Below are 144,179 nucleotides of genomic sequence, written 5' to 3'. Positions count from 1 at the left end.
CAGCCATATGCAAGCACGTCTCGACCATGTTCCTCATGGAGACTGTCCAGCCCAAACTGGCAAGTCAGGTCCTCCAAGACTGATCTGGAAATGGCTTAGTTCAAAATGGAATGGCACAGTGAGCAATATAAAAATGGATTTAAGCCTAGATCTCTGACTGGGGGTGAGTGTTTGACATTGTTCAGAATTCTGTCCATCAGGCCTTCTTTTTGGCCTTTACGTGGGAAACGACTAAGCAACAATTAGTCTGGTAAAAAAATGTGAAGAAATCTTTGTGCACCATAGAGCCTGCCTTTGACACTAGAATCTCATGAGTCTAGGTCGACTGGGACTTAGGAGTAGAAATACCGGATGTCTGATTTAGGAACCAAACATTTTGTAATTGAGATAAGGGAGAGCCAAACATCACCAATGAATGATCAAAGGGGATACTTTGGTGAACACACACAGAAGCACAGAAAACAGATGAGTGCCTGAGCAAACAAAGTATGTTGTTTTTCTTCGTAAGCTTGACCCTGAAATCCTGCATCTGCCAACTGCATCCCCATCAATGGTGTTTCTTCGGATTCTGGTCCATGTCTTTTACTACTGTTTTCAAGTGTATACATCATTGTCTAATGAAGACAATGCACTGCCTGCCCGCCTAGGCAATATTGCGAGACAGATTCATCATTCTTTCATACAACACAAAGCAACACTACAAATGTCTGTGCTCCCTGAATGAGAGAGGGCAGGAATGCACCATATCCATCGAGATGTAGCACATTCCTCAGCGTTTTGATGCATTCCCAGGTTTTCCTGGGCAGCTAAACACAAAGCAGAGGCTTCTGTTGCCTAGCAACCTCCAGATTTACCAAGCAATCCAGGGCCACAAAAGGTGCGCTTGCATTGTTTGGTAAACCTAACTTAGGTATTTTGTTGCCCCTGCGATACAATGTGTGAGGCAAGGACAACTCATTTCCATGATAAAATGTGCTCCTACATCCTTAGAAAGCTCAGGAGCATGGGTTGGCATTATGCAAACTGATACGTTATGTAGATTTTGGAGAGATCAAAAGGAAATAAAGTACTTAAATGCAAGTGAGTTCAGTTTATGTGTAGGAATTGTGAATGAGGGAGATACGGGGGAGTGCATTCGGGGGGAGAGTGAAAAGAGGATGCTAAGATTAAAGAGAGGAGGCTGAAAACGATTAAATCGATATGTTGTGCAGAAAAAAAGGGCACACATACCAACATAACGTGCACCTAACTGAAGGCCAATGCTCCTTCCACAGGTCTCAATAATATTTAATTCACAGTCTCACAATTTCAGTATTGAAACATTTCTAATGTTAATTTTTTATAACAAATCATTGATGTTACTCATTTATCTTAAACAGCTAAAAACCATTTACAAAACCAATTGTATTGACAGAATTTAGGTCTATGTCAATTGTTGTGTTATATATCTGGATGCAATAGCTTCTCAGAGAGAAACCAAAATACTAGTTAGGTGGCACACAATGGGAATAATATAATTTTATTTCACCAGTTCTCTTTTAGAGAGCATCCACTTTTCTCAACCTACTTAAAGACCTGACTGCAAAAATATTTATATGACTGACTGCAGTCAGCAGCTGTGGGTGCTTCCCGAAGCCTGGTTAGAGCATTTTCTTCCAAAGCTGTTGCTGCTTGCAGTGCAAGACGCTGGGCAAGCACACAATTGAAATAGCCTGAAGTTGCCGCACTGTACAATTTGCACATTAAAGTAACTGTTAAACATATTTATGCATAAGATATACAGCAGTTTTTAATGTTTTTAATGTTTCGAGACTATATGTTCCCACTGCTTTATAAACCTTGCCCCTCCTAAATTAATTTGCTTTCAAATGCTCCATTCGTCAACCTTTAAAAGTCATACCCAACTTTTATGCTCACCACTTTCAAATGTCACCAGCCACCACTGCTATTAGAGCACACTTTTGTATGCTACTTAATGTAAAATATTAACTTTGGTTAAATGATAACATCTCATTATTGATCCCCAAGTTCTTGATGGACCCTAAAAGCACATCCACATTGTTTTTCAACATTTACAAGTGTCACTGTGCCCAATAACGCCTTCTGCATTAGTAAACCTTAGTAAACCTCTATTCCTCACACCGCATTACTACTTCCCTGTCCTAAAAATGCTACCTCCATATGCAAAACTAATACTTGCATGCATTCACAGGAGCGACTCATCAAATAATGCAAATTGCAGCTAACTCTTTGTTTCATTCTGGATGTAAAAATAATTTTTACAGGATTATTGGTATACTACCAAAACAGTTCTCAACCATGCTTGTTGCAAAATGCTAAACCAATTATTCTTCCAGTTTACTGTAATCTGTAGTGTAGAATTTTTCTTTGTCTTTCATTAATTTCTATAGCTGAAACACCCTCCTGATGGGGATATGTGGTTTAGAAGCAGTGGTGCTGGAACAATGTTACATCACTTTAGTTATGGAGATTGTAAAAAATACAGGTGTCACTCAAAGAACAAGTCTAGCAAATAAGTCACGCCCATTCAGCAGAGTAATAAGTGAGTGGTATTTAGCCAGCAGTGCATTTTGGAGCACACTATTTCAAATGTTGTAGTCGCACACCATCATTAACAGACACGTCAATTTCCATTGAAATGGCCACAAAATGTGCACTGATGTGCAGTTTTACTGGTTTAATTATATGGCGCACAAACAATAATGAATGGAAATCAATTTTCACCAAATATTTGTAATTTAGTCATCACCACTTAAGTGTCTTGATTTGTTTTGATCTTATTAAGCAGTTTGTCAGAAGGCATAGCCTGTTATCTGACATCTGTACAGAAAATTTGACAACATGCATTGCAATCCTGAGACATCCTCATTGTTCATTTACCTTCTGAGCTCCAGCATGGTTATTCTGGGGGTGCTTCTGCACCTCCTGCACCCTTTCTTCCAGCACCTATGTTTAGGAGTGAGCCTCGCAAAACCATATTGTTACTCTCATCCTGTCTCTACTAGGGTCTCCTGACTCACCCAAGAGACCAGCTATTAAAATAATTGCTGAAATCAAAACACCAGTAACACATCCTAGATTGGACTTGTACCTCCTAATGTATTAACCAAAGCCCAATAGTTTATCATCTTCCTGATGTATGGATACACTAACCTTGAAATCTGAAAATGACAGGACCAATGTGAGTTTCCACACTTCGCCAAATTCACAGCCAGTCCCTAAGTACTCTTGTCTAGATTTGTGGAAGACCTTGCAAAAGGTGTATGGGACAAGAGAGAAATAGAGACCCTGGATATTGTTACTGTCATTGATGCAGAGATGCGCTACAGGAGCGTTGAGATCTAAAAAGTATCTTTAGTATGAAAATATTTTGAATGCTGAAGTTTTTTAACATTAGATATTTTGTATTATGTATCTTCTGACATGCTCTATATTTCCAATCTTTGTTATAACACAAACCCTGATCTTTCTTTGAGCTGAAACAGATTTAACTTTGGAACAGCAACTCTGAATCTCAATCAGAGCTACAATAGGCTGTTTACTAATGAAAGGTTCTTTTAATATTGCTTGGTTTATATTAAACGTGGCAAGTGATTAACTGTATTCATTAATATCACATGTTCAGTTTCTATCTAGGGTTGTCACATATTTACTAGCAACATTATTAGTTTACCAGATGACAATAGTTTGTGCCAATATACTTTCCATTGGAGATTGTAAAAACTGCTAACAGCTTACATGGGTATACTTCAAGTTCAAGTATAAACAATGCAATAGAGTTCATAATCATAAAGTATTACTCTCTCTTACATACCAGCATACAAAGAATAAAAATTAACCATTCCCTTGCAAGCAGTACACCTGTCAAGATTGGAGTTCCTCAAGGCTTCGGACTCTTGTCCACTCTTTTCAACCATTTTATGGAACTACTCTCCGATATTCTGAACCGTTCTAACATTCATTACCACATGTATGCCGATGAAACGCAACTGTACTTGAAGATCCCCTCTCTACAGGACATAACAACTTTAAATGGTGGACTCTTACAAGCTCAACCATTGGCTAACTCAGAACCATCTTTTGTTAAATACTCATACACGGAATTCCTTTTGATTACCCCCGCAACCACTCTGCACCTACCCTGGACAAGCTTAAATAACTCACTGCTCTTAACTGCACGCCTCATGTGGTTGACTCCACTAAATCGTTAGGTATTACCTTGGACAAATACCTAAATATGCAAGCTCACATCAGTGCAACTATTAGGGGACCCAATTTTTAGCTCAATACCCTTAAGAAAATCAAGCCTTTCCTTCCGACAGAGGACATCCGGCCTGCAGTTCAATCCCTGGTTATCTCTCGTCTGGAATATGGTTTGATGACTCTTGTTGGGCTACCTAAACACTATTGTGACCCCGCTCAGAGCCACTCTAAACGCATCGGCTAGGCTCATCACAGGCTCCAGAAAGCATGACCCCATCACCCCTGACCTTACACAACTAAATTGGATGTCTGTCAAAGCTAGGATATGCTTCAAGATAGCTTGCCTGCCACATAAAACCGTACATTATAAAACCCCGGTTTACTTGGATAACAAGCTTGAACTATCTGGCTCTGGTCGGAACTTAAGAAGTATGTCCAACCTACTTTTGAAACCTCCCAAAGTCAAAAAGAAATCCTGCCTTTACCGGTCTTGCTCCAGGAATTTGGAACGCTCTTCCGCCTGAGATCACATCCAACCTATCCACTGCATCTTTCAAGAAACATGTCAAAGGGCAAATTTTGAGTGAACATTAACAGCATTAACCTGTGCTCTGCCTCCAGCCCCCTCTTTCTATGGATGTGATACTTCTTTTACACCGTTGTTTTCCGATCTATTTAAGCTGTCCTGGGCCCTCCAGACTGGCTGACGCCCCTTCCCTGACCATGTTTTACCCCCATTTGTTTTGACAGTTTGTTTATTTAACTATAGCATTTGTGCCATTGTGTTGTTTTGTTCTTGCTTTCACCACTTTCAACAGCGCTCTGGAACCTGTAAGAGTAATGTTCTCGCTTTATAAATCTTTTAAAATAAATAAACCTTTAAGAATGACTCCTTGTAAAAAGAAATACATGCTAGAGATTTTTTATCCAGATGGATGCCTCCTTGTGAAAGCAACAATTGGAAGTGTATATCCTTTCAAGATACTTCTCTAGTTCCAAGTTGTCTTTCATTGACTTCATGGAAAAATAAATTAAAGGATTCCAGCAAGTCCCAGCTGCAGCGACTATATATATCAAGTTAGTCTAGCAAGTGCAATGTGGAGATTGAGGGGCTTATACTCTATGTTTATTCTCTTTGGTTTCAGGGTGGCCGCAACCATCTACAAGTCTTGTGAGTGTCTTTTCAATGTTAGTCAGTGCAAACCAGTCCAAGAAAAATATAATGTCAACAAGGACAATTCATAAATGTCGTACAATGGCTTTGTATGGTACTGGCTGGAGGTCTTATTGAATCCTTTGTTGAGAAGTAATCATATGAATTTTTTCCTGGCAGTCATGTATCTCTTAACTATGTGAGCAGAACTCATTGGAAAGTCGAACATAGAGGCAAGATGGCCGCTAGGCTGCTGTAGAGAGCAGTCGCACCAACTCCCTCTCCTGACCTACGGAACATGTGGCTGGCAGCTTGAATAGGCATGCCGATTCTGCAAGGGCTTAGCAAGATCCAGGACGAAGGAAGCACTGGCGTAATACGGAAGACCTTCTCGGCGATTTTCGTCTTCCTTGGGAGGCACTGGAGAAAGTTGTGCACTCGAGGGGTCAGAGCCAGTGCAATCACGGAAATGGCACAACGTTCAGGAGCAGTCTCGAAGCTCCCAAGCGTGAATAAACGATCTACCCCGGCGAACAGTACCCTCCAAAAGAACCAACAGCTCAAGAAGGGGGAGAAGTCAGAGAAAGCCGGGAAAGAAAAGACGCAGCTCAAGACAGCAGCGCAGGCAGGCACTCCCGGCATCAAAGGGCAGCAGCAGCGGCGCTCGCAATCAGACAGCGGATCACTTTTCAAAGAAAGTAGGGGGTCAAAACAAGCGATCGCTGCTCCCAGCAAAGATTCGAGGCAGCTCACCGTCTCAGAGGCCTTCGCAGGTAGAACTCAGCCGGAGATTCAGGCTTCCGAGGCTTCCGCGGAAACAAACGCTGATGCTGCATTCACTGGCCTCGAGGACGCAAGCACGGCGGTTGCTAAGCAACAGGAGTTCCAGCCGCATACGCCTCACGCGGGAGCCGCGCTGGGAAGGAAGGACGCTGAGAATACGGACACGGTGAGCGGAGCTGACACGGTGAGCGTAGGGAAGCTGGAGGAGCCGGGGGCAGGCTTGTGAGACTCTGAAGACTATAATAATGCCCAAATGTTGGAAGCCCTGATGCAGGTAAATGTCGCCTCCCCCCCTGGAGACAAAAATACATTAATGCAATCTGCTACTTGGGGGAGTATGAGAAGCGTGGAAAGCCATGCATCAAGGGGGCATAAGGGGCCCAAAGGAAAGAGAGTCCATTCCCCAGAAGGGGAGAAATTCTATTCAGTAACTGAAGGCTCTGACTCCTCACAAGTGGGTACGGAAGAGGAGGGCAGTACTACAGATCTGTCGTCAGAGACAGAATCAGAGGGATCCTGCTCTAGCACCTCCAGAGGCAAAGAGACACAGAAGAAAAGAAGATCAGTGATAAGACGGGATAGAGACAGATCGGCATCTAGTACAAATAGGAAATTGCTTTGGGACTATGGTAATACCTCTAGAGTGTATCAGGAGCACTACATAGAAGAGGGAGCTGTTACTCATGCCACTCATGTCTCTCAGGATGCTAACGCTGAGCCACCACCACAAGCAACCCTAGATGGTATGTTCGCTATGCTAAAAAAAATGCATGCAGAGGCTAGAATTGAAAGCCGGAGAGCCAGACAGGATACTAAAAAAATTCAAGCGTGCATTAGGAAAATGAATAAGAAATATGAAGAAGTGGAAGAGAGAGTTGTACAGGTGGAAGAAAGGACTGGCAGGCTGGAGGATGAGGTAACGGACTGGCAGGCGTACAAAATGGAGCAAGGGAAGGTGGTCGAGGACTTACAGTGGAAGCTGGAGGACTTTGAGAATCGCCAGCGGCGGAACAATCTGAGACTTCTTGGCCTGGAAGAGGGGGTGGAAGGGAAGGACCCAACAGGGTATGTGGTCAAGTTGTTGAGAGGTGCATACCCAGAGGCGCAGTGGCAATGGGAATCCGAAGTCCAGAGAGCACATAGATTTCCACTTACGCAGAAAAAGTCAAGAGGTGGCAGTCAGGACTCATTGCCGAGGGCCATTCTAGTCTTTTTCGGGAACTTTCTGGCTAGGCAGGAAATCATGGAGACAGCCAGGCCAGACAAAAAGAAATCATTTGAAGGGGTTACTTTCTTCGCAAGGCCTGATTTCTGCCACGCGACCGTTGAAAGGAGATGGAAACTTAGGCAGCTAATTACTCCCTTTCAGCGACAGGGCTCCGAAGCATACCTGATGTTTCCCGCAAAATTAAAAGTCATTACAGGGGGTCGCGTCAGAATGTTCTTTTCAGAAATAAAGGCAGGCGAGTACCTTGCAGAAATCACGGAGAATCAAAGGGGAAGAAAGAATAGGGACACTGAGCCAGCCAAGAATGCATAATGCAATACTCAGAAAAGCATTGAATATGTCAGTAGATTGGGTAGAGATGGGAAGGAGAGGGAGGCGACGCTACAGTAGTGAGCGACCACACATAGGTCATGACTGACCTATTTGCCTGTAGTAGGGGGGGGTAGGCAAGGGGAGGGGGACTGACGGAGGGTGCAGGAGGGGTTAGGGGGGTGGAGATAAGTCATGGACATGTACAGCACAAGAAAGGATGACATACAGGAAGAAACAAGTGTTAGGCATTCTAAGAGGATGGCGACTGGTCAGTTCAATCTTTAAGCTCAGATGGCGTTAAGGATTGCCACTATTAATATTTGTGGGCTAAACGAGGGCGGGAAAAGGCAGAAGGTGGCAGCTATGCTTAGATTTCTAAAACTGGATGTCATATGCCTTCAGGAGACACACTTGAGGGGAAAGGATAAATACCTCATGGATCAGCTTGGTTGTGAGGTCTTAGCATACACGCAGCAGGAATCTAAAACAAAAGGCGTCGCTATAATTGCTAAAAAGGGAGTTATGCAGGTGAAGAAAAAGAAGGAAGATGATGGGGGAGATGGGTTATGATAGAAGGGGAAACACCTGGAGGGCGCTACATTATTGTCTCAGTATACGGCTCAAATGACGATGAACCTGAAGCATTTGACTTTCTAGATATGGAATTGGCCCTCTGGCCAGAACCTGTGATCTTTTGTGGGGATTTTAATGTTAACGGATTGTCGGGGTTGGGTCTGTTGGGAGGGGGGATTCAGGGTGATCGCAAAAAGAGAACTCATAGGGCCATTGGCAATTTAATGTACCACAATGCACTGGTAGATGCCTGGACAGCCAACAATCCTACTTGACAGGCAGTACTTTTTATTCCGCTCCTCATAGGGTTATAGCTAGATTGGATTACTTTTTGGTTTCTAGCTCTCTAGTATCTGGCTTAAAAATAGAGAGGCTCCCCGTGTCTTCTCAGACCACAATCCCTTAGTATTAACTATCCCCCAAAACCCCAGAGGAGCCCACAAAGAATACAACTGGACGTTTGAGAGAGGGCTACTTAGGGAAGAAGATTACGTAGCTAAAATGAGGTTATGGATTAGGCAGTTCAGGGAAGTAAATAGAGGTACGGCATCTGGTGGTCTGGGACACTTTTAAAGCAGGGGTAAGAGGGGAAACATTGGCCTACACACTTCATAGGGGTAAAAGTGAAAAATTTGCATTAGCCAAAAGACTGAATTACCTAATGGAATTGGAAGAGCAACTTATTCGAGAAGTTACTAGTCAAGAACCACTCGAGGAGATCTTATTGGAGATTGAGTTGAAAAGAGCTGAGGCTAGCGAAAGTTTGGCAAGGAATGCTGCGAGCAATTATTTAATGAAAAAGGAAAAATGCTATGAATTTAATGAGAGGGTAGGTCACATCTTAGCAGTCCGTATTAGACAAAACATGGCAGCTGGTGAAATAAAAGAAATTAAGGATAGAGGGGGAAGGGTCGTGACCAAGGTAGAGGATGTGCGGGAAGTGTTTAGGGAGTTTTACTCTGATCTATATGATCAAGACCTGGGTAATGTAGATGCTGAGATAGAGGGTTATTTAACAGGAATCCCACACGAGGAGCTGAGTGATGAGAATAAAGAGGCACTGGAGCTCCCACTGACATTGGTGGAAGTTCAAAGCGCAGTGACCAAACTCCCTTCAGGGAAGGCAGCAGGGCCCGATCAAATTCCGGCGGAATTTTATAGAACCTTTTTGGATACCCTGGGGATCGATATGCTGGAGACCTTAAGACAAGCACAGAGGGGGGAAGCTATTCCTCGATCTTGGTCCGGAGCAAACATCATAGTAATTCTGAAAAAAACCAAATCACACTTGGAGCCGGGTTCATACTGGCCAATAACACTCATAAATGCCAATGCAAAAATCTATTCCAAGACACTCTCACAAAGGCTAAGCAAGGTGATTGAGGAATTGGTCTGTGCAACACAGCACGGCTTTATACCAGGGAAAGGGACTATACAACATACAAGGCAGATGGTTACCATACTGGATGCAGCAGGTGCCACGGGGACCCTGTCTCTGCCATTTTCTTGGATGCGGAGAAGGCCTTTGACAGGGTTTCCTGGGGCTACTTATGGAAGGTTTTAGAATGGTTTGGCATAGGGGTAGGTTTTCTAAAGGCCATTCAGGCTCTGTATGTGGAACCTATGGCAAAAGTGAGGATAAACAGAGGGTATACTGCCGAAATACTAATAAGGTGCGGCACACGGCAGGGCTGTCCGGCTTCGCCACTTCTATTCGCACTATACTTGGACCCCCTTCTGCGCAAACTGGAAGGAAATACTAACATCTGCCCGGTAAAACTACACAGCTATGAGTATAAAACACTAGCTTATGCAGACGACGTGGCGGTGGTCACCCCAGAGCCGGAGTTGGCAATTACAGAAATAGAACAGGAGGCCGCAGTTTTTGGTGAAGTGTCAGGTTACTCCCTAAATAAAGGAAAGACACAAATTGTACAGAACAATTTGGTCAATTACCAGGATACAAGAGTGGCTCCAGAAGTTACGTATTTAGGTGTCAAAATTACAGCCGACCTAGACAGTCTAGTGGAAATAAATATGGGCCCACTCCTGGCAAAAGTAAAAGAGAATACGGAAAGAATTAACAATCTGCATCTGACCCTGATGGGCCGGATCAATGTAATAAAGATGGTAACATTCCCGAAGCTTCTCTATCTGTTTAGTGCCATCTCGTTATTTTTTGATAACACATGGTTTATTAAACTTGAAGCGACTTTGAATAAGTTTATATGGGTTAAGGGGAAGACAAGGAGAGCCTATAGACACCTAACGGTATCCAGAGAAAAGGGCAGCTGGGGGGCACCAAACTTTAGGCTCTACTATTGGGCTGCTGTCTTGCAGTATTGTCAGGGGTTGATAGGAGGGGGAGGTACAGATAACACAGCGGAGGTTAGTTCTGGATTCACCAATTTTTATACTACACTATTGGGTGAGGGGGCAGAGAATGGGTTTTTAAACACAATTGATTTCAGTTATTTTAAACACACAGGGTTCAAGACATTAAAGGCGGCCTACAGGTCTGGAAAGGGATCACAAAAAAAATTGGCCTGGGAAGGTACAATAATTATACACGACTGTATACGAACTGCTCACTACCTAGGGATATCTTTAGGGATGTTACTATGAGGGACTGGCATAGCAAGGGGATAGTGAAAATAGGGAATCTTCTGGATAGCCAGGGGAACATGGCACAGTTTGGGGTGCTACAAGCAAAATCTGGGCTAGAACATCGTAGCCTTTACAAGTACCTGCAAATTAGAAGTTTTCTAATGCAAAAGCAGGGCGGCCCTGCAGGGCTGGGTCAATGTAAAGTTATGGAGTACATAGAAGGATCTAATATGTGTATTATAAGACAGTTGTACGTGGAGTTGAAAGCTAGTAAAACTGATGACAGGTGGAAATATGCTCTAAAATGGTCAGAAAAACTGGGGTCAGAGCCAGAAAGCTTTCAGTTATCCCTGGATCTGGGAAGAACGGTGTTATGCTCAGCCACTTTACCATCACAACATTTTAAGACTGTATACTCACTGTATAACACTCCGGCCAGAATCGCCCAATGGGGCGGTACAACTGGAATAACATGCCCCCACTGTGATTCAACCGATGCAGACATTGTACATATGTTTGCGCAATGTCCTCAATTGTACACCTTGAAAAAGGCTATCGAGGAGTTTTTTGATAATACGCTCAAGATTAAGATAAAGCTCACAGATGAACTAATCATTCTGGGGTGGGGGATATGTCAGATGGATTGCCAGTAGAATTCATGTTTGTCTCCCTTGCGGTGTTTCGTATATGCATAGCAAGAACTTGGTTGGACAAGGCTCCCCCCCGTTTCAAGCATAGATTGCAAGCCTACTTGCTATGCATAATCTAGAAAAGGCAATCTACGATAGGAAAGGTAGGAAAGCTAAGCTACTAGGTCAAAGGATATGGCAGCCTATCACAAACTGGAAAAGCCGTAGGTTAGACATAGGACAGGCCGCGGAAGGTTGATTTTGCTACAAAATTAGGCACAAAATGCGGGATAGGTCAATATGCAAGTTACGTATATCTCTCTTATCTTTATAGATGTTTATTTATCTTTTTCCGTTTTTTCCTTTTCCTGGAATGTTTAGAATATACTCTATGCTTATTTTGGGGGAACTATTATGACGCCATGTATTAGAAGAATGCTGTAAATTGGTTATCTTGTACAATCACTTGTGGAACTGTTGTGTGCTGTAACACATACAGGAATTGTGCGGTAAAATTCTCTAAAAAATGTCTAATAAAAATATTTAAAAAAAAAAAAGAAGTAAAGTCAAACATAAAGTAATTTGAGTCCCGCTCACCACCCAAGCAGCTCCGCTTTAGCCTCAACTGCCGCTTCCCCAGACACCTCTCTCTGCGAACAGGGCCAGGGGCCCTGGTTCTACGATCACCCACCGTTGTGACTCAGCTACCATCCGCACACTCAACCCCAGAAGGAACAACAATTGCCAGCTGTCCACCCGAGCACCACCCATGCCAGTTCTCCTGCCACCACTGCTGCCAAACCTTTACCACCCTCCACACCACCACAGCCACTACCCCCACATCGGATGCCAACACCACCGAAACCCTGAAGTGCATCCTTCTCAACATACACTCCCTGCACAGACATGCCGCAGAGATCTGGGACCTCCTCGACACCCTCTAGCCAGATGTCGCCTTCTTTACAAAAACCTGGATCAACACCTCCTATGCCCAGACATCGCCATAGCTTTACCTGACGGATATAAGATCCAGAAGAAGGACGGCCCCAACCGCCCAGAAGGAGGACTCGTTATCGCACACAAGAGCTCCCTCCGACTCTCCACCTCCACCACGAGTGACTCCTTCTCCACCACCAAACACCTTCACTTCCAGGTCCAGACCAGCCCTTGAAACACACTTTGCGGCATTCTCTCCTACAGACCACCAGACCTTGCGCTTCATTTGCCACAACCATCGCTGACCTCATCTCACCCCATGCCATCATCACCACAGACTACATACTCATTGGAACCTGAACTTCCACCTCGACAAACCCAGTGACCCCAACTTCACCATCCTCCTGGACAACCTCGCCAACATCAGACTGAAACAGCTTGTCACCAAGCCCACCCACAAGGCAGGACATACCCTCAACCCCATCTCACAGGTGGGAACAACATCCACTTCAGCCACACCACACAACCCCCATGGGCAGACCACCATTGAGTACACTACCTCGTCAACATACCCATGCCACCCAAACCTGCACCCCACCCTCCTCGAAGAAACTGGAGCAAAGTCACTGAGGAGCAGCTCAGCTTAGCCCTCAAACACGATGCCCCCATCACCTCGACAGACACCAACCTTGTAGCCAAAGAACTCCATATATGGATCTCCAACTGGGCATATGAGCTTGAACCCCTACGTAACCCCGAAAGACAGCGCCCCAGGAAGGCCATATGGTTCTCCACCTGCCTCCAAGAATCCAGACGCACCTGCAGACATCTTGAGAAGAACTGGAGAAACAGCAAAACGTTGGTAGATCGCACAACCTACAAGAACGCCATGGCAGAATGCCACCAACGCATTGGATCCACCAAAAAGAACCTCCATCCAGAACAAGATTCTCACCAACTCCAGCAACTCCAAGGAACTCTTTGACGTCATCCAGGAATTCACCAAGCCCCCCAGTGAAAACACAGACATCACCCCATCCCTCCTCCCCTTGCCGGCAAAAATAACCAAGAAGACTGACAAAATTAATGTAGAAAATGCCATTCTCGACCCATCCCTATCAGGATTCTTCAGCAACCGGAGCACCTAGACCGCCACAGACGACATCCGCACCCTCCTTGACCATGGACACACCGCTGCCCTGATCATACTTGACCTCTATGTAGCGTTTAACACTGTCTCCCACCGCACACTCACCGCCAGACACGAAACCGGCATACAGGGAACTGCCCTCGATTGGATCTGCTCCTTCCTCAACGGCAGAAACCAAAGAATCAGACTGTCCCCTTTCCTCTCCGAACCCACAGCAATCAAATCAACTGCAGCAGAGTACCACAAGGATTGTCGCTCAGCCCCACTCTTCAACATGTAAATGCCCCCCCCCATCGCCATCGTCAGGCAGCAGGGACTCAGCATAGTATCCTACGCTGACGACACCACCACAGACCCTATCACCACTAGACTCAACTTCCAGGCAGGAAAGAAGGGAATTGCATAGTGGATAAGCAGCAGCTGCCTGAAGCTCAACACGGTGAAGACAGAGGTCTTCGTCCTCAGCCTCCCTGATTTTCTATGTATTATGATTTCGTTGAGACTTCTCACAAAAACTTTTAAAAAAGTGAAATCCTATTTTTTTTGATTTTATTACAATGCAATATATTGACGTGTGCTAGATTGCCTGGTGTTATGGGAATTTGAATGAATATAGCAAACAGATTATAGTTCTGAATCTGGCTCAAGCCATTCGAGTTCGACTTAAAAGCAGTGCACAATGCAACATATTAAAGTGATGTTCGACTGAGAGAAGGTCCCAAAAACTTTACCCTCCGTCAACTTTGTTTTAATGTTTGAGAAAATAAAAAAATCTATAAAACCATTGTTCATTTGTTCTATGAATAGCCTAGGTTCATGATATGTGTAAAGGTTCGGAACCTAGATGATATACCAGCCATTAGGGAGTGGTGCCATCAAAGTTATCTTTTCCCAAGTACAATTATTTTAATTATTTGGTAAATTAGCCCAAAAAACACAACCTGCCAAAAACAGACCTCAAAAGTGTTCAGCCTTACATGAGCAAAACAATATTAATTTCCAAATGAGAAGATAACGAGGCCCAAAATCAAATTAATTTAGTATTTTTTTTCTTTATTCTTTATAATTTTAATGTATTCCAGTTTACATATTAGATAAAGTTAAAACAAATTATCACATAATTTACATGTAAAAACAGGAAATAGTGAACCAGCATGTGTTTTCAGGCATCGTCTTTACATAATTAGATATTATTATTTTTAGCTCAAAATGTAAGTATGAATCTCTAAGACATGAGCACCTGTTGAATAAGCATTGAACAGAGCCAGAGTAAAATATGTTTTTGCATTATATGCTTAACACTGCCTGCTTTCATTTTTTCTACACCCCAAAATCCTGCTCTAGCCACCATACCTACTGAAGGCACAGCCCACCCCATAGAAAGAAAAACAAAATCGCCTAGTTCCACAATAACAAGTTCTTCAGACTTTGGCATAATAAGAAACCTCTCCGCCTCACTTTGGGAATTCTTTACACGTAGACCATATGCACAGCACATCGCAGAATGCTCAATTTGCAACTAAAACGTTTGTTGTGGTAATTCAGGTGGACATTCCTCTACCGGGGGCCAACTGGCTCATCTGAAAAATAACCACACAATCGTGGGAAGAAGAAACCCTTAAAATGTATTTGCTGGTGAGAGAGAAGAAGAAGTTGGACTGAAAGAAGAAGTGGATGACTTCATCATACAAAGCAGCCCTGTGACTGTCCATCAAAATATGCAATCTTCAGCTGCAGCAACCACAGAATGGCACAAAGGACAAAGAGAAATGGTCACCCAAAGCACCGAAGATGCCTTCCTGCTCCCTGATGGTAACCTGTGGGGGTATCACAAGGAAAACAGTCACAACAGGCAACTATCAAGACAGTGTTCAGCAATGAGTAGCAATACCATAGGTAGCCCATAGCGCAGGGCGGATTGTAATTCCAAGGTTGGACTTTTATGTTTCATAATTCCTATTGGTCAAAAACTCCTACATTTGTTTTTAATACTTTGAGGCCTATCTCTCCCATTTGATAACAATGGGTTGCCTAACATTTGTTTGGGAACAGGTATAGTTTTCATGTTTGGTGTCTGAGAAATTGTAATTAAAAAAATCCTATTTAATGGTATAGTTGAATTTTAAGTTAGACTATTTATTGCTTGCAACCTGTGACCGGGTGACATGACTGAGTGTAGTTGGACTTTGTTCACTCCCCCACAGGCAGCCAAACACTAGAGAGGTTAGGTGTACATGGATGGCCAGCAACTGAAAGGATGGGGAGGTTAACTGAATTGGCTGTGCCCTGCCTTTACACAAAGGACTTGTCACAACTGTATTGTTCATGCAGCTAGCTTGGAGCCAGAGCAGGAAGCAGGAAACTTCAAGGACTTCAGATGGATTTCTGTAGCAACTTCTCCTACTTCAAAGAAGGCATTCAGTAAGAAAATGGACCCTCAGATCCAATCTTTAGTTCATCTTCTGTACCTGTTGAAGGACTCTAAGAGGCCTGCCTGCTGCTGTGGCCTGCTGTGTACTCCACAAGACTGCTTTACTGTGTCAGGCAGGACTGTTTTGGTGCCTGGAACTTGCATTGAACCCTCAGACGTCTACCCTGCTGCTTGAGCCCTGCTTCATCCCTTAAACCCACAACTTCCCGAGCAACTCCAAGGGCTACTTAGCTGGCCTTCTGATCAGAGCCTCGTGGACAGAAAATGCTCCAACCATGCTGAACGCACACCAAGAACCAGCCTGAGTGAGTACTAACCCGCAAAATGGGTCACCGCCAGTCCTGGACCCTTAGAATGTACCCAGATATCCAAAATCCAAACCTTGGGACTTAGGAAATGCTTGGCAAAAACTGTTGAGAGGACCAAGATAAGACCAGGACCAACCTGCTTGCATGGATATTCAAGCGTGGGAGGAGATTACCTTCAACTTCTAGCCTTCCCAGAAGATAAAGGAACCCTTAGTATGAGAATGTGTAACCTGAAGTATGATTGGAAAATGGATGTAGTACTATAAGAGATTTCTGTGTCTTCACCACATTCACCCCGGCGGATTAGACTAACCCTCAATCCCTGGGATGTGATATCTTGGGAACTTCCAGTGAAGACCTAGACCTATACCACCTTTGAAGAAGCCTATATACCTGATGTTTATAACACTTCCAGTCATGACTTCCTAACTTTTAATGAACTGTTGTCAGATGTGTGAAAACATGTAAACCTGTGTAATGTTAACCTGATATGCATGTTACCTTTATAATCTTTTATGTATCCTAATATCCTTTAATTGTATTCTTTCAGCTTGTGTGTTCCCCTCCCCCTCATCTTTGCCAGCCCTGACGAAGGTGCTTCACACCGAAACGCGCGTTGGTGTTATTACGGCATTACCATCAGGAACGGCAACAACCTTCCAACTTCTTGCCTTCCCCTAGCTGCACCCGCGTCCATGCAACCATAATTCCACCCTTTTTCTGTTGCAGGCCTGTGTGAATTACCCGTATGAAGTGACTTAATATGTTTGAGTATGAATGATTTTGTTATATGCGAGTGCCTGTTGAGCCCCTTGCCTTTACTCCCTGGAGTGAGTGGAACACTCTATATATATTCTTTTACGTATCATTCTTCGTGAATTTACCCTTACCCATGAAATGATTAATTGTACTGTTGATGTTATCTATTTTTGTACTCACCTCATTCTGACTATCTTGATAAGATGACTATATGCACTAAACCAAATAAAATAATTTGAAAAGAAAAAAACATTTATTTTCCACATAGAATGATTTGATTGTGGTCTGTTTGCCCCCCTGGTCTCGGATATTCATTGGACTTTGCTCCCCTTTAATCTGAACTGGATCCCACGTGGGACCACCATTTACCAAGTTTGGCAGGGTGATTTTTTCTATTTGCTTGCAGGACCAACCTGCTTGTCTATCCGTGCAAGGTACATAAACGGTCAGCCTGACTTTTTGGCAGCTTCCACTATGCTCTTCTCTACAGCAGAAAACCCTGTTCAGTGGTCCCTTGTCAAAGGAGTACCCACCCTCACGGAACTATCTGTTGCTATAGTCTCCAGCTTTGTCCCACTGGAGATTCTCACCTTCCAAGAAAGAGACTAGGGCACAACGTAGAAAGCTTCACTGTGACTTAATCCAGCAACTCCTCGACTACCACACTCCCTCTTTGGACACGCCCTAAAACCTTGCCCCGCTGAACTTTACCTTCACCAAATATTTTCTTTAAAATTTCCTCTGACTGGGTCCAATCTTATCTTTGTATTCGACCTGTGCTTCATCACAGTCAGAAATAAATTTAGAATTTGACCTGGTCTTGCGCGAGTAGATGTCCACGGTTGGCACTTTCATCTTTTAAGCACTAGTTTTTCCTTACACTTAAAAAAAATCGTAACTCTGGTTCTGCTGATTTTTTGCCATTTTGGTCTCAAATAATTTATTATAAGTTACTCTGTTTTTGAAAATTGGTGTGGCAGCTTGGTACAAACCATTCAAGTTTAATTTAGAGGCAATGTATCAAGCATGTATGCAGCACACAAACAGTAATAATGTAAAGAAACAAGAACAATTTCAAACCAGTTTAAAACAATAGAGGAACATTCAATTGATAAAAATACACCAAACCAAATTAAACCCAATCAGTAGAACCGGATTTATCATTTTATAACCTTTTAATACAAAATTGCACCTGTAAGGACCAAAGTGCTAACCGTGGACATCTGTTTGAGTGAGAATGGGACAATGTCAAAAGTTAAGGACAACCATGATGGAGCAGGGGTTGGATACACAAGATGGATTCAGAATGGTCTTAACTTACCTTTGGACTTTGATGAAATTCAGAAGAAAAATTCCTGAGAAGGAGTTTAATTGGGCAAGAGAGCAGGTGGTGTCTGAGGAGGAAACGTCCTTGTCAAAAGAGCTGCTAGAATAAGTCATGGTGAATGTTCTTATCATCACACTTGTTTGGATTGTAGGAAATCTCCCTCAAGACAAAGCAGTAGGCTGTAGCTGACGAGGGCTCCAAGAAGCTAGATACCTTTGCTGACAGGTCCTGTTGGAGATGATTTGTTGCTGCAGAGAAGAACATAGTGGGTGCTACTGTGAAATCAGGCCGACCGTCAATGCACCATGGGTGTATCGGTTCACAGGCACAACCTTGTCTTTTGACCTTTCTCAGGGCACTTTTTGGTGAAGAATTTTCTAAGTTCCAAGTTTTAAGGTTAGGCAGAAACAGCACCTCTAACATCACTTTCAAGGGTCAAAGACCTGGTGGTACCTTTTGGGGGGATATAACTCCAACAAAGACCAGGTGCAGAGTCTAAGGCCTCAGGAGCTTGTTATTTCTCTAACTCACACAGGAGACCAGTCAATTATCCCTTTGAGTCACTTCTGGTGGTCCTTGATTCATGGAGATAGTCAAATTTTCCTTTGATTAGCAAGGCAGGCCTTCCAGCAGCAGCAGGCTGTCCTTTGGTGGCTTCGGGGCAGTCCTTTGGTATCTAGACAGTCCTTCTAAAGTCTTCCACAGTTCCAGAAGTATACTTGAGAGATGTTCTGTGAGTTCAAAATGTATATCCGGGGTCAGACTTTGAAGTGGCTGTCTTCCCTAGACAACCCCCACATCTGGGTCTAGAAACTTCTTCACTTCCCCTCTCAAGGCTCAAGGAAGATTGGGATGACATAAGAGGAGTATCAGGTTCCTTTGTGTAAGCTGGATGCAAGACCTTTGAAGTGTAAGTAGGGCAGAAGGGAGTTCTGCCCTAGCCATCCTGGAAGGATGTCCCTTCCTTCTGAAAACTAGTCCTCTTCAGTCAGTCAGTCAGTCAAATACTTTATTCGATAAATAAATATCATGAAAAGACATAGTACAATACCACAAATAATTACACAGAGAAAACAACATAGACAAAGATTTCATTGTGTCAGTGTAAATGTTATACAGTATAAATATGTCTAAAAATATATTAAAAGTTACAGGGGCTTTTGACCTATAATAAAATCATAAAAACAGACAATATAATTCATAGAATATCAACAGGGATAGGTGTAACCTTGGCAATCTTATTCCTTATCCGAGTAGCAGCAACTAGAAAACTAGCAACATGAAATAATATTCGTGGGGAATTTAATTGTTGTAAATAAAGAAGGGCTGGCCTAACCTGTATAAAACCCACCTCCCTCAGAATTGGGAACAAGAATTTCTTTCTTATTTCGTGATAGTATTCGCAGAACATAATAAAATGTAGGGTGTCCTGAATCGAAAAATCATCACATTGACAAGGATCAACCCGCTCTGGAAGACACCAATTTGTAAAACAACCAAGAGATAAATGAATCAAATGAAAACAAACTCTTGTTAAAAGGTGCAGATGAAAGAGGGTGATTAACTATGGTGAGGTAGGGTTCAGGGCCTGGGGAGCTAATTAGGGCATAATTAGTTCTGACGGTTGGTTTCATCAACTCTACCTCCTCCCGCTCTAGAGAGAGTAAGTCCATCATAGCGTTTTTAGTCAATCCGATGTCCTTCCTCAATATAGAGTCGGGAGATGAAAAGAGTTCTGGGCGTCCCAACTTGTGAAAACCAGATTTAATATAAGTCAACCAAGGAATTTTGTTAGACTTATCCAACTTCAAACAGTCCAATAATATAGTGTGGTTCAAAGTGATTTCTTGGTTCAACCAAGTTTTCAACCAACATATTAGCGGGGCTATTTTAATTTGGTCTGTTACATACCCGAACCCCAGCTCAGTATGGATAGAGAATGTTGTAGAAGGCTGGGGGACAGTCAGAACTGATCTCAGGAATTTGTTTTCAATGGTCTGGATACTCACTTGTGGCGAATAGCCCCATATCTGACAGCCATATGTCGCTACCGCTAGGTATTTAGCTTTATAAACCTTAATGAGGGCTTCTATCGGCCTGGCCCCTAGCTTTTTTGAAAAGCCCATAAGTGCAGATGTGGTTCTAGCGAAAGCCATACTGCGGATGTTTTTTTCCGGGCCCCAGTTACCACCTTCATCAAAAAGAACTCCCAGTTATGGGAATATAGGAACCCTACGAACTACCTCCCCAGAGCAGTAGAAGGTTTTAACTTTTGAGTCCCTACCCGGGCCGTTCCTGTGATCATGATTTGAGACTTTTTTGTGTTTATTTGCAAGTCTAAATCCTCCATGAACCTTCCAAAAGCATCTAACAGTTTTTGCTAACTAACTAGTCCTCTTGTGTTTCACTGTCTAAGGGAATACGCAAAGCCCAACAGCAGAGCCATTCATTGTCATGTGGTCCTGGACACTGACAGAGGCACAAATGGTTAGGACTTGCAAATACCATCTTTCTAATCTTTACCATTAGAGAAGAATTTACATTAAATTTGACTGTACACATAATGTCCAGATTCAAAAAGGTAAACTGAGACAAAAGTCTAACTTTACGACTTTCTGTATTCACGAGTAGTGAATTTGGACTTTTGTCTCAGTTTAACTTAAGTTTTGTCTCAGTTAGACTTAAGATCAAAACTTAACTTAAACTGAGAGAAAAGTCTACATTTACTACTCGTAAATGCCCTTTGTGAATACCAAAAAGTCGTAAAGCTAGACTTTTGTCTCAGTTTACCTTTGTGAATCGGGCCCAAAATTTCTAACTTCTCTCTATCAAAAGGTAGAACCTATTAAATGTAATAAGATACCCAATGTTATCCAAGTAGGGAGATAGGCCATACAGAAGTGAAAAATGAATGTATCTGTTTTTCACTATCAGGGCATGTTAAACTTAAGCCCACATGTCCTACTTTTTAAATACAATGTACCTAGCCCTACGGCTCTTTAGTGCACACATTAGGGGTGACTTATACATAATAAAAAGGAAAGTTTAGGTCTGACAAATGTTGAATTTTGTCTGGTCTAAATGACAGTTTAAAACTGCACTGCAGGCTTCAGTGGCAGTCCTGAGCCGCGTTTTAAAGTGCAACTTGTGTGGGTGGCACAGTAATTCCTGCCGGCCCATTAGTAGTATGTAATTTACAGGCCCACACAGGAATCTTGTAGCACCAAATTCCTAGGAAGTACATTAAAGGCCGTTCTCTCTCGCCCAGCCTATTCAGGTGCTGGGGCGATAGACGGCTGCCATCTTGGAGGAAGGCAGGGCAGCGCTCTAGTCGCTGGCTGCCTCCTACCCTCCCGGATGTTATAAAAATGCCGGGTAGCCAGACCACAACGGCCTAAGGGTGTTGGTCACGCTGGGGGGTACTAAATTCATTTGCTGACATCGAGATCGAGACTAAAGCCTCACTTGCCATTTTGCACGTTTATTTACGTATTTTTATAAAATTTGTATTATTGCCTGATTTGAACTTTTTAATTGTGCAGGACCTTTGTGCATTCTCCCTCTAGCGCTCATAGCGCTCACCTCTGCCTTGCTCACGCCGTTCTCTCTCGCCCAGCCTATTCAGGTGCTGGGGCGATAGACGGCTGCCATCTTGGAGGAAGGCAGGGCAGCGCTCTAGTCGCTGGCTGCCTCCTCTCCTCCTCAGCCGCCTATAAATGTGCACCAATACCAGACGGCGCAGCGGGCTGGCGCAGCGGGCGCGCCGGATGCGTGCCGAAGTCGCGCCAAAGTCCAGCCCGTCTGCGCCAGTCCATGCCGGACTCGTGCCTAGTACCACAATCCCCTGCCCAAATATCAAGACTGGTCTACGTGCCTTCATCCCTAAGAGCACTTCATCCATCAGGAAGTGAGTGTTGTCACAGACATGATCCATTTACTCACTTTCATGCGCCCTTTCTCTTTATCTGCCCGCACTGCACCTCTAGGATACCGATTCTCAACACCAAGATCAATACTTCGATTAATGTGACCTCTCCCGCTGCCACTTTTCATTTAGCGCTCATTAATGCTCGCTCCATGTGCAGACACAGGCAGGAAATCGCTGATTTAATAACGGATTTTGACCTGGACGCACTGTTCATCACGGAAACATGGACGGATGGTGCATCTGACCCAGACCTGGTTATAGCAGTCCTGAGTGGGTACACGACACATAGGCAGGATAGAGTAGGCCAGCGGGGAGGTGGGCTTGCCATTATCGCCAGAGATAATTTGCCGATCAGGACTTCCCCTATACCATCCACCTCATGTGAAGCTATAATGTTCAGTAGCAAGTTCACTGCCCTTTTCAATTTTAAAGGCGTGCTGATATATCGTCCACCAGGAGCCCGTGCCCCTTTTTAACTTAGTTTGGGGTCGATACTAGAATCCATTGCACTTGAAGACTCCTTCACGGTGCTAGGGGATTTTAATTTCCATCTCGAATCAGGCAGTGACGTCGACACAACATGCCTTATAGCTGGCATGGAAACATTAGGTTTGCAACAACTAGTATCCGCCCCTACTCATGAGGCTGGTCACACATTGGATGGCATATTTACCAATACTGAGACGCTACACATCTCAGCTGTTCTCCCCATGCCATGGACTGATCACCATGCCATTTTAAGTAAGTTAGTTATTCCTGACAGCTCCAAGACTAGAGTCCTTGACCATACCCCCAAATCGGTGAAAGCATGGAAAGACTTAAACGAGGGGGAACTGAAAACACTTCTGGAAAGAACACTGCCTTTGTTGTCAGACGACCCCATCCTCGCGACAAATCAGTTCTATAATTGGCTTAGTCAGGCCACACACCAGTTAGTTCCATTAAAATCTATCTCCCGGAACTGAACTTCCCCCAGTGCACCGTGGTTCTCTGAGGAACTAAAAAAGCAGAAACAACTTAATAAACATAGGGAAAGACATTGGCAAAAGCTGTACAACACCGAGAGCAAAATAATATACAAGGAATCACTCGCTCGGTATAAACAGATGATTGCAGAGGCGAAAAGAACTTATTACGCCGAACAAATTGAAAAGGCAAAAAACTCAAGTAAAGAGTTATTTGACATCACTAAGCTCCTGTCTGGCAGCATGCAGGATCTCACACCTCCCCCCTCACAACATCTTTGCGATGCCCTATCTAATTTCTTCTTCACGAAAGTAAACAACATTTATCAGGCTTTTGCCTTGAACACTAATGTCGGTCATCGGTCTCTCCCCCTTACCCCGCAGGATAATTCGTTGACACGCTTTGCCGACCTCTCTATGGATCAGACGAAGATCATTATTTCCAGGATTAAAACGGGGTCAGCACTGGACCCTTGCCCGCTTAAAGTCCTCGCCCCAGTTATGGACACACTGATTCCGGCCATCACTTTAGTCTGCAACGCCATGTTCAGTTCCGGGATCTTCCCTGACTCACTGAAACATACGCTGGTCAAACCTTTATTAAAAAAAGTCAACCTTAACAAAGACGACTTAAAAAACTACCGGCCTATAGCCAGTCTCCCGTTTTTGGCCAAAGTCGTAGAAAAAGCTATGAATCAGCAGCTTTCGGAGTTTGTAGAGCAACATCAGCTGCTTGATAACACCCAGTTTGGATTCCGTAAATGCCATGGCACGGAAACCGCCCTCCTAAAAGCGGCAGATGACATCAGAGCCATACGGGATCAGCAGTTCTGGTCATGCTGGACCTCTCTGCGGCCTTCGACACTGTCGACCATAAGATCTTGGCCGACCGTGTCGGACGGATGGGGGTCCAGAAAACTGCGCTGGACCTACTTGTGTCGTTTCTGGCTGACAGAACGCAGGCGGTCTCCCTAGGACCATACCAATCCTCTAAGGTGTCCCTGCCTTGTGGGGTTCCGCAAGGCTCATCCCTAAGTCCGACACTGTTTAATATCTATGTATCGGACCTTGCTATTGTCATCAAAGCATTTGGGATGAGCCTAACCTCCTATGCCGATGACACCCAATTTGTATTGGCCATTAAAGGGGGTGGTGAGGAGGTGGCCACTCATTTCACAAGAGGGATGGTAGCCATAGATGACTGGATGGCCACGAACTGTCTTAAGCCTAATTCAGAAAAGACTGAAGTGGTCATTTTCGGTCACCTTTCTCCTGGCTGGTCATTAGTTTGGTGGCCGACATCGTTTGGAACGCCTCCTAGTCCAGCTCTCAAAGTTAGGAATCTGGGCGTTACCTTTGATGTGGGTCTTAATTTCATGGCGCATTCTAACAAGATGGCTACCACGGCTCACATGAAACTTAAGATGATCAGGAAAATTCTACCTTTCTTACCGGATTCAGCCGGGAAAACTGTGGTAAATTAATTTTACTGTATCATTTTTGCCATATAATTAATAGTCATAAGGATAACTCAATCAAAATGAGAGGCAGAGTCCGTGGTGTCTGAGTCATACGGGCTTTAATGGAATGCTTCGAAGCATGGGACATCGGGTTCCATCACCACTCAGGTTCAGGAAGGGACATTCAACATTTTATTAGCATCACACATTATATATAGTAAAACAGTATACATGGAAGTGAATACAGTAGGCGTAACAGGTGAAAAGAAAGAGATAAGAACACATGTGCGTAACAGGAGGCGTGTAAGAAGGCGTACACATGGGCGTGCACTGGACATGTCAGAGAATCGTCACATGAGACGTCACAAGTGGGTGGATGCATAGAGAAAGTTTGCAGAATCAGCAGAAACGTATTACCCATATGCGCGCGCAGCTGAGCATGACGTGTAACCGGGAAGAGCTGGGGGCTTTGACTTTTGCACGAGTAGAGGGGACTAATGTCTGGGGTGTCAAAACGACCTGTACCTATAGCATATCTGATATCGTATGTTTTGAGGATGTAGTGTCTGGAGTAAAAGGTCTCTCGGGCAGGGGCCGTTCATCACTGAATGCTAGTGCGTGCATATGGATCTTCATGTAGAGTGCGGGGGCCATGGGCCTACCATGGTAACGGGAGCAGTAAATTACTTGCATGGAGACAGGAAGGCAGGGCCCTCTGCTCTGCAGCCGGGAATATGTTTACCTATTTCACTAGACTGGAATGTGTTTTCGAGGAGGCTGAGCAGATAACTTGTAGGTAAAACATCATCTTGGCAAGCGGACCAGGCCGAGTCGGGCACCGCTCGTCTGAGGCAGGAAGTAAGGTAGAGGTCAGGGATGCATACCTAAACGGCAGCTTTCAGAGGGAGAAAATAACTCGGAGCCTCGTTTAAGGGCCTAACTCGACTGGGCCAGAAAACGTGGGGAAAAACGTGAAAGTGTACCAAGTAAAGACGTTGGCACCATAGGCCTAGAAGCCTAATTAACGGGATTTTCATGCATGACTGGATAGCTGACATATTAACGTTGGACGCAAATGTATTTGCGTCTTTCTAGCATGAGCAGAAAAGAAGTTACACGACATACAAGGAACATGGGTGCATGGATAGGGTGCGAGTGGGGGACACATTGGTTACCTGAGAATTTCTATTACCTCAAAACTCTGGTCAGTTCATTGGTGTTGTCCGCCTTGGATTATTGTAACGCCCTCTTCCTACATGCCCAAACTCGAGTGACAAACAAGATGCAGTCGATTCAAAACACAGCAGCCCGGCTGCTTTCGGGACTTCCCAAGTTTGCACCTGTTTCCAACACCATCAGGAAACCTCATTGGCTCCCGATACGCAGTCGAATTAAGTTTAAATCGCTGTGTATTGTCTACAAGGCACTCAACAATCAAGGCCCCCACTTTCTCAAACATAACCTTCTCCGTTACACACCAACTCGTTCTCTCCACTCCACCCATCACAATCATCTAGTAGTACCACGTACTAGAACAGTCACCTGGGGCGATAGGCGTTTTTTGTTTGCCGCCCCAAAACTCTGGAATTCCCTACCTTCTTACATCAGGACCAGTCCCTCCCTGCTTATATTTCGTAAACAACTTAAGACTTGGTTGTTTGATCAATAGTTAGGAAGGTTCAGTTGGTTCTCCTGGATGTTGACCTATGCCCTTTAGCCAGCGCCAAGACGCCTACGGGTATTCGCCGCGCTTTAAAAATGACAATAAATAAATAAATCAGGTGCAGGCAAATCTGACCACGTTTCAAGCTCTCTAGCAAAGGTCAGCAGTTGAAAAGTGCACAGAGTCACAATACCAATTAAAATGAATTCAGAAAACAGGAGGGGTGAAGGCACATTTTTTGGGGAAGACAACACCAAGGATGTCAGATCTAACATGAGTTTACTACTGTGGTTGAGACAGTTCTGTATTGAATTAGGCACTGGCATCAGATTTCTAAGCTGGTATGACTCCTATAATAAGGGTAGGTCTGTTGTTAAAATAGCACCATTTTGAAAATCGCTAGGGCAGTTGCATTGTAGAGTTGAAAGGTTTCGAATGAACCTTTCCATTTTAAAGGAATATTTGCACCTTTGCTCTCTTTGTGAATGCTGTATTCATCCACCTTCACTTCCAAAGAAGGCACTTATTTGTTAGTTATTGATTGCCTGATGCAGAGTAATACACTTACTTGGAATTCTACTTAAACTGAGTTGCTGTTGATTGATCATCATAGCAAATTCTGGCCATCATTCTGTGAGCACTCAACAAACCCATACTGTTAGATCTGGGGGTCTCTAGTTGGCAATGATATTCACCTTTGTCCAAATGGAGACCCTTACTTCTAAGTCAGGATAAGGGGATTACACTACTTCATAACCCCTGCTCACCCCCTTGGTAGCTTGGCATGAGCAGACAGGCTTATCTCAGAGGCAATGTGTTAAGTATTTGTGAATATACACAGTAATACCCTTGAAAACACCACAGATGGACACAACACAGGTTTTATAAAAATAAGTATGCTTTATTTAGACTTAAACACAAGACCACAAACGAAAAAAATCCACAATACTACACTTAGGATTACTTAAAGGGTGATTAAAGTCTCTTACTTCAAGTTGATGGTAAATGCGGCATAGTTCTCAAAAAAGTACCTGGATGCGTAACCCAAAGTGAACAAAAGGCTTGCAAAAGGGGAGATGCATCAGTTCTGTGACCCGGGGGAACGTTGTGTCCTTCCTCGCTGCTTGCGCAGAGTAGGGGACTCGTCGTGAGCCTTACGGGTGCGGAGGTGACGCATAGATTCTCGGCCTGCGGGCCCGTTGCCGTGCACAAGATGGTGCCTTGATGCGATGCGACGATCCGGTTGTGATGCAAGAAGATGGGGCCCTTGATGCGGTGATGCGATGACGATGACGCCCTGGCAGCCTTGCGATGACTTGGTACTTTGGAGCTGCGACAGGTCCTGCGACACGCTTCTCCCGTGATGTGATGGCGACTCTCTCGATGGCATCATGCTTTTCCGGTGATGCGACAGCAGGCAGCTTCGATGAACACATGCTTCCAGGGCGCTGCGACGAAGGCTCACTTCTATGGTGTTGCGATGATTTCAGCTGCGGCTCCGACACGCTTCTTCTCGATGTGTCGTGCTTCCAGCTCCCAGCGGCACGCAAGTGTCTGCAGTCAGAATTCCCAGCAAGGAAATTTAGAAGGGAGCTGGAGGTGAAGTCTTTTGTCCCTGAGACTTCAGCAGGAGGCAAGCACAGTTCAAGCCCTTGGAGAGTATTCTGTAGATGAAAGTCCTTACAAAGTTCCTTCTCCTGTCCCTTCGTAATGAAGCAACCACTGCAGGCCAACCCAGCAAACAGCACACTGGCAGAGGGGTAGTCCAAACTCCTGCAACTTCCTTGGTTCTTCTCCTTGGCAGAAAGGTTTCTTGTCCAGAAGCGATCTAATTTCCTGGGATCAGGGTAGCAATATTTATATCCCAAAATCCTTTGTTCTCTGAAGGCAGAGGAGCCTCTGCCTAGTCCAAACCAGTTCTTGAGCTCTTTGCTAGCATGACTCTCTTCTTCCTTTCACTGTGCAGGACAGAGACAGCAGCCACCCCGCAGGAGGTGGAGCCAGCACAGGGGAGGGAAGATACAGCTCTGGAGCACTCTGTTGACATGATTCCTCCTCTCCTTTCACAGTGCAGGGCAGAGACATCAGACAAGCCACAGGGGGTGGAGCCAGCATTGTAGAGGGAAGGCCCAGCCCTATTCAGGTCCCAGGTGCAACTCCTCCCTCCCATCTAGATGCAGATCTCTCAATTCACCACTGGGCTGCCCCAGCATGTCTCCTGGAATCCCCCAGCCCTGTCACTCACAAACCCAGACAAGGAATACACAACCCAGCAGAGGCAGGCCTGGATAGTCAGGCAAGAAAATACCTACTTTCTAAAAGTGGTATTTTCAAACACAGAATATTAAAACCAACTTTATTTAAAGATGTATTTTATTATTCTGAGTTCAGGCATACTGAATTCGAATTTCTACCGTGATCCCTGAGTCAGTTAGGTTTATAAGAATATAATAATCTAACTGCCCATTCTGGCCTATGAGAACAAGTAGCCTTCAATAGTGAAAAACTAAAATGGCTGTAATTCACTATTAGAACATGCTACACACATCAGAGCATGTCCTAATATATACTTACAATGCACTCTGCCCTTGGGCACCATAGGGGTGTCTAATATGAAGCAAAGGGAAGGTTTAGAGCCTGGCAAGTGGGTGCACATGGCCAAGTTGACATGGCAGTGCTAGACTGGTAACAGGCCTTGCAATGGCAGGCCTGAAACACACTTTACAAGCTGCTTCTGTGGGTGGCACAACCAGTGCTGCAAGCCTACCAGCAGCATTTGATTTACAAGCCCTGGGCACACATGGTGCACTGTACTAGGGGCTGACAGATGAATCAAATATCCCAATCATGGAATAACCAATTAGTACATAAATGTAACACAGGTAGCACTTGCACTGCGGCACTGATTAGCAATGGCACAGTGCCCAAAGCATAAATCCGCCAATATAAGTCATGACACATAGTTGTAGTAACACTGCTTACATTGTAGGATGGGCCTATTATCTGAATGCTTTAGAACTCATATCATGTGCTGTGGTGGTGTCGTCACCCACCCACGCGAGATGTGCGCTGCACCTTTTGAAACATGACCCGTAGTACATGTACTGTTGGAAATATGCCTATTATCTGATTGCTTTAGAACCTGTATGAATAACATGTACTTTAGTGGTGTTGTCAACGTGAGACATGCGCGGCACCTTTGAAATTTGATCTGTGCTAAAGGAATATGATCCTAGGTAAATGTAGAAAGCAAGTATTAGTATGTCTGATGAAGTATGTTCTATGTGAGTCCTTTCATCCTCCTGTGTGAGAGATGCACGACATGTGGGATCTCGCATCATATATTTAGCCAATATATATGTGAGCTTTGTACACATATTATATATCATGATGAACTGATCTCTTGCTGAGAATAACTGTTATGTTTGATGCTTGTGGGTCAACTGCCTTTTTAGATAACTTTGATAGGATTTGGCGGATACCCAGCCGTAGAGCCCATGTCACAATGGATTGATATGTCAACACTTTGTAACGAGGGTTATTCCACCATCAAGCGGGATTTTGAGAGTGAATAGCACATGAATATGCGTTTGCTGCACCCTGAGAAGACGTTCCGTCAGCAGGAATCCTTGACTGTAAGGGTGTTTGTCATTTTGTAACAAGTAGTAAGAAACAGACGTATTTGACATAGGTATGTCGCTAAGTGATGGTTGTGTTCCCATCCGGCTAGATATCACCGATTTAGAGGCTGTCTAGTGCATAAATGCTCTTTGCGGAAATGGTCGCCTAGCAACAGTCGGGACGACATTTTGTCCTTCGTCTATATCTATGGCATAGACGCAGGTCACGTTACTCTGACAATACGGCCCGGAAGTGCTGATTGAGAGAGTGGACGTGCAGTAAACTTTTACTCCTGTTGTGAGGTAAGGTGGGCTCTTATTTACTGGGACTATGCCCCTAATCCTTAGATTTAACCGGTTTATTAAGTACACCTTCCTTTTATAGGAGCCTTGTGTGCCGGATTTACGGACGGCTGCCAACGCCCAGACTTGCTCCACTCAAGGAATCTTACCCATGACTTGGTATGTACATAAACGGTTTGCGATCTCCCCGTTTAAAGTAATGCCTTTTTAAGTATTGTCGTTCTGTTAGCTTGATGCTAACACATGCTCCCCCTCCCTTTTTTCAAGGGCTCTTGGTAACTCTAAGACAAGCTGACATTTGTACGTTGGCCCGACGTCAGTCTACATAAGGTAATTTCAAGTAACGGCGCAATTATGTATGTTTGGAGATGTGATTACGTAGCGGTTATTAGTTAAATGATGTGTGAACCAGGTACAGTGGTTAGTTCTCCTGAATCTTTTGTATTATTAGCCACCTTATTAATTGATGCTATGGTCGATTCTTTGAAAAGGTACATGTGCTATTGCTATGTACCCATTGTGTTTCAAGTGACATTTCACTGGTTTGATGTCGGGCTGGTTAGTCATGCGGTTAGTCTTGTATGTATTCTACTTGTATTCATGTTGTGTTAAGCTCTGACCTCGTGGAATCTAATCCCAAGAATGTCTTGCGTTTGAGAGCATAAACAGCCCCTGAGCAAGACTTGATTTATCTTTTTCGATATTTGACGACTCTTGCAGCGTCCATGCGATTATACAAGTGGGCCTCTTTGATTCATCCTGTGAAGTCCTCTGTTACATCGCCCAGTGGTAAATTGCTTTACCACTCACCATGGTAATAATTATTATTTCCTCCTTGACCTCTAATAATGAGACTTTGTCTTTGGAAATAGCACCACAAATTGGGTTTTTATTTCTTACAGAACAACCTGTGCCCCCCTGGGTCCCTCTACCTTGTGTCCTGATGAAGACCCCGGCGTGAGGCACTAAGGAACGCCTACAGTTGTAGTTTTGGGGTTGAAACGTTGATGGCTACTTTCTTTTAAATCAGTTGACGCCACCCCAATTCTGGTTATTAAGTAACAGCGTCACATACATGATTTTGGACTCCCTTTTTGGATTTCAATTATTTGATTGCTTGGCTCAGGGCTCTGAAGCCAATGATTTTTGTATTGTAAATTACCAATATATATTGTGTCTGTATTTTATTCACGCTGCACATCCCAAATCCTCCCTCACTTTATCACATCACTATCTCCTTTCTCTCCCTGGGGCACTTTTGCTAAGATATTGTTATTAATATTGCCTTCAATGTACAGTGAAGCTAGCTCATTGTGATTAAATAACAGTGTGCTCTAAGTGATAATTTGATGATTTTTTCTTGATTGTTTTTGTTGATTAATTGAAGAAACGAATATTGGTTCACTGGGACCCCCTAGTATATACCACAAAGCATAAATACAGCAAAACATATCAAAACAGAGGTGGCAATCCATCAAAAATGGAAGGGAGACTCAAGCCAATAATGCCAGGTCTAACACATACTATGTGAGGACCACACAATAAGTAGTTAGAGAAGATAATTTCCATCTTTGTCCCATCCACTGACTATTGCTATATCTTACAATTAAACAATACTTTATTATATTTCTACAAAGGTTTTTCAGTGCAGACAGAAAAGACCCTCAACAGACACTACTGAACATTGCAATTAGAATAGTCAGGTCTTTAGTTATTTACAAATAATCTCTTCTGAGGGGCTGAGACATAGGTGCAGTGGAAGAAAGTTTCATAATTTAAAGGCAAGATATCTAAAGGAGCAGCCTCCTAGTGTGACACGATTGTACCATGGTACCAATGCTAATCTCTGATTGGAGGAGTACAGGTCTATTGAAGAGCAATAGCGGCTGAAATGGCATCTAGAATGATTGGGTCCAGTATGTATCAAAGCCCTATAGATGAAGCAGAAAGCTTTAAAGTTGATGTGATTTTCTATAAGTTACCAACGTAGATACTGCAGCTGAGAAGAGCCATGAGAGCACTTGGGAATATGACCTAAAAGTCAAACAGCAGAGTTTTTAATAGGTTCGAGTTTTTTGGGTGATGCAAATAACTTTGAATCAACACTGCAATCATTACTAATAAAAAAAAACAAATATTCAAAAACACAGTCACAAGGGTTAATTTTTGGGTGAGGTTCTTATAAATGCTCAAGTAAACTTTTAAAAATGTATTGAATGTACAGTTTTTCCTTCTTTGCGAAACATTTGAAAAACAGTTAAAAAAATTCTAAAATAGACAGGTATAAATAAAAATACTGGGTGAAACTCAAGATTTTCATGTTTACCCTATCGTTCAAAAAATAAGTGTTTGAAAATTGGTTGGGTGTAGGCACATTTTTGTGTTTTCCAAGTAAAATTTTCAGCGTAAACTTTCCCTCACCAACAGAAAGGCTATAGAAATATTTGACATTGCACAGTGAAGGTTGAGCAAACAAGCAATAAATGGACAAGATTCTGTACTACATCCTTACATAAGGTACAGATCCATTGTTCAGAAGAAACATTCTTCCACTTTCACAATACTGATTCTATGGGGAGCCTGTCAGATGTCAAAAGGAATAGTAATCTGACATTATGTTTAAGTGAAAGGACTAGTCAGGGCTTCATAGTATTTAAAATTGTGAAATTAGCACTTGCTTTGTATTCTTTTAAGGAGCAACAGTGAGAGTGATATCCTACAAATTGTGCCACGGGTGATATGGTTTTAGGGCTCATCATAATTGATTAGGGTTCATCCTAATTGAGTAAATGATATCTATATAGATCTAACCTACTTAGTGTAAACTGGCAATTCTGAGAGAAGGATGTTACATATTTCCCCTATGAAAGTAATTCCTCTATTAGGAACCATTTAGGTGTTCCTTCAGTCAAATGCAGTAGTTTAGCCCAAGTGCACTACTGTGGGATATATTAATAAATGAATACTTGTGAGGATGAATTGTGGACAGAAGACATGTTCCACTGTTGAAGAATTTACCTTAAATAAGGACCTGCAGGATCTTTCCTTCTATTTTTGGGAGAGAAGGCCATAAAAAGTGAGGGGATTGGTGCAATGCTTGCTTTACAAATTCTTAAGTAAGGGGTTAATATGTATTTTCCTAATTGAATTAAAGAACCCACTTACAGCACCATCTTCGGAGAGAAACTTTGATCTTATATGATGCTTATGATGCTGAAGACTTAGATTGTTCTAAACAAATGTGTACTCAGCTATGGGCACGTTTTCACACGCTCTAATGACTCAGACCCTGTTTCTCCTCCCAGCTTTAAATATAACTATGTTTCTCTTCTGAACATTGACTTTAAGATAATGTTTAACCTCAGGCGAATATATAATGTGTAGGTTACACTGTAGACCTGAATGCATAAGATCAGGTCTTCAGCGTATAAAAGTTAATTACTACCGAAGAAACCAAGGGAAGGAAGGAGAGTTTTAATGTAAAAAGTAAAGGGGTAAAGAAAACCCTGTTCATACCATTATGAGTGTCAATCTTGGCAGAGACAAAAACAACAATTGATGGACGGAATGTTGCACAATGGCAAAACATTCACCCCCAGTCACAGAACTGGGTTTAATCCATTGTTTTTTTTGCTCACCACACCACCCCAGTTATTATTATTATTATTATTATTATTATTATTATTATTTTAATTTGTATACAGAAGCGCAACTAAACCCAAAGGCATCAAGGCGCTGAAGATGGTAACCAGAGAGCTCAGATATCAACCAGGGGGGGAACTTAGGGATAAGCTGCTAGGAATAGCCAAGTCTTAAGTGCCTTACGGAATTGAAGGTGAGAGGAGATCAACTTGAGATCACTAGGGAGCGTATTCCAAAGTCTAGGCGCAAGGAAGCGAAAAGACCTTCCTCCCCACCGAACCTTGGATATACGAGGAACCACAAGCAGGTTTTTGTTGGAAGAGCGGAGAGCTCTCCCAGGGACATAGTGGGCCACCAGGGCACGAATAGCCTCTGGTCCAGATTCATTAAGGGCACGATGAGTAAGGCATAGAGCCTTAAAGTTGATCCTTGCCTGCATGGGGAGCCAATGCAGGTCTTTTCTGATGGTGGTGCCCGAGGAACGTTTGGGAGCACCTACAACAAACCGGGCAGCCGCATTCTGAACGGTCTGGAGGCGCTGAATGAGACCACTGCTGATGCCAAGGTATAGGGCGTTGCAATAGTCCAGTCTCGAAGCAATGACCGCTATTGCTACCTGTTTGCGTGCCTCTGGGGAAAGGTAGTGAGAAATCTTCCTTAAAACCCTCAGGGCATTACAGCAAGTGGACACTGTCCTACTAACCTGTTTGTCCAGGGAAAGAGAGGTGTCCAATATGATCCCAAGGTTACGGGCAGAAAAAGTGGGCGTAGGACAGGCCCCGAGGACAGACGGCCACCAATCCATAGACCAGATCTCACTTTTGCCTCCGAAAACAAGAACCTCCTTTTTCTCGCCGTTTAACTTAAGGAAGTTCTTAAGCATCCATCCGGCGACCGCCTCCATGCAGTTTTTAAAATTGTACGCGGTTTGGCTCACAGATTGGGAGATGGAAACCATAATCTGCGTGTCGTCGGCATAGGAGAGGACTTCCAGGCCAAAGGATCTTATAAGCCTGGCGAGAGGGGCGACGTAAATGTTAAAAAGCGTCGGGCTCAGTGAAGAGCCCTGGGGGACCCCACACTTCACGGCCTTGACAGGTGACAAATACTCGCCAAGCTTGACCCTTTGCTTCCGTTGGTCAAGAAAAGAGGCAAGAAGATTGAGTGCAGAATCCTTGACTCCCAGCTCACTGAGTCGGTTAACAAGAATATTTGGAGACAGGGTGTCGAAAGCCGCCGTAAGGTCTAATAACACCAGTAGGGTGGTGTGGCCGGTGTCGACCCTAGAGCGAATGCTATCGACTACCACTGTAAGTGCCGACTCAGTGCTATGGGTCCTCCGGAATCCATGCTGTGAGGGATCAAGAGAGTTGGTACTGTCAAGGAAAGAGCTCAAGTGGAGGTTGAGATGAGTCTCCAAAAGTTTAGCAGGGGCAGGGAGAAGGGAGATGGGACGAAAGTTCTTCAATGTCCCAGGGTCCAGGGTAGATTTCTTAAGTAGGGGCTTGACAGTGGCCAATTTCCAAGAGAGGGGATAAATCCCTTCTGAGATGGCCAAGTTCATCACTTCCATCAAGGGGGGAAGGATAGTATGTCTGCAGTCTTTGAGGACCTTAAGGGGGCATGGATCCAGAGGTGATCCAGACTTAAGTTTGTCAAGCAGAGAATTAAGATGGGCAGAGGTGATGGCAGGGAACTGGGAAAGAGCGTGGACGGGGGTAGGAACAGGGATATCAGGGGGGATTAAGGAAGAGGCAAGGAGGGGACTGAGATTCTGAGTTTCCAAGTCTGTGTAGATATCCATAATCTTCTCATGGAAGAAGGTGGAGATCTGATCACACAGGTCCTGTGATGCTGTTATGGGATCAGGCATCTGAATGAGGGAGAGATTATCCACTATCTTAAAAAGATCACTGGATGATTTAAGAGAGGATGTGAGTTTGGAGAAGTGAGCCTGTTTGTCTCTGAGTATGGCCGATTTGTACTCTTTGAGAAGGGTTCTGTGTTTTTCCCTCTCTATAGGATCAAGATGTGTCCTCCAAAGCCTTTCCTGCCTTCTGCATCCTTGTCTAAGAATCCTGAGAGATTCAGAGTACCAGGGGGCTGAGGGCCGTTTCCTAGCCGAGTAGTGAAGCCTGGCAGGGGCGAGTGAATTGACAGCCTCCGTCAAGGAATTGGAGAAGTCATGAGCCGCCGAGTGAACATCACCGGTGGAAGAGGGCTTAAATGAAGCCAGATAAGGGGCAAGGGAGTCGTTAGTAATCTCCCCAAAATCCCTTCTTAAGACCCACTTGGTATGAACAGACTGGGAGAAGCTGGAGGGAGGAGGGGAAAAACAAAAAGGGACAACAAAGTGGTCCGACCATGACAAAGGGAAAGGGGCACCAATAGAGAGACGGGAGTCATTGCTGAAGATTCCATCCAAGGTGTGGCCAGCTAAATGGGTAGTTCAGACATGGCCATATGCAAATCAGCCTTGACCCTATGCCTCATGGGAACAGTCCAGCCCAAACTGCCAAGCCATGCCTTCCCCGGACCGGAATCAAGCATCCTAGGACCGGTTTCTGGCTATCAGCCATCATCAGCCAGGATAGCTTGATTCCAGTGGCAAGGAGAGCACGGGAGTCCCGTCTGAGCAAACCCGTCCCGCTCGGGGTGACAAATGCAAAAACAAAAATTGATGGACTGATTGATGCACAATGGCAAAACATTCACCCCCAGTCACAGATCTGGGTTTAATCCATCGTTATTTTGCTCACCACCCACCGCAGTTCAGACATGCCATATGCAAATCAGCCTTGACCCTGTGCCTCATGGGAACAGTCCAGCCTGAACTGCCAAGCCATGTCTTCCCGGACCGGAATCAAGCATCCTAGGACCAGTTTCTGGCTATCAGCCATCATCAGCCAGGATAGCTTGATTCCAGTGGCATGGAGAGCACGGGACTCAAATCTGAGCATACCTTTCCCACTCGGGGTGACAAATGCAAAAACAACAATTGATGGACAGAATGTTGCACAATGACAAAACATTCACCCCGAGTCACTGATCTGGATTTAATCCATCTTTATTTTGCTCACCACACCACCCCAGTTCAGACATGGCCATATGCAAATCAGGCTTGACCTTGTGCCTCATCATCCCCTTTGGTATTGCTTTATTTGCCCTAAGTTTGCACGGTATTCCCAGACATGGGTCCGTTGCTCTCTCTACCACTGGATTCAAGATAGCCTGGCTGTTGAGGATTATGAATCCGAAACCGGTCCCAGGATGCTTGTTTCCGGTCCAGGGAAGATTTGGCTGTGCAGCTCAGGCTGGACTCGTCCCATGAGCCACATGTCTTATTACTTTATGGGAACAGTGTTTTGCAGGAGGGATGGACACCCAAGTGATGTATGATATTCGGGACAGGGCTCAACTTATACCAGAGGAAGTGTACAAAAATGTTGAGGTTTTATTAAGTTATCAAGGGCGGATGCACCAAAAATGTCCCTCATGGGACTCTCAGCACCCTATGCGAGAAGTCCATCTTATCTTTCACCCCGAAATACCGGAATTAAAAAATGATCAGGATGTAGTGAATAGACCTCGTGTAGAGGCACGAGTGCCAGAACAATGGGTTTACACCCCCTGGAAGAGGAGTGATGTCCTCTCGCTAAAATCACAACTACCTTATCCCCGTAAGAATCCCACGGCTTATTATAAAGAACTCACAGAAGCGGCTTCCTCAGCCGTTATGGCCCTAGCTGACATACAGCTATTTTTTGTGTTGTTAGTCCCTGTTGATGTATGGCGTCAGGTACATGTTCAGGACCATGATCAGGAGTTGGGCGGAACATGGGAACAGCTAAAAGATTTGGATAAGGAACGTAAGCCTGGTGAACTATTGGCGTTACCTGGCCGTATTATTACTTGCATGCATTCCTTAATTCCGCCTCATATAGTGGATTGGGATAAATTGACAGCATGTAAAGAGACGAAAGCGTTTCTGATTTCTTCACTAGATTTGAAGGTGTATTCATTGACTTTAGTGGACAGGATTTATCATTGGAAGGCGGTATACAATAATTTGTTAATCGTTTTGTGACCAACTTGTTACCTGAAGTTACCTGAAGTTTCTGCGCAGCTACAGGCCGCTCAAAGTACCTGGACTACGTCTATGCCCTAGGTAATATTGAGTATGGCCCAATATTATGAACATAGAGAAAATGAGAGTAAGGATAAAACAGAAAAGAAAACGAAAGATCTTAAGACACAGGTGTTGTTACAACAAGTTGTGCGAAGACGAGGCAGAGAGAGAGGTGATAAAGCGTTCGTTCCGAGGGGGGCGGGAACTGGATGAGGCAGAGGGCCTGCTGTTGTTTTGGGACCAAACCAGTGTGCTTACTGTAAGGAGGAAGGGTATTGACGATTTCAGTGTCCATTGTTGCTGGCTCATAATGGGGCAATGAGAGGAAGAGGTCAAGGTGGTGTGGATCGCAGTGATATGCAATGAGAGGAGGCGACGCAAGTCAGATCAGAAAATAATTATTTTGATAATCCGAGAGGTAGGCTGTACTATAATGAGGACTGTGCGATGGATGCAACCGAAGGGTATGCCTATACATAGGACAGCCAAGGAGAGTTGGGGCCAGGTGTCAGTACCCGTTGATCAGCAAGGTCCTTATGTAAAAGCGCATTTGATGGGCACATCTGAAAAGTTTTTAGTTGATACGGGTGCGATGAATAGTTTTGTTTCTCGTTCTCTGGTCCCAGGGGCTGCTCTGTCCAGGCACAATAATGTTTCGGTGGGATTCTCGGGAATTCCAGTGGTAAGCTCCATTTCCAAACCTATTCCGTTCACAATTGGTCCAGTTACGGTAGACTCCTCGTTTCTCTTGACTTCTCATTGTGGTAAAAAATGTATTAGGCTTGGATTTGTTGAAGAAATTACATGCAAAAATTCAATGATGGTGTTTATTTGACTATCAATCCCCTGGGCAGGCATACTTTGCAGTGTTTCACCAAAAATAAACTCCTCCCTCCTGAGTTTGCTGCTATCCCAGAGACGCTGTGGGCCACTGGAGACACAGATGTAGGATTATTAAGGATTCCACCCGTTTCTATTACACTGGAACAAAATGCTTGGGTTCAACGTATACCTCAGTACAAAATTTCACCGAAGGGCAAGAAAGCTTTGATCTTCATCATAAAAGAATTGATCAAAAGGGGTGTGGTGGAGGAGACGGCTGCTAATGTATACAACAGCCCCATTTTACCAATCTTAAAAAATGCCCCTGTTGGAAGTGATCCTGACTATGTTGATACTTATCGTTTAATGATTGATTTGCGTGAAATTAATAAAATAGTGGTGTCCCAATACCCTGTGGTTTCTGACATCACTACTATTCTTACTATGATTCCTCCCACTGCAAAACATTTCTCTGTGATTGATTTAAAGAATGCTTTCTTTAGCATTCCGATACATCCTGATAGCTGTCATATTTTTGGCTTCTGGTCGCAGCTTCCGGTTTTGTCGCGCTCCCCAGGGGTACAAAGAGAGGCCTAGTATTTATAGTCAAGCTTTGAAGACATTGTTGGATGATTTGGTCCTACCCCCTGATAATGTGCTTTTGCAATATGTCAATGATCTGTTAGTGGCCTCTGATACTGAGGAAGGTTGTAAGGAAACCACTGTACAATTATTGTCTCATTTGGCGGCTAAAGGCAATAAAGTATCTCTTTCCAAATTACAATATTGTAAACAGGAGGTGACCTATCTAGATCATCTACTGTCAAAAGAGGGGAGGAGACTAACCCCTGAGCGTGTGACTACCATTTTTAATATGTCTGTACCTCGTACTCAGCGTGATGTCCGTGAATTTCTCGGCATAACTTCTTACTGTCGCCAATGGATCCCTAATTTTTCCGTTCTCATTAAACCTCTCCTGTATTTAACCCCTAAAGATGTGCATGAACCTTTGCCCTGGACTGATAATTGCCAAAATGCTTTTGACTCTTTGAAATCTGCGCTTTGCTCTGCACCCGTTCTTGGTACCCCTGGCTACCAAAAACCTTTTGTGCTTCATGTACACGAGGTGGGCGGTTGTTCGCTATCTGTGTGAATTCAAGGATTTTGTGGTAAGCAGAGACCTTGTGCCTCTTTCTCGGCGATGTTGGATAACGTCGCCAGAGCACTCCCTAGCTGTTTAAGGGATACTGCTGCGGTTGCAGTGGCTATGCAACACTCGGAAGGGCTCGTTATGAACACTGATCTCAAAGTGATGGTACCGCACGCTGTGGATACATTATTGAACAAAACAAAGATCCAGCACCTTATGAGTGCGCGTCTTACATGTTACGAATTGACTTTGTTTTCTCCCCACATTACGATTAAACGATGTGCCACTCTGAACCCTGCCACGTTACTACCCCTCCCTTCGAACGGAAAGAACAATGATGTTCATGATTGTATATTTCGGACAGAGGAAAAGACGAAGAGACGGGTGGACCTGACATACAATCTATCTGACCCTCAGGGGGAGTTGGATGTCGATGGCTCTTGTTTCAAATTACCAGATGGCACAACAACCGCTGCATGTGCAATAACTACTCTTCACACTGTAGTTGAGGCTTCTCGAGTACCGTATCACTCAGCTCATGCAGCTGAGTTAGTGGCATTGCTTCGGGCCTGTGAGCTAAGTGAAGGAGTGAGAGTAAATATTTACACCGATAGCCAGTATGCCTTCGGCGTGACTCATAGTTTTGGCCGACTTTGGGCTGAAATAGATTTTCTCACTTCCCATGGTCAGCGAATACAGCATGGCCCCTTGATTTAGCGATTGCTGACAGCATTGACGTTACCAGAGATGGTGGCTGTGGTTAAATGCAGTGCACACAGGGCAGTGGTTGATGCAGTGGGTGAAGGTAATGCCTTTGCTGATCAAGTAGCGAAGGAAACTGCAAAATCCCAAATGACCTCAATGTTTGTGACTAGCTCTGCTAGGTGGGTGGCTGAAGCAGAGATGTTTAATAACATCATGGAGAGTGTCTGAGAAAAACAGTAAGAAGCTACCCCTATTGAGCTGGCAGACTGGAAAGAGAAAGTGGGGAATTTGAATACAGATGATTGTTGAATTAATTTGACAGAAAAACAACGGTGGTTGTTGCCCAATGCATTAATGAATGCGGTGGTAACAAAGGCACATGTTTCAGCTCATATTGGGGCAAAAGGTATTTGTGCATTATTAGATCCTGAATGGTACAATCCCAATATTCCAAAAACCGCCGGTCATTTGGTCCAATATTGCATGGTTTGCTTACGACATAATCCTGGGGGCAGGGAGCCTGTTCTGAGTGGAAATTTTGCACCACCATCTTTGCCTTTTGAGGTGCTCCAAATGGATTATGTCCAGCTGGAGCGTGTAAATAATTTGAAGTATGTCCTGGTCGTGGAGTGCTCTTTCAGTAAATGGGTGGAAGCCTACCCGACCAAGGAAATTATTACTTTGGCAACGGCAAAGGCATTGGTAAAGGAATACTTCCCACGTTATGTATTGCCTTGGGTGACCTGGAGTGATAACGGGGGACACTTTAATGCAGAATTCATCAGTCACATTTGTAATGGACTACAGATTAAACAGAAATTCCATGCGGCTCGACACCCCCAGTCCGCTGGGTTGGTTGCGAAGTATAATGGAATACTGAAGATCAAATTAGCAAAAATTCAAGAAAGTACTGGATTGAAGTGGCCAGCTGCTCTGCCACTGGCATTCATGCCAATACGGGTTACCCCACATTCTCGTTCTGGCTTATCTCTATATGAGGTCATTTTTGGGCACCCTGCTAATGTTTGGGGCATTCCGAGAACCGGAACATTTCGTGATATAGAGTATCTTATGTTGACAGACTATCTGTATGCTTTGACTAAAGATCTCCATTCCATTCATCAACAGGTCTCAGCAGTTTTGCAGCCCCTGCCGGAGGGTCCTGGACATCACTTGGAGCCAGGGCAGTGGGTTCTGGTCTGTAATTATCAGCAAAAATCCAGCTTGGATCCCCGTTGGTCTGAACGGTTTCAAATCTTGTTGGCCACGCGGACTGTGGTAAAGGTGAACGGCAAGCGACACTGAATCCATGTGTCACATCTGAAAAAACAACCCCTCCTGCTTCCATATGATCAGCAAATCCAGGAAGGGGTTCTGACCCAGGAAAGTGAGCGAGTTCCTTGTTTTGTCCCTTTTTCTGATGCCCAGGTAATTGGAGAAGGGCAAGGAGAAGGTGTTTTGGGGGTCGGAAGGGGCTTTGTCATCAGCACAAGTGATTGTCCCAGATTCTGTTGCCCCTCGAATGAGAGGCTCGCAGTACCCCTGTTGCACCGGATTCATTACCCTCTGATTGTTCTCTGATCAAGAAGTGCCTGGCCTTGCTCGATACAGCCTGCGGCCAGAAAAACAACGAGGTACCCCAGTTGAATATGGTAGTGGGTAGGGAGAGACTTGAGTGATACTGTACAGACTTGTTCCACGAATGTCTGTTAGATGCGCTTCTGGGGTACTGAGTGAGACATTGGACTGAACGTGCTGAGAGCCTTGAACATTTGCTTGCTCTGTTCAGAAAGAAAGACTGAATTTCTTGTTTAAAGAGGCCCAGGTTGTGTTTTCTTCAAGGGTTGTGTGAGAACATAACTCCAACGTGAGAGTCTTGCTTTGGTATTATTTGTGAAGAATGATCGGAGCCTGCCTGTGAGGCTCTAAGTGGACACAGGAAAGAAGCACCCTCTGGAAGGTTGGACTGCATCGCCCGAGTTTATTTTTGGACTTTTAGTTAGCATGTATCCCTTTGCTCGTTTCGTTGATAATATGCCCCACGATTCCTCGGGGGTTTCAGGTGACAGGGCTTGGTATTGTGTTACGTGGTAATTCTTCCAGGAAACGTCAGAGGGTCGATGCAGGGGTTCTAGAAGGGGTGATAAACCATTTAAGCCTCATGAACAAGCGCATGGTCTTTTAAAGATCTGTGAAGTACTCGGGGCGGCGGTGTGTGTGTGTCCTCTTTCAGGAGCGGGCGGGGGGGGGGCACTGCCAGCAACTTGCCAGGCCAGGCAGTGTTCAACACTTGCATCATCCTTTCTCTGCCTGCTATTGCGCTCCATGCTTCGGAAAGGTAAGAAAAAGAACGTGCATTTGAGTTTGAAATGTCCGATCCTGTAGCAGTACACTTGCAAAGCCCACACATGACAATAACCCGATTCAAGGCCCCATTCACCCGATTTTTTAAAAATATATAGCACTCCAACAAAGTAGGATTATAAAACTTTGTTAACTTTTAAATATAACGAACGCAACAAAAACTGTAAATACATTTAAACATTTTTTAACAAAAAAAAAACAACAATGGCAGAAGCTGTCTTTTGTGCGAATAGTCCCAAGGCAGCACAACGTGCTGAGTTCTGGACGGCACCCAGGTGATGTCACCTGGGTGCCGCACTGGTTTTTGGTTTCCTACAATGCAGCTCAGAAAAACAGCGTGGGGCGTCCCGGGTGGTGCGGGGGGAGGCCTTGTCAGTAGCGGTCTGTTGTGCGAATAGTCCCAAGGCAGCAGAACGCGCTGAGATGTGGATGGCACCCAGGTGATGTCCAGTAAACTGCCGCACTGGTTTTGGTATCCTACAATGCTGCTCCGAAAATTGGTGTGGGGCGGCCCGGGGGGGGCGTGGGGGAGGCGGCGTGAACGGGCCTCCCCAGGTGGCAGCCATCCAGCTGAGTTGCGCCCGCTCTTGCGGCTACAGCGTCTCGCTCACCATGTAGTTGACTTCCGCCCACTCTTGCAGTGCAGCGATAGGCGGCTGCCACAGGACTCTTAAAATGGCGGACGGCTCTTCGGTTTTGGGCCTGGTCCACTAAAATGGCCCTGGGACACCTTGGAACTCGGACGCTTGCCTGCTAGGGCTTGGGCTCCATTCTCGAAAGCGTCCCCTCAGCCGTGAAGATTCTACAAAAGTCTTGGGGGCCCTCGACTCCTGCAGGCTTCCGGTGGGGAGCGGCTGCCATGATTGCTCGCGGAATGACCACGACGGAGCCACGAGTTGGTGGTGCTCTCATGCTGACACCAGCTTCAGTCTGAATCATCCAGAAACAAGGTGGGGCTTTGATCGTTTGGGAAAAAAAAATGTTCTAAACCAATGAAAAGTGTTATTTTTAGGTCATATGACCATGCCTTCCATCTTTAGGAAACCAAAAGTAAAATGAACCAATGAAAAGTTTTATAAACAAGTCACATGACCTGTTATGCGGCATAGGGCTACAAAAAGCGTAGAAAATCCGTTGGCACGTGAGGCGGCGTCAGTAGCGGACCGATGTGCAAATAGGCCGAAGGCAGCACAACGCGCCGAGATCCGGATGGCACCGAGTTAGTGTCCAGCAAGTTGCTGCACTGGTGTGGCTATCCTACAATGCTGCGCCGAAAGTCGGTGTGGGGCGCCCCATTGGCCTGTGAGGTCGCGTCAGTCAGTGGGGGCTGTGCGTCTCCCCCAAGATGGAGGCTCCTCGGCTGCAGTGGAGTGCCCCTTAGCGTTTCACTCGCCGTCCAACTGAGTTGCGTCCGCACTTGCGGCTACAGTAGGCCGAAGGCAGCACAACGTGCCGAGATCCGGAAGGCACCGAGGTGGTGTCCAGCAAGTTGCCGCACTGGTGTGGCCATCCTACAATGCTGCGCCGAAAGACGGCGTGTCCAGCTGAGTTGCGGTCACTCTTGCAGTACAGTGACTCGAACGCGCAGAGATCCGGATGGCACCGAGGTGGTGTCCAGCAAATTGCGGTACTGGTGTGGCCATCCTACAATGCTGCGCCGAAAGACGGCGTGTCCAGCTGAGTTCCGGTCACTTTTGCGGTACAGTGACTCGAACGCGCCGAGATCCGGATGGCACCGAGGTGGTGTCCAGCAAGTTGCCGCACTGGTGTGGCCATCCTACAATGCTGCGCCGAAAGTCGGCGTGGGGTGTCCCGTTGGCTTATGAGGTGATGTCAGTAGTGGACCAATGTGTGAATAGGTCGGAACCAGCACAAGGCGCCAAGATCCGAATGGCAAGTCCTGGATGTTGAGTGCCATAGTTGAGAGTTCTGAGCAGTGCTTGTAAGACTGTCTGAAGCTTATTTGCACCTGCTGCAGCTTCACTATTGCCCTGGTGTGGCCAAAGATCGCACATGACATAGGCGGCCGGCTCCCGAGGTCCGGCGGAACTTTTTTCCTTTTCCTATTTGCTTCTTGTCCCACAATCTGTTTCACCTGAAGACACGACCAGGTCCCTGAATGTCTGCAGGGGGACGTTATTGATTGAATCAAAATGGCGGCTTCACACAAAGCTGACTCAAGCGTTGCTGTTGATGCTATACAGACAAAAATTGGTTTTCAGTTTGTACATTCTTCAGGATTTTTTTTCCATCCAAGGCTGATTGAGAGTTTGTAGAAAAATGGCTTCAGATTTTCCACATACTACTCTTCAACATTCTTCCTAAATGTAACAATGTGAGACTCACTAGGAGAACGGCTGTTTATCTTTCCTTTCAAAATGCTGCCAACAATATTTTCTGAATGGAAGACACCATCTTGTAGCATAAAGGGCCGAAATGGGTTCTGGTCTGGCCGATGGTTGGTGGAGACATTTTGACTATATCTTGGACCTGCCCGGCCTCGCCCAAAATGGCGCCGGTATAAATGGGACTCGTAACTCCTTGTTGTGTACTGGTTGAACAACCTTGATATCACGAGATATGAATGCAGTTTTGATGCTCATGGCGGGCGGGGACGAGAATTGATTGAATATTTTGACATCCCTATTGATATTAAGTTCTGATGTGTTATTGATTACTGTAGTATTGAAAGTTCGAATTAACGTCACCCATGGTACTTGCCCGCAAATGTATATCTAGATAATTTTTTTGTAACTGGCCCTGTCGTAATTTAATTACAAAATGTACGTCCACCGATTCCGCAACTGTTAGACACCTTAGTTCTTGCAACCTAATGGCCCACTCGTTACGTTCCTCTATAATGTAAATGTCTCCTCATCATATACGATTTCAGTTTGCTCCGTGGCCGGCCCACGTGGTTATAGGCCCGTATTTGTATACTGACATTTTCACAATAAAGGTTTTTAAAACAAAACATGGTAGTAGTATTTACATTGGTAAAGTTTTTACTTTTAGTCACTGTTTTCGAATCAGTAAAAGGCAAGTGAAATAAAGCAGTCCAATTACATGACGGATAAAAGGCATAATACGTAGGAACGCAGTAAAGATAAATGGTCAAGGGCAGTTGTGTTTTCCACTCCTGCAACATAAAGTGATCGATAAGAATCTGATAATCAGGCGTATCGGCGACTAAGACAGCAGGCCGAGTCTCTTTTACTCAACGGCTCCGTCATGGAACGAAGAAACGCCCTTTTTCTCGAAAAAGGAATATATTTTACTTGCAGGACAGTTGTAAATTTTCCGGGAAAGTACATTAGCCTGGAATATTATAACATATATGTTTAAAAAAAAAAGTTTGAAATCAATAAAAAGCGTATTTTTTAGGTCATATGACCAAGCTTTTCATTATTAAAATAACAAAAGTAAAATGAACCAATAAAAAGTTTTATTAACAAGTCACATGCCCTGTTATGCTTACGTTATGCGCTGCGCGCCGCGCCCCGGATCACTTCCGGGTGCGCCAACGCGGCGTGTCATATAACGCATTACGCGACAACGTAGGTCAAGAATATAGTCAAAATGTCTCCACCAACCAGCGTTCGGAACACAACCCCTTTCAGCAGTCCAAAAAGTTCTGTTAAATGACAACAGAGGGGACAGGCAACAAGAACCATCAGTCAAAGAGGGGAGGGCAAGTTCTTCTCTACCGGGTCATGTTGGGGCGCTACCGGAACTGATCGAATTGGTAGTCTACAGTGTTTCTGGATGTTTCAGACTAAAGCTGGCGTCAGCATGAGAGCACTACCATCTCGTAGGTCCGTCGTGGCCATTCCACGAGCAAACATGGCAGCCGCTCCCCACCAGAAGCCTGCGGGAGTCGGGGGCCCCCAAGACTTTTGTAGAATGTTCACGGCTGAGGGGGACGCTTTCGAGAATGGGACCCAAGCCCTATCAGGGAAGCGTCCGAGTTCCAAGGTGTCCCAGGGCCATTTTAGTGGACCACGCCCAAATCTGAAGAGCCGGCCGCCATTTTGAGAGCCCTGTGGCAGTCGCTTATCGTTGCATCGCAAGAGCGGGAGCAACTCAACTACATGGTGAGCGAGACGCTGTAGTCGCAAGAGCGGGTGGTAAACAGCTGAATGGCGGAAGAGGCACAGTGTAGCAAAAGCGGGCGGAATGGCAACTAAAACGGTAAAGGGGCGACCCACTACAGCGTGTATTCAGGTCAAACGGATTGTGGGACAAGGTCCAGAATAGAAGAGTCATCAAAAGGCAAAAAGTTCCGCCGGACCCCGGGAGCCGGCCGCCTATGTCGGGGGCGATCTCAGGCTAAACCGGTGCTATAAGACTTGGGGAGGGGGTCGGAGCCAAGCGTCTTCTCCGAGTCCGTGCCATCACACCGCCCCTCGGGGGCCTCCGTCAAGCGGTTTAGGGAGGTACCATATCACATTGTTTTCAAATGCAGTCAGGTCCACAAACAACCCTCACTTACTTTGAGAATAGTGAAGCTGCAGTAGGTGGAAATAAGCTTCAGACAGCGTTAAAAGCGCTGCTCAGAACTCTGAACTATGGCACCCAACATCCAGAACTTATGCCATTTGAGAATGGCAGTGACATCGAAGCAACTCAGGGACCAAAACCATTAATGTACTTTCACGTATGAAAATCTTACTTGGGGAGGGGGCAGGAGCGAAGCGCCCCCTCCCAGTCCGCGCCACCACACCGTATGTTGAAAATCTGAAGCCATCGTTCTACAAACTCAACCAACCTTGGATGGAAAAATCTAGAAAAATGTACAAACTGAAAACCAGTTTTGGTCTGCATAGCATCAGTTGCAACGCTTGCTATCAGAGTGCATGAGTTTCATGCTCGATCGATTGAGCTAGCCGGATCGGGCAATAAAAAGTATAAAATAGTTATGTAAATAGTTATTTAATAAAATGTTTTACCCTGTTTCTTTGCTGGTGTGTTGTATATATTTTTAATATTTGCATAGGGTTTGTCGTTATTTTGGGCGGGGTGGGTGACGGAGCCGAGCTGTCTTGCAGCCCTCATGGTGTGGAGCTCAGTTCATCTCACTATTTTCGTATTTCTCATGAAGGGTTGTTCCTAATATTTCTATTTTAGCGAGGTCAAAAAGAGATCCAATTAGTGGCCTACTGATTTTGCTCGAATAATTTTATTTTTTTACATGATTTTTCACGATTTTTCACTATCTGCAAAGACTAAACAGAGTATTGCGACTTTGTGCTTGTTTGTAAATAGAGAATGAACCAAAGAGAATCAATTGTAAAACAGTAAATGCTTGGATAACAATCTATCAAATGGAGAGACAAGCAGGCACGACGGATTACAACGGGGGTAAAGGCCTGCGTTAACTACTCTTCACTATCTGCAAAGAGAGAGTACTACTAAGAGAAAAGAGAGGGGGGCAGCGTTCAAAGCACATCAGCGTGCATAAACACGAAAAAGTTTTTACCTATCACGTACTTGACATTTGACAGCTTTTGATATTTGCTATTAAAAAACTATTGAAATTCACAGAAAAAACCATAGGTTTTAGGCCATATATAGTTAGGAATTTGCATTTACAAAACCTTGAAAATTCACTGAAAAAACCATTGGTTATAGACCATATATAGTTAGGGATTAGCCTTTTCAAAACCTTATTTTACTCACACAAAACCATTGAAATTTCATATATAGTTAGTTGCACTAACTATATATCGCGCACCCGCAATCCACTGCTGATGATGTCACATATTACATCATTCATGACATGGTTAGTGACATCACTGATGACATCACTGATGACATCTCAAATGACATCACTGATGACATCTCAAATGACATCACTGATGACATCTCAAATGACATCACTGATAAAATCACTGATAACATCTCATTTGACATGACTGATCACATCACTGATGATATCATTCATGTGATAATACCATGAACCTCTTCAGACTCTAATATAACCTTAGATACAATCAGTGTAAACAGACAGTCACAGACTGTCACTCATCCATGGAGTTACTCACACACCTAGTCAGTTATGCAAAAAATCAATCACACCTCCATTTTCTCAATTATACAGTTATACGCACCTTACTTATTCAAACATATACTAACACATATTTACTCTCTTATACAATCCCTGATACATGTTCACAATGATCCATACAGCCACTCACACATTCACTGGCTCTTATGCACAGTTATTTATATATGTCAACTCTCAGATGTACTGTGTTTTACATATGTACTTACTTTGACATGTAGCACTGAGATATCCATTCACTCACTAATACACTCATGCACAGTCAACCGCCCATACAGCTGTTTCCACATGCACTTTTGAACCCATACATATAGTGAATCAACTACTCACACATCTATGTACAGAGTCACACACCTCCCAGCCACCCATACACACACACTCAGTTTCCCATACAAATACTTGGACAACCAATGAATAACCCATACAGTTACTCATATAGCTACTGATCAACATATGCAGCAGTTTGTAGAACAACAGATATAATGATGCACAAATTAAAACAGTTTAGTCACTAACGCATGCACTCAGTGAGACACATTTAATCACTCACTCATACAGTCAGTCATGCACCTACTAAATCCTTCATCCAGACACTTATACATCCACTCATTCTTCAATATGTAAGACATATTTTAACTTTACAGAAACATACAGTCACTGGATGTTGTCATCAGTGATGTCATCAGTGATGTCATTTGAGATGTCATCAGTGATGTCATTTGAGATGTCATCGGTGATGTCATCAGTGATGTCACTAACCATGTCATGAATGATGTAATATGTGACATCATCAGCAGTGGATTGCGGGTGCGCGATATAGTGATATAGTGCAACTAACTATATATGAAATTTCAATGGTTTTGTGTGAGTAAAATAGAGTTTTGAAAAGGCTAATCCCTAACTATATATGGTCTATAACCAATGGTTTTTTCAGTGAATATATATATATATATATATATTACCTACTGGTAGGTAGGTAGTTATAGTTAGGATTTTTTTCAATGTTAAATCTCAAAATTCTATTTGGAATCTCTTTGGCGCCGGTTGATGAATCTGCCTGAAAATTTCCTCAAAATGGTGCCCCGGTCCTTCCCTGAAAGTTTGGGGGGGATTTGTCAAGCGGGGGCTGAGATAAAAGGGGGGTCCCAAACGTGTTTTCCCCATTTTAATTTCCATAGGGCGGTCGACCTCACTTTTAGCCCGAACGGCTGAATGAATTTCCACCAAACTTGGCAAAATTGTAGGGACTGGTAGCCCGATGTGCCTTTGCTATGTCTCAAGATATGTGCTTCAGTGGATTTTGAGTAATTTAGGTTCCAAAAAATATATATATCTATGACAGCGCTCCGGTACGCGCTCTGGGGAGCGCTCCGGGCGCGCCACGCGACTTGCGCGCAGAAAGCTGATTGGTTCTTGGGTGTCTGTAAACATTCGAAACAGTCCGGAGCGGCCGCCATCTTGTGTCTCGGTATGATCGAGACACAAGAGGTGGCCAAAACAAAGGGGGAAATGACCATAAGGGGGCAGGGTAGACCCCCCCTGATCCCCTAGGTTTGATGTGGGGGCTATAAAAGGGCCTCGCGGGGCAAAAAAAAAAAATAATAATAATTTCAATTGACGCGGAGGGAGCGCCCGGTATGCGCACCGGGGAGCGCACCGGGAAGCGCACAAAAGAGAAAAAAGAATACCAGAGTTTAAAAATTTTGCAAATATTTTATAAATGGGAGGTTGTTCTGAAAATAACTTTTTTTAAATCTTTTTTTGTTTTATATTTTTTTATTATCTTTCTGATTTTTTTTATTTTTTTGTGTTTTTGAACAATTTTATATATTTTTTTTTTTTTTTAAGGGAACAAACAAAAAACAGGGAATTGGAAATGGCTCAACAGGAGCAAAAAAAAAGAAAAGAATTACTGTTTTCTTTCCTTGCTGCATTGGTGGTTGTCTACAGCATTATTTATTAAGGTGACGCTAAGTTAACCATAGCATAATGTTTTGCTACAGAAAATGCAAACAAATTTGAGCTTGCCAAATTTTGGCTGAATATTTGGCACCATTTGGCGTTCTTCAGGACCAGAAACTGAGGGTACAGAAGAGGAAGTGCAGGCCACAGGGGGTTGGTTGTTTCGAACTTCCTGGACTTCAGCCTGGGCTAAATTATTGGGATGCCACCTCCTCATGTGGCGGATCATGGTAAAATTACCAAAAGAATATTTCTTTGAGGGATTGTCCCTGGAGAGAACGTTGTCACAAATAAGACAGGTGACTTTGGGGGCGTTCACCTTTTTCTGGTCATCTGGAAAAGAAAAGAATTGCCAAATGAAGTGCACTTTAACGTGCCTTTGTCTTGGTTTTTCAGGGAGGAAGTGCCTTTGTTGTTGATCCTCCTCCTCTTCTTCCTCCTCTTCTTTTTGTCCTCCAAGAAACTGTGGTGGTGGACCTTCTTTTCTTGGTGGTGGGGGTGCACCAGCTGCAGCAAAAAGTGATGCCATTGTTTCCTCAAAAATAGCTCTTGCTCTCTCAAAGAAGAAAGTAAGAATGAGGAAAAAAGGAGGGGGCTTTCATCATTTGGAGAAAAAAAAATGTCGAGAACCAATGAAAAGTGTTATTTTCAAGTCACATGACCCGATGCGCTTACGTTACGCGCTCTGGGCTGCGCCGCGGAGCGCTTCCGGGTGCATTTTAAGCAGCGCATCATAAGACACATCGCGCGGCTATGCGATATGTCACGCTTACGCGACGCGTCACGATGTTGTTTTCGATCGCGACATTGGCACTAATGGGACGCTTCCCGGTTCACGCGCCGGGGGGCTTCAAAATACTATGCTTTCCGGGGCGCTCACCGGGGCGCTCCAAGACAAAAAAAAATGAAAAATTGTAAGGACTGGTAGCCCGATGTGCGTTTGCTATGTCTCAAGATATATGCTCCAGTTGTTTTTAAGAAAATTACCTTTTAAAAAATATATATTGGGCTACATTGGGCTATATATATGTTAAAGCCCAAATGTAGCCCAAATGTAGCCCAATGTAGCCCAATGTAGCCCAAAGATGGCCACCAGAGACAAACAAATACAAATGTAGCCCAAATATCAGCCAGATGTAGCGCAACTATAGCCCAATGATAGTATGTACCAGAGTGTTCTAAAGAACAACTAGAGAGCTAACAGTCTTACTTATAAAGTGAGACTTTTAGTTAGGAATTAACATTGAAAAAAACTTTGAAATTCACTGAAAAAACCATAGGTTTCACACCAGCTATAGTTAGGAATTAGCATTTAAAAACCCTATTAAATTCACTGAAAAAACCATAGGTTTCACACCAGTTATAGTTACCTGGAAATTTTACTGACATAAAACCATTGAAATTCCCACGTTGTAGTTAGTTGGACTCACTATAACTTGCACGTGTAATGCACTGCTGATGACATCACATTTTACATCACTCATGACATGGTCAGTGACATCACTTTCCAGGTAACTATAACCTATGGTTTTCTCAGTGAATTTAATAGGTTTTTTAAATGCTGATTCCTAACTATAACTGGTGTGAAACCTATGCTTTTTTCAGTGAATATATATATATAAATATATATATATATATATTACCTACTGGCGGTCGCCAGTAGGTATATATAGTTAGGATTTTTTCTCTATGGGACTTTTGAAAATTCTATGTCTAATAACTTTGGCGTTTGTGGACGGAATCGGATGAAATTTTCAGGAAAATGGCACATTTCGTTCCTGAGCAGCCCCTTTGGGGGGGTTTCGTCAAGGGGGGGCCGAGAAAAAAGGGGGGTCCCAAAACGCGTTTTTCCCATTCATTTTTCCATAGGGCGGTTGGCCTCACTTTTAGCTCGAACGGCTGAATGGATTTGCACGAAACTTGGCAAAATTGTAGGGACTGTTAGCCCGATGTGCCTTTGCTAGGTCTCAATATATATGCTCCAGTGGATTTTGAGAACTTAACGTTTTAAAAAACAGATATATCTGTGACAGCGTCCCTGGTAGCGCTCCGGTTCGCGAACTTTTCGCGTAACGGAACTTTGCGAAGCGAAGCTGATTGGCTCTCCGGTGTCTGTCAACATTCTAAACAGTCCGGAACAACCGCCATCTTGTCTCTCGGTAGGATCGAGAGACAAGAGGAGGAGAAAAACGAAGGGGGAATTTAATGGAAGGGGGCAAGGTAGACCCCTCTTGACCCCCTAGGAATGATGTTGGGGTTATTAAAGGGTCCCGTGGGGCAAATAAAAAAAATTTGATTTTTCGCGGTAGAAGAGCTTCCCGGTTCGCGAACCGGGTCGTGAACCGGTAGCGAAACGGGAATTCGACATTTTGTGTTTCGTTTTAATTAAATTACAAGATGGAGGAAAAACAATGTGAGAAATGGGTATAAGAAGGCTCGGGAGACGTATCCTGACCCCCTATATTTTCTGAGGGTGGCTGAGGATGCTCGTATATGTTGATAAATGTCTTCCAGCGGCTGCGCGTGAGCGGATTTTTTTTTTTTTGCTGCGTGACGTCTGTTAACATTCGGTTAGAAGGAAATCAGGAAGTGTTGACCGCCATTTTGTCACTGCGAGTAAATATATTGTTAAAAATAATTGTTATAAATTAATCCGTATTGATAAACATTGTCTGCGCCATCTTGCCTTTTTTCCAATGCCACACTTTTGTCGTGCACGGCAGCCAATTTAGATGCCTTGACCAGACCCACTCTCTGCACACCGCCGATCCTCAGCATGGCTCCCCACCCTCGCAAGCATCTCCCCCACGCACTGGTCACCCCCGCTCTCTCTCTCATGCATGGGCCATAAACCTCCCCCATCTGCGCTGATCTTCCCTGAGAATCACACCCTGTGCCCGCCCGACAACTCCCTTTCACCCTATTCACTACCGCACCCTCTGACACTCCTCTTCCTCTGTGCCCGATTGTCCAGGCCGGTCTCAGGCTATCACCTAGCCCTGCGGATGTAGTTTATGGCCCCAACTGTAAAGAATCACCCCTCTTCAAAGGAGTTACAGTAGATCAAGGCCCCCACCCCATGAGATCCGTCACACCACACGCGTTCCTACTATCTGATAACGATCCTGTATTGTGATTGGGGAGGGGATTCTCACTGTAAGGGTGTGTGGGACCTAGCCTGAAGCGGAAGATTCCAGGGATGCCTTTTTGTACATCAAAGTCTTCACAATTATGTGTCACATTAAAAATATATAGCACTCCAACAAAGTAGTAGGATTATAACACTTTAATAACTTATAAATATATACAACGCTTCAACAAAGTAAACACGTTAAAAAAAAACATTTGCAACAATGGGCTGCTTTGGTCTGTCTTTTAGTCGGCAAAATCCATCGGCCTGTGAGGTGGCGTCAGTAGCGGTCCGTTGTGCGAATAGGCCGAAGGCAGCACAATGCGCCGAGATCCGGACGGCACCCACGTGGTGTCCAACAAGTTGCCGCACTGGTCTGGCCATCCTACAATGCTGCGCCGAAAAACGGCTTGGGCGCCGCCAGGGGGGAGGCGGCGCGAATGGGCCTCCCCCGCCTCTCCAGGTGGAGGCTCCTCAGATGCAGTGGGGCGCCCCTTTGCATCCAACTGAGTTGCGCCCGCTCTTGCGACACAGTGCCTCGCTCGGCCAGCTGAATTGCGCCTGTTTTTGCTATTACAGCGCCTCACCCGCCATCCAGCTGAGTTGCGCCCACTCTTGTGGTGCAGCGATAGGCGGCTGCCACAGGACTCTCAAAATGGCGGCCGGCTCTTCGGATTTGGGCCTGGTCCACTAAAATGGCCCTGGGACACATTTGAACTCGGACATTTGCCTGCTAGGGCATGGGCCCCATTCCCGAAAGCGTCCCCTCAGCTTTGAAGATTCTACAAAAGTCATCGGGTCCCCCGACTCCCGCAGGCTTCCGGTGGGGAACGGCTGCCATGATTGCTTGCGGAATGGCCACGACGGAGCCACGAGATGGTGGTGCTCTCATGCTGACGCCAGCTTCAGTCTGAAACATCCAGAAACACTGTAGACTACCAATTCGATGACTTCCGGTGGAGCCCCAACGTGACCCGGTAGGGAAGAACTTGCCTTCCCCTCTTTTGACTGATGGTTCTTTTTGCCTGTCCCCTCTGTTAAACATTATAAAAATGGGGTAACCCAAAACGGTTGTTGGACCTGGGTAGTCGGTATTATTAGAAAAAACAATGGTCCAAAACGCGATTGATCATTAGCTCAATAAATCATATGCTCACAGTTGTTCATTTTTCATGACTGGATGAGTATTTGAATTAATCTACTCTGTAGACCTAATCAGTAAAATTGTTCAACGAAAAGCAACCACCTGAAAAAACTTTTTTATTCCAAAAAGGAGTTTTTAATAAATTACTCCAGCACAGCGAAAAATAAATATATGAACGAACGGTAAAAAGGAGGAGCAACCTGCTTCTAAAAGGGGGTGCCAGAAAAAGAAGAAAAAAGTGATTTGAAGAAAAAGGGTGTAAGCCTCAACAGAAAAGTGACATAGGATTAGGGTAAATTGAAAAAACAAAGCTGCAGAGAATTCAGCTGATTATACAATAAGGCCACTGATTGTTTGTTACATTTTTATCATTTATACAGTCTCAACTGGCATGTATAATGATTGTAAAAAGTGGTCCTATTTGTTTATGAAAAGAAGCGTCGACGTTTCGACCCGTCTCGGGGTACAGGGGTGACTGTGAACCTCGACCTGCGGGTCTTCCTCAGGACGTATGTGACACAACCTTCATACCGTGGTTTTAAAGCTGTGGACCCAAAATCCCTTTTTGATTGGATGATCACGGTCCTCCTACACTTGGATGGACGTAAAAAGTATTTGACCACAGTTCAACACCAATTTAGTGGTCGTGGGCGTTCCACACAATTTATCTAGTGGTGACGCCAGAGGTAGTTGATACAGCTCACAAACAAGGCACCGTCCGTTATTTATAGTGTTCTCATAAGGACATCACTTGTTGGGGTTATGGTTAAGGAGATATACTGCTCAGTCCAGACGCCGAAAAATTGCTCATCTTGTCTTTTGCGGGCGACCCTCACTGGGATGTATTCTCCTGTGCACGCTTTCCAACCGGCACCTGATGCATCGGACAAGGCAAAGTCGCCGGTAGCAGACATACAACCCGCGCCTCCAGGTGCCGGTTGGAAAGCGTGCACAGGAGAATATATCCCAGTGAGGGTCGCCCGCAAAAGACAAGATGAGCAATTTTTCGGCATCTGGACTGAGCAGTATATCTCCTTAACCAACACCCCAACAAGTGATGTCCTTATGAGAACACTATAAGTAACGGACGGTGCCTTGTTTGTGAGCTGTATCAACTACCTCTGGCGTCACCACTAGATAAATTGTGTGGAACGCCCACGACCACTAAATTGGTGTTGGACTGTGGTCAAATACTTTTTACGTCCATCCAAGTGTAGGAGGACCGTGATCATCCAATCAAAAAGGGATTTTGGGTCCACAGCTTTAAAACCACGGTATGAAGGTTGTGTCACATACGTCCTGAGGAAGACCCGCAGGTCGAGGTTCACAGTCACCCCTGTACCCCAAGACGGGTCGAAACGTCGACGCTTCTTTTCATAAACAAATAGGACCACTTTTTACAATCATTATACATGCCAGTTGAGACTGTATAAATGATAAAAATGTAACAAACAATCAGTGGCCTTATTGTATAATCAGCTGAATTCTCTGCAGCTTTGTTTTTTCAATTTACCCTAATCCTATGTCACTAATCTGTTGAGGCTTACACCCTTTTTTCTTCAAATCACTTTTTTCTTCTTTTTCTGGCACCCCCTTTTAGAAGCAGGTTGCTCCTCCTTTTTACCGTTCGTTCTTGAAGATGTACAAATGTATATATTTATTTTTCGCTGTGCTGGAGTAATTTATTAAAAACTCCTTTTTGGAATAAAAAAGTTTTTTCAGGTGGTTGCTTTTCGTTGAACAATTTTACTGATTAGGTCTACAGAGTAGATTAATTCAAATACTCATCCAGTCATGAAAAATGAACAACTGTGAGCATATGATTTATTGAGCTAATGATCAATCGCGTTTTGGACCATTGTTTTTTCTAATAATGTCCCCTCTGTTGTCATCTAACGGAAAAAATGTTCTAAACCAATGAAAAGTGTTATTTTTAGGTCATATGATCAAGCCTTCGATCATTAGGAAACCAAAAGTAAAATGAACCAATGAAAAGTTTTATAAACAAGTCACATGACCTGTTATGCGGCTTTGGGCTATAAAAAGCCTACAAAATCCGTTGGCCTGTGAGGCGGCGTCAGTAGCGGACCGATGTGCGAATAGGCCGAAGGCAGCACAATTCCCCGAGATCCGGATGGCACCGAGGTGGTGTCCAGCAAGTTGCACTGGTGTAGCCATCCTACAATGCTGCGCCGAAAGAAGGCGTGGGGCGCCCCGGGGGGAGGGAGGCGGCACGAACGGGCCTCTCCCGCCTCCCCAGATGGAGGCTCCTCAGCTGCAGTGGGGCGCCCCTTGGCGTTTCACTCGCTATCTAGCTGAGTTTCGCCCGCTCTTGCGGCACAGTGTCTCACCTGCCATCCAGCTGAGTTCCGCCCACTCTTGCGGCACAGTGCCTCACCCACCATCCAGCTAAGTTCCGCCCGCTCTTGCGGCACAGTGCCTCACCCACCATCCAGCTGAATTGCGCCCACTCTTGCGGCACAGTGCCTCACCTGCCATCCAGCTGCATTGCGCCCGCTCTTGCGGCACAGCGTCTCGCCCTCCATCCAGCTGAGTTGTGCCCGCTCTTGCGGCACAGCGTCTCGCCCTCCATCCAGCTGAATTGCGCCCACTCTTGCGGTGCAGCAATAGGCGGCTGCAACAGGACTCTCAAAATGGCGGCCGGCTCTTTGGATTTGGGCCTGGTCCACTAAAATGGCCCTGGGACACCTTGGAACTCGGACGCTTTCCTGCTAGGGCATGGGCCCCATTCCCGAAAGCGTCCCCTCAGCCGTGAAGATTCTACAAAAGTCACCAGGGCCCCCGACTCCCGCAGGCTTCCGATGGGGAGGGGCTGCCATGATTGCTTGCGGAATGGCCACAACGGAGCCACGAGATGGTGGTGTTCTCATGCTGACGCCAGCTTCAGTCTGAAACATCCAGAAACACTGTAGACTACCAATTCGATCAGTTCCGATGGAGCCCCAACGTGACCCGGTAGGGAAGAACTTGCCCTCCCCTCTTTTGACTGATTGTTCTTGTTGCCTATCTATTCTGTCATTTAACGGAACCTTTTTTGACTGCCGAAAGGTGTTCTGGTCCGACCGCTGGTTGGTGGAGACATTTTGACTATATCCTGGACCTGCCCGGCCTCGTCCAAAATGGCGCCGGTATAAATGGGACTCGTAACTCCTTGTTGTGTACTGGTTGCCCAGCCTTGATATCACGAGATACGTATGCAGTTTTGAAGCACATGGCGGGCGGGAACGAGTACTGATTGAACATTTGGACATCCCTATTGATATTAAGTTCTGATGTGTTATTGATTACTGTACTATTGAAAGTTCGAATTAATGTCACCCATGGTACTTGCCCGCAAATGTATATCTAGATAATTTTATTGTAACTGGCCCTGTAGTACTTTAATTATAAAATGTACGTCCACCGATTCCACAACTGTTAGACACCTTAGTTCTTGCAACCTAATGGCCCGCCCGTTACGTTCTTCTACAGTGTAAATGTCCCCTCATCATATGCGATTACAGTTTGCTCCGTGGTCGGCCCTCGTGGTTATAGGCCCGTATTTGTATACTGACATTTTCACAATAAAGGTTTTTAAAACAAAACATGGTAGTAGTACCTAGATTGGTAAAGTTTTGAATAATAGCCACTGTTTTCGAATCAGTAAAAGGCAAGTGAAATAAAGCAGCCCGATTACATGACGGTTAAAAGGTAAAATACGCAGGTAAGCAGTAAAGATAAATGGTCAAGGGCTGTTGTGTTTTCCACTCCTGCAACATAAAGTGATCGATAAGAATCCGATATTCAGGCCTATCAGCGACTAAGACAGCAGGCCGAGCCTCTTTTGCTCAACGGCTCCCTCATGGGACGAAGAAACGCCCTTTTTCTCGAAATAGGAATATTTTACTTGCAGGACAGTTGTAAATTTCCCGGGAAAATACATTAGCCTGGAACATTGTTAGTGATAAACTGTAAATGGATCTGGGTCCTTTGCTTTACAAGTCAGAGTGAGAAAAAAAAGGTGGGGCTTTCATCATTTGGGAAAAAAAATGTTCTAAACCAATGAAAAGTGTTATTTTTAGGTCATATGACCAAGCCTTCCATCATTAGGAAACCAAAAGTAAAAGGAACCAATGAAAAGTTTTATTAACAAGTCACATGACCTGTTATGCTTACGTTACGCGTGTCGCGCCCCGGATCGCTTCCGGGAAGCTGCGCTTCGCGCCTCGCGCCCCGGAGCACTTCCGGGTGCGTTAACGCGGCGCGTCATATGACGCATTACGCGACAATGCAGGTCCAGAATATAGTCAAAATGTCTCCACCAACCAGTGGTCGGAACAGAACCCCTTTCAGCATTCCAAAAAGTTCTGTTAAATGACAACAGAAGGGACAGGCAACAAGTCTGTGGAGCCGACCGTCATTTTGTGAGCTCCGTGGCAGCCGCCTGTTGCTGTACCGCAAGATTGGATGGCGGGTGAGACGCTGTAATAGCAAGAGCAGGTGCAATTCAGCTGGCCGAGCGAGGCACTGTGTCGCAAGAGCGGGCGCAAGTCAGCTGGTCGAGTGAAGCGCTCGGGTGTAGCTGGGAAACCTCCACCTGGGGAGGTGGGGGAGGCTCGTTCGCGCCGCCTCTTCCTTCTAGTGCACCCCACGCCGTCTCCTGGCGCAGGAATATGTGATGGTCGGACCAGAGCACCGCAGGACGTGTCTTCAGGTCAAAAGGATTGTGGGACAACGTGTGGAGCAGGCGCAATTATCTCGGGGGCCTCCGTCAAGCGGTTCAGGGAGGCACCGCATCACATTGTTTTCCAATGCAGTCAGGTCCACAAACAGCCCCCACTTACTTTGAGAATAGTGAAGCTGCAGCAGGTGCAAATAAGCTTCAGACAGTGTTACAAGCGCTGCTCGGAACCCTCAACTATGGCACCCAACATCCAGAACTTATGTCATTTGTGCAAGGCAGTGACATCGAAGCATCTCAGGGACCAAGCAACATACCATATCCAGAGTCCTTCCCACAACCTCTGCCTTCCTTCTTACCTAGTTATTGTTCTTTCACTCCCACTCCAGGCTTTTAGTCTGTGGATGGAAAACCATGAACCTACACTCACCTATGAAAATCTTACTATTGATGGTTGATTTTGAGCCACAAACATAAAGGCTTGTTTGGATCGATGTTGCAGCAGGCTGCCATGTAAATAGATATTTAATAAAACGTTTTACCCTGTTACTTTGCTGGTGTGTTGTATATATTTATAATATTTGCATAGGGTTTGTCTTTATTTTGGGTGGGGTGGGCGGCGGAGCCGAGCTGTCTTGCAGCCATCATGGTGTCGAGCTCAGTTCCTCTCACTAGTTTCGTGTTTCTCATGAGGGGTTGTTCATAATGTTTCTTTTTCAGCGAGGTCAAAAAGAGATCCCATTATTGGCCTACTGATTTTGCTTGATTCCTTTTGTTTTTTTAACGGTTTTTCACTATCTGCAAAGACTAAACAGAGTATTGCGACTCTGTGCTTGTTTGTAAATAGAGAATGAACCAAAGAGAACCAATTCCAAAACAATAAATGCTAGGATAACAATCAATCAAATGGAGAGGGAAGCAGGCACGACGGATTACAACGGGGGCAAAGGCCTGCGTTACCTACCCTTCACTATCTGCAAAGAGAGAATACTCCTAAAAGAAAAGAGGAGGGGGGGGGGCAGCGTTCAAAGCACCTCAGCGTGCATAAACACGAAAATGTTTTTACCTACCACGTACTTGACATTTTAAAGCTTTTGATATTTGCTATTAAAAAACCATTGAAATTCACTGAAAAAAACATAGGTTATAGACCATATATAGTTAGGAATTAGCATTCACAAAACCTTGAAAATTCACTGAAAAAACCATGGGTTATAGACCATATATAGTTAGGAATTAGCATTTACAAAAACTTATTTTACTCACACAAAACCATTGAAATTTCATATATAGTTAGTTGCACTAACTATATATCGCGCACCCGCAATCCACTGCTGATCATGTCACATATTACATCATTCATGACATGATCAGTGGCATCACTGATGACATCACTGATGACATCACTGATGACATCTCAAATGACATCACTGATGACATCTCATTTGACATTACTGATCACATCACTGATGACATCATTCATGTGATAATACGGTGAACCTCTTCAGACTCTAATATAATCTTAGATACACTCAGAGTAAATAGACACTCACAGACTGTCACTCATCCATGGAGTTACTCACACACCTAGTCAGTCATGCAAAGAATCAATCACACTTCTATTTCCTCAACTATACAGTTATACACACCTTACTTATTCAAACATATACTAACACATATGTACTCTCTTATACAATCCCTGATACAAGTTCACAATGATCCATACAGCCACTCACAAATTCACTGGCTCTTATGCACAGTTATTTATATATGTCAACTCTCACATGTACTGTCTTTTACATATGTAGTTACTTTGACATGTAGCACTGAGATATCCATTCACTCACCAATACACTCATGCACACAGTCAACCGCCCATACAGCTGTTTCCACATGCACTTTTGAACCCATACATCTAGTGAATCAACTGCTCACACATCTATGCACAGAGTCATACACCTCCCAGCCACCCACACACACACTCAGTCTCCCATACAAATACCTGGGCAACCAATCAATAACCCATATACTTAATCATAAAGCTACTGATCAAAACATGCAGCAGTTTACAGAACAACAGACATAATAATGCACAAATTAAGACAGTTTAGTCACTAACCCATGCACTCAGTGAGACACATTTAATCACTCACTCATACAGTCAGTCATGCACCTACTAAATCCTTCATCCAGACACTTATACATCCACTCATTCTTCAATATGTAAGACATATTTTGAAATTTCAGAAACATACAGTCACTGGATGTTGTCATCAGTGATGTCATCAGTGATGTCATTTGAGATGTCATCAGTGATGTCATCAGTGATGTCACTGATCATGTCATGAATGATGTAATATGTGACATGATCAACAGTGGATTGCAGGTGCGCGATATATCTAGTTAGTGCAACTATCTATATATGAAAGTTCAATGGTTTTGTGTGAGTAAAATAAGGTTTTGTAAATGCTAATTCCTAACTATATATGGTCTATAACCCATGGTTTTTTCAGTAAATATATATATATATATATATATATATATATATATATATATTTATGTATATATATATATATATATATATATATATTACCTACTGGCGGTCGCCAGTAGGTATATATAGTTAGGATTTTTTTCCTATGGGATTTCTGAAAATTCTATGCCTAATAACTTTGGCGTTTGTGGACGGAATTGGCTGAAATTTTCAGGAAAATGGCACATTTTGTTTCTGAGCAGCCCTTGAAAATTTGGGGGGGTTTTGTGGAGGGGGGGCCGAGAAAAAAGGGGGGTCCCAAAACACGTTTTTCCCATGTTAATTTCCATAGGGCGGTTGGACTCACTTTTAGCCCGAACGGCTGAATGGATTTTCACGAAACTTGGCAAAATTGTAGGGACTGTTAGCCCGATGTGCCTTTGCTAGGTCTCAATATATGTGCTTCAGTGGATTTTGAGAAATTAACGTTTAAATCAAGATATATATCTGTAACAGCGCTCCGGGCAGCTATCCGGTTAGCGAACCTTTCGCGTAACGGAACTTTGCGATGAGAAGCTGATTGGCCCTCCGGTGTCTGTCAACATTCTAAACAGTCCGGAGCGGCCGCCATCTTGTCTCTCGGTAGGATCGAGAGACAAGAGGAGGGCAAAACAAAGGGGGAAATTACCATAAGGGGGCATAGTAGATCCTCGTTGACCCCCTAGGTTTTATGTGGAGGTTTTAAAAGGGCCTTGGAGGGTCCAAAAAAAAAAAAAAAAAAATTTTTTTGCGTGATAAGCGCCAAGTTCGCGAACCGGAAAGCGTTCTGGGCAGCGAACTTTATGGATAAAAGAATGAAAGACTTTTCTAATGCTGTATGTTAATTGTTTGTTGTTTTTCTTGTTTTTTTTTGTTTTCTTTTTTTTAAAGTGTTTTTTTTTTTTATTTTGATTCTTTTTCATAATTTTTTAAACTTTCTAATATTTCAGTGTCTGAAATGTCATTATTTTCTTGATATATTGTTTGCAATCTGTGAGGTTGCAAAATGTCCTCATTTGCAAGGAGGACATCTACTGCTTGGACACATTGCAGCAGTTCATTATCCAAGCTTTCATCCATAAATTCCATGTCAATTTGTTCAATTAATTCCTGGCTGCTCTCTTGCAGGTCCATCTCAAAAGAAACTTGCTGCTCGCCTTCCATTTTGCCTGAAATTTGGATTAAAAAAATATATATTAGTAGAGATAGGGCACTGTTGGGATTAATTTTAGATAGGCAGTTTTTATCAGTGAATTTATCTTTTGGCAGTGTATAGTATGAGAGTGGAAATAGGACTATAATTTTGCCTGAAATTTGGATTAAAAAAATATATATTAGTAGAGATAGGGCACTGTTGGGATTAATTTTAGATAGGCAGTTTTTATCAGTGAATTTATCTTTTGACAGTGTATAGTATGAGAGTGGAAATAGGACTATAAAAAAGTGTATGTGATTTAACCAAGACAAGCCTTACTCCATTGATAACTATAACAGAGAAGTCTATCTAAATACATTACTACTACAGAGGGATAGTGTATATCTAGCAAAAAAAGTCTACTATATTAAGTCATAGTGCATAATATATTAAATTATAACTTACCTTCACAAAGAAGTTGAGGTTTTTTGAAGCTATTGAAATAGGAGGTACAACAAGAAGTAGTAGTCAAAATGGCTGTGTTTCCTTCTCTCCCTTTATATATATACAGGTATATAACCAATCAAATGTCAGGTAATAAAAGTAGAAAATGAAAGTAACATTTTCATTGGTTGTCAATGCCAACAATTCAGATGTGTTTTGTGAAGTAATTTACCTCACGGTACTTGGAGAGGTCTACAGGCTAAATGGCTAAATTGAATTTCAATGAAATTTGTGAGAATGGAAGGGATTGTTATGTAGTATGAGCTAATCTATATTTGGTGAGAGTGTCTCTAGTCGTTTTTCTGTAAATTACTTTCCCGCCTTTTTTTAGGACCGCTTTCCGGAAAGCGGCCCGGTTAGCGAACCTTAAGCGTCACGGGAGTCCACCATTTTGTGTTTCGGTCGCATTAAGATACAAGATGGAGGGCAAATAATGTTTAGAGTGGGTAGAAGGGGTCATGGTAGACTTATCTTGACCCCCTAGGTTTTCTGAGCGTGGCTGAGGAGGCTTATATGTGCGGAAAAAAAACTTTTTTTAAAAAAATCCGCGAGGTTAGCTTTCGGTTAGCGAACCGAGTAGCGCTCCGGGGAGCGAATTTTGTGGAAAATTAGTGAAAAAAGTTAGAGGAAAAAATTAATTGTGAGTGATCAGATGTAGGGTAGCTCTGAGAAGAGCTTTTGGGTTTATGGTACATTTAGGTACTTATAAGTAGGTACCAATGCACAGTCTTAAATTCAGAATGAAAATTCTGTTGCCCTCATCTGAGAAGTGAACTCCATCTCCTCTGTAGATATCTTGCATGTAGTAACGCAAGTTATTGTTGTACAGAGAGCCCATTCCATGGTCTCTCATGTAAGCTGAAACAGATTTGTTTACATGCTTCCTCGCTTTCTCAATTTGTGGACAAAATTGGTTGGACCACCTCCATTTCTGTCTTTGGCATATATTGGAATATACCAAGGCAGTTTGAGGAAAAAGTGCCATTAATTGCTCAAAGGTGTCCTTTAAAAGCATTTCCAGACCTACCCCTGTCAAAGTGCCCAAATCATTACCTCCACAGTGCACTATTAACAGGTCAGGTTTTGGCAAATGCATAAAGGTTTTCACCATTGGTATCAATTGGTGACATTTTAATCCTCTTTGGCCCAACCACTTAATTTCCACATCTTGTAAATTGAGGTTAGGTAAATTTCTGCTCTCAGCATACCTTTGAGCCCAGTGGATGTAACTATGTCCAACAATCCAGACCTTAAACATGGTGGGAGAAGGTTGTTCTGCAGTCAGATGAAGTGTGGTAATGAAAGGGCAGTTGAAACAGTAGGAGTTTCTAAAGAAAAAAAACTGTGGATTTACAATGCTAATGATTCATTAGCAGTGATTGGTGCATTTCCATTTCTGAAAACAGAAAGTTAGGGTGCATGGATGTGTTCTTTGAAAGATGTAATTTGAATGGTCAAGGAAGAAACATTTATTGAAAGATTGCTCTGGATACGCAGGTGCACTGAGAGTTCAGAGTTCAATTGAAACATTGTTGTGTGAATTTGCAAACATGAGAGGTCTTCCAGGAGGTGGTTGCTATGGAAACAAGGGAGAGAGGGCAGAGGGGGGAAGGGTTTTGATTTGAAAAAAGTGAGGGAAGAGGTATGATTGGCTAATATGAGAGATATGTGAAATGAATATCTGTATTTCTGTGCTTTCAATAGCTGCAGCCTTTGGAGTGCATCCTTTTTCTTCTGCTGAAGACAATTTGGTGTATTTCTGAGACTGTTTTCAAAACTCAAACAATATTTGCTAAGGTGAGAAAAGATTTATTTAATTTAGATAGAGAATAGTATGATTTAAGGAGAAAATGATGAAGAAAGCTGTGTTTTTAAAATGTGGTTTTGTCTCTAGTGAGATAGTAATAGAATTAGTTTTATAGAGAAATTGTAATTGCATATTTGGTGTAACATTCTGGCATGCAGTAACACAAGTTATTGTGGTACATGGAGCCCATTCCATGGTTTGTTATGTAAGCTGAAACAGATATGTTGTTTTTAAAAACGATTTAAGAAATCAATTTATGTGCGATAAAATTCGCCGAAGTGCGGCGATAATTATTGTCTCTAAACAAGTTAGAGACAAAAATTACCGCTAGTTGTTGGAAATATGCCCCCGGGTTTTTCCTTGCAGGAATCGGGAAGCGAAAGACTAGCACTGAAATCAGTAGTCTCACACCTGAATCGGGAGGGTTGGCATGTCTGGATACTCTACAGCTGGAGCCATAAACTACATCCGCAGGGCTAGGTGATAGCCTAGGTCCGGCCTGGACAATCGGACACAGAGGAAGAGAAGTGTCAGAGGGTGCGGTAGTGAATAGGGTGAAAGGGAGGTGTCGAGCGGGCACAGGGTGTGATTCTCAGAGAAGAGCAGCGCAGATGGGGGAAGTATATGGCCCATGCATGAGAGAGAGAGCGCGGGTGACCATTGCGTGGGGGAGATGCGTGCGAGGGTGGGGAGCCATGCTGAGAATCGGCGGCGTGCAGAGAGTGGCCCTGGTCAAGGCATCTAAAATGGCTGCCGTGCACGACAAAATTGTGGCATTGGACAAAAACGCAAGATGGCGCAGACAATGTTTATCAATAAGGATTCATTTATAATAAAATATTTACTCGCAGTGACAAAATGGTGTTCAACACTTCCTGATTTCCATCGAATCGAACGTTAAGAAACGTCACGCAGCAAAAAAAAAAAAAAAAAAAGCTCACGCACAGAGCGGTTTTTAGCCATGTTATCCAATGGAAGGTGGATAACATGGCTAAGAGCATTTGCTGGATAATGCATGAATATCGCTGACCTTTCAGCGATATTCATGCATTGTGGCCGATGTGCGGCGATAATTTTTGTCTCTAAACAATTAAAACGATGCACAAAATGGCAAATTCCCGTTTCGCTACCAGTTTGCGGCCCAGTTTGCGGCCCGTGAAGCGCTTCTACCGTGAAAAATCATTTTTTTTTTATTTTCCCCACGGGACCCTTTAATAACCCGAACAACATTCCTAGGGGGTCAAGAGGGGTATACCTTGCCCCCTTTCAATAAATTCCCCCTTCGTTTTTCACCTCTTCTTCTCTCTCGATCCTACCGAGAGATAAGATGGCGGCCGCTCCGGACTATTTAGAATGTTGACAGACACCGGAGAGCCAATCAGCTTTCTGTTATCCAATGGAAGGTGGATAACATGGCTAAGAGCATTTGCTGGATAATGCATGAATATTGCTGACTTTTCTGCGATGTTATGTTTACCTTTTTAAATGGAAAGTGTTCCTCTTGGGGCAAGTGTCTTGTAAATACGCTCCCACTTGCGCTTGGCAAATTTAGATTTTGATTATGGGAGTTACCTAGCCATGTTAATAGTGTCTCAAAAATGGTGCTAGGGCATTCCAGAAAACACTTTCATGTGTCTCAAGGACATTTTTAGTCATTTCTTCATGAATGCAGGTATACAATTGATTTATATGCTGTGTTTAAAAACGAATTTTGAAATCAATTAAATTTCAGGATATGTACTGTTAGAGCTTCATAGGTTGTTTGGGGTCATATTTAGAAGGCATTTTAGTGTCTTTGATGTTATTTTTCCCTTTTTAAATGGAAAGCGTTCCTCATGGGGCCCTGAGCAGTTCTTAGCCATGTTATTTAATAGGAAGTGGATAACATGGCTAAGAGCATTTGCTGGAAAATGTATGAATATCGCTGATTTTTCTGCGATATTCATGCATTGCGGCCGTTTTTTTTCACATTTGCAAGCACTTCTTAGCCATGTTATCCAATGGGAGGTGGATAACATGGCTAAGAGCATTTGCTTCAAAGGTTGTTTGGGGTTATACACCATTTTTGGGAAATTATTAACATGCCTATCTAACTCCCATAATCAAAATCTAAATTTGCCAACCGCAGGTGGGAGCGTATTTACAATAAATTTGCACCATGAACAACGTAAAATAGCATACTACACACTCAAATGCCTTATAAATATGACCCAAAACATCTTATGAAGCACTAGTAGTGCATATTTCCAGAAATGTATTGGTTTTCATTTAATGATTTACTTCATTGGTAGGCCTTCACATGTTTTTTTACCTTGTTTTTTTTCAGTGATAATCTTATCTGCAACCATGTGTTGGCCTCACCTCAAATAAACAAAACAGGTGATGGACTGAATGTGGATCAATGACACACATTCACCCCAGTCTAAAGATCTGGGCCTAAACAAATCTTTAGATAGGCTACATCTTATCGTCATCCTGAATTAATGATTTAAAATATTAGGGAGTGATTTATGAGTGTTGTATGCCTGTTTTGTACCATTGAGTGTCATTTTTGTGATGCAGTGCTGGTGGAAAATATTTGCTATGTTAAATAATTAGTACGGCATTAAGTTTTAGATGACTGTTATTTATTTACTGTTTGGTAATAGTGGTTAATAACATTTTATATTATATTTTTCCACAGATTCAACTGCAGATTCTTTCATAGTTTGTAAAATGCCTTCCAAAAGTAGAATAAGAAAGGCTAGAAAACGTCAAAGACAGCAGGATGATGTTTTATTGCAGCAATCCTCTTCCCCAAATACTTGTCAAAACACCAAGAAAGGTCCGGGTAAGAGCACAAAATCATTCTTAAGAAATATTTGTAGTAAAAAAAGTTTTGCTCAAAAAAATGTTTCAGTTCACAAAAAGAAAAGTAATTTAAATGGAAAGGAGAGACCCATCACAAATGTTACTGGTAGAGGAAGAGATAACTCTGTGCATGATAGTAGAAGGAAACAACAGTTTAGGGACATTCGAAATCGAATGTTCCGTAATAGGATATTAGTTAATTTATTGAAAAATATTTAAAAGAAAGGCCAACAGAAAGCGGCATTTTATAAGAAGAAGAAAAATGTAGAGAAAATTATTGATCATGCTTTTGAAATTAAGCGAAAGTTGTTTATTTTGGTAATCAATAGAATTAGGAAACTAAGCAAGGTAATTTCTGATTTCAAAACAAAAAGTAGATGGAAGAGAGTAGTAAATCGTACTAACTTTTGTGAAGTTTTTTCCGGAGAATGGATGCATAGTTCAAGTTCTGAGGCATTTTTTAATGAGGAGACTTATTTTCAGGATAATGATTTGGTGCATGCAGTTGACATCAGTGGTCGAGCTTATGAAGTGAAGGATGGTTGTCCAGTTGAAAAAGAACAACTTGTGACAACAGAGACAGAAGAGGCGCTAAGTGATGAGGTTTTAGGAAGACGTCCTAAGGGTCCTGTGTACATTTGGAAGTGTAGTTCTATTTGCAGTGTGCGACAGGTTTCCATCAATTTGCTTTGTGATTTTATACGGACATTTAATAAGAAAAGTTTGAAGCAGAAAATGAAGTTGTTGCAAGATTTAGATCCTTGCAGAGTGAGACAAATGACAGGTTTGCGTGGTCATTCACTGGCTTGTCTTTCCAGGAGAGTATGCCAGAGTGTTTTTCATCATTTCAGGATGCTAGCAGTGCATCATAATAAAGTGAGAAAATTAGTGAGAATGTTGTATTATGCTAAGAGTCCAGCAATTATGCTTAAACAATTATGTGCTGCTCTTTTGCATGGTTCTGAAATAGATGTGAAGAATATTTGTGAAGAAATTGAGTTTTGTTACTTTGGTAGTAAAGATGAGAATGTTCAAATTGACCCTGAAGTAGAGGGTAATGTGGAAGATAATGTACAGGTTTCCAGTACAGGTAATTTTCAGAAGGAAATTGCCACGTTTCAGATGAAATCAAGTGAGAGGCCTAATTTCACTTGTGTATGTTGTCGACGCACTTATTATAAGAATCAGACTAAGTTAGTGGATTTATATGCAAAAAGTGAAAGGGAAAATAATAGTGAATGGAAGGATTTTGCCACATACTTGATGGTAGAAAATTGTTTTGATTTGGGATCGGACCAACGTGTGTGTACTTATTGTTGTAATAAATTAAACCAAAACCAGATGCCTGCTAGGGCAGTTCATAATAATCTGGAATTGGTTGAGATTCCTTCTGAATTGAAGGATTTAAATACTTATGAATCTATTTTGATTCAAAGTATCCATCCCTTTCAGGCTATTGTAAGAATGGAGCCAAAGACAGGGAAGTTGCCTCCAGCAGATTTACAGAGAGGATTAAAGGGAAGAGTTGTTTATTTGCCTCTAGATTTGAACAAAAACATTAACACAATTGGAATAGAAGAAGTGGAAGAGGAACCTCTGGTTATCTTGGTTAATGGGGTTCCGACAAAGAATAAGAAAATATGGCAAGATTTAGTGGATGTTAGGAAAGTCAAAAAGGCAACAGTGTATTTGAAGAAAAATAATAAGTACTATAAGAATGTATATGTTGCAGAAGAGGAAGTAAGTGATGAAGAGGATAGCGATTTGTGTGCTGGCCAAATTGAGAAAGTAGAGGCCTCTAAAAGTGAAGAAATATATGAACATTATAGTGTTCATCCTTTGCATTCCAAGGAAGTCATGGGGAATGCTATTGAGTTGTTTCAAATGAAACAAGCCAAAGGGAGTCCCATTAGTGTTTGGGAGGAAAGTTTGGAAGCTCGGTGTTTCCCACAGCTATTTCCCACAGGTCAAGGAGGAAGATATGATGAGCGACCTCATCAAATTCCTGCGTCTGAATACCGGACTTTACGATTGTATGCAGCAGATCCTAGGTTTCGGCAATGCATTCCCTATTTGTTTCATCTCCTGTTTGAAAGCGATCTGTCTGGACTGTCATATGCAGTGAACCACATCTTAAAAAGTGGTATACAGATGCGAAACATCTCGGCAAGTGACTTTATGCATAAAGTCAATGTCCAAGACAGTATTTTGGATTCTCACTTAATTAATCTCATGGCGTGTCAGCGTGGTACTAATGAGTACTGGTACCGTCGTCATGGTGATTTAAAATGTATGCTGAGGAACTTAGGAACTCCAACATGGTTCCTCACTCTGAGCTGTGCCGAGTATGGCTGGGAAGACTTACTTGAATTTCTACGAGAGGCAAATGGAAATATTGAAAACATTGAATTCAAGACACCTGGAGAACTGTGTTCTTTGGATCCAGTGAATGTATGCAGGTACTTCAATCATAGATTTGAAGCTATGATGTCTTTCATCACAAATAAAAAGAATCCACCTCTTGGAGAGGTGTTGGATTTCTTCTGGAGAAAGGAGTACCAAGCAAGAGGTGCCCCTCATATACATATGTTGTTGTGGATCAAGGATGCACCTAAATTTGGAACAGATCCGGATGACTTAGTGATGAATTTCATCGAACAGTATTCTACGTGTGCTGTTCCAAACGCAACGGAGAAGAAAAGTCTAAGAGAACAAGTTCTACGTTTCCAAAGCCATCGTTGTGGAAAGTACTGTCGTCGTAAATTCAGAAACAAGGACAAGTTCTACACCAAATGTCGTTTCAACTTTCCACGACCGGTGATTTCTAAAGGAAGAGTGAACAGTTTGATGTCTTCGCTGCGACATAATGTGACGAGGAAATCACCCAAGAATACATACAATTTGAAAAGGAACGAAGAGTCCAAGTACATCAATGACTACAACCCAGTGATTTTGTCCATGTGGAATGCTAACATGGATATACAGTTTGTGGCTGACAACTGTATGGCTGTGGCTCGGTATGTGACATCTTACATCACCAAAAAAGAAAAGACCGAACTGAAGGATATGTGGGAGGATATTTCTCATGAAAAGAGCCTCAGCAAGAAGTTGTACAGTTTCAGTCTGAAGATGTTGTCGCATCGAGAAATCGGAGCTTACGAATGTTCTGACCGGTTGTCTTCAGCAAGTCTCTATGCCAAATCCAGGAGTCTAGTTTGGGCGAGTCTTGGTCTTGCTGCAACGCGAAATCGAGTTCTAAAACCTGTCCGGGAAATTGAGTATTTGGCAGAAAAGGAACCAAACAGTACCGACATTTTGAAGACCAACATGTTGGATACATATTATCCAAATCGAAGCAGTCACCTTGAGAATGTTTGTCTATATGAGGTTCTCCAAAATTATATATTCAAGAGGAACATCAAAGAAGATATTGAGAAAGGAGTGTATGCTGTAATTGGAAGTGAGGGATGCCTGGTCAAGCAAAGAAAATGCCAATTAGTAAACCATCGAAAATTGAGTGGTGAATCTCCAGAAAAAAAGGAGTTTTTTTATTTAGCACTTTTGCAACTTTTCAAGCCTTGGCGTGCAGAAGAGGAACTGCTTGGAGATTTCCTCTGTTACGAAGACTCTTTCAATGCAGCCAAGGAGTCCATAGAATGTCCTGCTTTTTCTAAATATCAAGAAATGCTAACTTTGGAAATTGAGCAGGAAGCAACGATTGCAGCCGAGATTGCTAGAGACAGTTCTCAGGACAGTCAGAGTTCTGTTTCATTGAGTCAAGATCCACTTGGAGGACCTATTATCGAAAATGAAGCTGCCACTGCTATGAATGAAGTGGAAAGAGCCATGGCACATGCTCAGGAGGATTCAGTTAATTTAGAAGACTTGGAAAAACAACTCAACGTTGAGCAGAGGAAATTATATGATGAAGTTACCACGGAAATTGAGCACGGATTAAGTCATGAGAAGAACAAGTGCTCATGTACATCGTTGAAGCCTGTCCGACTGTACGTGAGTGGAGAAGCGGGAACTGGAAAAAGTTTCCTCATTAAAGCAATCTCTTGTTATTTGAAGGAAAGGACTGAGTCATCGCTGTCTTGTGTTGTCACCGCTCCTACTGGACTGGCAGCACATAACATTAAAGGTATTACTTTGCATCGTCTACTGATGCTGCCGGTGGAGCATGACAACAAATTACAATACAACAAGTTATCTGGAGATGCTTGCTGTGAAGTTTCAAGAGTCTTGAGGAAAATGAAACTACTTATCATTGACGAAGTAAGCATGGTTTCCAATGTCATGCTTGCCTTTGTGCATTTGAGAATGCAAGAAGTACTTAAAACTGAATATGATGTGTTATTTGGTGGGAAACACATCATTGTTTTCGGAGATCTTCTGCAGCTGACACCAGTAAAAGGTCAACCTGTGTTCAAAATACTCACGCATGAAGATACCAGGAAGTGCCTAGGGAGCATTGGCAACGTCAATATATGGTTAAACTTCAATTATGCAGAACTGCATCAAAATATGCGTCAGGCAAAGGATGAAGATTACAAGAATATTCTACAAGATATTAGAATTGGAAAAGTGACTGAGCATGGGAAAGAAGCTTTAAATGCACGATTACTGTCAAATTTATATCCCAAACAAGAGATTGTGCCTGAGAATATTTTTCAGAAAATTACTGAGAAGAAATCCGGGATATGTCTCATGCCAACTCTTGCAGAATGTGCCATCTTCAACAACAAAATGTTGAATTTAGAAAAGCAAGAGATTGTGAAACTTGAAGCTATCGACAAATTAGAGCATATGGGATCAACAATTATTTTGTCAGACAATTTGAAATCAAAATTGGATTCATTAGAGAAGACTATATCTAAAACAGCGGGTTTTGAAAAGACTTTGAATGTGTGTTTAAATTGCCGAATTATTTTGAGAAGGAATTTACATGTAGAAAGAGGTCTGGTAAATGGATCAATGGGTAATGTTGTTGATTTTGAGAAATACAGAAATAGAGATGGAATAGAATTTTTAAGAATTAAATTTGATGGCATTGAGGAAGTACAGCAAATTGGTCGTTGTTCTGCTAGGTTTTTGCTTGTTAAAGATTTATATGTTCGCCGTAAACAGTTTCCTGTTTGCTTGGCATATGCGGTGACAATCCATAAATCGCAAGGTTTAAGTGTAGACTGTGCATTGGTGAATATTGGCAGTTCTGTGTTCAAGGAGGGTATGGCATATGTGGCATTGTCACGAGTTAGAACTTTATCGGGATTGTACTTGATTGACTGTGATGTCACAAACATTTGTGCGGATCTAGATTGTGTTAAGGAATACAATAGGTTAAGAAGAGAGTATGCGCCACATTTGCCTCAATATCCTTTGTTTGAGAAACGTGTGGTAGGCCGCAAACGTAGAAATAGCAGTAATAGTAGGGAGGTTGTTGCAAAAAGACTAAAAGTCAATGAACCGAAAATTGTTAGCAGAAAGAAAGTGGATTCTGTTGAAGATGTTGTCGGTTTTCAATTTGAAAACAGTTCTGGTGTCAACTGCTATGCAAATGTAGTGGTTAATGTTCTCTTTTCACTAGAGAGTTTAAAAGAACAGATTCTGTTGAATTCTGAACAAATTTTATGCTGTTTGTTGAATTCTGTTTTCGAGAAATGTAGCACTGATCGAACAAAAGTAGAAAGTGTGTCTGAAGTTCGTTATCTGTTAGATGAATGTTCAGGTCAAACAGACTTCTCTCAAAATAATCAGCAAGATTGTCAGGAGTTTTTAATGTATATGCTTGATATATTGCAAGTTGAGGGTGTAGATGTAGATCACCTGTTTGGGCTTTCTTATCAATGGCAGCATGACTGCGAGAATTGTAGGGTATCAAGTACTACTAGTGTAGACTCAGAAAGATTTATATATTTAACTTTGCCAGACAGTAAATCAGTCTCCTTTAATAAGCTAGTAAATGCAGCGGATCACAACATGGAGTGTAGCCAATGTAAATCTGAAATTATGTCAACATTACTTATACGTAGATATGGACAGTATGTCATTTTAATGATCCAACGATGTAGGCCTGATGGATCAAAATTGTCAACTTTAATAAAAAAATTTGTGGCTTCTCAGCTTTCAATATCAGGAAGGACTTTTGTAACTGTAGCAATTATCTATCACGATGGTCCTTCAACAACTTCAGGACATTATACAGCTTATTTAAAGTCTCGAAACGGCTGGTCATTCTGCAATGATTCCGTTGTAAGTTTCAAAAAAAAATTGCCGTTTGACCTTAAAAATTCTTACCTGGTGTTTTTAAAACCAAAATTTTCAAGAAAGAATCTCGAGATTTCCTGTGAAGAATTGGAAAAGGTTCATCAAGTTGAGGGAATGTAAGTCTGCAATGCTGTCTAGATTATTGGTCCAAAACTTTTAATTATAATGTTATTTTGTAAAATCCGACTATATAAACCTGATGCAAGTAAGTCTGCTTCATAGTAAGCAGTATCAGTGTCATAGGAAAAGGAGAACATGAGTGACAAAGAAGAGTAAGATATTAGTAGTCCAGGATTGTGAAAATAATCTCAAATGTTTTCTTTTTGCAAGTTGCGAAAATAGAAAATGTCGGGATTTGATTGGAAGAATTACAAGACTTGCGAATCGCGGCAACATGATTTGGCCTAGTGGAAACATGTGATAGAATGAGAGAAGTCTTTTTTTCTATGTAACATATTTTTCGTATCGATGGAGGTTTTCTTTCAGAAAGTGGCGGGCTGAAAATATTTATAGCACAACAGAGTGGATGCTGTTCATAGGAGATCCTTCGACGTCATTGAAAGTAAGTTAATTTTAAGGAGTTTTGAAATCAGATTTCTTAGGTTGTATGGGTTTTTTAAACACAGTCATTTTGATTGTGTTTTTTTTTCCCCGCTGTTACATGATGAATATCTTCAAGTCACTGATTTAAGTGAAATTTGATACATTCTGAGAACAGCAAAAATAAACCATTTAACATGTATAATTAATGTTCTTCTGTTTGTACTTATGATATACATTTAGAAATGTGAGGTAGATATGGAAAAACTGAGTCTTTTGTAAGTGTCAATTTTAATGCTTATAGTGCTGTATTTCCGGGTACTGTTTTTTTTAAAAGGAATAGGCCTCACCTCAAAGAAAGCTCTTCAAAGCAGACATCTTATTTGCATCCTGAAACTATCATTTAAAATATTAGAGACAATTTTATGATGGCTTTACATCTTCAACATCAAGATACAGTTTTTTGTAAAATATATATATTTAGGATTGTGTAGGGGACGTAGAGAAGCAGAGACTTCTGTAAATGTCAAAGTTGTTGAAAAACTGTTTGTTTTTGAACCTTTTCCCTTGTCTTTTCTAATTTTTAAATACATGTTTTAATATTTTTGGAAATGTTTGTTCTCTGTTTTACAGATTGAAAGTATGAAAAAATATTTTAAAAAGGTAACAAGAATTATAAGGTAAATGTTTTCTACTCTTTTTACCCGCAATGCACTGCTGATGATGTCACTGACACTATCTCTCATTTACTCTCTATAGCTGTCTTTCTTTTTACATTATTCTCTGTTTACTTCCCTTATACTAACTCTTCTTTTTTTTAAAAAAATATTTTTTTAGTTCGCTTAAAGTTCGCGAACCGGTCAGCGAACTTGAAGCGAACCAAAAGAAATAGAGCTTGCCAGAGTGATAAACATTCTAGCAATTTTATTTGAAAGGGGAGGTAGTTCTGAAAAGAACTTTTTTTTTTTGTTTTTGTTGTTTTATATATATATTTTTTTTTTCTGAACATTTTTTGATTTTTTTGTATTTTTAGAACAGTTTTATGTTTTTTTTGTGTTTTTTATGGAGGGGAAACAACAAAAAAACAGGCATTGAAAACGGCTCAACAGGAGCAAAAAAAAAATTACTTCTTGGGTGCATTAGGGCACTTATGGTTTTCGAACACCATATTAATCAAATTGATGCTCATGTTCCCATACGACAACATTGCACCGCAATATATACAAGTAAACCTCATATGTTGGAAATTTGGTTGAATATTTGGCACAGTTTCCTGTGCCTCTCTTCCTGACAAAGACATTGATGAGGTAGATCTGGCCACAGGAGTTGTCGGGGGATTGTCTTGTAGGTCCCTTAACTCAGCCCGGCTGTAGTTCAAGGGATGCCACCTGGTCATATGTCGATGCATAGTATAGTTGCCCATACTATATTTCTTCTCTGTGCCTCTTGACAATCTGTAATCACAGATGAGGCAGGTGACATTTTTCGCATTCACCTTCTTCTCCCCTGGAGGGATGGAAAAAAACTGCCAGATGAAACTAGTTTTTCTCTTTGAAACACGGGGCAACTCTGGGATAAATTGTTGTTGATGTGGATCCTCTTCTTCTTCTTCCTCCTCTTCCTGCTCTCTGTTGGAGGTAAATTGACTTGGTGGTCCTCTCTTCTTATGAGGAGGTGGAGGTGGTGGTGGGGGTGTACCAGCTGCAGCAAGAATGGAAGCCATTGTTGAACTTCAGGTTAATGGTCTTTCTCTCACCAAGATATAAGTCAGAGTGAGGAAAGAAGGAGGGGTTTACATGATTTGGGAAAATCAAAAGTTCTGAACCAATGAAAAGTGTTATTTTTAGGTCACATGACCTAGTATTACATCATTAGGAAACCAAAAGTGAAATGAACTAATGAAAAGTGTTATTATCGAGTCACATGACCTGCTGTCTTTACGTTTCGCGCTTTGCGCCACTATCCAATCCGCTTCCGGGTCCGCTAACTTGGCGCGTCGGATAACGTATTACGCGACAACGCAAAACGTCATGATAACGTAACAGTTACGCTTAAGGAACGATTACCGGCTCGCGCACCAAGTCGCGGCTTTGAATTCAGCTAACGGGAAGCTGACCAGTTCGCGGACTAGGAGCGGAACAAATTTTTTTTTTTTTTAAAATGTATAAAAAACATGTACAATATATTTTATGATTTAAAGAATAATACATTTTACAGATACAAATATTAGCTTTCAAAAAACCATTGAAATTCAATGAAAAAACCTTAGGTTATAGTCCATATATAGTTAGGAATTAGCATTTACAAAACCTTATTTTACTCGCATAAAACCATTGAAATTCCATATATAGTTAGATGCGCTAACTATATATCGCGCACCCGCAATCCACTGCTGATGATGTCACATATTACATCATTCATGACATGGTCAGTGACATCACTGATGACATCACTGATCACAACATCCAGTGACTGTATGTTTCTGTAAAGTTAAAATATGTCTTACATATTGAAGAATGAGTGGATGTATAAATGTCTGGATGAAGGATTTAGTAGGTGCATGACTGATTGTATGAGGGAGTGATTAAATGTGTCTCACTGAGTGCATGGGTTAGTGAATAAACTATATTAGTTTGTGCATCATTATATCTGTTGTTCTGTAAACTGCTGCATGTGTTGATCAGTAGCTATATGAATAACTATATGGGTTATTGATTGGTTGCTCAAGTATTTGTATGGGAGACTGAGTATATGTGTGAGTGGCTGGGAGGTGTGTGACTCTGTGCATAGATGTGTGAGCAGTTGATTCACTAGATGTATGGTTTCAAAAGTGCATGTGGAAACAGCTGTATGGGCGGTTGACTGTGTGCATGAGTGTATTGGTGAGTGAATGGATATCTCAGTGCTACATGTCAAAGTAAGTACATATGTAAAACACAGTACATGTGAGAGTTAACATATATAAATAACTGTGCATTAGAGCCAGTGAATGTGTGAATGGCTGTATGGATCATTGTGAACTTTTATTAGGGATTATATAAGAGAGTAAATATGTGTTAGAATATGCTTCAATAAGTAAGGTGTGTATAACTGTATAGTTGAGGAATTGGAGGTGTGATTGATTCTTTGCATGACTGTCTAGGTGTATGAGTAACTCCATGGATGAGTGACAATCTGTGAGTGTCTGTTTTCACTGAGTGTATCTAAGGATATATCAGAGTCTGTAGAGGTTCATCGTATTAACAAATGAGATGTCATCAGTGATGTCATTTGAGTTGTCATCAGTAATGTCATCAGTGATGTCATTTGAGATGTCATCAGTGATGTCATTTGAGTTGTCATCAGTGATGTCATCAGTGATGTCATTTGAGATGTCATCAGTGATGTCATCAGTGATGTCACTGACCATGTCATGAATGATGTAATATGTGACATCATCAGCAGTGGATTGCGGGTGCGCGATATATAGTTAGCGCATCTAACTATATATGGAATTTCAATGGTTTTATGCGAGTAAAATAAGGTTTTGTAAATGCTAATTCCTAACTATATATGGACTATAACCTATGGTTTTTTCATTGAATATATATATATATATATATATATATATATATATATATATATATATATATATATATATATATATTGCTTTTATGCTTTTGCAGGGAGGACAGGATTTATTCACTCCTTACGTTAACACTGCTAACAGAGTAGGCCAAGAACCATACATACGCCATTTTCAGGACCTATGCTCGAACACGGGCTGTGATCACGTGTTAGTCTCTGGCAGTTGTCAAGCCCCAGTTTATCAGAATTACTGGGAGCAGCTGAACGTAGGTTGTTAACTCAACTGTCCTGAGTCTCAAGCTCAGCTCGAGGGCCAACTAGTGTTTTCCCTTTTACAGTGATTACATGTGTTGAATTGAAAAGTATATAACCTCATGTTTGAATGCGAGCCAACAGTCTTCTCCGCGCACCTGATCGGTGAGGGTTGGAGAGGCTCCTCTATAGAGTATTTTTGCTTAATAAATGATTGAACTTTCTTCACTGCCAACTGACTTATTATTTGATAATGGGATGGGTACTATTAGTAGGTATAGCTCTTTATGTTAATTTTTTGGTACTTCAATCCAATACCAGTCCCAGGATGCATGTTTCCGGTCCAGGGAAGACATGGCTTGGTAGTTCGGGCTGGACTGTTCCCATGAGGCACAGGGTCAGACTGATTTGCATATAGCCATGTCTGAAATGCAGTGGTGGAGTGAGCTAAAGAATGGTGATGGATTAAACCGAGATCAGGTGACTGGTGGTGAGTGTTTGATTTGCTCAAACACTCCATCCATCATCCCCTTTGGTATCGCTTTGTTCGCCATAAGTTGGCAGGGTATGCCCAGACGTGGGTCCCTCGCTCACTCTACCACTGGATTCAAGATAGCCTAGCTAATGAGGATTATGAATCCGAAACCGGTCCCAGGATGCTTGTTTCCGGTCCAGGGAAGACATGGCTTGGCAGTTCGTGCTGGACTGTTCCCATGAGGCACAGGGGCAGACTTATTTGCATATGGCCATGTCTGAACTGAGGTGGTGGAGTGAGCTAAAGAAAGGTGATGGATTAAACCCAGATCAGGTGACTGGGGGTGAGTGTTTGATTTGCTCAAATGCTCCGTCCATCATCCCTTTTGGTATTGCTTTGTTCGCCCTAAGTTGGCAGGGTATGCCCAGACGTGGGTCTCTTGCTCACTCTACCACTGGATTCAAGATAGCCTGGCTGATGAGGATTATGAATCTGAAACCGGTCCCAGGATGCTTGTCTCTGGTCCAGGGAAGACATGGCTTGGCAATTCGGGCTGGACTGTTCCCATGAGGCACAGGGTCAGACTGATTTGCATATGGCCATATCTGAACTGGAGTGGTGGAGTGAGCTGGTACACCTGGTAGCGGAATCTAAAACTATTAACAGCCTTAAGTGGATTCGAGTGATAATCAAGAGCATAAGATTCTTTCATAACAGTGAGCAGTCAATACAGTCAAACCGAGTTGTAAAATTAAGTAAAGCAAACGGATTACTGCTTTAGTCACACATATTAATCTAAACTCAATTCATAGATCGCTATTAAATGAGCTGTGGAACATTTGGGGTTAACACCGGATTGTCCACACAATATTATTATTTTTAACCCAATCTTGTAATTTTCCTAAGATTTTCTAGAAACCACTGTGCGAACGCGCCCTGTCACCATTCTAAGTTGGGAAATTAAGTCCCCTTCAATCCTAAGGATCCCTAGGGTCAAACTAGCCCACTAGGTACCTCCGGTAACCACCACAGAGCTGCGTTGCAGAGAGGTGTAAAAAGGGGTGTGGCCTCTAAAAACCTGTCTGCAATGCAGCTCCCTGGCGCATACTGGAGATATCTGTTGGGCTATTTGGCCCTCCGGGACCCTCAGTATTGAACGAGAATTAATTCCCCAACTTAAAACACACCACGGGGCGCGTTTGCACGCTGATAAAGGAAAGGGGCGTGGCCTGAGGTCACATGTCTGCAAACACGCCCTATGGCGTATTTTAAGTTAGAGAATCAATTCCTCCTCAATCCTGTGGGTCCCTAGGGGCCAACCAGCCCACCAGATACCTCCAGTTTGCAGAGAGATGTTCAGAGGCAATGCCCCTTTTTACAACAGGGCGCTTACTGAAGGTACGTGGTGGACTAGTTGGCTCCCAGGGACCCTCAGGATTGACAAGGAATTAATTCCCCAACTTAAACCATGCCACAGGGCGTTTTTGCACACAGGTGAACACAGGCCCCGCCACCTACCTTCACCACTGTGCAAACACGCCCGAGGCACGTTTTAAGTTGGGGGATTAACTCCCCTTGAATCCTGAGGGTGCCTGGGGTGCAACTAGCCCACCAGCTACCTTTAGTAAGCGCCACAGAGCTGTGTTGCAAAGAGGTGTAAAAAGGGGTGTGGCCTCAGAACACCACTCTGCAACGTAGCCTCCTGGCACATACTGAAGGTTCCTGGTGGGCTAGTTGGCCTCCAGGGACCCCCAGTAATCAAGGGGAATTCGTTCCCCCTCTGCAAACGCACCAGGGGGCGCGTTTGCAGAGTGCTGCATGAAGGGGGCGTGGCCTCCGGCGTGATGCTGTTTTTTTTCTTTTTTTCTTTTTAAGAAGGGAGGCTGTGTAGCCCCCCTTCTTTTTTCTATTTTATTTTACCCTGGGGACACGATCCCCCGAAGCTTTCCCCCTCATTTTTTTTTTTAAATGTGGAGGGGGGCTGCGTGGCCCCCATCCTGAGGCTTCTTTTAGCCCTAGGGATCCCATTACCCAGGGCTCTGGCTCTTTTTTTTATATATTTGTTGGGGAGGGGAGCCGCGTGACACCCCCCGGGCCACTTCTAGCCCCGGGGACCCCATCCCCGGGGCTGGCCTGCTTTGTTGGGGACCGTGGGGGGTCCCAAAAACCCCCACAGTCCCTCCCGGCTCCCCGCGTCCTGCAGGAGCCGGCATTGCTTTTCTACATGCGGAGCAGCTAACATGCTGCTCCCCATGTAGAAAAGCAATCGTCTTTGGTTTTTGGAAGAGAGAGCAGGTTTCCTGGGCTCCAGCCCTACCATAGCAAACTACAGTGTTCAGGGGGTAGGCACTCTGGGACACTGCTGGAGCCGGCCGGGGGGGTGGCCATCCCCAGGGCCACCACAAGACTCCAGGAGAGGAGCCGCATGACCCCCCTCCCAACATTTAAAAAGTCCTGAGGGGTGGTGGTCCCTCGGTCTGGGGGGTCTGTCGCGAACCCCCAATTTAAAAATGTAGTGCTGTGGGGAGGTGGTGGTCCCTGGGGCGTGTGGGGGGGCTTGAGCCCCCCTCACAGGTTTTTAAATTTATTTTTAAAAAAGAAGCCCCGGGGGTGGTGGTCCCCGGGGCTGCGGGGGGCTGAGAGCCCCTCACATACATAATGTTAAAGCCCTGGGGGTGGCGATCCCTGGGGCTCCCCTCTGGGTCCCCCATTATTATAATTTAAAAAAAAGTCCAGTGGGTGGCGGTCCCCGGGGCTGCGGGGGGGGCAGTGAGCCCCCACATACGTAACAATAAAACCCCAGGGGGTGGCAGTCCCTGGGGCTGGGGGCCCCTCTGAGTTCCCCATTTTAATTATACACATTGCCCCTGGGATTAGTCCCCCGGGGGCTAATTACAAATTAATCAGGCTTCTGTTTTGTTTTCTTCACGGGATACGCATAAATAAGTCAATTTTTTTTTGGCCTTGGGGGTCCTTGTGAGACCCCCTGAGTAGGCCTAGGCGGTCAGGGTGCTTCCACCCTGACCCCTTTGTGTCTTTTGCGCACTTGTTTTTCAGTTTTCTTGTGCCTCGGTTCTACCAGGACAAAGTTCGTAAGTAGTTCACCAAGGTTGGTGCAAGTAGGTACTTGGTATAAGGTATCTCTAGACACGAGACATGGCTCGTGTTTCTGGATAGTATCCTTCATCAGTAGAGATCAGTTTGGGGTAGCTAAGAGGCTGCCAAACAATCCAGGCTTTGTTGCCACTCGGGCGCGGAGGTGCTTCACCTATAGCTCGTCAGCTACGGAGGCTCACGGGAGCCCTAAACAGGAAACAGGGAGGGAGCACACTCCTGACCTCTCAGCCGAGACATGTCTCGGGCGATATCCTAAAACCCGGGACATGTATCGGGTCTAGAGATTCATCAGTCCTACAAGTACCGACTTGCACCCACCTGGGTGATCCACTAAAAAACTGCAAGTACCAGAGTCCCGAGGGGCGATCCATTGATGACTAAACACAATATGGCTCCCTTGAGCTTTGGGCCGACGGGCTCTTGGAAGATGCACCTGCGTGCCGGTTCTGGCATTAAGGCCTTTGACTGTTGTGTGGCGGCCTTTTCTTCCACCCCTAACGATCTTTCTCTACTGATGAGGGAAGTTATCCCGAAACCTGAGACATGTCTCGGGTGATATCCTAAAACCCGGGACATGTATCGGGTCTAGAGATTCATCAGTCCTAAAAGTACCGATTTGCACCCACCTGGGTGATCCACTAAAGAACTGCAAGTACCAGAGTCCCAAGGGGCGATCCGGAGGAGGGGCTAGCGGTGTGCTATCCATTGATGACTAAACACAATATGGCTCCCTTGAGCTTTGGGCCGACGGGCTCTTGGAAGATGCACCTGCGTGCCGGTTCTGGCATCAAGGCTTTTGACTGTTGTGTGGCGGCCTTCTCTTCCACCCCTAACAATCTTTCTCTACTGATGAAGGAAGTTATCCCGAAACCCGAGACATGTCTCGGGCGATATCCTAAAACCCGGGACATGTATCGGGTCTAGAGATTCACCAGTCCTACAAGTACTGACTTGCACCCACCTGGGTGATCCACTAAAGAACTGCAAGTACCAGAGTCCCGAGGGGCGATCCGGAGGAGGGGCTAGCGGTGTGCTCTCCATTGATGACTAAACGAGTGAATGTGATTGAAAATAAAAATAAAAAAATTAAAAACAAGCTCATTTGTTATTCTAACATTATTCACACAATGCATAACGAAAAAACCTAGAAACATACTGAGAAGTGTGACATTTTCATTAGAGGGTAAAGAACGCAATTCATACAGTAGCCCCAGGGTGTCAGCAGGTGAAACCAGATCTCTATAACGGGACTGGAAAACCTGGGCGAACTGGAGGAACACAGGTAGTGAGCGGGATCTCAGATCTAATGGTTCATGTCGTGAGATGTATTGCCAACTCTTCGTCATGATTGAGCCCCCCTGGATACTTAGTCTGGAATTGTATTATGTATTTGGATTCTCTTTGTCTAAGTTTCAGTACCCTGTCACCTCCCCTTGGATGCCTGTTGATTTGTTCAAGAATAAAGAATCTCATTTCTGCTGGATTGGAGAAGTGGGTGCCTCTGAAATGTCTGGCCACCGGATATTTTTCATCATTGTGGATGATGGCACGGTAATGTTCTAACACTCGTTTTTTGGCCAATCTGTGTGAAAGCCCACATAATATGTCAGGGTGGAGATACTTTGACCCCATGGTTGAGAAATTGAGGTGTTAATGACTCAAATTATGTATACAAAATTGCTTTTTTTTATCGTGTGCGATATTTGCCTTGATGCTGTAACCTCCAGCGTGACCCCCACATACCTTCATGGGGCCATCCGGACTATCAGCGTTGTCAAAAATATTGTTGAAAATATAAAAAAAGTATGTGAATGAATCCTTAACATGCATTGTTATAAAGATATTGAGATATTGATAAATGCTCTTGTGGTGTTTTTTATCTAGTGAGCTATGTACTGTGATGATTAGAATTACTTATATATTTATAATTTTTTAATGTTATGGTGGGTATTGAATTCCTGCTTTTACTTTCTTCTTTTGCGATATAATCACTAGAATCACGATTACTGACATCATCACGATCTCTGGCCTAACCACAAAAACTGGAAATAGGTTTTAGAGATGGTGGTTCTAGAAATACCCTGGAAAAACATGAGTTTGAAGTGTACAGTAATAAACCTCTACTGTGTAAAATACTGTAATGTGTGTGCATATATGTGTTTTTTTTACTTTATGGAAAAAGCACGATCGTCTCGGTTAACGACGTAATTCCGACGTCCCGAATAACTGCAATAACGGAAAATAGGTCTGAAAAGAAATTTAGTACAAAAATATTAGTTTAAACATGCTTTGAAAGAAGTATGTATATAGTAATATGTGTAGGGCAATGTTCAGAATGTATGTCTTACACATTATTTTTGGATGTGTTGGTGGTCATTGGATATCTCCCCTTGTTTTCTGCTTTTGTGAAATTTCTCGGGGAATCGCGATTACCAATGTCATCGCAATCTCCGGAGTCACCGCAAAAAATTCAAATGAGGTTTCACAGTTGTTTTTTATAGAAACTCCCTACAAAAACATGACTTGGGAAAAAACTGTAAGAAACACCTAGTGTGTAAAATACTGTAGTATTTCTGGATATATGTGTTTTACACTTCATGGAAAAGGCGCGATTGTGCGGTTAATGATGTCATCGCGATGTACCGAATAACCGCGAAAAGAAAAAAAGGTCTGAAAGTTGGTTTTTAAAGAAACTCAGTACAAAAATGAGTTTAAACTTGCTTTCAAAGAAGTATGAATATAGTAGTATATGTAGGCAAATGTTCATTATGGATTTTTTTCCAAAATATATGTGGATGTGTTGGAGTACATTGATAGGCTGCTTTTGTTTTCTATTTTCACGACGTGTCCAATGGGATTGCAATATCGTCACAAAGATCTCCAAAAACCAAAGAAAAAGAAACTTTCGAAAAAAACTCTGTGTTGGTTGGCTGCTACACATACTACCGGATGCAGAGTTTCAGGTTAGTTAGAAACACACTGTTGCCTTCAACTGTAAAGTGTATGTGAAAATGCAGATTGTTGTTATGGATGCAGCACATGCAATGGCGTCTGAGAAAGACAACAACTGTTTTATTAACTTGTTTCCTGGAATGATCTGACCACTTCCATTTCTGTCTTTGGCATATATTAGAGTACACCAAGACAGTATGAGGGAAAAGCGACATCAGTTCTGCAAACGTTTCTTTCATTAGGATTTCCAGCACGACTCCAGTCAATCTACCTAGGCATTTGCAACCACAGTGCACAATCATGAGGTGAGGAACTTGGGAATCCACAATAGCTTTACCAAAAGCCAGCAACTGATGAAAATGCAACCCTCTCTGGCCAAACCAAGTAATCTGCACATTTAGCCAACCCAAGTCCCTGTCAATACCTCTCTTGTTTGCAGTCTCTTTAGCCCAATAGCTATAGCTGTGGCTACAATCCAAACTTTAACTTTTTGCAGTGAAGGACCAATAGTAGTCAGGAGAAGGTTGAAGAAGAATGAAGTAGTTTTTCAAAGGAAAACCAGTTAAAATGGAGGCTTTTAAAAAAAAAAAAAAAAAGATATATTTCATTGTATGCTGTCAGCGTAAAACTGTAAAAAAATTAGGTAGGGTGTTGGATACCTTACCAAGAAGTCCTAATATTGGCTTTTATTTCAGAAAAGAAATGCAATATGGACATGGATATGCTTTTGAAACTGTGGAGTAAAGAACACTTACTGTATCTTATTTGGAAGCATCATGTTTCTTCTACAATATGGTGGGAACTTATGAGCCACTGGTTCCACTGGGTTGCTAGGTACGCTGAGCTAAGACTCTATTGGGGGGAAGGGTGTTAAAGAGACAGGACATTTTCAAAAAGTTGAGTAGTGATGACACAATGTATGTAAAGGCAAGTTTTAATTTCTAACTCAAGACTTTAATAAACTGTTGTATAGTATTTAAATTTCAGAAAAACGAAGCTAGATATAGGTTTGAACTCCTGTTTATTTCCGCGGTTATTCCACGAGTATCGCGGAAATACACTGACAGGAACCTCATTTGGAAAGAGAGGACAATGGTTAGCAGATGCTAACCATTCACACGTTTAGATGTAATAGTCTAAAATGAAAGACATGATTTCATTTGCTGCCTTTCTCATGATGATAGAGTGGAAAGTTGAATAGGTTGCCATTTTTTAGTTGCTTTGTATGAGAGTGGTGTACCATTTTTGTGCTTAGTTTTTACAAATCTTAACAGTGTCAAAACTATCCAGAAAGAGCTAAAACAATAATATCATCTACAAACTCAATTCACTGATATGTATATAACTTTGTAATTATTTTAAAAATGTACATTAGAAATGAAGATATTTATATGAGAGTTTGATTAAAAGGAGTGTTAGAAATAGGCTTCACTGGTTGGCAGAGGTAGGTACCTTTGTCCAAGTAGGGACCCTTATACCTAGTCAGGGGAAGGGGGATACACTTCTAAAATTACCCCTGCTCACCCCCTTGGCAGCTTGGCATGAGCACACTGGTTTATTTCAGAGGCAGTGTGTAAAGCATTTGTGCATGCATACAGTAACACAGGGAAAACACTACAAATGGACATCATACCAGTTTAGAAAAATAAGTAAAACTTTATCTAAACCTCACAAGACCAAATACAACACAAATCCAACATACAATACTTGTAAAAATAGTTGCTGTGCAAAATAACCTTTCAATTACAGAAATAATGTGAAAACCGTTCCTCCGACTCAGTAGCTCCTTTGGGGACAACCGCGATACTGAACACAACAGAGTCTAACAATTTCAGCCAACCGCGTCGGTATGGGCTAGCTAATGCATAAACAGACTCCGAGACAGTACTTTTCTTGTTGCGGCTAACACAATGGTATGAGCTGGTCAGGGGCAACCGTTGCGGTTGTGATGTGGGATGAAAGCGTTGTAGCGCGCGGTGTCCTCACGACTAGGTGCAGGCAGCGGCTCATTGACAAGGTCGTGTGACCAAGGCTTGGCAGAGCTCGATGCGGTGCTGGCAGGTCACTGGGCGGCGATGTAGCTGGTTGATGGTTGAGCCGGGCAGCGATGGAGTCCGTGACGTCGGGCAGTGTGTAGCGAAGAGGTGTGGAGTGCGGTGCTCACAGGGTGCGGTACAAGCAGCGGTTTGTTGCTGGAGTCAGTGAGACCAGGTTTGCGTGCGAAGCAAGGCAGTGCTCTCTTGGGTGCCTTCAGAACACTGAGTATGAGACAGACACGGTGATGAAGTTGGTTGGCCTTTTCTTCTGTGGCAACTGGAACCAGCAGAACCAGAGAGGTACCCAGATAGATGGTGAGGTCTTTGCTGTTCCTGAGACCTCTTGAACAGGGGGCAAGCTCCACTTCAAGCCCTTGGTAATTCTTTCTCAAGCAGGATACACACACAGTTCCTCTCCCTGGCTGAAACAGCCACTGCTGGTCAACCGAAGACAGCACACAGCAAAGGGGCAAGTGATCTAAAAGTCTGGTGTCTGGGCCCCTCCTTTTATACAATAAAATCCTTTGTTCTCTGGTGGTAGAGAAGCACTGTGCGCAGTCAAAACCAGTTCTGTCCTCTCTGGTGCAGCTTCCTGACCGTAGGTGGAGACAGCATTGTGGAAAGCAGACCAGGACCATTTAGATTAAAGGAAATCTCCTCCCCCTACTCTAAATGCAGCCCAGGTCTATTCAACCCAGCCCTGACTTATTCAGACTCTCTGGAGTCACTGCCCATCCACAGCCCCTGCCACTCCAAAGCTATACAGTGAATACACATCCTCGCAGAGGCACAATGGATGGCTAAGCAAGGAAAATACCTACTTTCTAATAGTGCTATTTACAAACACTGAATGTAAAATGTATTGTCACTAAAAGATGCATTTTAATATTCTGAGTTCAGGCATACTAAACTTTATTTTCCAACCTTGTTTCCAGTGGTAGTTATGCTTATAAGATGTTATAAGCAAACTCTCCATTCTGTTCTATGGAAACAGGTAACCTTGCAATAGGGCATGCCCTACCTTTGACATGCACTGCACCCTACCCACAGGGGCACCTTGGGCCTACCTTAGGGGTGACCAACATGTAAGAAAAGGGAAGAGTAGGACCGGCAAGTGGATGCACTTGCCAAGTCGACATGGCAGTACTAGTCTGCCCACAGATACTGCAGTGGCAGATCTGAGTCACATTTACAGGCCGCTTATGTGGGTTGCACAATCAGTGCTGCAGGCCCACACGCAGCATTTGATTTACAGGCCTTGGGCACACACAGTGGTCTGTACTAGGGACTGACTAGTAAATCAAATATGCCAATCATGGAATCACCAATCCATAGCAACAATTTACAGGGAGAGCATATGCACTTTAGCACTGATCAGCAGTGGTAAAGTGCCCGGAGTCACAAAACCAACAAAACAGGTCAGAACTGTAGGCACAAAGCAAAATATATAACGGGATAAACCCACCATAAAAGCCATGTCTAACAAGGAAAATTAAAGTGATGTGAAAAAATATTTGATGAACTGTATCTATTAGTGGGTGTGTGTTTAAGAGGTTAGTGGTGAATGTTTTGGTAAGTAGCAGACCAATGAATTAGTGCCTCTTCATTACATTGTGTATTTTATTGAAAAATATCAGGATAGTTTTGTGGAAAGTTGCAATGAGCAACTAAGAATATTTTAAATGTATAAACAAAATGTGCAGAATAGATACATCTGTTATGTGCATTTTGGGAGTTGCAGTACCTTTAGTAACACTATTAAACAGGAATAGTGTATTGAGAAATAAAGGATGAGAACATGTTGTCTGCCAGTATATGAATTAGGAAGAAATTATACATATTAGGTATGCATTGGGAAGTGTTTGTCAATGGGGTGTTCAACTTATGTAACCCTTTGAATGTGCTTAGATGGTGAGATATGGTTTTTGTGCTTGCACATAGCTACATACGGTATGAAGTTTGAGTTTACCTAAATATGTAGAGAGGTATATATTTTTGGAAAGATAGCTTGAAGATGTACATCTATTAAGAAATCGCATTAATGTTTACCTACTGATCTATGTTCAGTAAGGCGGTTAGAAATTTCTTGTATATGGGGAGGGTAGTGTTTTTCTTTAATCATGGTTTGTTTAAAATTGAGAAGGATTAATAGTGCAGAATGTCTCAAGAGTTCTTGCGCTAGCTTGATTTTGAGTGTAACTTTTGTTCGTGATATGCTGAGTATACGTTTTAGAAGCAGAAGATGTACTTGACAAATTATGTAGTGATGCCATTAGCAAAAGGTTTTGCCATTTGAAAAATTTCTATATGTTGTTTTCCGTTTTAGAAACTTACTTATGCATGAGCATGCTCAGTAACAAAGCTATTTATATTTCGAGAGAGCTGTGTATTCAATTATATATCAAGTTTGATAACTAGATTTCCCTCACACATAGCTCAGAAGAAAAGCATATATACAGTAAAACAGTATTGATCATTCTCTGGTTAAGGACATGAGTTTCAACAACTCTGCAACGCTTTTATTCTGCAAGAATATCGTATGAGCAACACATGATATTCTATGTAGGACCGAGTTACAGCAAAAAATTATTTTGCACCTACAGTCCTATTCCTATGGGTCAGCAACATCGACTTACAACACACGATGTTTGATGATTCATGTGGTCTTGTTAGAGAGCACAAGCCCATTCAGAAAAATAATAACTGCAATTCTTTGAAAAATTTGCACACCCAATTGGTATCTAATAAAGTCAAACACATTGCGATTTAGGGCATATACATAGCTCAGTTTGTGTCATGAATATAGCATGTGTTGCATTTGTACGTGTATGAATTACTATGACTCAGGCTGGTCAATAGGACCTCTTCTATGTTCATGTTATTTAAGCACGTCATTGTGAAACTGGAAAATCATGTGATCAAGAGACAGCCATGTCTCGAAACGCGTAGCGGTTCTAAAGAAATAAACTTCGTTTGCAACAGCCTGTAGCCTCTGAGTGTGCGTTACATCGTTGGATTGGTAATTATACAGTAAAACAGGTAGTTTGATACTGATACAATAACCAATGAGTCAAAGATTTGTGGCCAGATGTATCAACGCCATATGCAATCCAAAATGGGCCGACTCCCAGAATTGGCTCATTTGCGATCGCAAAAATGTATTTGCAATGTATCAAACATTTTTAATTTGCAATATGGGTAATCGCAATTATTTGCGATTACCTAAATTGCGAATGCAGTTAAGGAAGCGCAAACTGCGATTCCCTAAATGCAAATCTTATAGCTATCGCAAATTGCGAATTGGCATTCAAGAATCTCAAATTACCACTAACTTCTTGTTGGTGGTAATTTGCAAATTTCTTGAAAAAAATCACTTTTCTGCATTTTTTTAAGTGCCATGAGGGGCACATATATGCCCTCAGGGAAAGGGCTTTCAGGAAAGCCATCAAAACCCACCTCTTTCAGTAACCGCACCTCTTCCCCTCTGGTGCTTTCTTCTTTTTCTGCCTTTAGCTTTGCTCGTAGCGCCGGGACGCCCCTTTGCTGGGGCAGCCGAGCGCTATACAAATCCCAATAACATTAACATTAACATTAACTTACCTTTTTGGGGGTTCAGCAGGGGGACTTTTGGCCCCCTTATCACCCTTCATTTTGATACTAGCAAATTTGGAACATTTTTCCATTCATTCCTATGAGCCTCTAGGCCCATGGGAATGAATGTGAAGGCATTCTTTAATAGCGAATCACAATTTGCAATTCGCTATTAAAGAATATGTAGGAATCTCAACATTTTTGCAAAAACCTACATACATTGCATTTTGCGAGTCAATAATAGCGAATTGGTAAAATTTGCTATTATAGACTCACAAAATGTAATCTTGATACATCTGGCCCATAGTCACAACTGTTATGTATCTAACAGCAATGAAGGTACTTTTACAGTCAGTCCAGCAGTATTCAGGCACTCATGCACTCACACAGTCACTATTCAGGCAGTCATCCAAACAGTTATTCACTATCCATGGACTTATTCAATTACCCAGACTCTACACATGTAGTCTTACAATCAGGCAGGCAGAAATTTTGTAGTCGTTGAACTATGCAGGCACTACCCATACATTAATCTAATCACCTAGGTACTAACTATTGACTCATGCAATTAACAAGACGGTACCTATGCAATAATTATATAATTTGTGCAGAACCTATGCAGCCATCTAAATGGTATCATCCAGTCACTCAGACACTAGTCATGCACTCATCTAATTAGCCAGGCACTACTGATGCGCTTATTCAATTCTCCAGGCACTACCCATGTAGTTATCTAAGCATCCAGGCACTACCTGTTATGCAAACAAAAGGAAATAGGCAGTATCCAATTGCTGAAACACTATTCATCCAATAGGCTAGGTGCGATGCATAGGCTTAAACAATCATGTATGCACTACCCATGCACTGAACAAATCACATATATACGATGTATGCACTCTTAGAATCACCCAGGCACTGGAATTGCACTAATTTAATCATCCCACTAGTATCTATGCATGTATTGAATTATGGAAGCATTAGTCACACACTTGTCTAATAATTTAGGTGCTACTCATGCAGATATGGATTGACCCATGGAGTTATGACATAGTCAGTTATTTATCTAGGCACTATTTGTATCCTCAGGGAATCGCCTTGGCATTACCTATGCACTCATTCAATCATTCATGGAGTATTGATGTATTCAACCACAAATGCATGTACAAGATTTACTGAGGAATATGTAGTCATTAGACAATATCGGTGATAGGTTTCCTACAATGGTACTCTCTACGTAATTAGATGAGTGCATGAGTAGAGCCTAAGTGTTTCATCAGTGCACGTGTGCACCTCAGTATTTTAATTACTGCATGGGTTGTAAGGGGGTGTTTAGATGGCTCCATAGGTTCTGCGCAAATGTTATAATGAATGCATACTTACAGCCTTGTAAAGAAGGAGAGATGCAGTGAAACAAAAAGAACGAGGAGATGCAGAACAAGAGACATATATTACAGTTGATACTTTTAAAAAAGAGATTACAAAATGTAACCCCGTGTTGTCTAAAACCAGGGTATGTTTGTATATGTTGTCGATGCACTTACATGAAGATTTAAACACTGACTGCTGATTGTCTTTGAAAAGTGAAAAAGTAAATAATGCTAACTAGCAAAAGTTACCTGTGTATTTATTTGTAGAGGGATGGTTTGACTTGTCAATACGGAAAATTATATGTAAGTAGTGTTACAATAAAGAGAAAGATAATAAAATGAACAAACACTAGATATTAGATACCAATTTTTGTAAAATAATAAAAAATAATAGAATGCCTGCTAATGTAGAAAAACTGTGAAGGGCCAAAATAAAAAGATACATCAACATTTATTAATCTTTGCAGCATTGCAAAGGGCAATTATGGACTGCCTCCAGCTCTCACTGCAAATCCACAATCTATGCAGTATGATGCCATTGAGAAAAACTGTGGAGCCAAACCTTGACGTTGAGATTGGAATTTTGAATGGTCTCTCTGCCTCAGTGTTGTTGTGCTGCTATTGAAGTTGAGGGTCCTTCAGCTTTGTGTTGCCTTCTTGGTGTCCACTATGAACTCGTCTCATGAAATGTGCAAACAATATAGGAGGAAAAAATTACCCTATATGATTTTTGGCAGCATTGCAAATAGCTGTAACACACTGCTCACCAGGTCTTATAACATGAGTCCATGCAACATAACACTTCTGTCCATGCAATACATTGCCATTATTGAAAACTCTGGAGCCATATCTGTTGTAGTAGTCTATACCTCTAAAGGGACTTTCTGGCTGGGAAATGTTGCAGCTGCCACTGATGTAGATGGTCCTCCAGCTTCCTTTTGCTTGATCAGTAGATGGAGAATCTTTGTATAATTTTTAAGATGATATAACATGAACATCATCCCACGTGAGTCCAAAAAAGTCTCCAGCTAAAATCTAGCACCTGCTCACAATAAACTTCTGGAAAAGAAGATTCAAGCAGGAGGAGTGGGTGTATACTTCCTAATCATTATACTGAAAACAATATTATCCAATGTTAATACTTACTTTTCTGATCATGTGATGTTTCCAAATTGTGCATAGCACTAGTTTTTTTTTGTCCTCAATCGCCTTCAACCATCTTGATAGAACCAACCACCTTTTCGTTACCTTACTGATTGAGCTCAGGAGTCTTTAGCATTCTTATATGGACTCGGGCAAGGGTATGTTTTGTAGGTCGGGAGGATACTACCCATTAAGGGGGGTGAGGTTGGGTTTACTCCAACTAGGTCTTAGACAAACCTGATGGACTATATCGATAGCCTGGGAGCTTAAGGAAGTCCATGGAGTATCCAAAAAGGCATAATCATAGGACTCGTAAAAAAAAAGAAAATACTTCCATTGAATCAACAGGTCCCAATATGCGATTTTTTATTTTACTGCATGGTCAAGTCATGTCCATCTTGGATACTTCATATAGTGAGGTTAATCACTCTGAGTGGTTTGGTGGAGCTGGATCTATCCAATACTTGCAGATTTATCTCCTGGCCATTAGAATTGCGTAGAGTAACAAAGATCTAGCACATCCTACAACGTTACTATTAAGCCTGAAGATAATCAGGGGCAGGTCTAAATGGATTGGTACTTTAAAAATGCTCTAGAGAGGCTTCCGCACATTTTCCCAAAAGAACAAGATGGAGGGGTAATATTTAAACATGTGTACATCTGATGCTTCTGACATCCCACATTTATTACAGACTTTCCCTTTAAAAAAAATTGATAACCTAAGAGGAGATAAATATGCTTTGTGAACAGTAAACAGATGGTTCCGCTTCAACCAAGCAGGTTTAACTACTCTGTAAAGGGTTTTAAATGAATTTCGCCATACAAGATTGCACCGTATATTCATCTGCTCTCTCCATAACTCATCTGCAAGCTTAAAAACCCCATCCACTTCTTCTTCAATTGCCTAGTACCACACTGAGACCTCTCTTATCCCCACGGGTCTCACACAAGCTGTTTTTCCAGGTTGCTACCCTTACCAAATGATGTATTACGACTGAGCTGGGCTGGTATCCAGCTTTTTATCTGGATATACTTAAATCTAGAGAGACCTGTCCCTACTCTCTCTCTTAGATCTTCCCAGGAGACAAAAGTACCTTCATTCAACAGATCTCCCGACACTGTAATCCCAGCGTCTCTCAATGGTTTTATCAGGATTATCCAGGAGGCACTTGGGCGCGACTGGGGACTCCCAAAGTGGCGCAAAATCTGAAAAATAGTTAAACTCTACCTTTTTCCTCATTCTAGCCCAATTTTTTACTATCGACTGAAGAACTTTAAGTTTGATCTCTTTGAAGAATTTTTGATCCCCAAACTTAAACATTAATCCTTCTTCTGGTAAACCAGCACCCCTTAACATGGCCTGAAACATATCTCCTCCCCCTATACTGATAGGCATTTTCAGCAGTATTTGTGAATGTGAGAGCTGGAAGGCCCAGGCATAATATTGCAGATCGGGCAGCGCCAGTCCCCCTTTCTCTCTCTTTCCTCTAAGCTTCTTCCAAGCTAAACTAATCAATCTGTGCTTCCAGATAAAAGAGTTTACCTCTTGTTGGAACTTTTCTATCAGATATTTGTAAAAAAACAGAGGGATTGTATTAAAAAGAAATGTGAGCTTAGGCAGAATTGACATTTTAACCAAGTGAACCCTCCCCAAGATGGATAATGGGAGGTGAGCCCACAATTTCATCTGTTTCTGACACTCTAAAAACTCAATCTAAATTAAGTTCTGCAATTTTCCCTATGTCCTGTACAATGCTGACCCCCAAATACCGCATGGTGGAACCGACTTGGAGTTGTGTGTCTCTAATGTTCCATGCCAGTATTTCGGTTTAACTGGCATTGATTTCATATTCTGAAATTGTCCGAATTCTTCTGCCCGTTTAATAACTGTCAGGAAAGCTGTGTCCAGATCTGCGTCCGTATCAGGATGTCATCCACATACAGGGCCACCCTCCTCTCCCACTCTCCATATTTAAAAGAAGTGATGTTAGGATCTTTCCTAAGTAACTGTGCAAATGGTTCTATGTACATATTGAAGAGAAGCGGGCGAGGGGGCAACCCTGTCGCGTACCCTAGTAATCTGAAAAGCATCAGTCAGGATTCCATTTGCCCAGTAATTGGGCTCTCGGGCCTGGTATAGAAGCTTGATGGTACGACGAAATTTGTCCCCAAATTTAATTTTGCCATGACTTCTGACAGGCAGCACCAATTTACCCTGTCAAAAGCCTTAGTTGTGTCTAAGGTTAGGACTTCCAGAGGGAAAGAAAAAGTGGAGGCAATATCAATTGGTCTGGGTGGAGAATACTGTTGGCCACTGACCCCAGCCTATTTGCCAAAATGGAAGAGAAGAGTTTATAATTTGTATTTAACAGTCATATTGGTCGATATGACCCACAGCTAGTTGGATTTTACAGGGTTTCAGGTTCAATACCATTGTCGCCTCGTTCCACAAACAGGGAGGATTTACTCCCTCTAATAATACCTTTTTATATAGTTGGGTCAATACTGGGATTATAATCTCTTGTAAAGATCGATATAAATCTCCTGGGAGCCCATCAGGCCCAGCCGATTTACTTCTTTTCCCCTCTACTATGACTTACTCACTTCCTTTTCTGTGATTTCCCGTTCCAAATCTATTTTGTGGTTAGATGTGATAGATGGTAGAGTAACCCCCCCTAAACAAAGCTTTACTTTAGTGCTGTCTTCTATGATGGTCTCTTTGTATATATCTTGGAAAAAGTTCCGGAGGGCCATACCAATATCTTTATCTGAGGAGAGACTTGATTGCTCTTCGTCTAATTTTATTTCTTTTATGTGGTTTTGCAACTGGTCTGTTTTATCTTTCCATTTTTTCAAAATGGAAGATTTTGCTTGCTTCCCATCTGCGCATAAGTCTCTCCTGTATACCCTCCATCTGTTTTTTTTAAGTGATCTTGCTTATCCAGATCCTCTTTCAGGCCGATGCCGGATTGATTGTTCTATTTGCTCTCAATTCCTCACATTTCTGCTTCCAAACCCAAGGTTACTTCCCTATATTTTGTTTTTCTATAACTTGCTCTATCAGTGATGAAGCCTCTCCAAAAGGCTTTCAAGGTATCCCAAACTACATTGATATTGGCTGTATCTAAGTTATTCTCAAGGAAGTATTTGGTTTTAGTGAGAAGAAAGGTAGTCTCATACTCGTCAAGCAATATAGTTTGGTCGAATGACCGAGTTCTAATATGCTGTTGCTGTATACACTCTATACTTAACAGGATTCCTGAAAGATCAGAAAGATGTGACTGAAGGTATTCAATCTCCTTGACTCGATCTTTTAGACTATAACTAATCAAAGCGTAGTCAATTCTTGACTTGTGTCTAAATTTCAGGTTTCTAAAAGATACTCCTAATTGGTCTCCCGACCTTTCCCTCCATATATCACATAACCCTAATTGGGCCATTGTTGTTAAAAGCAAGTGCCTAGATCTAGAGGGAACTACTGCCCTACAATTTGGCGATTTATCCTGTTTGGGATTTAACACAATGTTAAAATCTCCCACCCATATTACTGGATTTGGAAAATAAAGAAGATGGGAACGCATGGTAGTGAAATATGAGGCATCATCTTGATTGGGTCCATAGTATCCCACCAAGGTAAACTGTATGCCCCTTAACCACTTCAGTGCTCATGACAAATCCAGCTCGTCATGGACGTTACCTGCGCTGCGCGCATGACGAGCTGGCGTTGTCATTTAACGCGGGTTTTTTAATTTTTTTTAATTTTCAGCGCACAGCGGGAAAAGCTGCAGCACTCATGCGGTTAAGGAGATCTTCAAAATGAGCCATCTACCACTAAGATTTTCCTTATATTGTAGTATTTGGGCTCTAGCTTGTTTTTTAAAAAGGAACAACACTCCTCTAATATTTGCCGTCTGGTCAGTGCGAATGAAAGCATCCATCCCCTTCTGTCTTTTTAACATTTCTTTTGTCTCTATCTTGAGAAGATGCGCCGGAGAATCTCTTAGATATTGTAGAATTCTAGCTCTTCTTACCTTCATGCGCAGGCCATTGACATTCCAGGACAAGAACTGAAGAGTAGTAATAGTATTTCAAAGTTACACTTAGCAAATAGTGCCTTAACTCTGCGTGCACCAAAACGTAGCCATGGCCATAACCAGCAACACACATTCAGTAGCCCTCCAGCCCTCACATTGCTTCTGTTCTTCAAGATCAGTGATTCTAGCAGGGTCTTGACGAATTAGGTATTTTAAATTTTTGTCCCCTTGTGCCGCCCTCCCTTACACTCACCCCCCCACCCCTTAGGAAGCCCTTCCCCATTGCTCTGGTCTGATGTATGACCAGTTTTTGCGTCCAATAGCCTCCCTCTCCCCTCCCCTCTATTCATGTTGTGTGTTTATATCAATATAACCGTGTATTAATGAAAACCAAAAAGGCCCCTAAAGACAAAAACCCACAGCGAAAATTAAAAGTTAAGTTTAATAACCTACTCTCCCTTTTTAAAAAAAATATATGTAAGTATATGTATATAACTTTTTTCCCCTTAATTCTCATCACATATTTTTATATATATGGTTTCCAATCTTAAACCAGGTATCGGAGAGGAATCTCTACTCCGATGCGACCTAGTCTTCAATGCAGAGGAAGGGGAACCAGGAAACCTAGGGCCCGATGTAGGTCACCAATTACGGGTCGGTACGTTACCGACCGGTATTTGGGATTTGACATGTAGGTAGGCTTAATTTACAGAATCAGTTTATTTACCGATTCAGTAAATTTACCGATTCTGTAAAATACTGAATCAGTAAATTTACCGAATCGGTAAATACAGATGTAGGTGGCACTGAAAACAGTGTCACAGGCCATTACCGGTTCGTTATTTACCATGTAATACTATTACATGGTAAATAACGAATTCCAGTGTACATGCACATCTGTGCATGTACACCAGTGCCATGTGGCACACAGACATGCACTAAGGGCATGTATGTGTTTCACATGGCACACAAGGCAAAATCAGGGGTACAACAGGGTGTCAAAGTGACACCCTGTCACCCTTGCAAAATCGGTAATTTTACTGAATCGGTATTTACCGATTCGGTAATTGACATTGATTCCTATGGGCCTGTAGGCCTATAGGAATCAATGGCAATTACCAAATCGGTAAATACCGATTCGGTAATTACCGAATCATACAGATTCGATAAAAATTATCAAATTTTTACCTACATCTGATTTACCGAATCTAGAAAACCGAATCGATACAATTCGGTATTCTAGAGTCACTAAATTAGATTTACCTACATCTGGGCCCAAGTCTTTATCATCCCTTCCCATGGACCTGTTTACTAATAGGCTCTAGCAACTCATCTGCCTTGAGGGTTGATCTGATGTTATAGATCTTATTGTTGAACATTATTTTGAAGAAAGCCGGGAATTTTAGTTGTACTACTGCACCGACTTTCTTGAATTTTTCCAATCTTTGACCCAATTCCCACTGTCGCTCGAGTGTGGATCTAGAAAGGTTCGAACGCATCTCGAAAGAGAAATCTTTGCTTCTTAGCGTCTTCGCCTTCAGGGCCAGGTTCAAAATGTCCTCCTTAACAGCACATGTAAGGAAATTAATAAGGATCGTCCTAGGTTTGGCTCTACTAGGATTGGGTTAAAATGGGTCCCTAGGATTCTTTGGCTATCTCTTTCCAAAAACTCTGTTGACTCCTCAAATGCTAGAGTCTCCTTAAGCAGCACAATGACAAAGGTCGTAATATCTGTCCCTTCCTTACCCTCTGGAAAATTCATGAGTCGTAAATTGTTTCTGCGAGAGTGGTTTTCAAGTGATTATACTCTATCTCTCAAATCAGCTTCGTCCCTCTGTAGATTTTGTATTTTTCTCTCTGCCAACCCTAAATTCATCTTGAGCTCCTCAACCGAGCTCTCCAAGGATTCAGTGTTCCCATTTAACAAATCAACCTTCCTTTCCAAGGTCTCACAAGCCATTCGTATCTCAGTTTGGTTAACTGCAGAAACCGTAAAACCCTGTATCATGTCTTCTTTTAATGATGTAAATAGAGCTTCTATCGAGACCCCTGAAGAACAGTTAACTTCAACTCCAAACATCTGGATATAAGGTCCCACCCATTCACTCCCAGCGACTCAGCCTGCCTCTCCAAAGCGGCATCAGATACCGTAGATGGCATGTAAGATAATGTAGAGGATATAGGTGTTATAGGCGTAGTGTCTGAGGACATAGCACTATGATTGAAAGGAACCCCATTGGATTCCATATTGCCTAATGAGCGATCAGCAGCTGAGCCGTAAGATTCAAAAACCTCTCCCTGTTTTGACACAATCAAAACCTCATTTTGCACCCTAAAAAAGGAGCATAAAGATGGGCTAACTCTCACTTTATTGTATGGGGTAACACATTTTTTCCTACCCCCTTTTATGATCCTTCCCTTCACTTGTTAGTTTTGGAAGGCTGTGCTGTGATCTGGGGAGGAGCGTTGACACCCTTTGTTTTTTCTCCCTGAGAGTGTAACCCCAATGACTCTTTTAGCCCATTGTCCTGCTCTTTGGTGCTGCCTTCTTGACCAACCTCACTCTTCCCACATTTGCCTCTCTTTTTTCCACCCCTTTTACGACAGCCCATTGTTGAGTTATCTAGTTTTTGTGTCCCCTTACAAATATTTTTAGGGTGAGATTCTATCTCCTGGGCAGAGGAAGTCTCACTCTTACCGCCAACGCTGCCATTCCCCTCTCCTGTGCAGCCTTCCCCTTCTCCGCCTGCCGTCTGCCCGAAGAACCTGCTGAGGCTAGTGCTGGCATTGCTGCTGCTAACCCGGAGGGGACCCCGGGCCGCCGCTCTGCAACCGCGTCTCAACTCCAGGGCGGCTCTGAGTCAGCGCAGGAGGTGGAGCGGATGCACCAGGCTTGGGGCGATGGTAGATTGGGAGAGGGAGCTGACACACATCCAGAAGGCAACGAAGATCAGGAATTACAGGAGGTGAGAGTCCTGCCATGTTTCTCGGCTGCCGTCACTCCATTTCCCGAGCGCTACTAGCTTGTAGCCCTGGAGGGGAGAGAGTGCTTCTCAGGACGTGCGTGCTGCTGCTCAGCTAGCGAGCGCCTATTTCCCCGTGCATTGCACTAGTTTTGCAGTGTTTTTTAATTCCACATGAGTTTGGGTTACAATGGGTAGTTTGATGGGTGTTTGGTAGTTATGTTCTGTTTGTGAGTTCAGATTTTGAGTTCGTTTTTAAACTGTTCTTTTTTGCAAATGTGTTTTAAAAATAAAGTTAAACCAATATGTGACTAAACAGCAGACTCACACTTCTTTAAAAATATGTCTATATCTGTTTTTCACTTTGTCATTTGTATTCATGACTACTGATGTCATTGCGACCTCCGGTGTTACTGTGAAGAAGGAAATATATATTTTTGCTTTAGGTATTTCAACAAATAAATACACTGGGGAAAGTTAAATTAGTATGTTACTAAATAACCTTATGTAAAATATGTCTTTAAATGTGTTTTACACTTTGTTTAAAAGATCCGGTATTCGCAGTCTGTCCTTGACAATTGCACTCATAGATTCATACATGCACTACCTGTGCATTCATCAAGGACATCCTTTGTCCATCACTCTGCAAACGTGCCTCCTGGCATAGAATTTGTTGGGGTATGAAGTCCCCTTGGCTATTGAGGGTATTTGGGGCCAATCACCTAGGAGAGGGCCCCTGATCAGATAAGTAGGAAGAGGAAGCAGAGGAAAACAAAGTACTCACAACGAAAAACTCCACTGCATAAGAACTATTATTATAGTGCTAATCGTCACTGATGTATATGAACACGCACAAGTACCTAACCCCCCCAAGCAAAACACAAGAGTCAAAGGGATTTTTAAATAGAATACGAAAACACAAATAATATATTGGAAATAAAATACATCAGGTTTATTATATTAAATCACAAAAAACATGATAATATGAAATAGATAGCAAAAAACAGATAGCCCAGGCGCAACAGACACACCAAAAACCAACCATTCAATCAAACCAATACATACTCATTCATTCCCATATACCCTAAAAGCAAACCAATCTAACAGGCTCACAAATTGACATCTTGTAATAGCCCACCCTCCACAAACAAGGTTGACAGTACTAGAAAGCCACAAAATGCCGGATGATAGAGTAGCGGCGTCAACACAATATCATTTCATCAATTAAAACACCATATTGGTACAATTTATTTATACAGAATTCTGATATCATAAATAAATAATCTCTGAGGGAGACAGAAGAACACAAGAACTCCAGCGCCGACGCGCGTTTTGGTGTGTGACCCATATGTTGGGTCTCACCTTCTTCAGGGCGCAATATTAGGGAAGACAAGAGAAGAAGCACCTGGACTAAACAAGAAAGGATCACGTCCATGTCAGGAGAATAATGGTAAAACTCTGGAGGCAAGGGGGGGCTGGTATTCTAGGTTAAGAATGAAAACATTAGGCGGATCCCAAGCATTAAAAGGGGATCGCAAAAGAAGGAGGTCGCTGGATGACAGCACACTGATCGAGTGGGGACTGAGTGCCTTGACTGGTACCCCCCAGCTGCGAAAAAGGTAATCCTGTTCAGGTAATTATTGAGCCAGATAGCGACACAATACTAACAGACCTGTCCTTTCAATCCGGGAAGTATGTCATCAGAGAGACAAATTGTGACCCCCTCATCCAGAGATGAGGGTATTTCAATTTTAAATTTGTTTTATTGGTTTCAAAAGTAACAGTAGATATTACAGTATGAAGGAGGCAGATCAGACATGAGAAGCCACCAAAGCAAATAGGTACATACATTCTGTAAAGCAGATAGATGGCCGCTGGTAACCGACATAACAATGGTGTAGTGCCTGGCTCGCAAATGTCTCTTGTACTGAGGAAATGAAATTGCATAGGTAAAAAAACATAACCAAAAGTCCCACCCAATCCCCCGTCCCCCCTCCCTTTTCCCATCCCGCCCAGTCTGCCAGTCCCATGAGACTAACATAGCTGTGGTCATATAGTAGAGGATGCAATCACCCAGATGAGCTCGGGGGATCATGTGTGTTCGCTGTGAGTCGCAATATGCGGAGGTATCTAGGGCACGTGACCTCGTTAAATTCTTTGGATAGCAGAGATAGTAATGGAAGCCACACCTTCTGGTAAGCAGCCGTAGAGTGTGTAAGCGTGGCGTGAATACGTTCCATTCCCAAAGTGAACCATATTTTATGCAGCCACCCCGTATGAGTGGGCCTGGTGTTGCAGCCCCAGAGGGACAGAACATGTTGTGTAGCGGCCTGCATAGCAATCCCCATCTGGGGGATTTTAGGGGGAAGGTGAGTGCGTTGGGTAGACCCAAGATGGTATAAGCTGGGAATCTAGGGATTTCAGTGTCAAATGTAGAGTCAATGTCATCCAGGACTGTCTTCCAATATTCCTGGACTTCCCGGCATTCCCAGAGGAGGTGAGTTAAGGTGACCCTTTCCACGCAGCCCCTCCAGCATAGCGCGCTACGTGTGGGGTTACTTTTATTGATCGGGGCTGGAGTGAGGTGCCAGTATATAGCTAGCTTTGTCGCCGCCTCCCTGCCTGCAGTATTTCGAGTGGTGTGAGAGGCTCTGTAGTACACCGAGCTCCATTCTTTGGGTGATAGGGCCCGCCCCAGTTCTGCCTCCCATCTCTTTTGACCTGCCGTCTTGCCTGAAGGGGCGGGAGATGTGAGCATTTTGTAAAGTTCTGTGATTAGATGTTTGTCTGATTCCTTCGTCACTAGCCATTTCTCAAAAGACCGTCATGGGCCTGCCAACTAGGGGGGCAGTATCTGGGTGTGTGAGCCAGTGCCTAATTTGGAAGTATTGAAATAAATGTGGGGAGACAACATCGTAGCTCTGAATTATGTCCGGTAGGGTAAGGAAACCCTGTAAGTCAAAGAAATGGCCGGCGGAGAGGCAGCTGAAGGCCGCGCCATTGAGGGAACGCCTGGGGGTCATTGTCAGGCGGGAATTCAGGATTGTCCAAAATGGTGGTGAGTGGAGAGGGGAAGGTGGTAAACCCTTTTTTGACCGCCACCGTGTCCCAGATCTGCATGACAGTGCGGGTGATGGGGTACCGCAGCAGGTAGCATGGTCTTTGTTGTCAGGGCATGAATTGAATTTTCCAGAGGGATGTGTGGGCCATTGCCCTATCCTGAAATAGCCAGCGCTTCTCGGACTTTGGCCTGAACCACTCCACTAGGTATCGAAGTTGTGTTGCTTGAAAGTATTGTAAAAGGTTGGGGACCCCAAGGCCTCCTTTGTCCGCGCTTCTATACGATGATCGTTTGTGTAAACGTGCTCGCTTGCCGTCCCAGATGAAATGGTGAAAGGCAGCCTGTAAAGTTGCGATCGTACCAGCTGGCGGGAGCACCAGGAGAGTCTGGAAAATGTACAGAATTTTAGGCAGGGCCGACATCTTCACTGCCGCGATGCGTTCCAGCAGGGAGAGAGGTTGCTTGGACCAGTGCTTGAGGTTTGACCGGATCTGGGAGGAGAGGGCCACATAGTTGAGAGTCAGCGTAGACTCCGTGGACGCTGTAAGTGTAACACCTAGGTATGGGAGGCGCGTGGTTGACTACAATCCCCCCCCCCGTAGGCAGATGGGGGTGCTTGTGGTTGGGCGTTGCTGCCCAGAGGCAGGATGAGGGATTTCCCTTTATTGATTTTAAACCCTGAGACAGCCCCAAAGGAGTTCAACTCTGTCAAGAAGGCGGGAATTGAGCAGTCTGGACGGTCCAGAGCCGCTATGATATTGTCGGCGTATAAGCCGATCACATGAGGTTCCCGGCCGAAGGACATGCCATGGATGGCAGGGTTATCACAGATTTTTTGCGCAAGGGGCTCTACATATAGGGCAAACAGGAGGGGCAATAAAGGGCACCCTTGCCTTGTGCCCCGTTGAATCTCAAAGGGGCTTGAGCGTAGACCCCCTATGCGGACACAAGCTTGAGGATGGTGATAGCAGCTCGCAATCCAGGCCTGGAATCGGTCCCCTATCTGAAAACGCTGCAGTACCTGTTGGAGGTAGGCCCAGTCAACCCGACTGAACGCTTTCTCCGCGTCGATCACTAGTAACGCAGAGTCTGAGGTTTGAAAGTGAGCTTTGTCGCTCAGATGAAGTATTCGTTTAGTATTATCACTGCAGTGGCGATTTGGAACAAAGCCCGACTGGTCAGGTTCCAGAATCCCGGGCAGGCACGGACCAAGACGCGCCGCCAGGACCCCTGTGAAGATCTTCAAATCCAGGTTAAGTAGGGATACAAGCCGAAACGCTGAGCAGCAAGTGGGTTTTTTACCCGGTTTGGGTAGCACGACTATCTCAGCTGCCAGCATATCCGAGGGGATGGAGCTCGGTCCCTCGAAGGAATTGAAAAGCCGAGTGAGGACTGGGGCAAGCATCCGGCTGAAGATCTTGTAGAATCCGGCTGAGAAGCCGTCAGGTCCCGGGGATTTAAGAGGGCGAAGGCGAGAGATAGCGGCTAGTACCTCATCCACGTGGATAGGGGCGTCTAGGGTATCCGCATTGTCCTGAGACAAGTCTGTGATCTTCGCTGAGTCTAAGTAAGTACGAGCATCCTCCGGCGAGACCGACTCTGCCTTGTATAAGGTGGCATAGAATGTCCGAAATGCTTCTGCGACCCGAGAGTCACCCGTGACTTCCTGGCCAGTGTCGTCCGTAAGGCTAGTGATTTTGGAGCTCTGAGTCTTCGCCTTCAAGGCGCTAGCAAGTAAGCGGCCCGTTTTGTTGCCCCCCATGTAATATGAGTGACGTAGACGCAATGCAGTGAATTCCGCACGATCTGTATCTAAGCTAGCCAGTTGGGCTCTGATGGCCTTCAGTTGCCTCCAAACTCGTGGGGCACTGGTGCGGCTCTCCAGTTCAGAGACCTGGGCGGTGAGGTCATCCCTTTTCGCCTTGCGGTCCTTGGCCTCTGCTGCTGCAATGACAATAAGTTCACAGCGAGCTACTGCCTTTAAGGCCCCCCATAGGGCGGACAACGAAGTCTCGGGGACATCATTAATAGCTTAGTAATTGGTGATGCAAGTGCGGATTTGCTCGGTGACCTCCAGCCGCTGTAGGAGAGTTTCCCGCAGCCGCCACATCCCGGGGGTTCGGGCGGCCGCGGGAACTTGCAGTGTCAGTTCCACTGCATCATGATCAGACAGTGCCGCCGGGACAATGCTTACATCTTTAAGAGTGGCAAGTAGCTCAGTAGAGCCCAAATAGTGGTCTAACCTAGCGTATGTGCGATGGACGTGGGAGTAAAATGTGAAGTGTGATGCGTTGGGATGGATCCACTAGTCCCCTCTCCTGCAGCCAATCCTTACTGGCGGCAGTTATGGCGCCAGTATCCCCGTATCGATGACCTGACCTATCTATATTTGTGTCCATTACCAGATTAAGGTCTCCCCCAATGAGTAGGAGAGAGGTAGGGGGCTGAAGTGACTCTGAGATGGCGTTTCTCAAAAAGGATTCTTGCCCTGAGTTCGGGGCGTAGAGGGAGACAATCATGAAGCGTTGGCTCCCCAAGAGGAAGGTGTGTGCTAGCATCTTACCCTTGATCTCCCCGCTTTGTCACCTATGCTGCCGCAGAAGCACCTGGAGACTAAAATGGCCACCCCTGCTTTCTTTGTGGGGAGGAAGGAAAAAAACTGCTGGGGAAAGGCGCATGAGCGCATCCTGTGCCAATCCTTGGGTAGGAGGTGGGTCTCTTGTAATAGGCATATATCCGCCTCGGAGTTCTCCAACTATGAAATCACAGCTCTACGTTTAATCAGATTGTTCAAGCCCTTCACATTAAGGGTTAGTACCTTTAAACTAGGCTCCATCCCAAGAAGTCAAACATGCCATGAGCCATAAAAATGCATTCTTCTGGTGTGGCAAACCTCGAATTGGGGGGCATTGCAGTCCCACAGATCCCCCTGGCATACTGAGTCCAACCCATCGTCCCACACCCCCACCCAGTCCCAACGGCGCCCTCTCAAACTTCCCCGTTGCAACTGACCCCCAAACCCCCACCCAGAACTTCCCCCCACCCCAACTGTGCCCCCCTCCTCCCCCCCTTCCCCGTCCCCAACACCAACTGAAACTCAAACTTAACCATAGTCCTGGGCCTATCCAGGTGCAGTTCAGGCCCACAGAAGGTTCTCGCAGTGGAGTGTGTGGCGATGGTGATCCCATCGGCCCCCCGTTCCCTCCTTACCTGCTCAGTTAGAAGCAAATGAATCCCCATTCACAGTTTCAGCTTGGACCTGCACTCCAGAGTGCAACGCGTAGTCCACGGAGTCATTCCGCTGTCGCCATGTCCTTGGCTACCTCGTGGATGGCCGCGGCTTGCTCCTGCGCCATCAGTTGGGGATCTGGTTTCAGTGAACACTTGGGTCCTTTCCGGTGCTTCACTCATCGCCAACCATCCTCCGAGGTTTGTGATGGAGATCTGGACAACCTCCGCCTTCCGGTATCGACTCCTCCGGATTCCTCGTCATGAGCTATCCCCAAGATTGCACACGAGTTCTGCATAGATCGGAGTTGCTGTAAGGTCCCATTCCATTTAAAGATTATCCGAAATGGGTGACCCCATGAGTACGGAATCCTTTTGTCCCGCAGGAAGGTGGTGACCGGTTTGAAAGTCTTCCTCTTCTGCAAACAACAACACTATCAGGGCCGGCACCGGGTCTAGGCCCAAAAGCCAGGGGCTCGATTTTCGTGGTGGCCCAGTGTCAGTGCCCCACACTCGCGGTAACCCTCCTCGGCTGCGAGCGGGCTCAGGGGGATTGGGTCTTTCTCCTTAGGTCAGCGTCACTCTCATTCTGCCACCGGCCGGAGCCTGCCTCCTTTACCGCCCCGTTCTTCAGGGGTTTAGAGTCTTTACGCTGTGGGGAGGGCCGCTCCATCGGGCCGGCAACGGATTTAGGCCCAAAAACCAGGGGCTCGATTTTCGCGGTGGCCCGGCGCCAGTGCCCCTCACTTGCGGTGACCCTCCTAGGCGGCAGGCGGGCTCCCGGGGATCGGGTCCTCCTCTTCAGGTCAGCGTCGCCTCCCAAGCAGCCACCAGCCGGAGCTCGCCTCCTGTACCTTCAGGACACCCGGCAACCTTCGGCGATCACTGCTCGGCTCGCCTGGTAAAACGGCGGGCCGGGTCTTCTCCGAGAGGGAAGGTCCGTTCAGGGCCGCCGCAGGACCCCGCCAGCCTCAGGAACAGAGGGAGTTGATTTTCGGCGTTCCGGTGCTCGTTTTTTGGGGGTTGCTTTTTAGGGGGTAAGGGCTGCTAAATGGTCAGAACGGGGGGTTTAGGCTGGGAGCCTCACTCAAAGACGTCCGTCCTGGTCGCCATCTTGGCCACGCCCCCCGAGATGAGGGTATTTTGGTAGGGGTGGGCGGCCAGCTACGCTCCGTGCACGGAGTGTGCGTAGTGCCGCCCACTCCGCATTTTGCGGAGCTGGCGGAGCCAGGCGGCACTACGCACGCTCCGCAGACGGAGCGTAGCTGGCCGCCACCCGCCTCCCTCCCGCCCTCCCTAAATACTTTAAAATAAAGGAATGCTAGAATTTAAAAAGCACTTACCTTGCCGCCGCTGGCCGCCGCGTTCCCCGGGGCTCGTTATCTTCCGTCTTTCGTCCTTATCAGTAATGCGCATGCGCAAGCGGCCGCGCATGCGCATTTTCACGAGAAAATGCGCATGCGCGGCCGCCCGCGCATGCGCATTACTGATAAAGACGGAAGATAGCGAGCCCCGGGGACGCGGCGGGCAGCGGCGGCAAGGTAAGTGCTTTTTAAATTATTGCATTCCTTTATTTTAAAGTATTTAGGGAGGGCGGGAGGGAGGCGGGTGGCGGGGCTGGCGGCCAGTGGTTTTGCGGAGTGGGGCTACGCGGAGTGCGGAGGTGGGCGTAGTTTCTCGCCCACTTCGCGTAGCTCCGCGAAGCCCCACTCCGCGAACTCCGCCCAGGGTTATATTTTGGGACCAAGTATCCCTCTTGTTGCCCCTAGCAAGTTCCACACAGTCAGTTTCTTAGGAGGTCTTCAGAGGCCACACCCTCTTTCTGTACCACTCTGCAAACACATCTCCTGGCACACTACTGATTGGGGAATAAAGTTGTCTTGGATGCTAAAGGACCTTGGGGACCAAGAAGCTCGCCAGGTACTTTCTATATGTCCTATTCAGCTGGATTTCTGATAGCTGGTCAGAGGCCCACCCCCTTTCCACACCAGTCTGCAAATACCATAACTACTTAAATAACAATGGAAATTCACAGAAAAAACAGAGTTTACAGGTAAATTATAGTTAGGAATTAGCATTTAAAAAACCTTAGAAATTTACTGAAAAAAAACGATTTAAAGGGCTGTTACAGTTAGGAAATAGAATTTAAAAAAAACCTTAGATATTCACTGAAAAAAACAAGGTTACAGGGACGTTAAAGTTAGGCTGAGATTTCACTCATACAAAACCATTTTGTTTGCCATGTGCTCACCATGTGCTCTGTCCTACCTTCCTGTTAACTGCTCTTGAAATCTGCCTAAAGACGAAAAATATTTTATCAGGAGTTATAGCAGTTATATTATCTCAGCAGTTATAGTTAGCTGAGCTAACCTAAACTCACGCTCCCCAATGCACTGCTGACGAGCTCACATATTACATTACTCATGACATGGTCAGTAACACCACTGATGACATCACCCCCAGAATTTCTCACACAGCCATGTATGTAATATGTGAGGTCATAAGCAGTGCATTGCGGGCACGAGTAATATTTACTTTAGCTTTACATATTTGCTGAATTTCGAACCAGTGAGATGTCAGCCTAACTATAACGTCACTATAGCCTTGGTTTTTTTCAGTGAATATCTAAGGTTGATGGTGGATAGAATGCTGAACATTGTCAAACATTCACTCCCAGTACAGAGATCTGGGCCTAAATCCATATTTTTTTTACCATTCCTTTCCAGTTTGGACCCAGCCAAATGCAAATCAGTCTTGACCCTGCTAATCATGAAAGCAGTCCAGACCCGACTTTCAGGCTAGGTTCTCCCTGGACTGGAGACAAGCATCCTGGGACCGATTTTGGGGTGTCACCCCTCATCAGCTAGACTACCTTGAATCCAATGACATAGTGAGCACAGGACCTATGTCTCACCATATCCTTCACACCTAGGGCTTCTATAACAACATAAGAGATCTGGGCCTAAATCCATAGTTTTTTGCTCATCATGCCATCCCAGTTTGGAACCAGCCTTATGTAAATCAGTCTTGACTCTGCTCCACAGTGGAACAGCACATACTGCAAAGCCAGGTCCTTCCTGGACTGGAAACAAGCGTCCTTGATCTGGTTTCAGGGTATCCCCCTCATCAGCCAGGTTAGCTTGAAACCCAATGGCATAGTGAGCACCGGACCCACTCCCCCCTTTAACTTACTACCAGTAGGTAAATGTGCAAAATCATCTGGAAGCTCCATCTGTTTGTCCCTGCCCATCCACCTTAGTAGTATGCAAAAGTCTTTCGACCTTTTGCGAGAATAATGGACAGCTTACCAAAAGGCACCTGGCGCCTTTCCTGCCACTTTTGGTATTCTTAATGCTGGGGAATATGAGGACATCTACACCAAACAAAGAAGCACTTGCTTTATATAGTTAATAGGAAGTACCCATGTTTGGTGTAAAATCACCACTTTGTAGTCTCATTGTCTTCTCTGTTGGAACATTCATGTTATCACAGATTTCTGGATGAAAACGCACAAGGAACAATAACATTGCCAAAATGCACATAGGGTAACTGGAGACATTTCCTCTATGTCCAATATGTGGCTGTAGTGTTGAATATGCACTAAACATTTACCTAATAAGATAGCATTTACTAATTAACCAGTAGCAAATACTCCAGTCAGGAAGACATTTTGTGTAGAACTGTGAACTATTGTTAAATAAACTGACGGATGAGGTTCCGTTCTGCCCTGTTGCTCATTTCACAGAAATTAAACCTCAATGGGAAGCACTTACAAATAGAAACATAGCAGGTGCCCCAGTTAAAGCTACACTTCTGTAAAGGACACATGACACATATGTTCCTTGGCTTCACAAAGGCAAAGGCAAGGCAAGTGTGTTTCCTCAGCAATTCTACATTGGAAAACGAGTCAAAATTATTGGTGGATGTGGATGCATCATTGATCTATTGGTGTGCAATCTGTAGTGACTGTGATGAGTGCGTTCTTTCTTTGCCTCTACTGGTGAGAGCAGAGTACATAGTTCTCCCTTTAAAGGACTAGGAGTAACCCTGGGCGGAGTTCGCAGAGTTCTGATATGCAGAACTCCGCAAAGAGCACAATAATCTCTGCCACCCAGGCGGAGCTCCGCGAGCAGTGCAGTCTTTTTACATAAATGCAATTCACAGTGATTGTCATTGCCAGCTGTGTGTCCACACTGTGCAATCATTGCAAATGGCATCATGCACAGCGCAAGCGGGCGCTGCTTTTTTTCTGCTCCTCAAGTAGATTTTTACTCGAGCAGCAGCTTTCTCAACGCAAGTGGGCGGTTTCTCAACACGAGCAGTCACGAGCATATGCGACCACTAATGAGAAATCTGACCGCCCCCATTGAGAAATCTCACTGAGAGGTTGATTTTCCAAGCTCTCAATCACAAACTTGAAGCCCAGTTTTTCGGAATTCCGCAAGCTCCTTGTAAAACTAAGTGCAGAAAACTCTGCAAATTCCATGAGCAGAGAAGAGTTCACTGCCCAGACTAAACTACGAGTAAGCAAAAGTGTAAAATCACCTGAACCCATCACCCGTTTGGCTCTGCCTCATCCACCTTAGAAGTATGCAAAGCTCTTCCCACCTTTAGCTAGTAAAATGTGTAGCATGCCAAAAGGTGCCCCATCACATTTCTTACTGATTTTGGTGATGCCTTCTTGAAGCCGAAGAATATGAGGACAGCTCCACCAAACAAAGAAGGACTTACTTTATGGAGTTAAGAGGAAGTACCCTTCTTTGGTGAAGATTCACCTCTTTGCATTCTTGTCATCCTTTCAATAAGAGAAATCATGTTATGACAGATTTCTGAAAGAAGACGCTTGAGGGATAATCCCATTGCCAAAACTGAATGTACAGAAGGTCATTGGACACATTTCCTCCTGCTCCATTATGCAGCTGTAAAACAGAATTTGCACCAGACATTCACCCAAGAAATTAGCACTTACAAATTAACCTGTAGAAAGTTATCCAGTTGGGTAGATATTTTGTACAAAACTGTAGACTCTTGTTTAGTAAAAAGGCTAGTTTGGTTTCGTTCTGGCCCAGTCACTCATACAGCTACTGAAACACTGACACAAACACTCAGACACCCACTCACATAACCAGTCTGCCACTCTCTCACATTCACTTACCGACCCCTCCATACATTCACAGACACACTCATGCACCCTCAAAACTACTCACATGCCCACTAATGCACCCATAGACACTCCCACTGTCACTTTCAGATGCATACGGCACTCACGCAATCTGTCACCATCCTATTCAGCCATTCCCACACTTACAGATCCATACAGCCACACCAATACCAACTCAGCAACTTATACAGCCACTCACACACCCATAGAGCCACTCACACACCCAATCACAGAACCATACAGCTACTCACAAACCCAATCACAAACCTATACAGCCAATCACGCAACCACTCCCAAACGTTACAGGTTACAGTTAGGATGTTTTTTTTTTCTTTGAAATTTGCAAAATAAACAAAGGTTACAGGGTTACTATGGTTAGGAAATAACATTAAAAACCTTTGAAATTAACTGAAATAAATAAAGGTTACTGGGTTATAGTTTGGCAATAGAATTAAAAAACTTAAAAATTCGCTGAAAAATACTAAAGTTACAGGGATGTTATAACTAGGGTCAGGTTCGACTCATACAAACCTTTCAAAATTCAGCAGTTATAGTTACCTAAGCTAACTATAATTTACACCTCACAATGCACTCCTTACGACCTTGCATATTACATCCCTCATGAAATGGTCAGTGACATCACTGATGATATCTCAAATGAAGTCTTTTATGACATTGTCCACAAAACTACTCACACACCCACTCTGACCCCACACATAAGCTCTCATGTACCCACTCATACCCATACAACTACTCACATACCAATTCACAGACCCATATAACTACTGACACACATCCACTCACTGACTCATATAGCCAGTCACAGAACCACTCATCACCCATACAGCCACTCACTTAGCCACTCACTCACCCACCCATAAAGTTACTAACGGAACCACTCATTCACGCATACAGCCACTCAAACGTCCATTCACTCATCTACAAAACCACTTGCAAACTCAATCACACATTGATACAAACACTCCCATGCCCACCCACTAACCTATACAGCTATTCACACATATGTTTATTGTATAAAACAGCCACACACGCACCCACTCACTCACTTACCTAAATAAACACTCAAGCAGCCTCTCACTTACCCATACACTCGCTTGCACACCCTGTTACATGCCCATAGAGTCATTGAAACAGTCATTCAGTCACCCATACAGCCACTCACATACCCACCCATAGAGCCACTCAGGCACTGATACAGTCACTCACATACATACTCACCCACCCATACTGCTACTCACACAGCCACTCACCCACCAGTAGTGCCTCTCATACCCCTACTCACTCACCAATACAGCCACTCATTCGCCAATAGAGCTACACACCCCCACTCACTCACCCATACAAACACTCACATACTCATTCACTCACCCACATAACTACTCACAAACCCATCCACACATCTGTACACCCACTCAAACACCCATTCATTCACATACAGCCATTCACTCAAACACTGACTGTGCAATACAGCCACATTCACTCACTTACCCATAGACCCCCTCACACTGCCACTCAGTTACCCACACAATCAATTACACACCCAGTCACTCACCCATAGAGCCACTGACACAACCAAATAGTAACCATTGAACCACCCACCCACAGAGCCACTCACACAGGCACTCATCTACACATATAACCACTCACATGCCAATCACTCACCAATGTCTCAGTGGACTAGCCAGGTAGTTATCTGGCTATGTTATATCAATGACGGATTTAGTACATGGAATGATGGGGAAGATGATTTATGTTACAACACTCTAAACTTAAGGTTCGCTATGACTGAAAGTAAGAACCCTGTGGAATTTCTAGATCTTCAGCTAACTTTAGCAGTAAATTCCTTACAAACTAGGCTTTTCAGAAAAAAACACAGCAGGCAATTCAATCCTGCATGGCCACAGTAATCATGCTCCTAATTCCAGATGAGTATCCCCTATGGAAAGAATTATGTTGAGGTCTGGGAAGAAATTATGACAAGATTTAGATCTAGGGGGTTACTGTGAGAAACACCTACGTCTTGCCACTATGAGGACTGATAAGATCAACACAGAAAAAACTGTCTACAACCCTCCTAGAAAAGTTGTAACATAACCAGAATTCTATTCAGTTCATTACCCGCTACTCACAAGAGTCACATAGAGTAGCTACTGTCCTAAGGAACTGATGGGATATTATTACACATGATCCATTGTTAAGGAAAATTCAGTGATTACACATCAAAGGAACAATTTATTGAAAGACATGCTTGTATACAGTTATTTATAACCCAATGAAGGTACATGGCTACCACAAACAATTGGTTCTAAGACCTGCAGTATCTGCAAAGCTTGCAAATTCAGATACAACATAGAAGAGGTGACACTAAAAAGGACACACGAAACATGGAAGATAACAAAGCTAATAACATGTAATACTGATTATGTTGTATATGCCAATATTTGTCCATAAAGAAAGTGTTGGGTCTACAACCTTCCCACTGAAGAAACATATTCTGGGGAATTAGAGAGCTATTCACAATAATGATACAACATACAGCACAGCTAGATGTTTTGATGAGTTGAATGCTGGTGATTGGAAGCTAGCCACATTGTTTGGTCTGCACACTATGCCTAAACACTGTAGAGGTGGGAATTAGTTGACTTCTCTGTGCAGGCTGGAATCGCACTTCATTCCAGAACCAGGTAGCCTTATCCCTTCAGGTATGAATATGGATGAGGAGCTGTCAATACATTTGTGATAGCTAAGGTTGAAGGTCCTGAACTTTCCATTTGGTAGCCTCCTTGACATTCCTCTTCCCTTGATTAACTTCAAACAGAATTTAAGAGGGATTGTTACTGCTTTTAAACTGTGCTTGTTTTGGTGATTTTATTGTATTTGGTTTTCATAGGCCTTTCGGGGCTTTCATTTATATATGTTATTCCCCATATATACATAACCCTGAACTTCAATCATATAGGAAATGTGGATTTAACAATAATGGTGGGCCAATCGCGAGAGAAACACACATGGAAGTAGCAATGTGCTACAAGTCATCGACATACGAGAGTTGTTGAGCAAGGATGAGAATGACCACACTGAAATATTTCTTCTTTATTTCTTTGTACATGCAACAGAAGAGTTTGTGCCATGTAAAAATGATTTGTCTCATAAGTGATGCTTATATCAACATCATGAAAGTATGTGAGGCTACTATAGCCAATGATAATGAATGTGATTACCCTAGGGGTATTGATTTCACACCAGACCTATTGTGTTAGAATCTGTCTGCACTCCAGGTGATAATAAATGGTATTAAGAATGACCTTTAAGCAAAACTAGGTGATGCAAGATATAACATATGCAAGAGCAGTGTATTGAAACTTGAAGATGCCCGTGCATTTATGATTTTCCTTTAGTGTGTATTTGAGATACAAGGTTGTGAGATGTTTTAGAGATTTGTCTGACAATGCATAAGCACACTTATGGGATGAATGCATATTTGGCTACTACAGCTAATGAAATAAGATGTAATTGCTCATCAGGACTTGTGATTGTGCATTGGAAATATTGTCTTATAGATAATTTGTACTTCAGGGTAAAAACAGATGGGGAACAGCCATGACAACGCGGGGATTACCCCGCACTGCCATTACAATGCGGGGATTACAACGAGAATCATTACAACGACTTTCGCTGGAGGGCGCTGTTGGATAGGGAATAGTTTAATTTTCTATCCAACACCTTCCCTACTGTCAACGTGAGCTGGAGTTGGAATAAAAAATTAAACTATTCCACTATCCAGAGCCCTCCAGCGACTGTCGTTGTAACGACTTTCGTTGTAATCCCAAGTTGTAATGGCACGCGTGGTAATACCACGCGTTGTCATGACATACAACCAAACAGATGTTATTGTGAACAACCATTCAAACCATGCCATGTTTGGACTTAAGCCACATTGCTCAGAGTAGACCAGGAACCCATAGGGCATCATATCATCCAATTTACTGTAGTATTAAACAGGCAAGAGGCCTCCTGCTCCTAAGATACTCATCCATGGACCCTAACACATGCATTTGCTAACCCATACAGCTACTGGCTCACTCATCTATACAGACAGTCTCACACACCCTCACCCACCCACACAGACACTCAGACAACAAATCAAGTACTCAGACAACCAATCACTCACCCATGCAGTCAGTGATCTACCTACTCACACACCCATACAGCCACTTGAACACCGACTGACAGACTGATACAGACATTCACACAACCAAGCACTCACCCATACATTCACTGAGACACCTAATCACTCACTTATATAGTCAGTTATGCACCCACTGAATCATCCATGCAGGCACACATACACCCACTGATCCACCAATACACCTTGGTATATATATTAAACGTTCTTAAACTTTTTAAAAACTGGATGATGTCATCAGTGATGTCATTTGAGATGTCATGAGTGATGTCACTGATTATGTCATGAGTGATGTAATATGTGCGGTCATAAGCAGCACATTGTGGGTGCATGGGTTATTGTTAGCTCAGCTAACTTTAACAGCTGAATTTCACTGATTTCGTTCGAGTGAAACGTGAGCCTAAATATAATGTCCCTGTAACTTCTGCATTATTCAGTTGTACACCCATTCATGAAATGTTTTAAGTGTTTCCAATTGGAACTTATCCCATATGAATACTTCATGATAGTGCTGCAGGGGAACTTGGAGGTGCAAATGTTACACTGCTCATATTTAGCTATAATCTACTTTTCCCCTAAAGGCATTCTAAAATGCTTGCAGACATCACTTTCCTTTGTGCTTGCTGTTGCAAACCTGCATGGTTTAAAGTTGGGTTTTGGAGACATAGGAATTCTGACTCTTTGCAAGCGCAGTGGCCCTCGTCCTGATGATGCATCACTTGGGAACCGCCTACCTTGCATATACTTTTATTCGAACGCGATGCAGCCTATTCCAACTAAGGTAAGGACCGACGTAGGCTTATGAAAAGAGACGCAGATGCATCACCTTGTAAATATGGAGCAAAAACAGTATCGCTGGTGCATCAAAAAAATGGCACAACAGTGGTGCAAGCTCCTTATAAATAAGCCCCTCTGTTTTATATCCAGCCCACACTTCTGAGATGAATACAATGGCTTTCGTGAGGTGGGTGTTATCTTGGGTAGAGGCGCCACCAAACTGGCGACTCTGGCATTATGGGACCATAAGCCATTTGCAAATGGAGAGCAGGTGATAGAACTGGTGTTCGGTGACCAATAACGCCACTGAGCAGAGAGACTCTGCGCTGCACGTCTACAGTCCAACTGAAAAAGGCATATTTTCACTTTGTTTACCAAAGTTGAAAGACGTAAATACCATTATATTTGTATATTACTCATCTCTCCACAAAGTGTTTTTAAAAGGGGAGGTGTGCAGAAGATTGAGCAGTGTATTAGGTAAGACTCCAGGCCCATAGTTTATTGATGGACATACGTGGTAAACAAACTCTTGTATAGTCTCACAAACACCATCACACACATGTACAACAATATTAGGAGGCAAACGATATGTTGGTGGTGCTCCTCTACATTATTTTATTTCAGGGAAAGAGAAGTTTAACGAATAGACAGTGACATTTTGAGATTAAGGTCAAATGTCGTGGCTTGTAGTGCACACATCGAGATGGGGTATCTCTTTTGAACAAGAGGAGAGAGGTTCTGCGAAAGGCACTCACTCTGCTTTTTGTATTTCATTGGGCAACTCTTGTCTAAATAAAATACCGAATAGAGGGGCATATTATCAAGACAGGCGATAAAATTATCGCCGCTTTAGCGTGAAGGACATCTAACATGGGCTTCAATTGGAATTCCATAGAGCATATTATCAAGCCCATTATGGCCTTTTTAGCGGCAGTTTTCTCTGCTAAAGCGGCGATCATTTTATCGCATGTCTTGATTATATGCCCCAGAGTGCGCACAGATATGTTACCCTGAGTTTAAATATTTTATGATATCCAGGGAGATGGGAAGGGGAATAATACGATTTCCTATCACAAGTTTACTAGTTTTGGTACCTAATGTCTGTATGATTGCATTTCAAAGCATCCTTTTACTGCGGCCTTCAAACAGTTACGAAAGCCTCCTGCAAACAGATGTCCGCAGTGGTTTCTAAATTCAGTTAACCCAGCTGCAGCAGCTAAATCCATATAATCCTCATAATTCAGTTTGATTGGGACATGAATTGTGCTGCTGACTGGACAAAACTAAAGGGAGAACAGATGGGGATTCTGCGGTTGAAGGTTATGTAGCAAGTGAAACACGCAGATAGAAAGTCTTACATTTTGAAAGGTGTTTACTCCGACTGCAACTTTTCAAAAACGTATTTAAAAAAAATGTAACCAACTACAGTCTCCAGAAATGCAAACAAAGAGCTAATAAGGTGTTCAAAAACCCATGAATTTTCTAATGAGAAATAATGTGCACACATTATTTATGAGCAGTGCTTACTGAAATGAAAACACACGGGGCCTCATTTATGAGGCTATGCGTCACTTTTACGCCGCCGGTGCATCACTTTTTGTGACGCACCAGTGGCATAAAAAATGCACCTTGTTGCGCCATATTTACAAAGTGACGCATCTAGGTAGATGCGTCACTTTGTAAACCCCTGCGCCACATTATACCTGCGCCAGGTATAATGTATGCAAGGGGGGCGTATTGACACAAGAAAGGTCATAGAAGTGACGCAGTGAAATCTATGAGATTTCACTGCCGCACTTCTAGGACGCCGTTGAGTCAAAATCTTGCGCCTGCCTCACATCAGGCGTAAGACTGACGCAGGCTCTTTCACATGGGGCTTGCCCCATGTGAAAAGACGCATTGCTGGAATTGCATCACTTTTGTGACACACTCCAGCAATGCGTCACTTTTGCGCTTACAGATACGTCAGAAATACTGACGTATCTGTAAGTCCTTGCGCAATGATGCGTCATATTGTAAATTTAAGGTCATATTGTACATTTGAAGTTGTAAATATAACGCATCATTGGGGTCCTAAGTACGGCGCAATGAAAAGTGACGCATCGCTGTTTTCTCGCAGCTATGCGTCACTTTTCACAAATGAGGCCCACTGTATTTCCATCAGTAAATTGGAGTGTAGAGATTTGCTGCAGTTGTCATACAAATACAACATTTTGCAAAGGCTATTAACTGTACTTGTTTCAGAAAAAAATGACACTCTTCGCAGCCATCATTTACAAGACTCATACTATTGAGGGCCCGTATTTACACTGCTATTTCATTTTAGTTGTATTTATTTTCATAACAGTTTCTATTTTAAAAAAGCTTAATCATGTAAACCTCTCTTGATACATTGGGAGCCTCAAATCACAAGCTTGCTCTTGATAGGGGGCTAAATAAGACAGGTGTGCTCCCAAATCATGGACATGTTCTCTGCTTATATTTCTCTGATATAGCTTGAAAATATTTTGAAAAATCTTTGGGGCATATTACCAAGGGCCTTATCGCTGCTTTAGCGGGAATTTTTCCCGCTAAAGCGACGATAATTTTATCGCCCTATTACCTAGATGTAGCTAACACCAATTAGCGACAGCTAATACGCGATAGCGGGCATTTAGGGGCCCACTATGCATGTCAGCGATAATTATCGCTAATGACATGCAAAGTGGGTGTGCCAAGATGTTAGCGACTGGTAACAGTCTCTAACATCGCTATCACCTATTACCAACTTTTAGAAATAATCACGCTAAGCACGATTATCTCCAAAAGCTAACACCTGCCCAGAGCAGTTTTTAGCCATGTTATCCAACGGAAGGTGGATAACATGGCTTTTGAGATAAACCTTGATAATATCAAGGTATCTCAGCGGTAAAAATCATCGGAGCGCGGCGATATTTTAATACCCGCTAACTGAGCTCAGCTATAATTATCGCTATAGCTTGGTAATATGCCCCTTTACTTGCTTATTTGAAAAAAAAATCGCTGGTTGAGCAATGGTCAACAGTCCCATTCTCAAAGGTAATTATATGTCCCTTAGGTTCAATAGCACGCATTTGGTCTTAAGTTGGCGAAACTAGGAGAGAGGCATTATTTCTCCTCGTTTTTGCTTTTTTCAATGCGTGCTGCCATGTGCAGCATACATGTAAAAAGCAAAATTACTTGGTTTGTCCATGTACAGGAAGGTCTCCCTTCCTGTACGCAAACAATCTTTAAAGCAAATTACATTTTGTGACTTCCATGTCGCATAGAAGTGACAAAATGGCACTTGAAGATTGTTTATGTAAAGGAAGGGGTAACTTCCTGTACATAAACAATCATTCCCCTTCATGCAGACACCCTTCCACTATGGTGGTAGGGCACCTTCGTTGGCACTACACAGTTAAGTGCAGCACCAGCGCAGGGGGAAACGCAAAGCTGCACCATATTGTTGTAAATATGGCCCAGCCTTGGGTTTCTGAAGTGGCAGAGTGAGGCATTAAGACATGACGGCTAATGCCTCACTCCGCCTATTCCTTGAACACATGCCCCCAAGTTTAGATAAAAAGACACCCTTTAAAAAACCAGATCCTTTGTAAATTGTCAGGGAATTATTAAACAACTTCATAAAATGATTTGTTTTGAAAATGCGGATGTTATTTGCCAACAGATTAAATAACAGGAAAATGGTTACTTTAGGCAAATATTTACTAGGCAGCAGCAAATGGTTGAGATCGTTAAGTGAAGGAGATGTAACGAGACACACAACATTTGAGATAGTAATTGCAAGCACAGTATGGTATCAGTTTGGTAAGTTGTAAGTTGTTTGCTTTTCATTCGTTTACATTTCGAACTAACAGCAAATGTCCATGGGTCGTAATTAGGACAGAGGTTAATGAGGGAATATTTCTTAGGAATGATAGGGGAACCAAGGGTCTTTGTCTTAGAGTCAATGTATTGATCAACTTATTGATCGTTATGTCACAAAGTCAAACATATTGCAAGAAATGGATTATTGGCTGAGGGGGTGGAAACTCTACTCAAGCAACAACCACAATCCTTGTCAGGGTAAACCACAAAGGTCACTACATTAACCTAAGCATAACCTTCTGGTAGGTGGCACAAAACAGTCAGACTTCACTTAGATGCACAGTTAAAGTATTTATGCAGCACAGAACAGTAACAAAGTAAAAACACAACATAATAAAAATCCTAAATCTATTTAGTAATATAGTGTGAACATTAGTAAATAAAATGAGATACAAATGACAAAAATCCAATTAGCAGAACTGGAAATATGCATTTTTAATGTTTTAGGTAAGTATAGCACCTAAAAGCACAAAGCGCCACTTGCAGCCATCTGGTCATGCTAGACGTAGGGAAAAGTCACGAGTTCAGGCTGACTACGATGAAGCATGGCAATATAGGGGGTGGGCAGTAAACTCCTCTACGTTGCTGAGTTTGTAGAGTTTTGCCCACTCTGTGCTCCGCTTGGAGCGAGGAGCTCAGCAAAAACTCTACCAACCGTCACGTGAAAAAGTTTTTCTCACACGCAGCTCACCAATGTTAAGTTGGTGAGAGGGAAAAAGGAGCTCTAGACCACATCCTGGTGATATTTCTCAACAATGGTGGTTGCAGAAGATTGCTACAGCCCGAGTTGAGAAAGTTGCTGCTCTAGTTGTGAAAACTGTCTTACGAGTTGAAAATCTATTTGCGAGGCAGAAAGAAGCAGCACATTCTGGCATGGCACGTGGTGTTGTTTATCCTGCTTTTACAGCACCGGACAATCTCCCGGTTCTAAAAGTCAACATGAGCAGTGCGACAGACAAGAATTCCGCCTCTCACAGAACTCCTTGGAATCTCATGGAGTTTTTAAAACTGTGTCAATTCCGCCTACCTCTAGACGGGATACAGGGACGCAGTTAGCCCACTGAAAAAGTTAATTTGTAAAAGTCCGGTGTGAAGAGTTCAGAACTTCAGAACTTCAGGATTTCTCCTTTTCCTGGAAAGGAGTGCACTCTGATGGCAGTCAAGGGTCCAGTACCTGGGAAGGAAACTTGTGAAAATCAGGGACTAACTGTAGCAGAGGCCAGCAGGGCTCAGTCAGGTCCAGTAGCAGGGAGGCAATTGGAGTTTGCTGTGTCCCTTAAACTCACAATAGGAGACCAGTCAATTGATGCCTGAATAACTCAGGTGGCCTGGAATGAAGCAAACAGGTCCAGCCTGCCTTCAAAAAGAGCAGGGCAGGTCTCAAGCAGCAGGGTAGTCTTCCGGGAAAGAAGGCAAGTAAATTAAATTCTATTAGCATGATGCAGCACTAATTCTGCCATACACTATGGTAGCACTTTAAAACATGTCTCAGGCCTGCCATTGCATCCTGCAGTGCAACCTTAAAATGCTATTTCAACCTGGCAATAGAAACCTTTATGCCAGGCCTTAAACTTCCTTTGCAATACTTATAGAGTAGGTCCTAATCATAACAAAGGTATGGTGCATGACATTTAATAAGTAGAACATGTGTATTTAAGTTTTATGTTTCCTGACAGTGAAAAACTCCTAAAGTCATCTGTGACTGTTGTAGTATTCCATAGATTAACAATGAGTTATCTTATTAGACTAAATAGGTTATAACTTATGTTTGAAGACAGATAGAGAAATGCTTCTCCCACTCAATCAAATTGTAATTAAAATCCACTTTAACACTAAATTTAATATTTTTCGTTACTATTCTGAAAATAAACATTTTAGAACGTTGGCATTGTTCAGTCTTAACCAAATGTGCCTTCCTGTCAGTGTCCAGGTTCACATGACTTTGATAGGCTCTCCTGTGGTGTTCTGTGCATCCTTCTAGACATGGGACAAAAGAGCTTTGGGTGAAGGCAGGGTGTTCACCTCCTGAGCCGGATGTCCTTTGAGGTTGTACTCAGCCTTCCTGAAGTTCGAAAGGTAGCCTCAGGGTTTGCTCACCTCCTTCCTGACTTGTGAGGGCTGTTGACCCTGCCACTGACAAATGCAGTTCACACTAAGACCTTCTTGCCCTTTGTCACCCTAGACAGTTTGGACCCAAACCCAGGAAAGGTGAAGGTTAGACAAAGAGTGCATCCCTACCCACAGCCTGGTTCTTGGGATAAAAGTGGCACTTTCCGAACATCTCATTAAAATACTACAGGACCTGTGGAAGATTCAAAAGAAGGATGGCCTTCTTGTCTGAAGAATGAAGACTTACCTGCTTACCTTTATCCCAGGGCTCCCCAAAAGAGACTCGAAGGGTCAGTTGACTGACCTCCTGTTTTAGCTACAGGGAAACAACAATCTTCTGGAGCCCTTCTGGAGTCCTCCCTGCAACTGTCCAGCTAGTCATCACCAAATGGCCCTGCCTGGACCTGTTTGATGCACAGGTGGCTCTGTTATAGTACCTGGCCTGGCAGTATTGCCTGGACTGTTCCCATTGGGCACAGGGTCAAGACTGATTCGCATAAGGCTGGGTCCAAACTGGAATGGCATGGTGAGCAAAAAAATGATAGAGTTAGGCCCAAATTTCTGTACTGGAGTGAATATATGACATTGTTCTGCATTCTGTCCATCAATTGTTCTTTTTGCAAAGTCACGAACAATTTATTACCCACCAAAAGCGAGATAGTACAAGGCGACAGACCAATGTAACTGTGGCCAGAATGGATGACTGGAACTCGGAAAACTCAATCCCTTCAATAATAATCTATTAAAGAGATATTTAAGAAGAGTAATGTTTCTAAAAAACGTCTAGATTAATAGGTTAGGCTATAAAGTAACTTATTTGATAATAGTAGTGCCATGTAGTGACAAGTCAACTCACTTAAATAGTTGGAACAGCTATATCCAAAGGCCAGTTGCTGTTTTAGAAACAAATCATCCTAAGGAGATACTACATCCTTAATTCAGGTGCACACAATTAAAAAAAGTCGATAAGTCACTCAGATCCTATGCTAAGCACTGCTCAGCAACTATGTAAAAAAAGTGATCAGGGATAAGAATCCATCACGACAACCCATCCCAGTTATGGAACGCCAAATATATATATCTAAAAACTGCTAGTTTTTGCCTAGCGATATAACCCCATCTTTCCCATAAAGTGTATATATGGAGAAATGGGCAACTTCCAATTTATAGTCCATGAGACTCCCTCCACGGATATCTATAATCCAAACAGGTTGGACACCAGTATTCAAATTAACTTTCAAGATAATGTTAATAAATCCCCTAATGACAGATGAAGCTGGCCACAGTCCCTTGTCATCACCACAGCCATACCAGTGACATGGGCCCACCCTAGCAATATTGTACACATTGTCCCCGTCAATAAGGGCACGTAACTTCCACTCCTAGGATACTCACCATATGCGACACCAATGCTGAGTATATGGTATATGGTATGGTCTATAGCCTTCCGGAATATCAAAGCCCAAAATTGTGCAACAAGTAAAACCCCACATGGGAAATCAGCAAGAAATATTCATATCAGTTATATCCAACAGTTCAGCACCTGGATATGTACAATAAAAATGATATCTGTGATTATGGCTACCTGGGCTTCAACAAATGTAATTGTAATATAGATAACATAATTAAAGTTATCAAAATATTATTTGTACATCACACAAAAAAGTCCAACCTTGTTGCCATTTGTCCATTCACAACGTGTTAGACAAGCCGCTTATCTGTAATATCTTGAACCTATATCGTTGTCCAAGCAGTGGACAGCCAAGGCCCCAGTAAATGCTACCGTAGGTGGCTAAAGCATATCCAAATCCCCACCTTAACCTGGTCTCAATCTCCATTATCAGAGAGAGAATGCCTAAGAAAAAGAAACCAGAATGTCCCCGTTAGTACAGGTCATAAGTACCAAAAGTATTGCCCCCTTGATAAACTCACCATGTTAAGCACCGGCATCTAGAGTAGCCCAATCCCCATTCGATCGTGAGTGGAAGCAAGGTTAAAGAACCTCTGCTTTTAAATCCCCACGCCAGGCACGTCACACCGAACAACTGAGGCAGGGCGGCATTTTAAGATGGAATGCTAACCACTGTGAATAATATAGTGTATATTTCATTACCATCTTGAAATAGCAAACCCCTAATACTTCGTGTTGTGTTTTGCACAAATAAATATGTGTACATATAGAATTACAGCAATGCATCACACCTTGATGCAAAATGTCTAAGAGAATGGCAATAACCATAGGAGCACGAGAATATAGTGAAACGATTCTATAGTATTAAAGAGGGACAGAGAAATATCTATGAGCAAGTGCCATATTGGCAAAGTTGCGTTTTGTCCGAATGCATCCATTCAGCACCATATTAGAACGAGAAATAAATAAAAATCATTGTGATGAAACATGCTACTCGAAAACTGGTCAAGGTGGGCTATAGTAGTCACCCAGGAGGCATATGTACAAGACACCACGGACATCCTGAACATCTTGAGGGAAACCTCTTTTGACCCTGCTAACCAACTACTGGTTACAATTGATGACTGGAACTCGGAAAACTCAATCCCTTCAATAATAATCTATTAAAGAGATATTTAAGAAGAGTAATGTTTCTAAAAAACGTCTAGATTAATAGGTTAGGCTATAAAGTAACTTATTTGATAATAGTAGTGCCATGTAGTGACAAGTCAACTCACTTAAATAGTTGGAACAGCTATATCCAAAGGCCAGTTGCTGTTTTAGAAACAAATCATCCTAAGGAGATACTACATCCTTAATTCAGGTGCACACAATTAAAAAAAGTCGATAAGTCACTCAGATCCTATGCTAAGCACTGCTCAGCAACTATGTAAAAAAAGTGATCAGGGATAAGAATCCATCACGACAACCCATCCCAGTTATGGAACGCCAAATATATATATCTAAAAACTGCTAGTTTTTGCCTAGCGATATAACCCCATCTTTCCCATAAAGTGTATATATGGAGAAATGGGCAACTTCCAATTTATAGTCCATGAGACTCCCTCCACGGATATCTATAATCCAAACAGGTTGGACACCAGTATTCAAATTAACTTTCAAGATAATGTTAATAAATCCCCTAATGACAGATGAAGCTGGCCACAGTCCCTTGTCATCACCACAGCCATACCAGTGACATGGGCCCACCCTAGCAATATTGTACACATTGTCCCCGTCAATAAGGGCACGTAACTTCCACTCCTAGGATACTCACCATATGCGACACCAATGCTGAGTATATGGTATATGGTATGGTCTATAGCCTTCCGGAATATCAAAGCCCAAAATTGTGCAACAAGTAAAACCCCACATGGGAAATCAGCAAGAAATATTCATATCAGTTATATCCAACAGTTCAGCACCTGGATATGTACAATAAAAATGATATCTGTGATTATGGCTACCTGGGCTTCAACAAATGTAATTGTAATATAGATAACATAATTAAAGTTATCAAAATATTATTTGTACATCACACAAAAAAGTCCAACCTTGTTGCCATTTGTCCATTCACAACGTGTTAGACAAGCCGCTTATCTGTAATATCTTGAACCTATATCGTTGTCCAAGCAGTGGACAGCCAAGGCCCCAGTAAATGCTACCGTAGGTGGCTAAAGCATATCCAAATCCCCACCTTAACCTGGTCTCAATCTCCATTATCAGAGAGAGAATGCCTAAGAAAAAGAAACCAGAATGTCCCCGTTAGTACAGGTCATAAGTACCAAAAGTATTGCCCCCTTGATAAACTCACCATGTTAAGCACCGGCATCTAGAGTAGCCCAATCCCCATTCGATCGTGAGTGGAAGCAAGGTTAAAGAACCTCTGCTTTTAAATCCCCACGCCAGGCACGTCACACCGAACAACTGAGGCAGGGCGGCATTTTAAGATGGAATGCTAACCACTGTGAATAATATAGTGTATATTTCATTACCATCTTGAAATAGCAAACCCCTAATACTTCGTGTTGTGTTTTGCACAAATAAATATGTGTACATATAGAATTACAGCAATGCATCACACCTTGATGCAAAATGTCTAAGAGAATGGCAATAACCATAGGAGCACGAGAATATAGTGAAACGATTCTATAGTATTAAAGAGGGACAGAGAAATATCTATGAGCAAGTGCCATATTGGCAAAGTTGCGTTTTGTCCGAATGCATCCATTCAGCACCATATTAGAACGAGAAATAAATAAAAATCATTGTGATGAAACATGCTACTCGAAAACTGGTCAAGGTGGGCTATAGTAGTCACCCAGGAGGCATATGTACAAGACACCACGGACATCCTGAACATCTTGAGGGAAACCTCTTTTGACCCTGCTAACCAACTACTGGTTACAATTGACATCGAGTCACTGTATACCAGCATCCCCCAGGATGCTACGCTGGTGGCAGCAGCGCGGGCCCTGGGGTCGATGGAGTGGTTCTATGACACACCACAAACATTCATCATGCAGTGTGTCGAATTTGCACTTACAAGGAATTTTTTCGAGTACCGGGGACAACTATACCTACAGACCTCCGGAACTTCGATGGGGGCCACATTTGCTCCCAGCCTGGCCTGCATTTATGTGGGCCAGGTTGAGAAGAATGTGGTCCTCCATGGGTCCAATCCATATAGAGAGAATATTTCTCTGTGGAGACGTTATATTGACGACGTCCTCTGTATCTGGACAGGTACAGAGGACCGGCTCAATACATTCTTACAATGGCTGAACCAGGTGGATGAGAGTCTCCGTTTCACTTGGACCGTCAGTAACAGCTCGGTGGTATACCTCGATGTTGATATCACAGTGTCCGACTCTCAGTTGGTGACGAGTGTGCACCACAAAACTACGGATAGGAATTCCCTCCTCCACTACCATTTGTTCCATCCCAGATCCCTCCGGGACAATCTCCCGGTGGGTCAGTTCCTAAGGTACAGGCGGAATTGTTCGTCTACAGATACTTTTGTGGAACAATCCTCTGAGTTAGTCACCAAATTGAAACAACGGGAATACCCAACCAGAGTGATCAAACATGCACAGAAGAGGGCTTTCAAAACCCCACGTGATGTCTTGTTGGAGCGCAACATTAAAGAGAAGCAACCATGCCTCCCAGTAGTCACCACTTTTGATCCCCTCTCAATCAAAATAAGACAGATAATAAGGAAACATTGGTCGATACTTGACACAAGGGACCATAAAATGCCAACTCCACGCTTTGCATTTAAAAGAGCCTCCAACTTGCGAGATAAACTGGTACACACCCGCAACCCCAATACTGCTAAGACAAGTACCATTCCTCCTGGACATTATCCATGCGGAAGCTGTTCAGTGTGTGGGCTCACAACTGCCACAAAAAGTGTAACTCTGCGGGGGGGGCAAAACCTGGTTCCTCAACAGGTTTAGCAACTGCAACACGACACATGTCAATTACAGACTCATGTGGAGCTGTGGCCTTTACTATATCGGTCTTACCACTCGTAAGGTCAAGATAAGAGTACAGGAGCACCTTAGTACTATAAGAGCAAAGAAATTGACAACTCGCTTGGTACAACATTTTAACATCCCGGGACATGACCCCAAAGATTTGAAATGGACTGTATTGGAGAAGGTGGTTGGTGAAACTCACAACCTGGAGAACATTCTAGCAAGGAAAGAAGCAAAATGGATATTTCTGGAGAAGGCTGACCAGGAGGGGCTTAACGAAAACATTGAATGGAATAGGATTAGCAGGCGATAACAGGGCTCTGTTGTTACCCTCTTTCCATTGTCCCTTATTGCTACATCCAACACATCACTGCAAGATGTAGCGCCCTAGTGTAATTGCCCTCGCCTTTGCCCATTTACATATGCATCACGATCAGGTACAAGCAATGAAAAACTAGGGACTGTGCTCCTCATTACACACTTGCCTGTCCTCTGATGGCTTACCAACTGACCAAACACTACCATGGGTGACTTATTTTAGACACTAGGCGCTGATGGATTATCTGGTCACCGTACATCGTAGTTGCCCCGTACATAACTAGTTTGGAATAATCCAGTACTCCTATTAGGTCCGTTTTGGAATCACTAAATGGGGGGCCTTATTATTAAAAAAAAAATTATTTTATAGAAGTGCTTAATAAGGTTCTTATTCCTGCTCCCACGTAAGTGTGCACATTTCCGAGGCAGTAAGGGGTTACTAATATCGCTCTGAATTACTAAACTAGCTGTAGTATGGGTCTGTCATGAACCCATTCCAAGATGGCCGCGCCTCACGTCTACGTGGTGGTCGGAGTCGCGTCCCCCTCCTGCTACTTCCGCATCCCGGCAGTGAGTGAATGCGTGGATCGTCGGAAGCGCCGGAGGGACTCGGCGACAGTAAGGAGGCTGGGTGGCTGTCGGCGTGTGTGAATGGGGATATTAATGTACCGATGAGATTTAACCTGCATTTTGCAATAGATGTGGCGGCTCTGGACGCACTATCGAAATTTCAATTATGAGCAGAATTTGTTGAAGATGATGGAGAGTGTGTTATGCGGGGGTTTCCTTTAAGTACTACTCCTTTTTTCCCCCCTCGCTTGAATATGGATGTATCGCCCCTAAACTCCGGTAATGGGCAGCGAACCAAGGGGGCTGGTCTATTGGGAATTACCTGGATAAGGCTGTACTGGTGATATCGCAACAGCTACTTGCATCTATGGAGATATTAACTTGCAACTGCATGATTTCTGTCTCCTTATATGCTCAGGTGGCTGTGATTATTTCTGGTCACATGCTGGGACACGTGGGCACATGAGAGGTGCTGGTATGTGCTAACGTAGCACCCTCAAGGTAAAATTACCTTAATTGTGTGTCAATACTAAGCTGCTTCAGTGATGCCCCAACTGTAGGGGTCTGAATGGCGCTTTGAGCGTCTCTCCTTTTTATATTTTTCACACAGGTCCATAAATTGCATGAAAAGACTGAGAATGTCTTACCCCTCATTGCCCTGATGAAATCGCTAAAATATGCAGCGATGAAACATGTCGGCTTGAGAACAGAAAGTGTTATGGTACATATTTACCATTTTTAAGAAGTGGGGTTCTGCTGCATCATAATAAAACGGTAAAGCAAGCATAACCCTACCACACATTTACATATTGTTTGTGTGTTTGGTTAGGGGTCTTTATATCTTTTCTCTGTACACTATAAGTGTGTGTTAGTGGTGAGACGTTTGTCACTATTTGTGTTTTTCACATCACCATTCTCACGTTTGCACTATTATCTTCTTTTAGTGCACTTTTGTCTTTTCACATAGAGAGAGTGGCCAATGATGATAAGTGGGTATACCGGTAATTACTAACCGGGAACCCCCTCGGGTGGTGCTACCGTGAGGTACTCTCTCTATCTTTCACACTTTTTTTTTTTTGTGGATGAAGTAATTGTGGCCCTGTGTGATTTTAGAACCTATACACATCCTGACCATAGGATTTCTGATATTGACAAATCCCTGGGGACACTAATGATAAGGGGTCCCTATTCTTGTTGGTCTTTTATGTGGATGTGCACACATATAGGTGAGGCTCCATTTGTTTAAATACTGTGTGAGTGGGGGGCCGCCTTACCTATTCCTTCCCCCTATACCCCCAAGTGATTGGTCGGGCTATAGTATAACCCATAAGCAAGGAGGGTGTAGAGTAATCTCGTAAGTAATACCCCACTTAAAACAAATAATCAGTAAGATGAAGCTGTCAGAAATGTCCAATATGTATTTGGAAAGATGTTTTCACTAACCCAGGGCGCAGTACTAAGCTATGCTAATGGAGCATACAAAGTTTGTACTAATTTGCACTCCGCAAATTGCACGTAGCACAGTACAAAAACTGTGCTTAATCATGTAGCGTAGCAGCTAAATCAACAAAATCCTCAAATGCTTTGATAAAGCAATTTTACATGCTAAAAAGCTGCAGTTCCAGTAGTCGTTACTAGATGTCCCTCACGAGTCAAATGCAAATGCATTGAAAGCCTTTCATTAAGCTTTTACATTTGACTCGTGAGGGACATCTAGTAACGACTAGTTGAACCGTAGCTCTTTGTAGAATTATTTTGATATTGGATACTATAATATTCACTGCCAACTGCTAATCTCGTCCCATAAGGCTTTGCCATTCTTTTGCTCACCACACTACCCCAGTTTCCTGAACACAAACTGACACAAACTGTTAATGTGGATAAAATAAAGAGATTGCAACAACTGAAGAAGAAAAATATTAGAACCCAATTACACGCAAAAGTATTGTTAGAACATATAAAAAACAATACTATTCCTGTAGGACTTCATGTCAAGAACATCCCTGTAATTTTTATCACAGAAAAGCCTTACTTGAATAGATTTGGTGGCGTCGGAACTAAATGTTCAATAGATTGGATGGCATTATCTGTAGAAACAGCATTGAGATTAAATAAGGAAGAATTGAGAGAGATTAAGGCATTAGAACAAGAAATACTGGAGACACCACTATTAAGGATTCCAAACAATTGTTGGAATCTGCTGAGAGGACAATTGCAGAGTTCACGGTTCATAACACAAATCTAAAAATTACTAAGGTAGCAAGAGATATAAAAAACTTTAAGTTGGAAGAGGTATACCCTTTTTTAAAAGACGATTTCTACCAGAATAATAACCCATTTTTATTGAACCTCCAATATAGAGGTAGATCTCGTAATAAATTAATTACTTTTTCCGAGACATCGTCAGACTCTGATCAAGGGTCATACATTGGCTATGATTCATACCCCCAATATCCGAGAGCATTACCACCTTTTTTAGGTAGAGGCCGGTATCAAGCAAGGGGAGGGGAACCACGATGGAGGGGCTACAACCAACAAGTGGGAATGTTTCAACCACAAGGCCTATTCCAACAGTCCGAAAAATATCAGAATCAGGAATCAGAGCCTTTCCGTACACGGAAGAAAACTTACAGCCGTTAAGTATAAATACGATTGAAGTGGGAGAAAAAGCTGACACCATACCTATTTACAATCTGTCTAACTACACTCCAACTGAATCAGAACTATCATTGCTATCAAAAGGACTTTCATTTGTGCCAACTGCATTTCAAAATCCAGTAGAGACAAAAACAGACATCCTGCATTTCCTCAGAAAGGTCAGATTAACAGACTTTCTTTATGGAAAGTGAATGTAAAGAACAGACTAATACAAGTGGGTTAAAGAATAAATCCAAATGTATCCCTGAAAGTACATTACTTCTGGCAGAAATCTTGCTATTTGAGGACCAAGTCCTACGAGAATTGGACAGTTTACCAACTAAAAAGATATGTTTTAATGCAAATTGTAGTAAATAAGAAATGACGGAACTTAAAGACCTGTCAAAAAATCTGGTGGTAATAATCAAGCTGGCAGACAAAGGGGGTGGAATAGTTCTCTGGGATAAAGATAAATATGATCAAGAAGAAATTGGCCAATTATCCAATGCAATACACTACAGACCATTGGAGAATAACCCTACATCAAGATTAAAAAGAGACATTTTTGAAATAACAAAGGAAGGTCTAGAAGAAGGCTGGCTATGTCAAAACGAATTTGATTTCGTGAACAGTGACCAAAATAAAATACCCAATATCTATGTCCTGCCGAAAGTACATAAATAAATAACTAATCCACCAGGCAGGACTATAGTGTCTGCCTGTGGTTCAATCTTAGAGCCACTTGCCAAATACATTGATACTTTTTTAATTCCTCTGGTAAAAGATACCCAATCATATATTAGATACACAATGAATTTGATATCAAAGGTAGAAGGTTTACCATATAACACAGAGAAACAACTATTGGTATCCTTTGATATCGAATCACTATATACAAACATACCTCAAGACGAAGCTTTGGCAGTAATGAGACATATTTTGGATTCACAAGAACGTCCATATCAGGTCCCGACAGAATTTTTAACATCTTTATCGACCCTCTGCTTGAAGAATAATTTCTTTACTTTTAAAGATAACCTAATTTTGCAAATATCTGGAGTGGCTATGGGTTGTAGTTTTTTATCCGAGATAGCCAATTTAGTGATGGTAGAGTTCGAAAAGAAATGGATATACAGCAACACAATCCCTTTAAGAACCAGGTGGATTTTGGTGTCGCTATATAGATGACATTTTTATGATTTGGAATGGAGAGGAGTCACTTTTAAAAGATTTCCACAATTGGTTAAATTCACGAACCCAGGAATTTAATTTTACCCTGTCTAGTGACCAAAATAGATTACACTTTCTGGATGTATACATTAAACACAAGAGTGGACAATTGCTAGTTAGTCCGTGTACGAAACCTACAGACCAGAAAACGCTCTTACATTTCTCGAGCAGTCACCCTCGCATGTTGAAAGAAAATTTGCTGTATGGACAATTTCTTCGTGTGAGGAGGAATTGTAGTAATAAAGAGGACTATTTTGCCAATGCAGAGAAACTTAAATACAAATCAGTGGCCCGTGGTTACCCAAAAAGATTGGTAAAAGTTGCTCTTAAAAGAGCTTGGTATACACCGAGAGAGGTTTTACTAGTGCCAAAAGTACAAGAGAAAAAAAAACCCATTTACATGTGTTCTCGCATATGATCCCAAAGCAAATAGAGTCAAAAAATTGATTCAAAAAGATTGGAAATTAATTGAACATCTAGGAATTCCAAAGCCGCTCTTTGCTTTTAAAAAGGGTAAAAATGTTCGGCAACAATTGGTGAGAGCAGTAAGGAAACCTGAACCCGAACAAAAACGTCTAAGAGGGTTGCTGAAGTTACCTTCAGTAGCAGGACATTATCGATGTCAGAATTGTGTAGCATGCAGGTTAAAGGAAGATTCTAAAGAGATTGATATAAATGGTCAGATACACCATCAGAGAACTTTTTTCAAACTGTAACTCAAAAAGTACAGTCTACTGTATTAAGTGTCCAGGCAATAAGTTTTATATAGGACAGACAACACAAATCATTAAAAAATGAATTTTGCAACACAAGTCACGGGCAAAATCCAAAGTATAAGGTGCCCCGCTTGTGCATCACATTCAAGCTTTGAATCATTCAGAAAATGGCATTGAATGGACAGTTTTATGTACATTGGGGAAGACAGAGTCTGATGAAGTAGAAACCACATTGAATCGATTAGAAGTCAGACTAATTGAAAAATATCACACTGCGTTAACTGGCCTTAATGATAGAGATAACATTTGGGCTCTGTTACAATTACTCCAGTTATGACATTTTCAAACTGCATATGGTGACACCTTTTATCTTACAGACATGTCTAGATTGTAAGGGGTGGTGGCATAACAGTGGGTTATAAGGTATTTACTTTGGTACATATAATATATATATATATATATATATTACCTACTGGCGGTCGCCAGTAGGTATATATAGTTAGGATTTTTTCTCTATGGGATTTTTGAAAATTCTATGTCTAATAACTTTGGCGTTTGTGGACGGAATTGGCTGAAATTTTCAGGAAAATGGAACATTTTGTTTCTGAGCAGCCCCTGACAATTTGGGGGGGTTTCATCAAGGGGGGGCCAAGAAAAATGGTGGGTCCCAAAACGCGTTTTTCCCATGTTAATTTCCATAGGGCGGTTGGCCTCACTTTTAGCTCGAACGGCTGAATGGATTTGCACGAAACTTGGCAGAATTGTAGGGACTGTTAGCCCGATGTGCCTTTGCTAGGTCTCAATATATGTGCTCCAGTGGATTTTGAGTAATTTAGGTTCAAAAAAAGATATATATCTGGGCGGAGCCTAACCACACATCTGATCTGATTGGCTGTCAGCACTTCATCCAAGAAGTGTTGGCAGCCATCTTGGGACCAATATACATGATAGCACCTCATTAAAAAGCATTGTAGTTAATAGAGGGTTTTAGGACTTTAGTTACATTATAAATCATTTGTTGATGGTACCATACTCGTTTTAGGAATTGTGGTGGGTTCTAAGGTGATTTTACCATGTGAAAAAACCTTCTGCTGTGATATCATGAATATTGTTTGAAAGAAAACTAATATCTCATGATTTTCCCACAGTGGTTTGGAAGGGGATCTATAAGCTAAACTGAAAGCATATTTTCTGTAAATTCACATTATCTTTCTCAGTCATGTGAAAATGAAGTCTGACATTCTCAGTAAAACATGTACATCCAACAAGGACAGAGACTGTCAGTTGATTCCTTTGTGTTCTACTGCAGCCTCCTAGAGTGTTCTAAAGAACAACTAGAGCGCTAACAGTCCTACTTATTACAAAGGTATGGCACACCTGAAGCCATCTTGATTGGAATAAAGTGGTAACTCTTAAAACATTTAATTTAAAAAGAAACAACATGAGGGGGTATATTTTGCCATAGAAAGTATGATTAGTGCTGCAGAGTGAAAAATTAGGGCACATTTTGAGTGACTTCTCAAATCCTTTTCTATTTCATTAAAACATTCTGACATGCAGTCTCCCAAAATGGCCACCAGAGACAAAAGAGCCCAAATGTAGCCCAAATATCACCCAGATGTAGCCCAAGTATAGCCCAATGACAGAATGTCCCGGAGTGTTCTAAAGAACAACTAGAGCGCTAACAGTCCTACTTATTACAAAGGTATGGCACACCTGAAGCCATCTTGATTGGAATAAAGTGGTAACTCTTAAAACATTTAATTTAAAAAGAAACAACATGAGGGGGTATATTTTGCCATAGAAAGTATGATTAGTGCTGCAGAATGAAAAATTAGGGCACATTTTGAGTGACTTCTCAAATCCTTTTCTATTTCATTAAAACATTCTGACATGCAGTCTCCCAAAATGGCCACCAGAGACAAAAGAGCCCAAATGTAGCCCAAATATCACCCAGATGTAGCCCAAGTATAGCCCAATGACAGAATGTCCCAGAGTGTTCTAAAGAACAACTAGAGCGCTAACAGTCCTACTTATTACAAAGGTATAGCACACCTGGAGCCATCGTGATGGGAATAAAGTGGTAACTCTTAAAACATTTAATTTAAAAAGGAACAAAATGAGGGGGTATATTATGCAATAGAAGGTATTATTAGTGCTGCAGAAAGAAAAATTAGGGCACATTTTGAGTGACTTTTCAAATCCTCTTCTATTTCATTAAAAAATTCTGACATGCAGTCTCCCAAAATGGCCACCAGAGACAAAAGAGCCCAAATGTAGCCCAAATATCACCCAGATGTAGCCCAAGTATAGCCCAATGACAGAATGTCCCAGAGTGTTCTAAAGAACAACTAGAGCGCTAACAGTCCTACTTATTACAAAGGTATGGCACACCTGAAGCCATCTTGATTGGAATAAAGTGGTAACTCTTAAAACATTTAATTTAAAAAGGAACAAAATGAGGGGGTATATTTTGCCATATGAATTATGATTAGTGCTGCAGAAAGAAAAATTAGGGCACATTTTGAGTGACTTCTCAAACCCTCTTCAATTTCATAAAAAAATTCTGACATACAGTCTCCCAAGATGGCCACCAGAGACAAAAGAGCCTAAATGTAGCCCAAATATCACCCAGATGTACCCCAAGTATAGCCCAATGACAGAATGTCCCAGAGTGTTCTAAAGAACAACTAGAGCGCTAACAGTCTTACTTATGACAAAAGTATGGCACACCAGAAGCCATCTTGATTGGAATGAAGTGGTAAGTATGAAAACACTCAATTTAAAAAGGAACAACATGAGGGGGTTAATTTTGCCATAGAAAGTATGATTAGTGCTTCAGAAAGAAAAATTAGGGATCATTTTGAGTGACTTCTCAAATCCTCTTCTATTTCATTAAAAAAATTCTGACATGCAGACTGAAACATGCACTTTGAATACCAGCAGCAGACGTCCCTGGTGAGCAGTAGCTTTACTACAGTGATCTAATGTGCAACTAGAGTGCTAACATTCAGAATTTATGGCAAATGTGTGACACATCTGAATGCCTTCTTGATGGAACCAAAGTAAACAAGCATTGAAAATGCAATAGATCTCGCCCTCGTTTAAGTTAAAGCCATTCTGTTTGTAATGAGGTGGCTTTTTAGCTTTGCTTTTACTAGTGTTTTTTCAACTTTCATGTAAATAACATGCATCTGTATGCATATAAGTATATGTATGCATGCATTTATGTTTGTATTTATATAGATATACAGATGATATATGTTTATATATGTATGTATATATATATATTCACTGAAAAAACCATAGGCTATAGACCATATATAGTTAGGAATTAGCATTTACAAAACCTTGAAAATTCACTGAAAAAACCATAGGTTATAGACCATATATAGTTAGGAATTAGCATTTACAAAACCTTGAAAATTCACTGAAAAAACCATAGGTTATAGACCATATATAGTTAGGAATTCGCATTTACAAAACCTTATTTTACTCACACAAAACCATTGAAATTACATATATAGTTAGTTGCACTAACTATATATCGCGCACCCGCAATCCACTGCTGATGATGTCACATATTACATCATTCATGACATGGTCAGTGACATCACTGATGACATCACTGATGACATCTCAAATGACATCACTGATGACATCACTGATGACAACATCCAGTGACTGTATGTTTCTGTAAAATTAAAAATATGTCTTACATATTGAAGAATGAGTGGATGTATAAGTGTCTGGATGAAGGATTTAGTAGGTGCATGACTGACTGTATGAGTGAGTGAATAAATGTGTCTCACTGAGTGCATGGGTTAGTGACTAAACTGTCTTAATTTGTGCATCATTATGTCTGTTGTTCTGTAAACTGTTGCATGTGATGATAAGTAGCTATATGAGTAACTATATGGGTTATTGATTGGTTGCCCAAGTATTTGTATGGGAGACTGAGTGTGTGTGTGGGTGGCTGGGAGGTGTATGACTCTGTGCATAGATGTGTGAGCAGTTGATTCACTAGATTTATGGTTTCAAAAGTGCATGTGGAAACAGCTGTATGGGCGGTTGACTGTGTGCATGAGTGTATTGGTGAGTGAATGGATATCTCAGTGCTACATGTCAAAGTAAGTACATATGTAAAACACAGTACATGTGAGAGTTGACATATATAAATAACTGTGCATAAGAGCCAGTGAATGTGTGAGTGGCTGTATGGATCATTGTGAACTTGTATCAGGGATTGTATAAGAGAGTAAATATGTGTTAGTATATGTTTGAATAAGTAAAGTTTGTATAACTGTATAGTTGAGGAAATGGAGGTGTGATTGATTCTTTGCATGACTGACTAGGTGTGTGAGTAACTCCATGGATGAGTGACAGTCTGTGAGTGTCTGTTTACACTGATTGTATCTAAGGTTATATTAGAGTCTGAAGAGGTTCATCGTATTATCACATGAATGATATCATCAGTGATGTGATCAGTAATGTCAAATGAGATGTCATCAGTGATGTCATCAGTGATGTCATTTGAGATGTCATCAGTGATGTCATTTGAGATGTCATCAGTGATGTCACTGACCATGTCATGAATGATGTAATATGTGACATCATCAGCAGTGGATTGCGGGTGCGCGATATATAGTTAGTGCAACTAACTATATATGTAATTTCAATGGTTTTGTGTGAGTAAAATAAGGTTTTGTAAATGCGAATTCCTAACTATATATGGTCTATAACCTATGGTTTTTTCAGTGAATTTATATATATATATATATATATTGTCATACCAGATGCCTGTAGCATTTAGGAAAGCACACACAATGCTCTACCATCCGGCTGTATACTTCTGTGCCTGCCTCCATGCTTCACAGTCATAAAAAGTGCCGACGCGTTTCGAGGTCCAAGACCTCTTCTTCCAGGGCTGCACAAATGACTCGAGGAAACATTGCCATAGATTTCCGGCTCTTTTTATTTCAAGCCACCAGTGGGCGTTTATTAACTGCAACATCACTGCATGATTTATGGGACTTGAAGTCCGTGACACGTTTCAAAGGGTATTTAGCTTTGAGTAAGTTCGAGTTCATTTGTTGAATTATGCTCAGTATTTTACCTTAAGTAAGTGGAGTTACATGAAAGCAGGCTTTGTTTGAAGTGAGCACTGTGATGAATGAGTTTCAAAGGTTCCCGACCCCAGCCTCGCCCAACTGGATACAGCATTCCTCTTCCAGCAGGCGATGGTGCCTCTCCTCACGGCCAGGCTGCAGTGTAAGTAATATTGTCATACCAGATGCCTGTAGCATTTAGGAAAGCACACACAATGCTCTACCATCCGGCTTTGTACTTCTGTGCCTGCCTCCATGCTTCACAGTCATTAAAAGTGCCGACGCGTTTCCTCGAGTCATTTGTGCAGCCCTGGAAGATGAGGTCTTGGACCTTGAAACACGTCGGCACTTTTAATGACTGTGAAGCATGGAGGCAGGCACAGAAGTACACAGCCGGATGGTAGAGCATTGTGTGTGCTTTCCTAAATGCTACAGGCATCTGGTATGACATTATTACTTACACGGCAGCCTGGCCGTGAGGAGAGGTACCATCGCCTGCTGGAAGAGGAATGCTGTATCCAGTTGGGCGAGGCTGGGGTCGGGAACCTTCGAGACTCATTCAGCACAGTGCTCACTTCAAACGAAACCGGCTTTCATGTAACACGACCTACTTAAGGTAAAATACTGAGCATAATTCAACAAATGAACTCAAACTTACTCAAAGCTAAATACCCTTTGAAACGTGTCACGGACTTCAAGTCCCATAAATCATGCAGTGATGTTGCAGTTAATAAACGCCCACTGGGGGCTTGAAATAAAAAGAGCTGGAAATCTATGGCAATGTTTCCTCGAGTCATTTGTGCAGCCCTGGAAGAAGAGGTCTTGGACCTCGAAACGCGTCGGCACTTTTAATGACTGTGAAGCATGGAGGCAGGCACAGAAGTACACAGCCGGATGGTAGAGCATTGTGTGTGCTTTCCTAAATGCTATAGGCATCTGGTGTGACTATATATATATATATATATATTACCTACTGGCGGTCGCCAGTAGGTATATATAGTTAGGATTTTTTTCCTATGGGATTTTTGAAAATTCTATGTCTAATAACTTTGGCGTTTGTGGACGGAATTGGCTGAAATTGTCAGGAAAATGGCACATTTTGTTTCTGAGCATCCCCTGAAAATTTGGGGGGGGGTTCATCAAGGGGGGGCCGAGAAAAAAGGGGGGTCCCAAAACGCGTTTTTAACATTGAGTTTTCCATAGGGCGGTTGGCCTCACTTTTAGCTCGAACGGCTGAATGGATTTGCACGAAACTTGGCAAAATTGTAGGGACTGTTAGCCCGATGTGCCTTTGCTAGGTCTCAATATATGTGCTCCAGTGGATTTTGAGAAATTAACGTTTTAAAAAACAGATATATCTGTGACAGCGTCCCGGGTAGCGCTCCGGTTCGCAAACTTTTCGCGTAACGGAACTTTGCGAAGCGAAGCTGATTGGCTCTCCGGTGTCTGTCAACATTCTAAACAGTCCGGAACGGCTGCCATCTTGTCTCTCGGTAGGATCGAGAGACAAGAGGAGGAGAAAAACGAAGGGGGAATTTAATGAAAGGGGGCAAGGTAGACCCCTCTTGACCCCCTAGGAATGATGTTGGGGTTATTAAAGGGTCCCGTGGGGCAAATTAAAAAAATTAGATTTTTCGCGGTAGAAGCGCTTCCCGGTACGCGAACCGGGTCGCAAACCTGTAGCGTACGGGAATTCGCCATTTTGTGTTTTGTTTTAATTAAATCACAAGATGGAGGGAAAACAATGTGGGAAATGGGTATAAGGGGGCACGGGAGACGTATCCTGACCCCATATGTTTTCTGAGGGTGGCTGAGGATGCTCATATATGTTGATACGTCTTCCAGCGGCTGCGCGTGAGCGGAATTTTTTTTTCGCTGCGTGACATCTGTTAACGTTCGATTCGAAGGAAATCAGGAAGTGTTGACCGCCATTTTGTCACTGCGAGTAAATATATTGTTCATTTCAAAGCGTTGGAACATGGAAAAGGGAGAAGGTAGAGATTGTCTTGCTGCGTAGTTTTTCTCAGGGTGTGAAGTAAGGCCCCGGTTGTGCTTATACTCACGGTGGGGTCTTTGAACACTTTAGCAAATGATGATCCAAGCTGAGGCAAAGGAGGGTGTCAGTCGGGGGGGGGGAGCAATGGTGCAGTTTTCACTTTCATGTCTAAGTGTTAAAATCTGGTTTGCGATGTCAACATAATCGGCGCCACCTTGTCCCCACTCAGGCACGTACGCTCTAGCAAGCAGCAGCCATTTTGAAAGCGCTATGGCCCCTCTGCCCCTCGCCGGTCCCCAGCGCGTCTCCCTGGCGCTACGAACACCCCCCCCTCTCTGACCTCCCCCGTTCTCTCTGTGGAAAATTAATCCGTATTGATAAACATTGTCTGCACCATCTTGCTTTTTTTCCAATGCCACACTTTTGTCGTGCACGGCTGCCATTTTAGATGCCTTGACCAGACCCACTCTCTGCATGCCGCCGATCCTCAGCACGGCTCCCTACCCTCGCAAGCATCTCCCCAACGCACTGGTCACCCCCACTCTCTCTCTCATGCATGGGCCATAAACCTCCCCCCATCTGCGCTGCTCTTCCCTGAGAATCACACCCCGTGCCTGCCCGACACCTCCCTTTCACCCTATTCACTACCGCACCCTCTGACACTCCTATTCCTCTGTGTCGATTGTCCAGGCCGGTCTCAGGCTATTACGTAGCCCTGCGGAAGTAGTTTATGGCCCCATCTGTAAAGATTCACCTCTCTTCAAAGGAGTTACAGTAGATCAAGGCCCCCACCCCATGAGATCCGTCACACCACACGCATTCCGGGAATCGGCGGAATGTCCTGCTGTTCCTACTATCTGATAATGATCCTGTATTGTGATTGGGGAGGGGATTCTCACTGTAAGGGTGTGTGGGACCGAGCCTGAAGCGGAAGATTCCAGGGATGCCTTTCTGTACATCAAAGTCTTCACAAGAATGTGTCACATTACAAATATATAGCACTCCAACAAAGTAGTAGGATTATAACACTTTAATAACTTATAAATATATACAACGCTCCAACAAAGTAAACACATTAAAAAAAACATTTTAAACAACAATTTACATGGCAGCCTGCTGCAACATCCATCTCAAAGCATTCACCGTCCGTTTGACACTGTCCTTGCTCCTCCCTCCTCGGAGTAGCAACAATGGGCTGCTTTGGCCTGTCTTTTAGTCTGCTTTGAGTTATAAAAAGCCTACAAAATCCGTCGGCCTGTGAGGCGGCGTCAGTAGCGGACCGTTGTGCGAATAGGCCGAAGGAAGCACAACGCGCCGAGATCCGGACGGCACCGAGGTGGTGTCCAGCAAGTTGCCGCACTGGTCTGGCCATCCTACAATGCTGCGCCGAAAGACGGCGTGGGGCGCCCCGGGGGGGGAGGCGGCGCGAACGGGTCTCCCCCGCCTCCCCAGGTGGAGGCTTCTCAGCTGCAGTGGGGCGCCCCTTGGCATCCAACTGAGTTGCACACGCTCTTGCGGCACCGTGCCTTATCCGCCATCCGGCTGAGTTGCGCCCGCTCTTGCGGCACAGTGCCTCACCCGCCATCCAGTGGAGTTGCGCCCGCTCTTGCGGCTACAGCAACTCGCCCACCATCCAGTTGAATTGCGCCCACTCTTGCGGTGCAGCGATAGGCGGCTGCCACAGGACTCTCAAAATGGCGGCCGGCTCTTCGGATTTGGGCCTGGTCCACTAAAATGGCCCTGGGACACCTTGGAACTCAGACGTTTGCCTGCTAGGGCATGGGCCCCATTCCCGAAAGCGTCCCCTCAGCCTTGAAGATTCTACAAAAGTCACCGGGGCCCCCGAATCCCGCAGGCTTCCGGTGGGGAGCGGCTGCCATGATTGCTTGCGGAATGGTCACGACAGAGCCACAAGATGGTGGTGCTCTCATGCTGATGCCAGCTTCAGTCTGAAACATCCAGAAACACTGTAGACTACCAATTCGATCAGTTCCGGTGGAGCCCGAACGTGACCCGGTAAAGAAGAACTTGCCCTCCCCTCTTTTGACTGATGGTTCTTGTTGCCTATCTCTTCTGTTGTCATTTAACGGAACCTTTTTTGACTGCCGAAAGGGGTTCTGGTCCGACCGCTGGTTGGTGGAGACATTTTGACTATATCCTGGACCTGCCCGGCCTCGCCCAAAATGGCGCCGGTATAAATGGGACTCGTAACTCCTTGTTGTGTACTGGTTGCCCAGCCTTGATATCACGAGATACGTATGCAGTTTTAAAGCACATGGCGGGCGGGGACGGGTACTGAATGAACATTTGGACATCCCTATTGATATTAAGTTCTGATGTGTTATTGATTACTGTAGTATTGAAAGTTCGAATTAACCCATGGTACTTGCCCGCAAATGTATATCTAGATAATTTTATTGTAACTGGCCCTGTCGTACTTTAATTATAAAATTTACATCCACCGATTCCGCAACTGTTA

This window comes from Lissotriton vulgaris, chromosome 1_1 (assembly GCF_964263255.1).
Source record: "Lissotriton vulgaris chromosome 1_1, aLisVul1.2, whole genome shotgun sequence".
Lineage (NCBI taxonomy): Eukaryota > Metazoa > Chordata > Amphibia > Caudata > Salamandridae > Lissotriton > Lissotriton vulgaris.
This window is presented reverse-complemented; position numbering follows the sequence as displayed.